This window comes from Pholcus phalangioides, unplaced genomic scaffold (assembly GCF_987345545.1).
Source record: "Pholcus phalangioides strain wild (caught in Gottingen) unplaced genomic scaffold, Ppha-v1.0 ptg000002l_1, whole genome shotgun sequence".
Lineage (NCBI taxonomy): Eukaryota > Metazoa > Arthropoda > Arachnida > Araneae > Pholcidae > Pholcus > Pholcus phalangioides.
The window spans coordinates 3,158,159-3,302,337 of record NW_028301595.1 but is presented as its reverse complement, the minus strand read 5'-3'; the positions used below and the strand labels follow the sequence as shown (position 1 = coordinate 3,302,337).

At 37.3% G+C, this 144,179-nt stretch overlaps 1 protein-coding gene and 1 long non-coding RNA gene across 2 annotated transcripts in view; both read right to left on the bottom strand.

The window, feature by feature from the left end:
- LOC149089074 (uncharacterized) overlaps window positions 1-6,341 on the bottom strand; it is a 6,389-nt gene extending 48 nt beyond the window's left edge. The window contains exons 1-2 of the long non-coding RNA XR_016193573.1: window positions 6,207-6,341; window positions 1-184 (exon numbers count right to left, since the gene is read on the bottom strand). The exon at window positions 1-184 is cut by the window's left edge and continues 48 nt beyond it. This is a non-coding gene — a long non-coding RNA (uncharacterized LOC149089074). The remainder of the gene's footprint in view (window positions 185-6,206) is intronic.
- An 18,882-nt stretch (window positions 6,342-25,223) lies between these two features.
- LOC149089073 (uncharacterized) lies at window positions 25,224-140,052 on the bottom strand. The gene is made up of 3 exons (XM_089237214.1): window positions 139,419-140,052; window positions 68,403-68,462; window positions 25,224-28,077 (listed from the first exon to the last, which is right to left on the bottom strand). Exon 3 carries the CDS (start codon window positions 27,767-27,769, stop codon window positions 25,361-25,363), a length of 2,409 nt encoding a protein of 802 aa, XP_089093340.1. The 5' UTR covers window positions 27,770-28,077; window positions 68,403-68,462; window positions 139,419-140,052; the 3' UTR covers window positions 25,224-25,360.
- Window positions 140,053-144,179: the final 4,127 nt, after the last annotated feature.

Genomic DNA, 144,179 nt, shown 5'->3' with positions numbered 1-144,179 from the left:
CTTTTTGTTCACTTTTTACATCGTTAAGCGTCTCAACACTCATCAAGAAAAGTACAAACACAAGGCTCGTCATTTGATTCTGTTGCGTTCGCGCACTCAACTATATCCCCAGAATAAATATTTTTCTTGCAATATTGAAAGCAAGGATGTTCCGCAGAGCAATCATCTGTAGCCCTCACTACACCTGCAAGAAACAACAAAAGTATATTTAAGGAAAACGAAAAGTACCTGCTTTTAATTTCTTTCTATAAGAACATGACCATTGATACATGCTCAGTCCATGGCCCACGGACGTAATGTGGACCTCGTAGTCATCTGATGTGGCCCGTGGCTCAAACACAATTTTGTAAAACTCAGCTAATCGGTACTTTTACATATCACTTCAACTTACTCAAGTGACCCGCGGCACATTTATAGATCACTGAAGTTGAGTGCTACACAGTTCTAGATCACTTTAGGGCCGAAGGTACGAATCCAGATTACTAAACAGGCTCGTGGCTCATTTCCTGATCACTTAAGTTATTTGCGGCAATGTGTTCGTTTACTTAAGTGACCCCGGAATATGTATATATCCCTTAACTAATCCACGGTGCTATTTCAGATCACTTAATTGGACAACAAACTCCCTTGAGATAACTTGAGACTAGGGGTCTTCAACGTTTTACGCTCGAGGGCCACATAAAAATTTTTTCGCGTTCTGCGGGCTACTCATTACCAACGTCTTTGGGGGGGGGTGCCCCCCCAAAGATTATATTGATTATTTAGATTGATCACAAACTAAATATATTTCAAAATATTTTTAAAAATTTGAACATTCAATTTAATTAATTTAAAAAAATATTAATTTTGAATGATTTAAAAAACCATTTCAAATTATAGTGTCAAAAAATGCCTTTTTGCTATTTTTCTTGCGCCTCCAATCAATCTCAGTGTGTCCCACCCCCTGCCAAAGGTTGATCCTACGTACGCTCAGATACGAAAAATTAAAGTGCGGCGCGTACTACATATTTTATTATTCCATTATGCAGCATTTCCATTTTAAAAAATTAAGCTGCTTGGGGGTAAGACCAATTATTTTAGGTATTTCTTTATTATGAAACAGAAAGAAAATGGATGATTTTTGTTTATACATGTAAATATACTGTATGTTGAATTAATTACGTATCAAATCAAAAAATATATAAATTTGGTTACTTACATTATGAATGCGAGTGGATGTAATTCCTAAATTAATGCGAAACTTGACATTGTTTTTGCTTGACTAAAGCTTCAATGTTAGTTAAAATGTGTGTTGTTGCTATTCGTAAAGTGTTAAAGTGTCCACCAAATGCCGATCATTCAGAAGTGTTCTCGTTTTTGCATTCTTCATTCGTCTAAACAACTGTTCACATATGTAAGGGCTGCCAAGTATAGAAGACATGAACAATTCATGTTTGCGACCGAAAACCATAATTGGTGGAATGTGGTTCCATTGGGTAGTCATAACCCTTCAAACCCCCTTCATCATGACCCTGCCAATTCCTTTGCAATGATAATATGCATGTTTTATCATATGCATGTTTACGTATTTCTGGATACTTTTCTTCGAGACACATACTTAGAATAAAAATCAATTAATGAAGGAATTTCAAAAAAACTTGCATTTAACTGCAGGGTCACATTGCAAATCTGCAAATTCTATTTGCAGTTCTGGTGGAACACTTTTGATATAGCGCGAGAATGGTGAGGGAAACATTTTCATAGAAATTTCGTTCTCTCGTGGAAAATCGGCTTCTGAATTCCATTCTCAGATTTGAAATGCACTGTAAGATCAAGTTGTAGATCTATTTACCAACTCCAATAATTTAGGAAAATGTATGCAGTTTTTGTTTTGCAAGGCCTTTTTAAGAAGCTAAATACTATACTGATCAGCCTGTCCTTGTTATAAACCTATATGAAGATGAGTGACTTTCTTTTTGCCGAAATCTTCGTTTTACCCTATTTTTGAATGATATTGAGTCAATCGATCGAAATGTTTTGGCGGGCCACGGGTTGACTTGAGACCCGGGCCCTACTTGAGACACATGGCCCGCAGCACGCTGGCGTTGTCATTCACAGCTGTGGCACACCAGATGTTCTTTACGACGCTTCGTTGGAACAGTTCGCACTTTATATAGCCTCTCCTACAATAAGGAAGGCTCTCCTGGATGTTTGTCCCTTCTCGGTTTATGTACAGGTTATATGTTTTGTCAAAACTCACAGGGACCTTCCTGTATCGCCGTTGTAGCAATGAGGCAACGTTGTACGAAAGCCTGGATAACTAAGCGGGGTTTTGAGATGTAGTTCGGAAAGAAAATTCACATTCCTCTGTGGGGAAATCAGTGGTTCGATTCCTCACAGAGGAATGTGAATCTCCTTTCCGAACTAAAATCTGAAATCTCCGCTTGATTATCCAGGATTTCGTACTTCCCGTGAACAACGGAGAATGACATCGTTTCTCTCTCGAGGTAACGTTGTTTCCTGATGCGAACCTAATGTCGAATATCACTTCGACAGAATCAGAAGTTTAAAGCTCGCGATACTGGCTCTATTTCGAGCCATTAGCCAGCATAATCACTTCGACAAATAATCGCAAAAGGCTAAGTACCGTGCCACGTTTACGTTTCCAAACTAATTCAAGTGGTCCGAATTCTTCCAAACGTTGTACGTCATAGATATAAATGCAATGTTAAGTTTTATATCAGTAGGGGGGAGGGGGGGGGGGAAATGGGGGCCGCTGGAGCAATAGGGCTCCATACTTACAATGGCTGCTCCACTTTGCTCCCATCAACATAAGGCAGCGATTCTCAACTTTTTTTGACTCGCGGAGCCCTTACAAGTAAAAAAATTCTATGGGGAGCCCCGTAGGCCAATTTTTTAATTATTCATCTAGTGATTTATTTTTAATGTTTAAAAATATTTATAATTGTTTTTTTTTTTTAATTTTACTGTTTCTTTTAATTTTCCTCGAGCTTCCGCGGAGCCTCTGGAGAGCACACAAGAAGCCCCAAGGGCTCCGCGGAGCACCGGTTGAGAACCACTGACATAAGGGAAGGCTCGCTAGATGGCGCTGAGTATTATGACGACGTTATTTTTCCTATGACGTCATCCCGTGATAAAAAATTTCAAAGAGGGATCTTTCTTAAATTACTGTTTGTAATTATTTTTCCCAAAGGGAACTTTCCCAAATTATCGTTTCCAATTTTTTTTTATTCATCCGTGTGGGGATTTTTCTTAAATTTTCGTTTTGAATATATTTTTCCCTGAAGAGGGATACTTGTCGTTCTCTCATCGTCACTAAATTTTCGTTTTTTTTTCTCATCAAATTTTCGTTCTAACGTCAACTTATTTAACGGGGAGATCTTTCCTAAATTACCGTTAACTTGAATTTTTCCGCAACTGTATGGACATTTTTTTTGATATGAGATCAATTTCAAATTAGTTAATAAACTAATGACTATGACTAATGTAACGACTATGTAAAAAAATAATTTCATCTTTTCTCACACGCTCTTGTCCACGTAGATGATGTCACCTTGGGTCGTTCCAAAATTATCGTTTTAAGGAGTTTTGTTCCCCAAGTCATGACGTGTTTTTCCCCATTGTCTACCCTTAAAACAAAGTGATTTTTCGGTTTCTTCAGGGAGCTTATTTCATCGTGAAGCAATTCTCAAAGGTAAGGTGAAATTTAAATATCGTTTGTTGTATGCACCATGTGTCCATGTATCCAGGCTTCATTTTTACGCAAACTTTTATTATTTTACATCCTCTCCGCCATTCGGGTTACAGTAGCATAAAGTTAGTTTTAGATGGAAAAACCCTCTATAGATTATTGAGGAAAAAAAGAAGGGAAAACTCAAATATATTTCTTCCATCTACTCTGAACAAAGGTGCCATGCATTTCGTAGGTCTCAACCTGTTCGAGACCGCGGGCCACTAAAAAAACATTTTGCTTTCCTATTTGTATCAGCATTTTAAACCTACTATCAATGGGCGCCACGTCTTCTGTGATCGACCTGATTTATTCAATTTCACCGTCATAGTTTCACAAAGAGTTTTGTGATCAACAAAATAAAAGTTCTTTTCTTCGGTTATTTGTATAACTAATCCTCATCAATAAAATTTGGATTTTTTATGGGAAATCAAACTCAAAAGAATAATTTTGTTATTTTTAATGAACATACTTTTAAAATTAAAGTTTTTCTTCAAATGTTTCATTTTTAGACTTGACGACTTGTTCGAGTTTGGGTGAATAATCGTGAATTAGCCAATGAAGTAATTTTAATCGACATCTAAATTTCACCATCACCATCAGAGGCGACAACCCTGATATCATCGGATTCACAGCTGGATCCAGAACTTCTTACGGATGAGGATGATGAGTGGGATGGAAACTTGTGGCCAAATCCAAACAAAGATCCACTAATGAACCCCACGGTGACTATGGTGTTGACTGAGAGGAAGATGACGCAATTAAAAGAAAATTCTACTTCAGTTAACTAATAGAAATAAATGTGTATCAAAAAGTATTTCAAAGCCTTTTGAAATTACTGCCATCTTGATTTTATTGTACACCATCTTAAAGTTCCTTCTTAGTTCCCCCCCCCCCCCCAATATTGATAAAAGCGTAGGTTTCGGATGGAAAGATTGAGGTTAATATTAAACGATGAACGAGCAACCACCTTGGGAAGTGATTCTCTCGACTCTCCGCTGACCTCTAATTTGTTTTTTGTTCCATGAAATCATACAATTTCGGATAAAATATTTTATTTCCTTCTATTTAATAGTCAGATCGCAGTTACGTTGCAGAGTTTCTTTAACATTAACAACTGCATACGAAAACCATTACTAATTTGCATGAGAGTTAGCGCGCTGGCTTATTCTTAATGAATGAACTACAGAACAATATCAAGGGTTTCTATAACATAGTTGGACTCTTTCCTTTGCCCTCTTCCCCTACAACATACATGATCAACTCATGACCCGCGGGCCAATTGTGACCCTCAGAGCAATATGATGTGACCCATAACCTCGAATCAAATTCGATTATCAATCGACATAAATATCAGTCAGAGGCAACTGACTTCAAATCTGAAGTCCCTCATCTAAAATTCTAATAAAGAGTTGCTATATCATAGAGAAAATATTTTGATGCAATTCGTAATGAATATGTGAAATGTCGAACACAAACGAATTATCTGAAGCAGCTGACTTCAAATCTGAAACCGAGTCCCTAATCCAAAAGTCTAATAAAGAGTTGCTATATCACCAAAATATTTTTTCTATGCAATTCGTAATGGAAATGTCGAACACGAACGAATTATCTGTAAAATCATAACCGCAGCGAAGGAAAAGGTGGATACATGGTGCATACAACAAACGGTATTTCCATTTCACCTTACCTTTGGGAAGTGCTTCGCGATGAAATAAGCCCGGAAGAAACCGAAAAATCAGTTTGTTTTTTGGAAAAACGATAGGGAAATCAGGTCATGACTTGGGAAAAAAACCCTTAAAACGATATTTTTGGAACGACACAAGGTGAACATCATCTATGCGGACAAGAGTGCGTGAGGAAAGAAAAGGTAAAGTTATTTTTTTACATAGTCATTCGTTTATTAACTAATTTGAAGTTGATCTCATATCAAAAAAAAAATTTACCATACAGTTGGGAAAAAAAATTCAAGTTAACGATAATTTAGGAAAGATCCCCGTTAAAGAAGTTAAAGAACGTCACAGAACGAAAATTTGATGACGAGAAAAAAAATCAACGATAAATTAATAACGATGAGAGAACGACAAGTATCCCTCTTCAGGGAAAAAGTAATTAAAAACTATAATGTCAGAAAGATCCACACACGGCTAAGTTAAAAAAGAAGTTACAAATGATAACTTGGGAAAGATCTCTTTGGGAAAATAATTACAAACAGTAATTTACGAAAGATCCCACTTTGAATTTTTTTTTATCACGGGATGACGTCATAGTAAAGAAATGTCATAATAATACGCAGCGCCATCTAGCGAGCCCCACCTTACCTCGATAGGAGCAAAGTTGAGCAGCCATCGTATAATTGGGGATCAAAATGGCAACCCCCTATTGTCCAAGTAGCCCCCTTATCCCCTACTTATGCAGTTATATATGGAATTGAAATCATTCCATTCTTTACAAGATATTGGTACCAAAATCTTACCGCTGGGTGTGTATCCTGGTTCGCATTCGCTGAAGACACGCACAACGAACTGTGTACCGATCACAAAACACACAAGGAGAAGAGCACGCATTGCCTTCATGCTGAGGATGCAGATCGGAATTTATCGATTTTATGCTGGAAAAAAAAAACGAAAACCCATCATTAGATCCTTGAAAATTTTATTCATAAACACCCAAACGCGGTTGTAACGACACTTCGGTTATAAAGTCAATAATTGGCGGTTCGGACTGATTCCCATGTGCTAATGAATCTCTTGATGAGTTAAGTAGTTTCCGGGTTATTATGCCATGCAATTTCTTCCTGACGTTTCGCCCACATCTGTGGCAGGCATCTTCTGAGGTTGAACGCACGTAGGTTTCTGCGACGATCGAGTGTCGTCGATGTGTTCTCTACATAGACTTCTGAATCTTAATCGTCTTTTGATAATCAAAAGGGTTGAAAACCAAAGAGGTCTAAGTGACTGGAGTGTAACTTTTCATAAAAACAGCGCGTTCTTTTCCTGAAACCTCCCAAATAATCAATCTTGATTGAACTAGTTTTTTTTTGGTCTAAGATACTTTTAGACCAGAAGTCGTTACCCTTTCCTAGTCGCGAGCACTCTGTACAAATCATCAAAACAAGATCATCCTTTTTGGCGATTTCGACACAACAATGCGTGGAATTATGATTTCAATCTCAGAATGGAATTTGTACAGGTTATTTAGGGGGAACGTCGATCAAGTGCTCGTGAGCACGAAATCGTACACGAACATCAAACACTCTTGGTGCTCACGAGCAACGCTTTGAGTATGCCTGCTAATTAGACTCTGAAGTGCAAGCAGAAAAGTATTTCAAGGGAAACTCATTTTACATTGGAGGAGCTTTCAGGAAAGAACTCTTTGTTATGTTTAAAAGTTGTGCTGCAGTGACTTTTCCCACATTGACTCTCGACGCCCACACACCTAGTGGAAAATTCAGAAAAATTTGCATATTGAACGTTTTTCGGTTATTCAGCAAAAATGAGCTCTCACCTGAAACTCTACAGAGATGTCGATATATGTCGGTGATAATGAAAGCGTTATACCCAATCTCGTTCATATTCCGCATTTATATATATTCGATGAGAAATTGCCACACACGTTATTACCGCAACATTGGTTTGGCAATTTTTGTGTGTGAACTATTCTACGTGTTCTCTATTCTATTCCAAAAACAATCGAAATTTCTTTGAGTGTGTTTTGAGTTACGTTTGTCGATGACTGATTGAAAACAGGTGATTCCCATGAACATATTTTAAAAAAGAAGCAATTACATGGTTGTTTCGTCAAGTAGCAACACTTACGTACGATATTATCACAAAGACGCACATAAAGACACGAAGTGGAAACTGTATAGAATTTCACAATATTGTTTAACCGTCCAGTGCAAAGGTGAGAGAATATTCAGTGAGTGCACGGGTTTTGGGTCCCACACACCCATCCTGAACTACACAGGGTGTCCGCTCTTATCGTTGCCCAATGGCTATTTCCTAAAACGTTGGTTTTAAGACGCGTATACATTAGCTCGCCGATCTTGCAACGTCAGACCCCCCTGCTGCTGCTCAAATCAGTGGCGCATTTATGGTTTCTTGCCGCCACTGGGGCTACATGGATTTTGGCCACCTGCTTCCGTTCTAGTTTAATTTCCTTGGCTTTCTTTCCTTTTTCAAACCAAGCACAACTCAGGTCTATCGTCATGTATGGGCAATTTACTACCTATTGAATTGTGGCGGAAAGGTAAGTTTTTATACCCAACAGTCTGAGTGCGTATCGAGTGTTGTGTCTGATTTTTCACTGTTGCCATCTATATTTCAGAAGTGAAGTGAGTGAACCGTTGTAGAATTTTATACCGCTTGCAGGTCTGTTGCTCTCTGTAGCGAGACTTTTTTTTAACTATGAGATCGACTTGCATTCGCGCCTCGAAGTTAGAAACCACAGAAAACAAACTTCGGCCGACCATGCTAATGTGGCGACGGTTAGGTTCGAACCCGGGACCTCGCAATGCGAGTCCGCCACTATGATCACTCGACCAATTTTCATGACTACTGTTTCTTGTCACTGACATCCTTGAACACTGTTTTAGTAATTTACATACACGCTATAGATCACTCTTAGTAATTCACTTATATGGTTCCTTGATTTATAGGTCACTGTTTTTTGATAGAGATTACACGAGCTATTATTTTGGCCATTCACATGATTGCACACGCTCTAAGTCACTCTTTTGCTCACGTGCTTGCAAATTCTTTAGTTCACTCACTGACCTAGTCTTCTTACTGTCTCGCAAAGACAGATTTATTTAGGGTTGTACAAATTTAGTCGTCCTTCTCCCTTCTTTTTCCTTGGCCATGATGCATTCCCTCAAATTTGCTTCCCCTTTGAACTTGCCACTCTGGGAACTGCTAAACCTCCGCCCCGTGAATACACCACTGATAATGAGGGACCTTGTGAGTGAGTGACAGAGGGAGCGACCCAGTGGGTGATAGAATGAGCTTCCTATAGTTATTGACAGAGTGACTATGTGAGTCACAAGATCTCTAGTGACAGGCCGGTTTCGTTCATTCATACATTCACTCGCTATTTGCTGATATGATCATTTATTCAGTGGTTCATTCACTCATTCATTCGCTTATTCACTCACTCGGTGACAGTCGGGGGGGGGGGGTCCGGGACAGTCCCGGTTTTTCCCGTTTTTTACACCAAGCTTACTTTAATTTTTATTCTTTATTGAAGTCAAAAAATGAAATTATTTTCCCACTGACAAAGTATGTTATTATAAATGAAATTATAAATTGTGTGCAATGCACGCATGACCATACAGCTCCGTGAGCGAAATTCCTAAGAAGGACGACCGAAAAACACGAGAGAAATCAAACCAGCACAACGAGATTCCATCAAACAAATATCACTTTGCATATCAACACGAACATGACGCGTCCGTTGTGTTCATGTCGATGAAGACAATGGTAATGAAGCCTCGCCGTAATCACTACATCACCATCTCTTATTATTATTTTTCCCCTTCACAACTCTGAAAGGAAGAGGGCGTAACACTCATGTAAATCATGCTGTGATTTAACAAACGCCAAAGGAAACATGCGTTATAACAACAGACTGAAGAAATTGAAGAAGAAGAAGAAGAAAAAGAAAAGCCAACCGGGAGGGATGTTGTTGGTGGCCACACCCATGTCCACACGAAGGGCGGGCCACTCGCACAATCAATTACTGGAATTGGCCCACTTACGCCAAAAAAATAACAGTTTTCTTCTATCTCAATGATGATTGTTGTTCGATTGTTCTTCCATTTATCGAAACACATCGGATACAACCAGAGAAATAACAAGAAAAAGGGGGCCACGGACAAGATGGAGGGGGAAAAAAAAACCACGCGTCTTGTGTGTCATGTCATGTCATGTTCCACCTTTAATGTGGTCATTGTTAGGACGAGTCATCAAGGCTAGCATGGTTGAAAGAAAAATATATGCAAATGCAAATTATATCCGATCAGGACTAGGGTGAGGTATTGGAAGAGACGATTTTATAGGGTTTTTTCAATGGTTCCAATTATCCCGTATTTTACGGGACACAACCTATTTTCTCATATTATTGGAATCTTCCTGGGTGTGGAGGAAGGGAATAACTCCTATCACCCTTTAATTGAAGCAGGTGCCATCGCACTAGGTCGCAAGTTGGCGATTCCCCATAAGTCTATTGATCCCGATTTTCCCTATTTTTATGAAGGAAATATGGTCAGCCAGAGCCGCCCTTAGTAACTTGCGAAAGGTGCGGTCGCACCGGGCCTTGCACTTGCAGTAATAATAATTCCTTTAAGCCATCGGTTCTCAAACTTTTCTGACTCGCGGAGCCCTTTTCAGTGTATAATTTCTATGGCGGAGCCCTGTTTAACTCGAGGAGCCCTTTTTTGTATATTATTTATATCGCGGTACCCTTTAGGCCTCCTTTTTTGTTTGTTTATCAAATTTATTGATTTATTTTATTATCCTCGAGTGGCCGTGGAGCCCCTGAGAAGTGCACAAGGAGCTCCAAGTGCTCCGCGGAGCACCGGTTGAGAACCACTGCTTTAAAGCAATTCTGGAATTCTGCATTTTCATCTAGAAAGAAATAATTCTGGAATCTTCTTAATTTTCATCAAAAATTTCTGGAATTACGTCTTGCATTTATTCTGAATTTTCATGATTTTAATTTTCTGAATTTTCAATTCCCCTCTTCCACAGAATATACAAAATTCGGGGCTAAGGGCCCCCGAAATTATCAAGATTCCTCCAGTCCCGCTATTCTTTACGCACCGGGTCCTCGTCTGGAAAGGGCGGCCCCTATGACACAAGCCTCTTACTAATGATCTTTTCTACAGGAACACACTTCGATGGCCGAAGCTTCTGCACTCTTTTGTGACACCAATGCACCCCAAAGGGAGGGATGGAACGGATTCGGGTTCGGGGGTAATAGAAGCCTTCAAGAAGAGGGCGATGAGACAAATATTTTTTAAATAGTGTATTGGACATAGTTTGTTTCCATGAGGTAACCTTTCCATCTGCTTTACTTGGTAGACCCATCGGAGCCGTTTTCACAGCACTATGGGGGCCCATTCACTCATTTGGTCACTCATACGATCACTCAATCATACGGCCACCGCCTTGGACTCTCATACGGTCACTCCCCCACTCACTTGACCCTGTCTGAGCCGAAATTTCCGGAGCTAAACGTCAGGGATAAAGTACCCGAGGGCAAAATGTTGGATTCGAATTTTCCAGATCCGTCAGCCGCTCTGTCACATCCCTTGTGTGTATATGAGCAAGTAAAAACTGTTCAGGCCCGCCAAATTCTCAAAAAACTCCAGCCCCCCGTCTCCAATATGTTTCTAAGAATTCGATGTCTTACGAGAGACAAAGGTGGATTGGAGAAGGAGGGACGCCAATTTGACCTTTAACCTCGCACCCAAAGAGGTCGTGATAGGAACCAAAAAAGCCGCACCCAATTCCATAACCGAGACCTCACGACCTGTAAAAAAAAAAAGGAGGGCTTTCAGCCTGCTTTCCGCGAAGAAGACGGAAAGAAAAATAACAATATAATAGGAATAAAAACATAAATAAAATTACAGTTTCTATGTATTTCCATTCGGTGCTTTTGTAAATGGAATAAAACGAGACGAAAAAAAATATAAATAGCTGAAGGAAAAGAACGGGGGGGGGGGCCCAAGGTTCCTGACCCCTGTCCATGTTATAATACCATCAAGGGAAGGGATAGCATAAATATATTTCAGATTAAGGATAGCAAAAAAAAAAGGGTTTCTTATTTTTATGTAGAGAAAGTTTGACTCTTGACCCCGGATGTCAGTTATGGCAGAGAAAAGATGACCACTTCCATCATCTTACCTCCGTGTCATATATTTTACCTCACCGCATTGTTCCGCATTTTTCCGAAGATAGAGGATCAAAGACGCGAGTCGAGTCCTTAATATTTTTAAGGACTCAGATACCGTCTTCATTAGGAATGAGGAAAAATAGGGAATGGATGGATGTAAGAAGAGTGCTCATCTCCCCTGATGTAAGGAGTCATCTGAGGTTCTTCGCACAGTCATCATGAAGTCAACTTTTTTTTTTTTTTTTGGCGTCGTAAAGAATAAGGGTCAAGGGTTTTTTTTGTTAATGACGAAACAATCATTACCCTCGTGGGTCAAGCGGGCTGTCAACGAGAGGAAGAGAATTCGTGGAAGTTGGTAATGAAGTAATCACTTCTATGGTTTCTAATAAATTTTTCTGAAAGCACTTCCTTGATAGTAATTGAACATGGTGGATCACGTGCAGCATTTGGGAACTCAAGTGCATGCAAGAATTTGGAGCTCAGTGAAGATTTTGGAAGCTCTAGTGAGTGCAACCATAGTAATAGAACATGGTAGAATGAGTGCAGCAATTAGGAGCTCAAGTGTGTGCAAAAATTTAAAGCTCAAGGAAGGTGTATACAGTGTTTGGTTGTTCACATGCGTGCAAAAATTCGGACTTCAGGAAAGGTGCATGCAGAATTCAGAGGCTCGGGAGAGAATCTCCTGCAGATTTGGGGAGCTTATGGTAGGCACGAAAGGCCGGTTCTGGACATTTTTCAAGTGTAAGCGGATCACATTTTGGGGATAAGAAATTGCCCCTCCCCTTCAGTTGGTCTCCCAAAAAAATCGGCAGCCCCTCCAGTTGAAGCCTTTTGCGGCAGCGTAGTTCGCAGGATTCAAGATCCAGCCCTGTACGCACGTGCAGATTTTCGAGAGCTCGAGAAAGACGTAGATTTTCATTGACCGTGGTAGACTCGGGCAGATTTTGGGAGCTCGAATATTGCAGGGCACGGTAGCCCAGTTCAATAAGATACTCTACCAAAGGATGTTTAGAGGTGTCGCGAGTTCGATGCTCGTTTTGCCCTTGCCAGAACCTTTCCTGACTCGGGGGTACAACAAAAACTGTGACATGACCACAGAAAAAGATTGCTATTGCAGGGGTTAGCATACCAACATCTCGATGAGCACTAAAATAGTTTGCCATCCGTAATAGGCAATAAATTTTAGTTCATGGTCTAGTTGGCAGTCGTATGCAAAAAATGACCACGGTGCGACAAAAATGATCAAATGTTCAAATGTTGATGTTGCATGCTTGGATTTTGGAAGATCAGAGCACTACATTCACCTGCAAACTTTGGAAGCTTATGTTAGGCACTTGCAAATTTCTGATGCTCAGGGTAAACAGCTGTAAATTTTGGAAGTTTATGGTAGGCACGTGAAGATTTTGGGGACTGAAGGGAATCCTCTGCAAATTTTTTGGGAGTTCAGAAACGAAATGTAGATTTTTGTAGATCGTAGGCGACGTGCAGATTTTGGGAGCCTCATGAGGGGCAAGTGCATATTTTGGGAATTCAGAAGAGGCACGTAAAAATATTAGAAAATTGGTGGAGACACCTACAGATTTGATTTTAAAAGATTGTGGTAGATACGTGTAGATTTGTGAGAGCTCAGAAAAAACACCTGGATTGCCGTTGACTGCAAGAGATTTGCAGATTTTGAGAGGTAAGTATGAAAAGAAGGCAGGTAGGGTAAGAAACGCATATTTTTGGAGATCAGAGAAAGCACGGAAAGAATTTATGAGCTCAAAGGAGACGCCAATAAGTTTGGGAAACTTATGGTAGGCACGTGCAGATTTTTGAGAGTTCATGAAAGACGCATATTTTCATTGATCGTAGACAACTCGTGCAGACTCGTGGAAGCTCAAAGAAGGCATGTGAAGATTTAGGAAGCACAGAGCAGAAACTTGCAGATTTCGGAAGATCACGGAAAGACACATACAAATTTTTAAAGCTAATGGTGAGCACGTGTAGATTTTTGAGAGCTCAGGAAAGACGTAGATTTTCAAGAATCGTCAGAGTCTCATGTGGAGCAGGTGCATATTCTCAGATCTCAAATGGAGCACGTGAAGATTTTTGGCAACTCAGGAAAGAGCTCAAACAAGGAAACAAGAGATTTCAGCTAAAACCGGGGGAAGGGGGTAAACCGAAATAGACGATAATAATGAATTCAGTTAATTTATTTATGAAAGCTTTTACGCAATTAAAAGTTTTTCAATTAGCCAAGAATATTTCTTTATTAAGTGTTCGATTATTGAATCACAGAAATTCCTAGCATTTTGTGGCCTAGAAATCGATGTGTCGGACACACGTCACGAGAAACAAAAAAAAGAAATGAAATTGGCTTCATTCATTGTCCGTTCTGTTGACCTATTGTAATCACATGCATTTTCTTGACCATGGACAGCTATTGTTTAGAATTGACCCCGCCTAACATACATCCATCCATCCCCGTGTGAAGAGGGGAAATATTATTCTCTTTCCATCAAACCGATTGCTTTTAATATAACGCGTAAATATTTTCTTTGCTCAAGGTTACCCTACCGCCATTATTATCATACGTATTTGAGAATAGATATTGGACAAGGTGATTGGCAAATTACAAGGCGTTGGCTCCCGTTTTTTCGAGGCGCGAACGTGGGAAAAATTAGAAAATATATCTAGTTTATCGGATGTAATAACCCGTTTTTTTTTTTTTTAAATAGTCGTTCTCTATGTGTTGTGAATAAGAAAACAATAAAACTTACAACAATCGGTTCTAATAGCTTTGATATAGATGGAAATATGATTGCAAAGACTTGTTCTGATACCATAACAACCCATTCAGTCTCTTTATCGATCTAATCGCGATTGTTCATTGCTTTGGCGATGGGTTTTTGGCATTAAACAAATTTTTTTTTCATTGATCTTGAAAAAAGTTAAAAATATGTATAGTTTTTAATTAAAAAGATGAATATTTCAAAAATTTAAAATTGAGTTTTTCTTCTTCTTTTCTTTCATCAGATAAGAACAAGAAAGGAAGGTAAATAAAAAAAAAAGACAAGGAAGACTGGACAAGGGGACAGAAACTCATAAAGAACAAGAAAGGATAGGTAACAAAAAGACACGGAAGAACAGGAAACTGGAAACGGGCAAGAAAGACAAAAATTCAAAAATAAAGGTAAGAAAGGCATATAATGGAAAAAGACAACGGAGAACTGGTGACGGGAAAAGGGCAAGGGGTTTAGAATTAAAAAAAAACAAAAAAACAACGGCAAGAAAAGACAGGAAAAAAAGGCAAGGAGGGACAAAAGAACGGAAACTAGCAAAGGAGACAGAAATTTAAAGGAATGGTCAGGATCCATGGAGGACATCATGGATCCCCGAGCCATTTTTTGGAGGCCCTACCTACTACTGCTACACCACACATGCACCCCCCCCCCACCGCGGAACCCCCAACGAATCGATACATGCGGGAATGTGCGTGTACGTGTAGTGAAACCTGACGTGAAGTTTTTTTTTGTTTCTCTGTAATGCTTGTTATGTGTAGTGCTGCCATCTGCCCCCAGTTTTTCTAACTATGAGTGAAGTGTTATGATTGAATGATTTTGTAGGCCTGTTGCTCTCTGTGGCGAGACTTTTTAACGGGGAGATCGGCTCGCATTTGCGCCTTGAAGTTGGGAACCACAGAAAACCGACTTCAGCCGACCACCACTGTGGGGCTCGAACCCGGATCCTCGCATCGCGAGTCCGTCACTATAACGGACTATTCAAAAGAAAGGACAAGAAAAGACAGATAATTAAAAAAATCCAAACAAGGACAGGAAACTCAAATAGAGCAAATAGGAGAGAAATCATCAAAAAAGGAAAGATAATATAAAAAAGGCTAGGATGGACAGAAAAACGGGAAAGGGCAAGGTGGGCAGATAATCAAAAGTAAGGGCAACAAACGACAGATAATAAAAAAGACAAGGAAAGACAGGAGACTGGAAAAGTGCAAGGGAGACTGGAATTCAAAATAAAGGGAAAGAGAGTACTGATAATAAAAAACGACAAAGAAGGAAAGGAGATGGCAAAAGGGCAAGGTAGACAGGTCAAAAGAGGATGGACAGAAAAGTGGGAAGGGCAAGGTGGAAAGATATTCAAAAGTGAGGGCAAGAAAAGGACAGATAATAATAGTGACAAAATGTATAGATGTGGGCCGAAAACAGAAGTTTGAGGGAGACAGAAATTCAAAGGAAAGGGCAGGGAAGGACAGGAGACCGAAAGATCAATTAGACAGATAGCCAAAAAGAAAGGAGAGATAATAAGAAAAAGGCAAGGAAAGATAGGATATATACCAGAAAATGGCAAGGTGGATAAAAATCCAAAATAAAGGCCAAGAAAGGACAGTTATTCGGAAAATAGCAAAGAAAATTCAACAAATAGCATTTATTGGGAAGATTTAAAGACGTTGTGACGTTTTTGTCGACCAAATTCTGAAAACATGAAATATATTTCAAGACCACCCCCATTCCCTCTAGAAAAGGCACGAGGAGGCAGAATGTTGACAGATGTCCAGCTAGCAATGTCACCAAATGTGCAAATCAGCAGCAATTTTGTCTTTCCAGTGGAATGTGTATTAAACCAAGACATTTCGCCACCGCATTGTCGATTATCGTTACGATTAATAATCGATAATGATAAGTTGGTTATCAATGACGAATCCTTTGGCAATGCGTTATAATCGCCATTATCATTGAGCCTAGAGGCGATATTGAAATTGCACCTTCGCAGGGAAACAGCAGACGCCATTTAAAGAATATTTTGTTATGAGACATTTTTTGGATAGCATTAGGGCTCACCGAGTGTCAAAGAGACACGCGGTGACAAATGATTCGGTTTGAAGAAAGACGCGCCAACCACATTCAACAAAGAATCTTAACCGCGCCTGGCATTTCCTTCAAGAGACTCGATTGCTTTGCATACCAATGCCACCATTCTTGCTCGTTTTGTGACTCATAACACATCATAAATCGAATTCATTTTTATTACACTGTTATTCGAATACTTATCCGGTACTTTTTTCTGCGATCTTTTTCTTCAATCGTAATTATTTTTGAAATTATTCGGATTTTTCCTCAATTTTGTCACGGGTTTGTTTTTTGCTAAATATTTAATTTATGAAAGGTGTTAAGAATTCATATTTATTTATCGAAGAGTTTTTTATTTATTTTTCAAAGAATTTTTATTTATTTTCCAAAGAATTTATTTATATGCGTTTATTGGATACGTTATTTATGAAAGAATTTATTTATTCGTGAAAGAATTTATTTATTCATAAAATAAGTTATTTATTCATTTATGAAAGAATTTATTTATTCATAAAATAAGTTATTTATTCATTTATGAAAGAATTTATTTATTCATAAAATAAGTTATTTATTCATTTATGAAAGAATTTATTTATTCATAAAATAAGTTATTTATTCATTTATGAAAGAATTTATTTATTCATAAAATAAGTTATTTATTCATTTATGAAAGAATTTATTTATTCATTCATGAAAGAATTTATTCATTCATTAAAGAATTTATTCATTCATTAAAGAATTTATTTATTCATAAAATAAGTTATTTATTCATTCATGAAAGAATTTATTCCTTCATGAAAGAATTTATTCATTCATGAAAGAATTTATTTATTCATAAAATAAGTTATTTATTCATTCATTAAAGAATTTATTCATTCATGAAAGAATTTATTCATTCATGAAAGAATTTATTTATTCATGAAAGAATTTATTTATTCATAAAATAAGTTATTTATTCATTCATGAAAGAATTTATTTATTCATTCATGAAAGAATTTATTTATTCATTGATGAAAGAATTTATTTATTCATTCATGAAAGAATTTATTTATTCATGAAAGAATTTATTTATTCATTCATGAAAGAATTTATTCATTTATTCATGAAAGAATTTATGTTATTTATGAAAGAATCGATTCATTTATTTATGAAAAATCTTATTCCTTTATTTATTTAGAAGAGAACTCATCAATTTATAAAAAAATTTTTTATTTTTGTAAAAGAATTTATTTATGAAAAAAAATTATTTATTCATGAGAGAAAAGAGACGTGTTACACGATTTTTTATAATTTTTATTTCTTTTCCCAAATTATTTTTTTATAACACGTATTTCTATTCCTTCACGAATAAATAATTATGGATAACATATTTCTTTAGTACATGGTTTTTCCAACTGGTATCCCACGGAAACCTGAGGTTCTTTGACAGGTTTTTTTGAAGTTCCGCGTGATCAAAGGACACGGAACCCTTGAAAATCCTGGAACCCGGAGAAATCTTTCAGGGAAGAAAACTTCCTTGCTATGATACAGGTAATTTGTGAATGAACCCCGACGGCAACATCGCAACAGAAGCTTTTCAAATTGCTTTTTAATCAGTAATAATTACTGAACAACACGCATCCAAAATCGGAACATTCCTAAAAACGAAATTCAAAATGGCGAAATGGTTGTCTCGATTTAAGGCAAGAGGCGACTTGAATGGCCCTATGAATGGAAATACAGGGTGATTATAATTAAAGGATATCTTAATGAGACCATGGGATAGAAAGAGAGATTTACGCAATAAGTTCAATCTTGGCCCACCAGGTGAAAAGATGGCGCTTTTTTATTGCATTTTATTTTTTCCCATGGTCTCTATACAACTTATATATACCAAGTTTCAATTATATATATCCACCAAAATGGGCGATATATAAGTCTGAGTAGTTGCGATATTTTGGCATTGCTCAGACAAATGTAGCAGCCGTCAGTATACTGACGCTACTCCGATCTATGTAGAGTCCGTTCTGGTGGATGTATTCCATTGAAACTTGGTATATACGCTGTATGGAACATGGAACAGAAATAAATGAAACAATAAAGTGCCACTTTTCCACCTGGTGGTCGAAAATTGAACTTTTTATTTATTTATTTCATAAATCTCTCTCCCACGATCTCCATTAAGATATCCTAGAAATTAAGCTGCATTCGGATGAGCAGTTTCTGCGGAAAAAGTGCTCAGAGTTCGAGAACTCTAATTATATAATCCCCTTGTATATTTCTTCATTTTACAACTGAAAATTGAAGTATCTTCAAACAGTACACAAAAGAGCTCACAATTCCTTTCAAATTACTGTACTGAAGAATCTTTTTAACGCAATGAATAAATTTCAGTAATTTTCACAAAATCATTGAGTTAATTGTGTGTTAGGGGTCATTCAATTATTACGTCAGCATCGATGAGGGGGGGGGGGAGGTTTGGATGATGCTTACGTCATCACCCACCCTTTATGAAGATATGAAATATTCTTAATGGCATCTTATTCGTTTGCGCCAAAAACGGAAAAAACCTTTCGACAGTTATTGGGCACCTGAACTAACATTCTACCTATTGATAATTCATCCCCTACAGAGCCACTTTAATGATCCCTAAATGTTTCACGGATCCTTCAAGTGCTCTAAAACTGTGCCACATGTCACTGAAGGGATCTCTGAATGCGCCACGAGGTTGTTTAAGTGTTATGGAACTGTGTCGCAGGATACTTAAGTGATCTCCGAATGTAAAAGTGGTCTTTAAGGGGTACTTCAGTGAGCTTAAAATGTGCCACGGGCCACTTAAATGCTCTGGAATTGTGCCACGGGTCATTTAAGCGATTTGTAAATGCGCCACTAAGTTCATTTCTACAAAATTAGGTTTTGGGCACGGCACATCAGATAACTTTCAGGACTACATTTGGTCTGCTTGTCAAGGGTTTACCATCTTAAAGGGTGTGTCGCAATGAATCACTTATATAAAGAAATTTTGACTTCTTAGCCTTTAAATAGCATTGAAATTAATAGAAATCGATTATAACAACATATAAAGATATTTTCTTCCGAAATTTGAATTTTTTTAAAAATACTTTTTGCTTTAAAATTTCTTTTCCCGTCTGGGGGTGGGAGGAGGCTTCCTATGCCCCCCCCCCGTTTCGCGTACGTTTCTGATCCCACCAATATGCGTTAGGAGGTAGGGGGGCAGTGATGACGAAATTTTGCTGACGAGGAGGGGGGGGGGGGTCAAAAATGGCTAAAAATTTGCTTACGTAATACTTGAACGGTCCCTTAATCGTAATGATAGATAAATCTCAGTAGTTGATAGTAAATTTTATTAGTTGATAAATGTTAACACACAGTTCTTAGCTTTGTTGTAATTTGAATAATTAATTAATTACTAATTAGTTCTTACTCGAAATAGTGACTGTTCATCTATAAGAATTACAATTACTTCTTTTGTTTGAATGTTTAAAGAATGTATTTAGGAATTTTTGAATTTCCTATTGAGTTTATAATTCTTCATTTTTGTTATAAGTGGCTACTTGTACCACGTACTAATTGTACCACGGGCTACTTTAGCGATCTGTAAATGCGCCACTTAGTTCATTTTTAAAAAGTTAGGTTTGAATAGGGCATTCTGCATCAGATAACCCCCAGGGCCATATTTGGTCGGCGGGACATGGGCGTTTAGGTGATGTATCATTATATGGCTTAGAGGGTGGGTCGCAACGAATTTATTAAAGATGAATTTTGTGAGTTCATGGCCTTCAAATAACAGTGAAATTGATTATAATAACATATAAAGGTATTTTCTTCCGAAATTTCAAAAAACATTTTTTGCATTAAAAAAATAAATTTCTGATCGTGGGAGGGGGCACGAGCCCCCCTATGTCCCCACCCCCTCGTGTACGTCTCTGCTCTCACCAATATGCGTTAGGATTCAGAGCGGCAGAGATGATGACGGGAGGTCTGAGTTTTGCTGACTTTTGCTGACAAGGGAAGGGGGGGGGGTCAAAAATGGTTAAAACATTGCTTACGTAATACTTAAACGGCCCCTAAGATTAATTTAGGAATTTTTGAAATTTCATATTGAATTATGATTTTACATTTTTATTATATTAAAGAAATACCATATTTAAGTTTTTTTTCTAACTACTGACCACGAGTCAAATTAATTAATGAATAATTTTCCATTGGCAAAAATGGTGGTATGTGCACATAATTAAGTAACGTTATGCGGTGGCGAGATACGATATTCAATCACAGTATTTCCATAATAATTACAGAGTAATTTATTTATTCGTTAATTTATGACTGAAAGCACGTGCGATGAATTGTATATTGTTAATTATTTTTTTGCACCAAATCCCTTTACTGTTATACGGAACGGAGCCGAATGCGGTTCATCAACATAAAATATACGATTCGCAAATGATTTATGTTGAAAAAAAGTCTTTTCTTATATCTTCATAATGTCATTGCCATTATACTATTATAGATAACGCAGGGGTGATTTTGCATGAAACCACAATCACGACTAAACCACCCGCGGTTGTTCGCTTTTCTCGGTAACATGTTAATTTTCATAGGAGAGAGAAAAATGCTATTATATGAAAGAGGGAGTCGCGTATAGAATACATATTAATAGGCTACTGGGGGGCTCTGGACTGAGAATACCCCTCCCCATATAACATACAGGCATTCGTAGAAGTCCATCATTCAAGGCCGAATATTCAGAACTCGAGATAATGATATCATTTCCAGTGAATTCGTCTTGTTTCTATGTATCGCTACAAAATGTTTTCAGCGTATTTTCTCCAATCGAACTTAAAGGGTCACCAGTCATTTTACCGCCCAGCGTGAACGTATGGGCTGTGCGTACCTCAGATACTGTAAGATTTTAGAACGAATACTACAAATTTGTATTCATATTTCCAACGATCATGTAATATTTCAGAAGGGGGATATTAATGAATATTGTGTTAGATGTACTGAACTAGTTTTTAAAACAATGATGAAGTATGTATGTGTGAAATCAGAGCTAAAAATATTATGACTCTAAATGAAGTTATTAATTGTTTGAAAAGTTTCAATGATATAATTTTGAGAGCTATTTTCATTGTTGCAAAACAATATTTTGTCATTAGCTGGTTCGATGCTTGAATATCATCGTTTAAAAAGTGTGAAGAAATGTGTGTCATTGAGAGTTTTGTTCGGGAAGACTTTTTTTTTTATGGGAAGGAACATTGGAAAGACTCTTCTGGGCCCGAAATTGTTTGGAAAGACGTTTCTAAACGAAATATTGTTTGAAAAAAATGCTCTCTTATCTTTCCTTTATATTATGTATTCTTTTCTTAGGCAAAAAATTGTTTTATAAAGACTCTTTTAGACACAACATTGTTTAAATGAACTTTTTCCAATAAAACAGTATAAAACAAAGACAAAATTTATTGGAAAGACTCTTCCAGACAAAAAATTGTTTGTCAAGACAAAAAATTGTTTTAATAGACTCCTCTTTTAGACACAGAATTGCTTGGAAAGACTTGGAAAAAACATAGAAACAAAACATTATTAGGAAAGACTTGGAAAAAACATAGAAACAAAACATTATTAGGAAAGACTTGGACTAAACATTGTTAGGAAAGACTTAGACTAAACATTGTTAGGAAAGACTTAGACTAAACATTGTTAGGAAAGACTTAGACTAAACATTGTTAGGAAAGGCTCTTCCAGACTAAACATTGTTAGGAAAGACTCTTCCAGACTAAACATTGTTAGGAAAGACTCTTCCAGACTAAACATTGTTAGGAAAGACTCTTCCAGACTAAACATTGTTAGGAAAGACTCTTCCAGACTAAACATTGTTAGGAAAGACTCTTCCAGACTAAACATTGTTAGGAAAGACTCTTCCAGACTAAACATTGTTAGGAAAGACTCTTCCAGACTAAACATTGTTAGGAAAGACTCTTCCAGACTAAACATTGTTAGGAAAGACTCTTCCAGACTAAACATTGTTAAAAAAGATTTCTAGATACCGTACCATATTTTTTGAAAATACACGTTAAAAATCACTCTGTAAAATGCGCAGTTTGTTGTGGTAAGCCTTTTCGATTGCAATATTGTTTTTTAAAAGTCTTTCCTGATTGAAAAATTGTTTGGAGAGCCTTTTCTGATTGCTTTGTGATCATCTTTATTGTTTCTGATTTTCACATTCATTTTTGAAAAGTGCTTCCCGGACACAGGAACTTTATCGTTCAAAACGACTCATCTCAATGCATCCGTTTTGAAATGCTGTCATATTCTTGTTTCCGAAGTATTTTCTGGCTATGACGGTTTTTATAAAGTAGGGCTGACTCATGGTCAGTCATGAGTAGTGTAAAAAAGAAAATTACTGCCGGGATATCGCAATTGGTGCGAGTAAGTCATTGCTATTTCAAATATGTATTCAACTAATTGAACGATATTTAATATTTCATGATAATAATGATCAACTACGCCAATTAGTGGTAAAAAATGGTATAATTTGAAAGTATTGATATTCAGTACGCATCTATCTACGTATAGTTTATAGCCATCATTTCAAGTACTAAATATATTCACGAGCACCTCAAAATTCTTTTGCAGATGTACGAAAATATATTCTTCTCTTCCGCACATTATGCAACAGAGAAAACTCATCACACAGATATTTTAGAAACACCTACTGAAAGTTCTACCTTTCGTGTACAACATGTAGGTGAGTGGTGGGGAAACCAAACATCTGGGCTGAATTCCAGATTTTCATCCCGTCTTCCAGTGACTCACACAGTGTAGTTGCGACTCATAACCATTAGAAACAAAATAGGTGTAATTAATTCTCCTTCCAAAAAAAATTGGTGTGAAATGAATAACACAAGTACACGCATGCTCATGGCCACGAGATTCAAACTCGTCCGTCCACCCAATACCGTATTCGGAGTAGCATGACCATACAGGGACACGGCAACAACAGTTTTGTCACCATCATAACAGTAAACGCCCGATCAGTTGTAGATATCACCAGCCTACTTTTAAAAGGTGATTCATCCCTCAAGATAAGAACTGCCATCTTTATTGGAAAAAAATGCGAATTCTACACGTTTTTAAATCAGAACGGAATTTTATTGATCGAAACACACTTCACACAATAGCTTTCATCATTTTTTTTCTCTTAATTTCATCACAAATTCACATTTTCTTTTTTTCAACAAGCATTTTTTTTTTCACATTATAATCAATTTTTTTTTTCGCATAAACAAAAAAATTTACCATTCACCTAAATTTATTTTTTTTAGACAGAAAAAGAAAACAAAAAAAAAAATTAATGGGGGGAAAATCATATAGAAATGTCCATAGAAGGGGGGAATGTGACTTCATTTATATCACAGTGTGGAAATTAAAATTCCAAAACATTTTTAACGTCCTCGTAAAGTTTTCTTCGGCAGTGACTAAAGCATTTTTAACCGGGAAGAGATGTGTCTTTTTTTTTTATGGGAGTGGAGGCTAAAGCTGCCGAAATCACAACAAACAAAAATAAACAACAACAAAAAAAAATGTTCATATAGGCACATGGCAGGCACGATGACACACTCACATGAAGTGAAGTGTCGGTCGGTATGGTAGGTGTGGTAACAGGCAGCTATTTTTGCTCTGGTTAGAGGCCATAATGCCTCCTCGGGCGGCATTTACTCCCCCCGTAAGGATATCACATGTTATCCAAAGCCTCTTCATGCCGAACTCACATCCAATATATGTTTTAATTCGTGTTGAAGTGTCTTCAAGTACCGTGTAGGATTGGATGAAGTCTTTTTTCAAACATTTTTTCACATATATAATATATATTATAAATGTATAACTCACTAAACAACATTCTCCGTGACATGACTTTAACTGGGAGATAGAAAAAAAATGCCCAGCTTTTTTAGAAGAAACAAATGTCGTTTTTTTTTGTTTTGTTGCCACCGGGAGAGGAAAGAAGTTGAAGGTAATAGGAGATTCCACAAAAGCTAGCCTTCGGCACTAGCCATGGGAAACAGAAACGATTCCTAATAGAGTCCATACCTTTCGGGCTATTATATCGTGTTCGAGGCTTCTTTGAAGCAGGCGTTTTGTCCACTACTGCAGTGAACATCTTCGGTCCAGTTTTCGACAAGCAAGGAGACGAAATGACCTCCTTGGATGACCGTTACCCACTGACGCTTTTGTTAAAGGTGCGGAAGAACCAACCTCGTAGTTGTGACGTCGAGCAAGTGACGTGTCGATGTTGGCATGACGTGCGGCTTCTGATTGGGTGGGTGGGGACAGGAGTCTTCAAATTTAAATGAGGAATCGAAATTCGGAAGAAATGGTTTCCTAACCAAGATCAAGTTTCCTAATCAAAGAAAGTCGACGTAAGATTAGGGCATTGGGAAACCAATTGTTCTCAATTCCGAACTCCTTCCCCATTCAAATTTGAAGACTCCGATCCCCCACCCGCCCAATCAGAAGCTGCCAAGTCACACTTGCTCGACGTCACAACGACGAGGTTGATTCTTCCGCGTCTTTAGCAAAAGCGTCAGTGGATAACGGTCATCCAAGGAGGTCATTTCGTCTCCTTGCTTGTCGAAAACTGCACTGAAGATGTCCAACTCAGTAGTGGACAAAAGAAGCTTTGAACACAGAGTAATAGCCCGAAAGATATGGACTCTATTATGAACTCTGGCCGTGAAAGCCTGCCTTTTCTTTTTTCAAGAAGCGATTTCATTTTTAAATTAAAAAATAGTTTTGGTTTCTTCTCATTGTCTGATTTCGTTTTTTCTTTTCAAATATGTTATATATAGTTATATATGCTATTTTTTGTTTCTCTATAATTTCTCTCTCATAGATACAGGGTTCCTAGCTTCCTGCTGTGGGCAGAGTTCCCGTAGTGGTTCTTGCCGTACCTCGTGGAATCCAGCATGGAGTAGAACTTGGGTTTGCCAAAGTCCGGCATGGCGATGAGATCATTCTGCACGAGATTGTAGTAGTTGTGGCTGTCGACTCGCTTCCTCGGGGCCACGTTGTTGATCAGGTTGGATAGCGACTTGGGCCTGGACAGTCTCCGCTTTCCGCGGGATATCTTCAACCCGTCGTCGAGGTTGTCGCCGATGAGATCATCCTTGTCGTTCGCCAACTCTTCGGCGGACGACGTCGAAGACATCGAGCTGGCCGATCCTTCGATCTTCTTCCTGCTGGAGTTGTTGCTCGATTCCGGCGACGGTTTCGTGCTGTCCATCAGGAGATCCGTCAGGGACTTGTATCGGATGTGGAAGAGCGGAGACGTCGCTATGTTCTTGATGCTGTCGTTGACCTGCTGGGACGGAAGAGGGAGCGGACACTTGGTCGACGAGGACGTCCTGCTGCTGCTGAACTTGTTGTGTCTGTTGAGGTTCGACGTCATCTTCTGCTGGGAGATCGAGTTCTTCGAGTGCTTCTGGAATCGGCTCTTCGACACGTGGTGGTGAGGGTGTTGGTTCATCTGGATCTGCTGGGAGTGGCGGTGCGTCGCGTGGCTCTTCGTCTGTGCCTTGTTGCTGTTGTTGTTGCCACTCGAGTGGAAGTTACTCTGCAGGAAGACTTTGTTGGCGCTGCTGGAGCGCACTGGACCTCCCTGGCCAAGCGAGTCCGGTGTCCTTCCTGATTTCGACTTGCGTTTCTCTATCTTCTCGTAGACGTGTTCCTCTACGGGTTTCCTTTGCTTGTGACTGGAAACGACGATTTCTTTGGTTCTTGGGTTCGGCAACTTGTTAACTATGCTCACGGTTATTTTGTGTGGAGGTTGGATGGGCTTGACTGTTCCACTGGACATCTTCCTGACGGGTATGGTGTCTATCGGTGGCGGTTCTGGCGGCTTCTTGTCGGATTTGTTCGTGCCTGTGTTGGAGTTGTTGTTGGTGCTGTCCGCGACGGGAGGGTGTTGCGCGATCTGAGGCAACGACTGGTGGCTCGGTTTGTCTTCGGTGTAAGGAGAGAACTCGTTCTTGACTGTGGACGGCAATGGCGCGAAGCCCCTGACGTAGTCGTATATCTGATCGATTTCCTCGTAGCGGTAGTCGTCCGACGCATTCGAGGTCCGATCGCTCTTGTTGGCCAGTGTGCTCTCGGCAGGAATCGACATCCCGCGCTCGATGTGCATGCGGCAAGAGGAATTCGTACCCTGTGGATCCGACGCGCTACGCTTTACGAGCGGTATGGTGCGATAGGCGGTGGGCACCTGACGCCGAGCGTAAACATACTGCGGAGATGGCGGTACCTGCTTCATCTCCCGGACAGAAGACACATCACAGATCTGTATGCCGTCCGTCACGGCGGACATCAGGCCCCGTATTCTTTTAGCCAGAGCCTCGTGCTCGGGGAGCTTGAGCAGTTGTTCGGTATTCTTGGGGGCGAGGACTTTCAACGCCGCATTCGGTGGCAAAGGTACTGGCGGACAATCCTTCAGTAAGGGCATGGCCACCAGAGACTCGTCTTCCACCATGGAGTACAATCTCATCTCTGGCACAAAGTGTGATCCACTCTTCACACCGACCGGCGGCTTCCCGTGAACGAGGCGCACCATCAGCGGGAATCTCTTGGTCATGAGGTTCCTGACGCTGTGCACCCCGGAAATATTTTCCTCACCAGCGATGATGCTGAATTTGCTCCTCAGGTCAAAAGGCAAATACATCGCTTCACCAGAGGAAGTGGAGCATCTGACGTACTTGTTGCTTCTACTTCCGCTGTTGCTGCTGCTGTTCCTAGAACTACCGATCACTATCTCACCGAGTTGTAGGAGCTCACCGGTTGGCAACGTTTTCGTCTTGTCCCAAACAGAATCACTGTCATCGGGTCGTGGCAGGTTTGCCTTGACGGGGTCACGGAGCAGGAAGGACCTGGGGTTTCTTCTGACGAGTTCGGCAACACTCTCTATGTGTTTGACGGCCCGTCCATCCTCGGACAGGATCTCGAACCATCCGTCGTAGTTTTCTGGTAGGGCCAGTTTCGATCCGACCGGAACCATTCGCCTTCCGGCATCCTTGAACTTGACGCACTGGGCGACGACTTTGACTCTGGTGCCAGCGGACGCCACGAACACCAGCTGGTTGAGAGATGGAGAAGGTAGCGTCGGAACCCCTAGGCTCTGGTACTGGCCCTTGATGACCTTCGCGACCTGAGGGAGCTTGAACTTCTGCGAGAACTCCTTCAAGTAGTATCCCTCGTCGCCCCATTTCACGGCCGACAGATATGCACTCGCCTCGGCCGACGCCATCGATCCTCTACCACTACTGCTGCCGCTGCTGCCGGAGGATCCTCCTCTCCCCCTGGGGAAACCTTTCAACGCCGAGGGACACGTGGTGCCGGCTGGATTGGAGAAGATCTAAAAGTCTGGATGTCTGATGGAAGAAGAAGAACAAAGTCTGTCTTTTCGTTTCTTTGTGTTCCCGTCCTCAATATTCTTGTCTAGAAGATCACGTTCTTCTTGGACAGTGAAGAAGAATTTGACCCTTGACACACCAAGATCTGGAAGTATGGAGGCCCATCGTCGATGCTATTGCCATCATCGTCATTCTGGGCGACCTGGAAGATATCGAAAAAGAATAAAAGCCATCATTAAATATGCACGTGAAGATCCGTCATTGCAACATGTATAATGTAATCAAGACAAACATACATTACATATTTAAAGTGTTGCCATCTAGCTTCTGTACTGGACGTGACAGTGGCAGATGGCTAAATGAATTTTGCTTTTCGTGTTATGAAATGTCTGCTTCTCAACCTTCCCGATCAAAACTTAAAATTTCCCTGACTTTCTTTGACCGGAATAAACTCCAGAAGAAAGAAATAAAACTCATAATTGTAATCTTTTTCCCAAATGTTTTTCGAGTTTCAGTTTTTCCCCTACCAAACATATCTATATTTTCCTCATCAAAACTGAAAAATTGCCCTGACTTTCCCTGAACAAAACTCAAAATTTCCCTGATCAAAACTCAAAATTTCCCTGATCAAAACTCCCGAAGAAAGAAATACAATTCAAAATCTTGATCTTCCAAATGTTTTTTTTTTTTAGTTTCCGTTAATCCCCTACCAAATATTTGCATATTTCCCTGACTTTGCAGTAGTATTTCTATATTTTTCCCGACTTTTGTCAAATATTTATACATTTTCCTACTTTTTCCTGCAATTTTGCTCATTACCTTGGCATGTTCTGACTTTCCAGGTCCCTAGGCAATCTTCATTTATGGTGCATGGGGATTATATATTAACCCTGTATGCATGATGAAACCTAGATTCCGATTACACACAAAAAAAAAAAAAAAAAAAAAAAAAAACCATTACCTCAATTTATTTATTTATAATGGAACTAATTAAATTATTCAAAAAAACATTAATAATTTCTTCACTTAGTTACATTTCGTGTGAAAATTCACAGCTAATTACATATCCCACAAAAAATAATTTAAATACTATATTTTAGTTTCCTTCATTTCATTACGGTAATGTCGGAACCAGAACCGAAAATTTCGAAATTCCCTTAACCCTCCCCCCCCCCTCCAACCTCGCTCCCTATAAAACACTAGAATGAACATTACAGATTCCAAGGTGGATATGCACTAACATCCAGACACTCATTTCTATTCAATTTTTTCATACAAAAAGCATTTCACAACAACTATACAAATTACTTCGGCCTTAAAAAACATTGTACAAAATGGAAGCTTGAATTAACGGGGGGAACAAAATATAAAGACTTTATAGACAAAATAGAATTGGAAAAAAAAGAAACGCCCTTTTTCTCTATATACAAAAAAAAAAAAAAATCTATTTCACAAACAAATATTATAATTGTTTACTTTTCTTCTATGAGTTATATATCGTGACTTCTTCTCTCAACAATAATCAAAATCGATTGTTTCCAAAACAAAAAAAAAAACGGTTCTACAAGTGATGGTATATTGACCATTTTTTTATTCCCGAAAATACAAGAACTATATCAATTTTATTTTTTCTCGTTATCTTTACGAAGAATCTTACAGTTGAAGGAACTTGTAATCGAGCTCCACTTCACGTGGGAACACAAATAATACGACAAACAAACAAAATAAACAAAAAAGAAACAAAAACTCGATTTTTCCAAGGCCGTCCGTCTCCCCTTTATAGTATATAATAATACTAGAAAAAAAAAAAAGAGGTATTATCAGACTGAGAGATCTTCCATTATTATCATCCAGCTGGCTTTTTTTTGGCTTGAAAATGAAGAAGCAACCTTGAATTTTATATACATGTATGTAAGATTCATGAAAAGAAAACTTCTATTTCAATAGGTTTTAAACTTCACTTTCTAAATAGAAAGATTAAAAAAAATAATAATGTTGGGTTACGCCATCTGTCTGAGTAATGCCTAAACTCTGCGTATGGCCTGGAAAGATTGTGCGAGTGTGTGTGGCCGATTGCGCTGAATCTTTTTTTGATTGATGTTGGTGATTGGATTTCTGTGACGAAATCTGAAATAATTTCGATAGCCGAAATCAATGTGGTTTCGATGCACGTTCTCGGACTGAATTACTCGATATCAATTTTCAGAACACGGTATTTATAATGTAGGTACATTTTTCTTCGTTTAAAGTTTTTGACTTTCGGTTAGGAATGCGATGAGAGTGCTCATGCGTGAGCCCGATTTCGTGCTTTGCCAAGTCTTGATTGGCACCCCTGATTTTATCACCCGATTCAAGAATTTAAAGCCAGTATGTTCATAATTAATGAGCTCGAGCATGTAATTTCTGTTCTTCTTTGTCTTCTTTTGGTGTTGCTGACCCTACCCCCCAGTCTACGACATTGATACTTCGGATTGGCTGCGTTGTTTGGAAAACAAGCATTTGTTGTTTAGTGAGCTTTTTAGCTTAAATTTTTTTATCGTGAAGTAATTTCAGATAGTTGATTATTTGCAAACTTTCTACTGTTTATCAGATAGTCATTTTCGTGAAGCTCCTATCACTTGGTTAATTTTTTTCTGAAGTACCTGTTGCTGAAAGCTTCGTTACAAAAGCTTCTTTTTATTACATTGTTATTTGTGAAGATTCTTCCCCTTAGATTGTTATTTGTGAAGAATCTTTTTCTTAGGTTGTTATTTGGGATGCTTCGGTTTATCATTCAGAGTATTTTTTTCTGAAAATTTTGTGAAAAAAAACTTTTTTTAATATCTGTGAAGCTATTATAGCACAGAGTTATTATTATTCTCTTCCTATTAATAAATAACGTGATCCTCACGTATTCTCAAGAGATCAGCACGATCCGTCCAGGGTGTGTTTATTTGTAAAGGTATTAGGTATTTGTAAAGCTTTACTCGCTCAGATAGTTTTTCGCAGTGCTTCGGTTCCTCAGAGTGTATTACGAAACTGATTTTTCAAATAGTCATTTCTGAAGCTACAATAATTTCTAAAAAAAATGTACTGAAAAGTGTGTTTACTGTGTAGAGATTTATTTATATAGTAGTGTGTGTGTGTGTGTGTGTGTGTGTGAGAGAGAGAGAGAGAGAGACAGATCTCAAGGAGTCAGATTTTTGTAAAGATTCAGTCACATAGTTTTACTGAAGCTTCAGATACAATCGGTCCCGCTTAATCGGATCGGATGCTAACGATTCCAGCACACAATATCCGACTACGCGGGAACACTTCAACTGCCATTTTACAACGTTAGTATAGTTTGTATGTTGAAAACTGATGAAAAAAAAAACAATATTAACAAAGCTTCTCGAATAAATCAGACATTAAAAAATGAAATAAAAATTACATTTTAACTTCAATGATAACAATACCTAAGATTTTTACTTTCCACTGTGAAAGTTAGCGTCCTCTATTGGCTCAACAGAGAACAGAAATAAAATAATTAAATGTACGTATTGAAAACGACTTGAATACTTAGAGGCCAGTACCTCCTCTCACATGCATTTAAAAAAAAAATCTTAGTAACATATTTTCCATTAATTCTAAATGTTTCATTTAGTCACAAACATTATGCGTATAATGGTTGATGTGTATTAACAGTTGACGTGTGAAGAATAATCGATTAAGCTGGGAAAAGTTGAAATGATCATATTAAACGGGGAACTATAACATTGTCTGTAAGGGAGAAATTTTGATGCCGGAGGATTTTATCCGTTTAAGAGGGGCCGACACTAATTGCTTTTAGCCAAGACATAGCACAAAATAGTTGTCATTGACAGGAATTATTTGACACTTAATAGGAAAACATTTCACTGATTTCATTTCGCTCTCTTCAATTTGAAATGGTGATCTCCCGATTCTCGAGAGTGAGTTTTAAAGTAAGTGATTTGAAACTCGAAGGTATTTCGAGTCATTGGGCGTAAATGAAATTCGAACATTTGCGCTATAAAAGTTCCGATTAGCAAGTCCATGAAGGTAATGATAGTTCAGAGACAGTTATTTCAGTTACAGGAGAAATATTTGAAGATCAACGATAGAACTAAAACAAACTGACGAATCTCTAGATTAAAAATAATTATAAATAATTTGTGTGTGAATTTAGGCCATGGATTTGAATCGGTCGATCTTAAAGACTTGCTTTTTGAACAGTTCAGATGATAAACGCTTACACTGAAATTAAAAATAAAAAAAAAAATGAGCAAGAGCTGATCACGAAGATGAGCTCCATCATCCAAACAATCGAATTAGAAATTTAAGTGAAAACCAAATCTATATTTCACAGGAGGAAGAAAATGCGCATCTCTCGCTTTCAGAGGAAAAATCCATTAGCGGAATCCAATGAGGTCGTCTCGTGACTTGAGCATCATGTTATGCAAACTTTTCATATTCATTTTTCTCCTCCATCAAGGATGATCCGATCGATGATAACAGTTACTTTAACAGGAGAGAACTTCGTTTTAAAATCTTACAATGACGTCATTCGGAAGAAATCAGGAATAAATATGAAAATTTCGTAAAAACTCAATTTCTATATTGACCATGTAGTTTTCTTATCTAAAAAAACCCTGATTTGGAACGGAGTTCGTGACTGGGAGTAAATTGACAATCATACGTTCCATTATCGAATATCTTAAGAACATTTAGAGAATTTGTGTTTTGTTGTAATAACTATTTTTTAAAAACAATTTAAATAATCCATTCTCCAGTAAAAAACAATCAGTGGCTATTCTTCAAGGCTATTCTTGACCTTGGTGTTTATATCGTAAGAACTACGTATGTGACCTCTCGAAATCTTTTCTTTTTTACTTTACTTGTTTCTGAATGATTTTTACTCAAGAAATTTCATACAAAAAAAAACAATCACGAACTGAATATTTCATATATTTACACAGTCAACGTCTCTTAACCAGGGTACAGCTTGCCCCGAATTTACAATTATTACATCGGATATTATAACCCCTCCTTTCCAGCAGTGCATAGAAATTTTTACCATTTCCATAGATGGTTTACAAGAAAATATAATTCATTTCAATACTCTATGGTAATCACGACAAATCATTCCCCGGTCTCAGTGATAAAATAAACAAATAAATTTAGAAAAATATTCAATAATTCGAATCGAAACTTTTATAAAAAAATTAATTAACTAATTATATTTACTTGATACATATTTGTATATACAAATAAGTTGTATATATACAAAGCTTCCATATATAACTAAAAAAAAGCACTTCCTTTAGAAATTCGCAAAGCATTTTTGAGAAAAAAAATGTTTTTATTTGTGTATTTTTAGATATTTATGAGAGAAAATTCAAATATTATCAAAATTTTAAATTTATTCTGTAATTTTTGTAAATTTCCTGTAATTTTTGCATTTTTCTGTAATTTTGTATATATTTTTCATAGATTTTTGATTTTCTTAATATTTTTTCCCCCATGCTTCATTTTACTTATGGAATTTCTCAAGAATGAAAATATACAATCTATGTAAACATATGTGTGTGAAAATTTGTTTACAAACATTTCTCATGATGATATATGTATCGTATAAAAATCCATGTGTTGAAAATATGTGAATTTTTACTTGACAAATATGAAAACTGCTTTAATATGACAAAAATGATTGGTTAAGGCTCTCCAAATTCCGCATTTTCGAGAACTGCCTATTTAATGATATGGATTTATTCAGACAAGTTACTGGTTATTCCTACGGGCACTAGTTTTTAAAGTGTTTTTTTCAATATCTTTTTGTACTATTATGAAAATTCAATTTGCGAAAAAATTAATGGTTTTGATATATAGAAATGACTTAATCGTTTTCAATTTTCAGAATTTTCATCAAAGAAGTAATAAAATACATATATTCGAACACTCTCAATCTGAAGAATACCAATAATGACCATATTTCAGTAGATTTCTTGGACTTGAAAATCAAAATTCACAGCAAAACAGCCTTCATTGGCATTTACGCCAAAACGAATGACTTCAAATTTAGAGTCAATTTTTTGAATTATTACAAGTCTAATATAAGTAAAAGAAATGTATAATTTTTTCTATTAACTCAGCAAAATTAGATATATTTACAACAGCACTGAGGATTATTTTGATGCAATAAACAACTTTAAGAAAACCATAATTGGCAACAGCTTTCCTTTTTCATTTTCAAATATCTATGTCGGGCGTAACACGCGAGTGTTTATAAATGGACTAACAAGACAAAGTATTTTTACTATATCAATGGGTAAGCTTTAATAACATGAGGTTCTTACCCCTATTTTCTAGATCTCTTGTTTATTTTATTCATAGATCTATTTATGTTAAATACTTCAAAGGTCGTTATGATTGAATTACTCGTCTGCCAAATTTGATTTTTTTTTGTCTGGCTTCTGATGTGCTACATTGACAAAAACAAAGGGGCAGAAGTACTTTTTCGTTAAGACAGAGGCCTTAATTACTTTCAGAAACGTTTTTGCTATTTCGGTTAGTCTCTGAGGTGCCTCCCACTGATGAAGAACCCAGTGATATCTTTGTATTTTTCAACTCATCAATTACTTCATTATTTTAAACTTTAAATTTTTAAATTTCATTTTATTGATTTCGTTTTATGTTATAGCGCTATATGCTTTTAAATTTATTTTCGTCGCTTTATAACACACCATGTATTCTAGCTGCCTTTGGCGCTAATCTTGGTGTGTTATTATGTGTATGCTTGAGTTTTAAATCGGATGTACACAAAAGTGCATCTTATTTTCCCTCCTTCTAGTTTCGGATGTGTATAGGCAGGAATGAAGGTAAAACTTATAACCCCTTTCAACATAAAACCTCCTACAACACTTTACAAAATTTAAAGAAAAGTTCTACTGTAGGGCAAAAAAGAGCAATAATTAATTTAAAGAATTTTCGAGTGTTTTCTAAACTAGAACGGGGGTAAAATATTAAAGTAATTTCATTTCCGAATGTTTAAAAAACACACCAAATGAAGAAAAACGCTAAATAAAATAAACAAATTCAGAAAAATATTCCATTATTCAAATTGAAACTTTTATAAAAAAATTAATTAACTAATTACATTCACTTGATACACATACTGTTGCACATAAATCTTCCAAACCTGTACAAGAGCCACACAAAAAAAGGACTTCAATTAAATTTTTTTAGAAATTCACAAAGCATTTTAGAGAAAAAAAAAAAGATTTTTCATTTGTATTTTCAGATATTTATTATTTTCATTCATTTATTTATGCCATATTGTTGGCCTTTCAAAGCCTACCCGAGAGGACGCGGTAGATTTACACACACTTTTTGTAACATTTGACAAGAAATCGGAGATCATGGGGGAGTTAACAATAGTGGAGGGGAGCTTGCAGCATTCAACTTTGGTATTAGGGAAGAAACTGAACTTAAAACAATCTGTAAAGGAAAAAAATAGGTTTTAATTTTTTAGGGTGGTCAAGTCTATTGGAAATAGGAAGGCCTAGACAAAATACCGGACATATCGAAATTTAAATGACCATGAATGAATGAATGAACGCCAGGGGCTCTGCCACCGGACTTATCCCGTTGTCGAGATCTCTTCCATCCCAGCTTCGTGGCAGAGTCTGGGACAAAGTGAGTACACCGAACAGTCTGAGTGTGTAGCTAGTGTTGTGTTTGATATTTCAGTGCTGCCACTGCTGTCAAATTGGGAGTGAAGTGTAATGGTTGAATATTTGCAACGTTGTAGGCCTGTTGCTCTCTGTGGCGAGACTTTTTAACGGGGAGATCGGCTCGCATTCGCGCCTTAAATCTAGAAACCACAGAAAACCAACTTCAGCCGACCACCACTGTGGCGCCGCTGGGGCTCGAACCCGGTTCCTCGCGATGCGAGTCCGTCACTATGACCACTCGACCACCACAGCGGCCATTTAAATGACCATGAGTAATCTTATAAAGCATGGCTGAGCGGGAGATAAGTCGGTAAGTAGCGAGTGGGTAAAGATTAGGTTCGAGTTTAAGATCGGAAACGGAACTAAAAGAGGACCAGCAGTCGTGAATTAAGCGGGCGGATTTATTTTGGATAGATCCAAGTTTGGCGATATTACTAAAAGTGTGTGTGTGGGGGGGGGGGGGTCCCAGATCTCAGTTACATAAGAAAGAACGGGAGAAATGTAAGTTTAGTAGCAGAGAAGTCGGACGTCACGAGTAGAGTGTATGAGGTTGCGGCGAAGGAAAAAAAGTTTGTTGAGACATTTCTGGTAGACAATAATCGATATGATTATTCCAACGTAGGTCAGCCGAGATTATGACACTCAGATATTTAAATTGAGAAACTTGGGATATGGTCACGTTATCGATCGAGTATGAGAATTCGAGGGGATTTACGAGAAGCTCTCATGAAAACTGTTTTAGATCGGTTGATAGGGATATTACAATCGAACGAGCGACGTTAGTAGACCCAAAATTGCAAAAGCAACCACGGCTTTATTTTCTCTTTACAGTATTTTTATTTATTTTATTTTTTGCATTTTCTCAAACTATTTCTCCTTTAAATTATTCTTCGCTTCAAATTGATTATTCTTTTTTTGCAAGAGCACTAATTATTTCTCCTATTTCCCCGTCCTCAAAATTATTTCAGATATTGTACAGGGTGCTCCATAAGCAATTAAAAAAAAAAATTCATAAAAATTGAAGAAATTGGTATATTTGAATGCTGCTTGCGAAAAACTTTTTCTCACGTAGGGGTACATAATAAAAAATTTAGTTCAAATTTTCGTCGATAGAGGAAACTGCAAGAAAGCAAATCTCTAGGAATACGTAAATCAGAGTCCTATGAAATGTAGGGTGTACGATTAATGGGTCATATGTGAATTTTCCTGTTACTGGTGCTTATTTCTTTAAATTTTGGGTATACTAACGTCGCTCGTTCAATTGAATTATCTAACCCAAAAGTTAATTCATTTCTGATAGGGATATGCCAAAATAAGCACCAGTCTGAGATGGAAACAAGATTACGTTGGAGAATTTCTTGATCGGACTTTTGATTAATTACGCGGCAGATTACACAGTCATCAGCAAAAATCTAGTGGTACAAAATTGAAATACTATCAGAATTTTTGAGGAATATAACAGTTTTTTAGAAGGTGTAATTTTGCGGGGAATTTCAAAATAATTATATCTTCCATATTTCCACAAATTACATCTTCTCTTCTAGTTTTGAATGCATATAGACAGGAATAACAGTAACATTTATAACCTTTTTCAACACAGAAAACCTCCCATAACCTCTTAGGAATTTAAAAAAAAAATATTCCATGATTAAGACAAAAAAGAAAATCACTCTTTTAAGAATTCTCTAGTGTATTCTGAACTAGAACGTGGGTGAAATATTAAAATAATTTCATTTCCGGATGTTTTAGAAGAGCACATAGAAGTAAAGAAACCGACTCTTTTTCTCTCTGGACGTTTATTGTGCGAAAGTTTGGTCAATTCTTTAGTTTATGTCTTTTATGGCCATTTCATAAAAGTTTGAAAAATATTTTGAAAGAGAGAGGGGGTAAGAAAAAAGGGTCAAACTACTGTCTCGATTCTAAACAATGAAATGACACACGCACACACAGAGGTAGGTTTTGAATTCAACATGGCAAACATGGGGGAAAAAAACCAGAGGCATTAAATCAAAAATTCATACAAAAGGCGCGCTCATGTCCTACTTACCCATTGGGTGTATTCCCAACAAGGACATTCTCTTCGTATATCTTATATATATGTATGCGTTATAATAATAATACTTTAACTCAAACTATTCTCTTCTCCTTCCTTCCAATCTTAAGCTTATTTCCATCTTTTCTTACATTCTTCTTTTTTTTTTTCTTTCTATCTTTTATGACTTATATTTCTTTCTTGAACAGAATCGCCACCTTATGGAATCTTTATCTCTGTGTGTCCCAGTTCTCAATGAACCCATCGGGTCAAAATGGTGGCATTATTTGCATTATTATTCGGAGATGCATTATATGAATGATAGTGAAAAAAAAAAACCAACTATTTCTTTTTTCTTCTCATTTTTATGAATCCTACACGGACGGCTTGAATACCTTATACGGAAAAAAAAATGATGGAAAACGTTTACTTTCTTTACTTCTGTTGATTTTGATTTCAACTGGTGAATTATAACGTGATTAATGATATTTTTATTCGTTAATTTGTTGAGATGAGTATTGATTTCAGTAATATAATCTACCACGGACAGAGAATTATTATTTTTAATTGTTCGCAAATTATTTCTCATTTATTTACTTTCTGCCCATCAATGAATTATTCCTATAATATTTATTTTCTATCAGTCTTCAAATTATTTTCCTCGTGTAAAGTATTATTTTAAAGTATCGATTTTTTGCAGTTCCTCAAATTATTTCTCATTTATTTATTTTTTTCCAAGAGCACTAATTATTTCTCATATTTACGGATTTTTTTCTGGTCTTCTGAATTATTTCATAACTGTACAGGGTGCCCCATAAATTCATAAACAATTTAAAAAAATTCATAAAAATTGAATTTATATTTGAATGGTGTTTGCGAAAAAGTTTTTCTCTCACGTAGCGGTAAATAATAAAAAATTTAGTTCAAATTTTTGTCGATAGAGGAAACTGCAAGGAAGAAAATCACTGGGAATACGTAAATCAGAGTCCTTTAAAATGCAGGGTGCAGGATTAATAGGTCATATATGAATTTTCCCGTTACTAGTGCTTATATAAGGTTTTCATTGTGATGTTGACGTTGGTGTATAAAGCACCGATGGAAGTTGTTTCACCTCTGCCACGAATCGCTGACTGAATTTCATTGTATATTTGCCATTGATATTTCAATACAGTAGCGCATCGATTATCCGAAACAATTGGAGGACTGGGAGGTGTTCGGATAACCGATCATTCACGGGAAAAAAATTGTACCAGTATCATAGGAGCAATATAAAACATAGAAACAGTGATGCTAAACACACAAAACTGTATATATATTTTGTATCACACATCTTGCAAATAATACAGAGAACTGACTAGCCTAGTTTGACTAATCCAAAATTTCCCCCCATTGAGGTAGAGACCTACAGTTTAGAAAAATGAGTCCAAAATTTTCTTTTGCTTCTGAGCTGAGACTCGTTCTTTTGCAGCTAAATCTAGCAAACGTTTTATATAAAGACATCATCACATTTGCCGACTGCTTCACCAAACACCAACTCTGGCCATATCGTTATATAGCAATTTACTGCCATTAATGAGATGGAAATGAAGGCGCTTTGTATCGGTGATCGCTTCAAGCTCGTTAGGGAAAATATCTTATGCATATCCCTCCCATGGGTTTGAACCTGGGACCGCGACTGTAACCTTCATGGGGGCAGACGAGCATCTTACCACCACGTCACTCGGACGCACATTTGCCGAGTGGTGCGCTTTCGGTTAACCGATGTTTCGGTTGATCGGTATTCGGATAATCAATGCTCTATTGTATTTGCATATATACAGTGACTCGCTTTTGTACCGCACTATCTATAGACAAAAGTTTGAACTAATCTTCCCTCTACAAAAAAAAAAGTTCCCTTTCGGGAGAATAACTTTTTCATCCACATTTTTACCAATTCCTTCACTTTTTATGAGTCTTTAAACCATTTGCGAATTTATGGGACACCCTGTAGAATAAGTATAAGAAACATCGGAATAGTGTTTTTATCTCAATTTTTCTCTCATCTGTATTATTGGATTATCATTTTATTTATAAATAGAGGTTATTCCCTTTTTTCTTCTTTTCTTTTATTACCTCAAAAGAATTTGCTCTATATACTTTTATATGTTTGGGTTCCTTTCTTCCATTTTTTTTTTTTAAACGGAAGTTAACAATGGAAAACTGGAAGCGAAAGGACGGTAATAATAGACAAGAGAGAATCTAAAATATCTGATCCGAAGTAATAAGAAAGGAAACACTCAAGAGAATTTCTCTTCATTTCCCATCTTTTATGTTCTTTTTTCTTTTCCCTTTTTGGTTGAAAATGATTTCGATTAATAAAAGATTATTATTTTTTTTACAGTATTGCTAAATATATATTACATACATAAAAGTGTACGATAATGTAACAACCTAAGACGGACAATGAAATGGCGAGAAGGAAAAAGACTATAGAGGGCGTTACGTTTTGTCTTTTGTGTTGCGTAACATCGATTCCATTCCTCTCACTGTCTCTTTTTTTTTCAGGGAGAGTTATTTATAATCGTCTATAACACTGTACATAAGCAGGAAATCATTAAACAGAAAATACAGAGGATTCCCACGCACAGAAATGAACGTGTTGAGATATTGTCAAGAAAAATCGTTTTGGCTAACCGTGTCTTACTTAGGGTGTTAACAGTCTAACTGTCAACAACAATTCGTTTTTTATTGTATTCTACTGTGACCTGATTCCAGGTTAACGATGGTTTTCTGAATTTAAAAAAAAAAAGAGAAAAATATTAAAATTTTTTGAATAAATAATGATTTTGTTTTTCGTATATTGGTATAATATAAATTTAATTACAGGAAACACCTTTTTTTTTTAAACAAATTTAAAATACCAATCATTATTAGAACACTGCATTCTGTATGCTGAAACAGTGCAATTTCTCGTCAAGGGTTATATATAATCAATATTTAACCATAAATCCGGGCGGGTGGTAAACGAGTGGTCAAATAAATTAGTAGAATTGGAGAAAGGCGGAAAAATTTGTATAGCCCACAGGCGAAAAAACCACGAATCCGCCTCTGCATAGAGGGCAAGGGATCAGGTTCGTAAGCGGTCAAATCAGTGATCCAGAGTTTCCAAGCACGTGAGTGACCGAAAGGGTAGGTGACCGCCAGGTGAATGAGTGACCGAAAGGATGATCTGGAAACGTGTACAAGCATGTGAGTGACCGAAAGGGTAGATGACCGCCAGGTGAATGAGTGACCGAAAGGATGATCTAGAAGCGTGTACAAGCATGTGAGTGACCAAAAAAGTATGCAAACGCGTGTGAATGAGCGAATGCGTGACCCAGATCTGTGAGTGACCAAAAAAATTCATGAAGAAAGTGTGCAAACGTTTGCGTGTCCAAAAGAGTAACTTAGAGACGGGAGGGGGGGGGGAAGTGGCTAAGCGGACTGCAGCGTGAATGAGAGGTCCACACACAGAAAATTAGACTAGAATGGGTGAGCGGCGTCAAAATTTGTGAACCCCTCAGGCGACAAAATCGTAAATCCACCTGTTTGGCAATTTCGCCAACGGTTGGGAACTTTCTGGAAATAATCAGTGATGTGACCCGTATCAACGATCCCGATTCCCCCTTATTTTCTCCATCAAATATGGCCATTCTAATAATAATGAAATATCAACTTAATGTGCAGTCTTTCATAAAAAAAAAAAACTTGATAACGTCGACTTCGTTTGTAACGGGGTCTTGGTTATAACGACAAAAATTGACTTTATAGTCAATGTGTCGTTCAAACCGAGGTCGTCATAACCCGTGTTTGGCTGAATATAAACGCATATAAAAGATAAATTCATTGCAACACGTGGAATAGAAATAACAAAAAAATCATGTTTTTTTTATTCATAAATTTCACGCATTACATAATCCTTTTTTATCTTCCGACGTGTTTGCATAATACACGAGCCCCGCGCTCAACATAACAAATTATATTGTAATATGCTCTATTATTTCCGTATATATCACACATAACCACACGTAGCCGTTTCATTTTTTTTTTACTCGCATTTAGTAGAGCATTTAACGAGACTTGTTATCCGGGATAAGCAACCCACCCACCAATATGTAGAACGATGAAACGATTTCTCACCATTTTTCAAATTCGTATAACATTGCTATGAACTTATTTGTTATCGCGGCTTTTTAAAATAATAGTAATAATAATGTTGTGCTGATCGGATCAATCTGCGTAGGTTCAGGAAATGAACGCGTGTTATATATATATATATATTGGGCCTCAACTTATTCGTTGTGAGTCACGACCGTACAGATCGTTGCACCTCTAGATAATACGCAAAAGCTCACACACACCACGCATTACTATTATTTTTTTCCTAAATATAGGTGATGTGTTTTATGATTTTCGCAGGTCTGAGGAAAACATGAGGAAAATAGTTAGGGCTTGATGCAGTACGAATTGAAGTTTTCAAATTTTCAATTAAAGGACATTATCACTAATCAAAATGGTTATACATTAATAAAAAATTTTCATCTCACTGAAAAGCAAACACTAAAAGCAAGAACAAGGATGCTCAGCCTTTAGGGGAATGCGGGCCACTTCATTGGTTTTTCAAACGTGTCGCGGGCCTCACTGAAGTTATCTGTGAGTATGCCCCAAATCACTTAAATGATCTGGAACTGTGTCCCGGGTAACTTGAATGATGCGGAACTGCACCGCGAGCCGCTTAAGTGCTCTGAAACTGTTCCGCAGGTTACTTAAGTGATCGGTAAATATGCCGCGAGTCACTTAAGAGATCTGTAAATGTGCCACGGGTCACTAAAGTGATCTGTAAACATGACGCGGGCCACTTAATTCATCTTTAAATGTTCTATCTAAGCGTATGGAGACTCATATTCGCCGGGCCGGGATAAGTTACTCATCTCGAGATGTGCTGCGGGTCACTTAAGTGACCTGTAAATGTGCCGTTCAGTGAATTTTTACAAAATTAGGTTTGAGGTCGCGAGTCACGTTACATGACTACAAGGACCAGTTCATAAACTTGTAAACAGTTAAAAAATGCGTACAAATTGGAAAAAAAACTGGAAAATGTGAATGTGATTTGAGGAAAAGGTTATTCTCTTACGAAGCAGAATCTTATTGGTACAGGTAAAAAAAAACTAGTTCAAGTTTTCGTTGGTAGATAAATCAGTTGTTTTCAACGAGGGATCCCCTCACAGACCCCTTCGGGGTCCTATTAAATATTCTGAGGTTCCGTGAGTTTGGATGAAAAAAAAACAACTAAATATTTGAGATATTACGTCCAAAACACCCGAAGAAAGAAATGTAACTCAAATTCTTTTGACTCTTCACAAATACTTCCCTGACGTTCGTCAAATGTTTCTCGTTTTCCCCCTGACTTTTTTCTGACCATTTACCATTTTAGAGGGAAACGACGTCACTCCCTGCTGTACATACAAAGAGAGCAAAACAGGCCTACGACGGTACAAATATTCAATCATTACACTTCACTCACGAATTGAAATACAGATGGCAGCGCTGAAAAATCAGATACAACACTAGATACGCACTCAGACTGTTAGGTATGCACTTTGTTTCAGACTTTGCCATGAAGTTGGGCTGGTAGAGATCTCGGCAACGGGATAAGTCCGGTGGCAGAGCCCTGAGGGTTCATTCATTCACGCACATACTAAGTATGAAAAAGGCTGCTACTATTAAACCACACATGCACTTCAGAGATATTCCTCTGAGGAACTTCTAACGATTTGGTGCACGTTAGAATGTGTCGTGTATACGTTATGTGCGTTGTTTAAGTAGTGCTGCCACCTGTATTCTGAATTCAGAAGCAACAACGGGGTTTCTTATATTGCATGTTTCGTATTATGCGTGGATTTTGGATGTTATGGGCCTGATTTCTCTTTGTGGAGAGGCTTTTTTGAATAGGAGATCGGCTCACATCCGCTTTTCGAAGCTGGAAAACCAACTGCAGCCGACCACCACCCTCCTGTCTCTGGGGTTCGAACCTGGATCTTGGTGATGATGGTAATCATACCTCCATGACGATAATCACTCAACCGCGCAGCGGTTCGGTATTACGAACATTATTTCTTTTCACCACGTATCAACTCCGGTCACATCGCCATACAGATAGATTCGAGTTGGAAATCTTTTCTCTCTAAAGGGAGTCATGTTATATTTCCGTTCTCGCCTTGAACATTGGGGAGGAATTTCGGCGAAGGCGCATTGAGAAGGTGACATCCATCGCTAGTCGCCTGGTATCGTACAGATCCCGACATTCGTCGTCTTCATAATGCTAGACGAACATCTTTCTGAGTAATGCCCTCCTATATGTGTTTCAATAAGTGCGGCCATGAGTCTTTCAAATTCAGAAACTGACAAATCGGTGGATTATTTTGCCTGTTGCTTTTGTGTGTGTGAATTTTAAATGTTGTGGGCCTGATTACTGTTTATTTCAATAAGTCGTGGAATCAATGTCCACTAATTGTTGGCCGTTTTCTATTGCCGCATGGCTGGCGGGCTACACAATTAGCCGATTACTGTTTGGGGAGAGACTTTTTTATAAATGTGAGATCACCTCCCATTCACACCTTCGACATTACGAACCGAATATTATTCGGAAAAGGGGCCGTGATCCACATTTTATTAGTACAAGGGGGGTCCAGTGCGTGCGAAAAAAGAAGAAAAGAAATAGGAAACGTATCCCCATCGGTGATCTTAGATGTTACAGTATATATGGAAGAAATGCACTCATGTGATTCGATGCAGTGTTTGTATGTGCAACTGATGTTATACTCATGTCTCGGAATTATTACACTGCTCAACACTGATTTTGTTCTCAAATATTTTCCAGTGATTTTAGAATGATTTGAGGAGGCTGATTCCAAATCTGGCATTGGTTTCGTCAGAGTGGCTTAGTTTTCGAGATAAATTACAAGTCAAATTACACAATCCTAATACATAAGCAGCATACAAATCATATTCAAAGTGTGCGTTATAAATAAATGCACTAAATCTTTGGCAAAGTTATTTCGGTGATTTTGGGGATTCTGATTTCGAATCCGCCATTGGTTTTTCTCAGATTAGCTCTAGTTTTCGAGATAAATTGAAAGTTAAATTCTAATGGTAATACGTATAAGCAGCAAACAAATCACATTCAAGGTGTGCCAAATATAAAATCAATAACAAATTTAATATCAATAAATGAAGACAACTGATGTCTGATGATAATATAAATGTAATAATATGTTGAATACAATAAGAAAATGAATAAGAAATTGGAAGTAAAAAATTCGACGTAATAATAAGGGGGGCTGCAGACCATATTGAAATGTTGGGAGATACATTATCTCAAAAACTAGAGCGAATTCGGCAAAACCAAAAACCAGTTTTAAATTCAGTAGCCCCAATATATACCCTGAAACCATTAAAATTTCCTTCAAAACATTAATTTTTTGTTGTTGTTGATCCGTGTTGTTAGTGAAACTGCTAAAAAAGTATGAGTAACGACTCAATTATCAATGAATGCATCATCCATAACAAATCGTTACAACATCTGTTTCATCGGATATACCTTTCGTAACAAGTTATATAGAAGCCTTACATTTCATAATCCAGCAATGCAAAATCAATCGATCGTGAAAAGTGATCGATCAATGGAAAAAACAACAACAACAGCAACAACACGAAAGGAGGAAAGTGATCAAATAAACGTCGTAAATGTCCGACAAAAGTAAAAGTAGACAAAAGATTCCTATTGGTTTTAAAGTCACGTTGTGTATTGTCCCGATGACGACCGAGATACCTACCTATGGATAAGAGAGAGAGAGAGAGAAGACAGTGGCGACAGCAACAGCGGAATCTTTTGACAACTCCGACTTTGGGATGGGATTACTGATCCATCAGAAACGTGGGAAAAAATGTTTTCATCGCCTCGCGAGGTCAAGAGACAAGACATAAAAAATGGTCAACCCTTTGGGCGACTTCGAAAAGACAGGGGGGGGGGGGGGGAAACACAACAAAAGACTTTTCCCTCTCTCTTTTCTTTCGAACTGACGGATCAGATTATAAGAAAAGCATAATAACAAAATGTCTCTAAGAAGAAAACTATCATAATAATAATGAAAACACAGGAAAAAGAAATATTTAAAAGGCACGTTTTGATACGTGAGTAGCTGCGGAGATAAACGACCTGAAAAAATGTTGCGTGTTTTTCTGCTGATAGGAGACGTCGATTATATATCAGAGACGTCAGTTCGTCCGTCCTCTGCGCGAAGGGGGGTTTCCCACGTTTACGACGTTTAGAATGAACGGAGGACGTGATAAAAACGAATAATTTTCGAGTTATCGAACTATTCACTTACAGGAATCACTAAGATTATTGATCCCACTTTAAATTTCAATCGCAGTCCGTTTCGAAAGTCAAATATCACTTCAGCACAATAACTTTTCTCTTCGGATTCAGACAGAATCCTGACAACCTGAATCTTGGTAGTCTAGTGGAACCACCTTAGACAGTGGAACCTCCCGGTAACGGACACCCGTGGGAACGAAATTCCTTTCCACTAATGGGGAGTATCCATTATTGATATGACAGATTCTGGAATTGTAATAATTCAAGAATTAAGAGATTCTTCGATGGTGGTAGTTCAAAAATTGGAAGATTCTCGAATTGTGGGACTTCAAAAATGTCAAGATTCTGGAATTGTTGTAATTGAAGAATTAGAAGATTCTGAAATTGTTGTAATTGAAGAATTAGAAGATTCTGAAATTGTTGTAATTCAAGAATTAGAAGATTCTTTGAATTGTGGAAAAATTTAAGAATCAGGTGATTCCTGAATTTTTAAGAATTCAAAAATGTGAATATTCTGGAATTGTGAAAAGAATTAGAATTGGAAGATGCTAGACTTGTGAGAATTAGACGATTCTCTTGAATCGTGATAATTTTAGATTTAAAAAATTCACGAATTTTGACAATTTAAGAAGTGGCACATTCTGGAAATATGAGAAGAATTAGAAGATTTTAAAATTGTGAGAAAAAAATAATCGAAGAATTAGAAGATTCTGGAACAGCGAGAATTGGAAGTTTTTCGCGTTGTGAGAATCAAAAAAATTACCATCGAGAGGAGAAAGTAAATATGTTGAAAAAATTTTGGGCCCTGGGCACGTGCCCCGGTTGCCCTTGCGAGTAAAAAAAGGGCACTGCAACCGCAAGCGAGGAATAATAATGACATAATGAATTAAAGAAAAAAAATATTTTCATGGAAAAAAGAAGAGATGAGAGAGAGAGAGAGATCATAATGGGAACTACTTGTATATTTTTTCTCCTTGGAGGACCTTTTAATGAGTTCAAAGGCTCTTCTTCACGTAATAATAAGGAATTCTTCTGCCCTTTTTTCTTCTTTTCTTTCTCTCTCATTCAAAAAATCCGGCCGCCCGGAATACAAACTAGCCTTAAGCCGAAAGCTGTAGACATGTAAAATCGAAACGGTTTGGTTATTTGGATGAGATTGTGGTAAGTCACGCTAAAGGGACTCAGAAGAATAGTCTCATGCATTTTGCTGCTGATGATGGTGATGTTGGTGTCAGTCGTGGGTGTCTTCTTGAGTTTTTTTCTCTCCCCCCCCCCTTAAAACGGTCGGTGGAGCGCAACACATCCGAGCACCCACAATTCATAGGTAAGGAAGGCTATTTTCCTCTGCTGCGGCTTCCATTATAGTGCTTACACGTCAGCTTATGCGCAATTTGGGTGACACTGACCGCCAAATAATACGTCTAACAGGTCTCGAGAAGACAAAAACAATAATTCCATGATAATCAGTAATACCCGTTTATCAGATGACTGGAGATATATTGCCAGTATGGGTGTAACTGGCACGTAAAAGCCAAAGTAACTGGATGCAAAGGATATGGTAAGGATTTTCTTTGATGGAACTTTCACTTGTACGACAGGTGGCATTTTTTTTTTTTTTGGTGCAAGACCCCTAAAGCGTACGCGGGAAGGGGGAGGGGTAAGATTTTTTTTTTTCGTGCAAGACCTCCGAGGCGTACACAGGACGAAGAGAGATGGGGGGGGGGGTGTGCATGACCTCCGAGGCACGTGAAGGGGGGGGGAGAATATAGGGTTTTTTGTGCAAGACCCCTCATTCGAACGTGGGGCCATTGAGCAGGGGTTTCCAACGAAGAGTTTCTTGCACAACCCTTGATGGTTATAAGGCTGTTCAGTGAAACCTTTCATGATAATGAGGCTATTTCACGGCACTTGAACAATTTTTTTGAATAATTCTCCAAGAAAAACTTCGTTCCTACTGCCGTCTCAACAGCACGTAGCCTCAGGAGAAAATAAAAGTGGTGGGCTTCGGCACCATCTCTGAATCAGGGCCGTACGCAGTACTAATCTTTGGCTTGGGGGAGGGCACAAAAATTGCCTTTCTCGAGAAATTTAGAGTTATCACACACTTTAAAAAAAGCATTAAAATTAACAGAAATTGGGTAAAATAGCACATAAAAGGTATTTTCTTCCGATATTTTAATTTTTTCAACTGAAATATTGAATTTTTTTTCGTTTTAGGTCGGCTTAGCAGGAGGCACTGTTGCCCTATCTACCCCCTTCCCCATACGTAGGGGGGGGGGCTCTGCGCTTAATATACATATTCATTATCATAAATCATTGTGCAAGATTTTATCGTCGAGCCCCTATTCAACTGAGGTGACCACATGGCTCCCTACAAGGCGGTGGGGATGGCAGAGCTCCACTCCGGGTCCCCAGAATTATCCTCATAATTTTTGTTTTCACACTATAAGTTCATAATAGAGAGAGTCCGTGTCTTACCTGGGAGCCCAACAAAGATCTTAGAATAGCGGCCTTACTGCAGGTTAAGAAGAGGGGAATGGGTTTCTGTGTTCTAATTTTGTTTAAGAATGACTAAGAATGAGAGTACTTGCGTGCACACTGAGTTTCTGCTGAGCAGAAAAAAATTCCTTATATTGTACATGAGGTACAAATATACAAATACAAATACAACGCCACAACAGGCAAAATGCCCAACGAGGTGGCTGAGAAAAAGATGCCCATAAAAATATGGATGCCATATATTTCAAAAATATAGTAACCGAATTAAAAATGCAAATAACAAAAATTGTAAACAATATATACACATGATAAAATACTATACAATGCCCATAAAGAATTCTTATGGTTGTCTTATTCTAAGTATGGATAGAGCTTCTCGATTTACCCCAACATGTTTATCGTCTTATGATATGTTTTCATAATTCTGTGCGTGGAGAAATAACAGGTCTGTGCCGGTGAAATTAAAGAAAATATGCCCAGTATCTGGAGAATTAAAAGGATCCTTGACACCACCGAAATAAAAAAAATTATTTAGCTCAGCAGGATTTTTTCCTCATTTTTCCATGAAATTCAAGAAATGTATGAGGACCACATCCGGGGGGGGGGGGGGTTGCTCCCACCCATGCGGATTTATCGTGTGGTGGCCTGTGGGCTATACAAATTTTGCCGCAATTCATTCATCCATTCTAGTCTAGTTTTCTTGACTACTCAACACCCCTAATTCAGCCGTCCCGCACTATAACCGGCTTAGCCTTCCCCTCCCACACCGTAAATATGTCTGTGTGTCACTAACTTTCAACAGTTTACATGCTTCCACACCCTCTAGGTCCTTGATTTCGGTCCTCGCTCACCAGGTCATTCTTTTAGTCTCTCACATACTTGCACACAGTTATGGTCAATCACATGCTTCCATATTCTCTAGGTTAGACCAAGTGGTCTGAATTTTCTTTAAACGTGACACTATCTAGTTAAAATTCGAAGCAAAGCTTTGCGAATACCTGCAGCAAGAAAGTTTTCTTCTTTGAAAGCTCTCGGGGATCCGGGGTATTTAAGGGTCCCGTGGCGTTTTATCACGCAAAACCCGAAAGAAACTGTGACGGAACCCCAGGGTCCCGCGGAACACCAGCTGGAAACCCGTGCGGTAGAGACAAAGGAGTCGGAACTGTTTTAGACTTGAGGGGGGGGGGGGGTTAATTCTGGGGGGGGGGGATGTTCCAACCTGTTCCACAAAATTCGGTGGGTGCTTGAGCAGCCATTGCCCCCCCCCCCGGTTCTTTCAAATCCCCACCCCCGAGGCGTACGCGGGGGGGGGGGGGGGGATAGGGGTGTTATTTGCTCAAGAGCTCTGAGGTGTACGGCGGGAAAAGGACATAATGGTTGTTTGGTACGACACCCTGAGATTTTCCTATGGGGTAGATGAAGTTCTTTTTATAAGACCCCGAGAAAAGCGTACACGGGAGAGGGAAGAATAGGGTTTTCTTGAGTAAGAGCCCCCAGGTTGTACGTCGCAGAAGGGAGACAGAGAGATGCATGGATTTGAGGTAGGGTGTGTTTTTTGGTGCAAGACCCCCGAGAGGCGTATGCATGTAGGGAAGGTAGGATGCATGTTTTGGTGTACGACCTCCTCCGAGGTGTACGCGGAGCGGGGGTGCGGAGATAGGCGACCCCATCCTTCCCCCCCCCCTTCAAAACGATCACAAAATTTAATTTTTTCAATGTATAATTTTTGTTTAAGGTTAGTGATTTGGAAGAGATTCCCTCCTTCACATCCCCTTGTGCCCCCTCTAAAAGTCGATCATGCTTGCGTTTCCCGAAAAGCCCACTAGAGACCCTTGCAAGCGTGGATCCAAGCATTGGGTCAGGAGGAGCGGCTAATCGTGTAGATTCGTAGGATCGTCCGTGGGCAGATCGATTTTCCTCCACATTATCCGGCTCTTGGAAGGGGCAAGGTCCAAGCCTGGACGGACCTACATCCTTCAATATTAAAGTAATCTTTGATTTAGGTACGCACACAAATATCCCCCCCCCCCCAAAAAAAAATATTGAACGCCAGATGGCGTTGTGTGGTAACTTTATAAATAAAACCCCATGGAAATATGAATAATATCGGAAAGACCGAACCGAAACCTAAATTTAGTTGCAACTATATAATCTCTTTATAACGATTGATATCCAAGAAAACAAATAAAGTTTCAATGCTATTTATCCTATCAAAAGTAATCGAATATAGTAAATTATAGGGGTTTTTTTGGCGCCGATCTATCACTAATCTGGCCTGAATACAGAATAAAAGCTTCCTTGTGGATCAATATTTTTGTCTATAATATATGTCTACTCAATCAAATCGGATAGAAAAAACCGAAACTACACCCAAAAAAAAATTATAGTATTTTTAGGGCATTATATGTTCTTAAAGACAGAAATAAAGCCGTAAATACTTCGGAAGCCATAAAAATCAGGTCAATAACATACACAGGAACGGATATTATAGAAAAATACATTATAACTGCTTTTTTTGGGAGAGATCATAAATGGACAATGCGTGCCATTTAGCAAACACTGCGTTTTGTTCGTGTGAATGATATTCAACACATAAAACTTCTGCTCTATATATACATACATATATATAATTGTAGTTTTGTGGCCTCCAACAGTTAACCCTAAAAATCGTTTCTGGTTTGGATTTTTTACTTTAAACCGAGGGTGTCCAAGCTTTAGAACGCGGCCACTTAATTAGATGATGTGGAACAGCGCCGCAGACTACTCTAACTTTGTAAATGCACCGTGGGTCTCTTAAACAATCTGGAGCTGTGCCGCTGTGATCTGTATATATGCCGCGGTTCACTCACGAGTGATGTAGGAATGTACAGTGCGCACAAGTTTTAACCGAACTATTGCGATATCTTGGGTTCTAAAAGTTGTAGAATGAAGCGGTTTTCACCGAAAATTATGGTTTGTGATTTTCTACCCGACTATGTGCAATTCTTCTTGATGAGGGGTCATCTACATATTTATTATTGTTCAATAGTCAAAATCTTCAATGTAAACCCTTTATTTTTTTTTCCATCTTATCTGATTTATTGCATTGAATTTATCCTAAAAATAAAATTTCATCGCTGTAAGTACAAAAATGAGTGAGATATGAGTGAAAATGTGTTTGCGGACACTATAAACATTGAGAAACTGAATTTGAAGGTTGATTGCGCAGGGAGAAAAAACACACCAAACAAGTTTCGAACGATAAATACTCCATATGCTGCTACGCGAGTGTTTGGATTTAGTGCTGTTAAAAAATAAATAGTTTTTATTTTATGTGGGGAGAGGTGAAAAACACTTTCTTTTTATCACTCTTCATTTTAGTGACTTTATATCCGTGTTGAACGAATATTTATACCCTAATTATTATATCAAATGATGCGTCACAAAGCAATTGTTTGTTACGACAATGTCATCAATTTAGAAAAGATATAAGAGTTTTCCGTCGAACAATTGCACTATTTTATTTTATGATTTTGTTTCATTTTGCAATTCCCCAATTTTTAACAGTGCTAAAAAAAAAATACGGACGAAACGAAAATCGTGGTTTTAGCAGAAACGACTCTACCAATAGCCACTACCCTAAACTTGGCGCACACTAAGGTGATTTTCGCTATTGGGAGAATCGTTACTTATTGGTTATTATCTCCAAAAATATTGACATCAATCCAATTGTATGTGGTATTAATTTGTGAATTCTTTGCACGTTATTATATTTACCATTTCCACTCATGAATGTTGTCTAAGGAATGAAACTAGTTTCTGAAATAGTGAAAAATTGCAAAATTTCGTTGTTTATTTGATTACTCGAATACTTAAAAAAAAAAAAAAATGTTTGAAAAACTGGATGGATGACTTATTTATCGTACCACCGTACACTTGAAACAATAATTGCCCATTTCAGTAAAGTTATGAGCTTCATATTTAAACATTTTCGCATAATTTGGCATGAGAAATTTTTCAATGAGTTTCAAATTTATATCTAGGATATGGTTCCTAAAAAAGGCCATTTTCTTATAATCGCTCATATCTCGCGAAATAGAAGTCAGATTGGAATGAAAATTGATTCTGTTTTGTTTTGGACTATGCTGATTCGAATGAAGTAAAAATTAATGTGTATGCTTCTATATATTCATAAAATTTTAAAATATGTTTTAATAATTCAAAACTCATATTTTAAAAACAGCCAAATTCAAAATGAATAGTAAAGTTACGTTTCGTCCGTTAGAATCTATCATTTAAAATGAAAGTAATGAGATACCTATATCACATTTCAGCAATTATGCTCAAAAACAAGAATGTTTCTGTTTAACATTACGACAATCGTTTTTCAATAATTTATTTTTCACTAACTGTGCGTTCAAAATTGATGAAACAGCATTTCGGCATTTCTTGAGATACTGAATGCAAACATGGAAAAAAGTTGGATCTAGTTTTAACATCTAGATGACTCCTTAAGAAAAAATGAACTTAATACGCTTATGGAAGATCTTAACGAAGAAGAATGTTACTTTTTCTTACAATAAATAGAACCAAAGATATCGCCATCGTTCGGTTAAAAGTTGTGCGTACTGTACCTCGGTTCACTCAAGTAATCTGCAAATGTGCCTTGGGTCGCTGAAGTTCCCTGGAACTATGCCGCAGTGGTCTATAAATACGTCGCTCAAGTGATCTGAGAATGCACCGCGGGTCACTTAAGTGATTTGGAAATGTGCCACTTTGATTCATTCTTACAATATTAGTTCGGGAAGTTTTAGTTTCGTCAGAACACTCCGAGGGCCGCACTGGGCCGCGGGCCATTGGTTGGTTGTCCATGTGCTGTTGGTTGCTTAAGTACTCTGTAACTGTGCTACGTTGATCTGTAAACATGGTACGGGGTCACTTGAGAGTTCTGGGGATGTACCGCGGTACTCCAGTGATCTGTAAATGGGACTCGGTCATTTTAAATGATCTGGAACTGTTCCACAGGTCACTGAAGCAGGGTCAGGCAAATCTACTGCTCGACATGCACGGGGCATGTAAAATTTCTACCGGACAGGTATTTTATCCGTCCACATGCCCGACGAGGGTATACATAGAATTTTTTTTTAATTATTTCATCGACGATTATGATACAAGTTTTCCTAAACACATGCGGGAAATCCCGTTATACCGCATGTTACTCATTTTCAAGCTGCACATTGATTTAAAAAACCACCAAAATTTTATTTTATGAATTAAAACACACAGTTCAGGTTTTATTCAACAGGTGACAGCAGGTGTACCAACTTTACTCGGTATCTCGTCTTAATAATAGTAAAGTATAAATATGTGAAATACAATCAGTAAATCGGTCGGAAAAGTTTCCTCCAAATTTTTTTTCCCCACCGGTTTGCAAATTATTCCTACCACTTACATGACAGTTCGCGAAAATGTTCACGTAATTTCATTGGTCTGCAACGAGAAAAAGGTTGAAGAGCCCCGAACTAAACCGTACAAAGCATTGAGTGCCGATAGGTGATTTTATCCATTGCTTTACAAGTCCACACTATTGTTAAAGATGTTTTGGGGATATCTTGTCACCTGTTTTTCAGCGGCATGATCTGGCAACCTCATCCTAGGCCATCATTCTGCCCATATCCGGCCCCATTGCCTATGGTTTTATAAGCGAGGTGAATTTCTTGGTGACTTCTTTTTCTTGACGCCAACAGAGAGGGAAATTGTAATTAGTGGGGTCGACTAAGTTTAGATTATTTAATTGGTGACCTAATTTCCTGTCGTATTTCTTTGAAAATTTCGATTTAAAAGAAGAAAAAAAATTCATATCACTTTCGATATTTTTTATTTAAATAAAATGAAATTGTTTTATATAAAAAAAAAATTTTAAATAAGTAAATCCAGTGATAATATTTTTCGTGAATGTAAAACATTGATTCGGGCAACTCTATTCTTTTTAAGTTACGTGACCACGTGACCGACTAGGAATGCACATTTTTGGAGATTCGCCCAGCCCCTGCACTCAAGGGATCAGGGAATGTGTTGGGGGCTCCTTGATTTGTGTAAAACTGCACCGCGGGTCACTTAAGTGATCTGGGAATGTGGCGTAGGCCACTTGAATGATCGGGGACCCATTCAAGTGATCTGGCAATATGCAACGGGCCATTCAAGTAGTGCGGAACTGCGCAGTGGGTTACTTGAGTGATCTAGAAATGCGCCGTTCAATTCATTTTTACGAAATTATGTTTGAATCCGCGAGGGCACATCAGATGACTCAGAGGGCCACATTTAGCCCGCGGGCCATGTGTTGAGCATGTATGCTTCAAACCAATTTCGAGTTCCGCGAAAAATACGGAAAAAAGAAACACCTTTTTTATCCTAATCCGAAAACAAGACCAGATTAAAGGAATAATCCACCATAAACACGACTCTTACTCTTTCTGTCTTGATCCAATTACGTTTTTTCTTATCTTTGATTGCTCTCTTCTCTCTGTGTGTAAGTTTTTTCTTTATCTCTATCTTTCAAAGACAATCAATGTTTCCAAAAAGAGAGAAAAAAAAAGCTTACAGTGTAATTTAAGTCTTAGACAAACTGCATACATTTATATACGTGAAATGATCCGAGCGAACTGAAATAATTGCGGAAAAAAACCCTTTATTTTATCTTCAAGAAACAGAATTTTCTCGGAGGAAATTCACCTTTTAAATGAGGATAAAAAGATAAGAGAAAGAAAAAGAGGCAAGAAATGGTGTTGTTTTGGAAGTCACGCGATGTTTCCGAATTCGCGGCTCTGATTGTTGTTGTTATTGACTTCCGTGGACTTGCGCAACGACGCTCCATTGGCTCGGAAAATAGAAGAGATTTTTATTATTATTTTGGTGAATAAAAGTACTGTGTGCGTTAATATATATTTTACCTAATTTTCAGATTTTTTTTTCTTCCCGTATTTCTTTTTTTTTTTTTTTTTACTGAGAATGTGAAATCTTAAGCGGAAAAGTTATCAGATCTTCAATAAAATTTGTAGTACGATTTTTTATTTATTTTTTTTTTGGTGGTGTCGTGTTGCCGATGGTGCAATATTTCGATTATGTGAGTGATTTTATTTTTTTTTTCCGTGAATAGAGGAAATGTTTATCTCAGATGAAACGATAGAAACGTTACCAGAGGAAATACTTTGATTCTCGATTGGTAGCTTTGATATTGCCTAAATCATTTTCGAGATTTATTTTGACCCTTTCCGTTGCATGGCAGAAATCACTAAACCCCTTTGTAAAATGCTCTTATCTTTTTTTCAATGAAGTCGGCTTTTTCTTCCAATTTACGCAACAGTTGATTTTTTGTATTAAAAGCCACAGATACCGACTGTTTTAGGTATCGCTGTTTTGAGTCCATTGTACAGCGTTCGGTTTTACGACACATTTTCTACTTTATTTCATAGCTTACTATCCTACGGCATCACGTATTTACTGGTTTAAGAAGCACCCGTGTTTGGGGCTATAACCCTCACAGCGGCAATCCCGAGATACCTCGTCAAACTTGATTTGTTCTATTTCAGTCATCCTGCAATATCTCGAGTTCTTAAAACGTTTTTATTTCGGCATCGACGGACCCAAATAAGCGTTAAAGTTGTTTTTACAGTCAAACATGTTTTCGAATCCCCACTCCAATCGATCACCTGACAGTGGGTGGAGTGAGCATTTGATCAAAGTTAGATAATTAATAATAGGAGAGAGACTCGTGTTTCCCCCTTTTTTTCCAGCACAGTAAAAAAATATACCCTCAGTATAAAAAGTATTTTTCTTCCTAGAAAGCCACACATTACATTGCAGGTGTCTTTGTACCATAGTGAGAGAAATAAAAGCGATGGACATAGTCGATTATTTTGTTGGGGGTGGGGGAAGCAGTTATCAGTTCGCAATCAAAAAAAATTTTTTTTTGAAAATAGGTGACAATTTGTAGAAGATTTAGTGATTCCAATGCGGCAATTATAATGCGGATCAGGAAAATTTTAAAAAACTGTTTAAAGGGTTAAAGAGCATCGAAGCTTGCTCGCTTTTTAAAAAAAATAAAAACAACGCTGTTTGCTGTTTTAAAGAGCAACGAGGGTTTGCTGTTTCAACCTTCAAATGCTTAGCTTTGCATATGTGCAAAAGGTTCTTTAAACGTTCATTACTGAAGCCAGTTTGAAGATGAATATTCAGAATCGCCTTTGCACATAGAAGAGATCATACTTTTTTCCATCTTATATTTTGAATTTGCTGGTAGATGCCCCAGTTAACGACAAAAACCCTTTATTTGTTGCAGAGCATGCGTGAATGTAATTTCGCTAATTTGGTTCACATTCCTTTTTTTATGTTAAATAATTTTTTTCGTACTTAAGTTTGAATTGCAAAGACAGTAGTTATATATTTAGAAAGTAAAATCACTTGAATATAGTTTTTTTATGTGCGATTTTTTGAGGCTTTGCAAGTCTTCAGTAAGGTCCTGTATATACGCAGAACAATTCGGAATAATTTTTTAAAAAATAATTTTACGACTCTCAATACTTACATTAAATTATTGCATTAATATTAATTAGTCATTAAATATGAAAACAAACTGAACATTTAAGGGTTAAAAGCTAAGTATTTGCTTTTTTTTAACGAGCACCGGGGTATTCTGTTTCAATGAGCATCGGGGCTCGCGGTTCAAAAGCATCGTAGTTTGCTGTTTCGAAGAGCATCGTGGTTTGCTGTTTCGAAGAGCATCGTGGTTTGCTGTTTCGAAGAGCATCGTAGTTTGCTGTTTCGAAGAGCATCGGTGTTGACTGCTACAGCTACATCGACATTTTCTTTTTTTTTTGAAAGCACGAATTTACTTTATTTTGAAACACGTGCGTCTCTATCGATATTCACCATTTATTTGAAAATCAGCCACCGTTTAGTATTTCATGGTGTTTGACAGGGAATATTTTCTCTTATACTGTATAGGGAGTTATCTCAAGTTTAACTAAATCACAATTCAGACCTTTTTATCAATAATATTTTCAGTCAGTTCGTGTTTTATTTTTATTTCACTTATTGAAATGCTTATGTTGATCGAAGTTAATTAATATGTTCTTTTGGGATATATTCTCCTCGTATCTGACCCAATTACAGAAATTTGAAAAGTTTTTTAAAATGTTTAACCTTTCATCATTCAACATTCGAAATGGCGTAATGGAAATCCAGTTCTTAAACTGAAGTGATTGCTGCTCAATTATTATTAGACAACGTACTCGAACTTAATGAAATTAACCACGTTTAACCCACAATCGTTGATGGACAGCTCATTATATTGATTTAGATCGCGAATAAATACGTATATACTGTATGTATATGAATGTATCAGGGTGGGGAAATTAGAGCACGTCGAACTCAGACACCGAATATTTAAGAAGAAAATTACTCCCAAACAATTTTGATTCGATAAACAGATTCCGTTCTGCATTAAGAATATAAAAAAAAATTAATGAATAAATTACAAGGGGGAGGAGGAAAAAATCTTATTCTGACATGTTTTCAAACTTCATTGGCAGGGAGGAAAAAAAAAAAAATCGCAACTAAGTGTTAAATGTTCAGCTTTTCCAATGCCACCCGCCGTGATAACAATTAAGAAGAAAAAACATTTCTCAGGAGGGTGGAGGAAAAACACCCGCGACCCACCAGCACAGAACCCTTTTCGAACATGCCCTAAAACCCTTAAAATCAACTCCACGGGATATTTCATTCCAGTTGATTTGTAGGAGAGTACTGACATCAGCCTTAAGTTCTCCCCCCCCCCCCACTATAAACTATTACGTATGTATAAACATACGAGCATTTCGAAATCCTGGTACTGGGGCCCTCCTCCTGTGCCTTTCGCAACAGATTTTCGCACCGAGTGAGGTTCCCTTACCTAGAACTCATTTATTAAAGAAAAACAGAACTTAGAACATCAAGTTCAAAAGATAAAGAAAAGGAAAACATAAATTACAAGCACTTTTTTTTCCCGACTATATATATATTTTTGTTATTACTGTTGTTATTTTCCTGTCTACGTTCACTATTAGGTTACGTAAAGTAATTACACGGTGTAAAAGAAATTGTGACCGGTTTTATTTATATTTATTTTCATATTTGTTGTTATTTTTATTATTTTCTCACTCCATCTTTCTTCTCGTTTTGCAAGTTGCTTCTCACCAGTGGTGCTCGTGGGAGAGGGGCTCAGATGAATGGCCACAGTTCCATAACCACGATGGGCATAATTGAGGAGTTAGTGCCAGAAAACTCGATTCAATCTAGGATTTAAAAGTCAGAAAGTTAGTAGGTTAGCCATTCGTTCATTTGATGTCACATGAACACTCAGACGAATCAAGTATAGTCTAAATCAGTGGTTCCCAACCTTTTCAAGCCCTCGGCCCGGTTTCCTTCATTTTTGTGAATCGGAGGCCCGGTCAAACACACGACCAACGGAAAATGAATGAGGAAAAATGAAACGGCTAGTCACTCGCGGCCCGGTGTGAATGATATCAGGGCCTTTATGGGTTGAGAAACACGGGTCTAAATAGTGTAGTATAGTACAGTATAGTATAGTGGTTCTAACGACAAACCGTCGATTCCAAGACATTGTATCGTTATAAACGATGTTTGACATCATCGACCTTTCAAGAGTGAAAAATATAGAGATGCAATCATATAGTATACACGGAAGTAATAGACCTTTTCTGGATATTATGCCCAGGTGAACTCGGAAATAAAAGTCATCTGGTCTCCGTCGGCAATCGAACCCTCTTGAGAATCGGTTCTCTTGCGAACCGAGCAAATACACTACCATATACATCACTAGAGACATGCTACTGCCTCCCTTATTTTACGCACTTATGGAGTGAGGCACTAAAGTAAAGCATTTAGTAACCTTTAATTTCAGCTAATTCCCCTTCCCCCAGGTAGGACGGTAGAGAGAGAGAGAGAGAGAGTTAGACGGCTTTTTCTCAGCCCAATGTATTAAGAAAATAGATATTTTTTGGATATTATACCGCGATGAACTCGGAAAGAGAACTCGCACTTGTCCGGTTTGCAATAGGACCTAGATTCATTCCCGGTGAAGACCTGTAAATAGACATTGCCTGATTGCTGGGACCCTTCTCCCACCTATCGGATTTAAAACAAAACTATTCGGTAATTCTTGAGATGGTAGTTAGTTTTAAACTAATGTGCAACATAAAAATGAACAACATGCAGCATGGAACCACATACTTTTCATTTTCACGCTGCATACCGGTGTAAAATTTTAAGTGCCAGAATACAGTCGAATCCCGTTGTAACGAATTCCAAGACGCAGTAGAAACCACTTCTTTGTAACGAAATTTCGTTATAAAAGAATTCCCGGTTATTTAAAAATGTCCCTATGTAAACTTATCTGGGGTACTAGAAAAGTGTTCGTTAGAACGAGATTTTCGCTATAACGGTATTCGCGTTAAAACGGGATTCGACTCTATTGGTTTCTACGCATTTATGTTTGCTGTAAGAATTGATTTTGCGGAAAACTTGAAAATATATTGCCTGATATTACGACACATAAAATTCACACTAGTATGCAGAACCAGAACCAGAATAGAAATTTTGCGGAGATTCACTGGCCCTTTTGCGGGCCATCTATCCCCATATTTAGTATGCATATCACATATCATTCTTTTTAATGATGCGCACACATTGGTTTAAAATCAACAAAAATTTGATTTTGAGAATAATGACAGATAGTTTTATTTTTATTCAATAGGTGGCAGCAGAGCTCCTAAGTAAACGCCGTTTCTCGTATTTGTAATAGCAAAGTATAAATATTAAATATAATCAGTCAGAAGGTCGGGCAATTTTTCTTCAAAAAAAAAATTGTATATATATTTTGCCGGTTCTCAAAAATGTTTGCTTAATTTCAGTGGTCTTCAATAAGAGAGAAGTTGAAGAACACTCTGAACTAAACTGTACTAGTTCCATCCATTGCCTTCGAATTCGACGCTATAATGCACTTCGAAATTTTTTTTTCAAGATGTCCCGGTTTTTATCAGTAGCGGTGAGTTTCTCAGTAGCATGATCTGGCCACCTTATAGTAGGCGCGCGCCCAAGTCCCGTCACGTACCGTAGATCGTCTATGATTCTAGAAGCAGGGCCGCAACTAGGTGGGAGCAGGCGGGTATTGTGCTCCGGGTGCTGGACCAGAGGGGGTGAAAATTTCATTCTCAAACCTCTTCTTCAACATTACAAGGGGAGCGCCAAAATTCGCACTTACCCCGGGTGACCAAGCATCTAGTTGCGGCCCTGTCTAGAAGTGACGTGAATTTTAACTTGGTGGCGTCTTTTCCGGCGCCAACAACGCGGAAAGTTATAAAGTAGAACCTCGTTTATTCGAACATGAACTTTCCAAACAACTCAGTCAACCGAACACCTTTTCAACCTAACTCATTTTCAATTTTCTTTAGTCAATGATGCTCAACAGTTGGTATTTTCTTGGAACTTGAGAGAGAATCCTCGTATCTCCCAACTCGATGGCTTCGTTCAATATTGTACAATAACTCACTTCCAAACAATTGGGCATACCATACCGTACCTGTGAGCTATAGATGTAAGTAGGGGCAGATCCGGGTACAGCGTATGTAGTTATAAACGATTGACAAGCAAACAAATGCGTGAATAGAAGCAGATTTAGAGCTGTCTTTTTTTTTTTCGTCTGACGAATTCATCTTAAATTCAATTTATTCATTTACATTATCGAGAGAGAGAGAGAGAGAGAGAGAGAGAGAGAGAGAGAGAGAGAGAGAGAGAGAGAGAGAGAGAGAGAGAGAGAGAGAGAGAGAGAGAGAGAGAATTGGTTTCGAAATAGATTTTCCGAACTTTTCCGAACATCATTCGGTCCCGATGTGTCCGGATAATCGAGGTTCTACTGTAATTAGCGGTTTGACTAATTTAAGATTGTTTGGTTGAGATATTAGATTATATTGTAAAAAAAGATTGGTTTTTGTGATATATTAGATATTCGGTGGTTTCTTTAATACAGGTAACCGCACATTCCTTTTGAATTTTCGCATTTCTTTCAATATTTTGATTATTTAATAAAAGTTTATGTCGCTTTCGTTATTCTTTACGAAAGTAAAAATCAATTCGTTTTAATTTTTTTGAGTAACTAAATCCAGTGATAATATTTTTCGGGCATGTAGAATATTGATTCAGGCTTTCATCGGTTTCAGTCTGTTTTTTTTGGATTCATGTATACCTCCATTCCACCTTGAGGCTTGTAAAGGGTACTTAAAACAGTAGCATATTTACAGAAGGGCTTATAGCTCAGGTTGGTGAGTTCGAATGGGTGGCAAATTTGAAGAATAAGTGGCCGTGAAAATTAGTAGACCTGGAGAAGAGCAGTTTATAACCCTAAATTCATCCCTGCCTTGATAGTGAGGTACCGAGTCAGTGAATGGATACATGAGTAGCCTATATTTTTACAAACATGTGAGTGAACAAAAGAGTGTGCAAGCACATCAGTGTCAGTGAGCAAGAGAGTAACCTAGAGAGTGAGGGATCAGGTCAGTGAGCGATCACGGGCATGACCTAAAGCATGCATAAGCATATCAATGACTAAAAAAGTGACCTAGAACGTGTTCAAGGATGTTAATAACCAAAAGAGTAACCTAGAGCGTCTGTAAGCATGTAAGTGACCAAAGCAGCGTCAAAGCATGTGAAAAGCCAAAAGAGTGGCCTAGAGTATGGGAATAACCAAAAGAGTGGCCTAGAGTATGGGAATAACCAAAAGAGTGACTTAGAGAAGGTGTGAGCATAGGAGTGGCTAAAATAGGTCACCTAGAGAGCGAGGAATTTGGTCAGTGAGTGACTGAGAGAGAGTGCGCACCTGCAGCGTGCGCGAGCATGTGAGTGACTAAGACCGTGTGCAAGCATATGAATGACTAAAACCGTGTGCAAGCATGTCAATTACTAAAATCGTGTGCAAGCATGTCAATTACTAAAACCGTGTGCAAGCATGTGAATGACCAAAAGAGTGCGTGAGCATGGGATTGTGACCAAAACAGTGACTTGGAGACAAGCGTATTTACAGAAGGCGCCAAGCGGGTTATAGCACAATGCGGCGAATTCGATAAATGAGTGGTCAAGAAAATTAAAATGGTCGCAGGGCGGCAAAATTCGTGTGTCCCACAGAAGACTTGCGGCAAAACCGTGAATCTGCCTCTGACTTAAAATGATTTCAAACCTCTCTATATTGTATATAATGGGTCATGCAATTGTATCTACTCGATTGTTTTCAATGACTCTCGCATGGTCATTCATTTGTCATATTGCTCAAAACAAATAAATATCCGTCTTTTTTTTCTTCTGTAGATTTTTTTTTTCAACGAGCTTAAATCACAAAGAGAGAGAGAGAGAGAAACCAGTACACACCATACAACAACCCGTGGCTCCGCTTCATTTTGCTTCCTGTTCTGTTGTTTCATTTGTTTGACGACGTTTTTATTTCCATTTTTTATTTTATTTTATTATTATTATTGTTGATGATGCTATAAAGGAAATAAGAAGAGAAAAAAAGAGGCACTGAGAGAGGCCAATACACAAACGCGATCATGAAGCGTGGGCTGGGCATGCTGCTGGCTAGTTATACAAAAAAGAAAGAAAAAAAGAAGCTCTCTCTCTAGCGAGGTAGAAAATGAGCAGCCAAGGTCAGATTTTAGGATGGCCTTAGGTGACGATCCATCCCTCTGTACGAAAAGAAATTATTATCATTATCATTATTATTATCGAAGGTCAACAATCGCACAGTCGGACGGTCACGGGGATGATTCCTGAATAAGCAAGTACAAAATAAAAAAGCTCTATGGAAAAAAAAAAATCCAGATTCTTCTTCCCACACATTGACGATGAAAAGAAAGGGTTGTGAAAATTCCTGAACACGATTTTAAACTCGGTGAACGAACATGAATGTGAGTTCATGTTTCCTCTATTTTATTTCAACATGTAATGCAGACACGGGCCCCGCTTAAACGGATATCAACGGTTCCATCGCATAATATCCGATTAGGCGGGGAGCAATTCACACAGTTGCTGTTTCACACCGTTAGCATGATTTGTAAAATTTCTTATGCAGTTTGCAATGTGCCTTAAAAATTAAATTGTTACTTTGCTGCTCCCTGTGTAACCATTTGAAGTAGGAAAAATTTTCAGATTTCATGAATCTTTGGCGATTTGACTGTTTTTTGGCCTAATCATTGACTTATTTTTTGCTCTTTCAGAATGAAACCATTGCAATACGACTTGGTTCCACACTGTCAAAATTAGACTTTATCCTCCATTTTCCTGATCAATTTTTCCGTTCTTCGGCGAATCTTCTTCTGTCAATTTTTCATCGAAATTTTGATTAAATCTTGACAAAGCTTGACAGATTTCATGCTCTTTGGGAATTTCAGTTTGAGTTGTTTTTTTTCTTTGTTGCATCCAAAACTTTCAATTTTGTTGCAAAAACTCAAATCCTTTCTCTTCGTGATCATTTTGCTAATTTTAAGGCATTGCATGAATCTATAGCGTTTGCGCAGATTTTTTTTGGAGATTTTTACTTTCATAGAAGAAAAAGTTAGCGCTCTCTATGGGCTTAACAAGGAACAAAAATGAAACAAAATAATTAAATGTTAACATATTTGGCATAATAGCCAAATGTTTTATCTGCTGAAAATATTATATATAGATAGTGGCTATAATATATATTTACAGTCATCTTATGAACCGTAATATCCGATTAAACGAAGGGAAGTTAATATTATTCTATTGGGGGGGGGGGGGACTTTGAGATTGTCTCTATGGGAGAAATTGGGTTGCAGAGGATTTTATCCGATTAAACGGAGTACCCGTTTATCCGTTACCTGATTTAGCGCCGCCGCCGACTGTATTTTGAGAACAATATTTCTTTTTTATAATTGGATTCGTTTTCGGAAAGCCTAACTATGCATGAGGCAGATAAGGGCGGTATTTACCGACATGGTTTAAACTATAGTTACAATTTTTTGATAAGAAATCGAGACGGATTGGCTAAATTCGGGTTTTTAACCAATCTATGTTGATCTCTCATCCGAAAATTGTGTGACTACAGTTTAAAACATGTCGGTGAATACGGCCCTAATACAGTCATATTTGGCCCGTATATTGAAAAGGTTGTGCACCCCTGGTTTAAAGCAACGCCTATCGGTTGTTTTGCAATGGAAACATCGATGTTTCTAGGCAACACTTTTCTGCTGTTTTGCAATGGCAAGCATCGATATGTTCAAGCACGTTTATCGATTGCATTGTAAGGGTAAGAATCGATATTTTCAAGCAACATCTATCGATTGTTTTGCACAGCGAGCATCACTGTTTCGAAGCTACACCTATATTGGTTGCTTCGTTGCATTAAGCATCGATGTTTCATGGAAATACGCAGCTTTAATTTCAAAAGCCATATGGAATTTTATAATTGCAGTTATAACGTAATTTGTGTGTATTGGAAACGACACTTATAAAGAGGTGAGGGTAAATTGTTAAAGAAAATAAAAAAGTATGGTAGACTTTAAACGCGCATCAAGACCGGTGGAAACGAGGGCCGCATACCAATCATAGCGTCGGGAACGTAGGCGGTGGATTAGCCGTGATGGACCAGTGGCTTGGCCTCCACGCCCACTGGACTTCTTCTTCTGGTGGCACGTGAAAACATTATTGTACGAGACACGTGTAAACTCTAGGAAAGATCTTGTCGAGGGATTGTTACTGTGGGCAATATAAAAAAAGAAAACCATGCCACGGGGTCTACGACAGAGGATGTGATGGTGGGGTTCATTTTCCGGTACAGGATGCACATCAGTCCATGGAAATTAATTTAGCCTTTCTCTGATGCGAATGAAATTTCGTGCAACTCATAAAATTGGTCCCATCTTTTATTTTTCAGTGTTACTGGAACCTGAAACTTTACTCTTTCCTAGGGAAATTAGTGATATATGGGTTCCGCCCGCGACCTGTCTCCTGGGCGGTCTTTACAGCATCATATGCCTCCGGGCATGGTGATGTTCTGTGTCGAACCCCCCTCCTCCCCCAATTGGTTATATTTACCACTTACCAATTAATTTACATAATTATTACGGCCATATCTAACTAGTACGGGTGTTCAACCTTTAGGAGAGTGCGGGCCACTTCATTCATGTGAAAACGTGTAGTGGGTCACTTAATTAAGTGATCTGGAGCAGCGCAGCTGATTACTTAAATAATCTGTGAATGAGCTGCTGGCCCCTTGATTGATCTGAGACTGTGCCGCGGTCCACCCAAGTGACCCGTAAATATGCTGTTGGTCACTCAAATGATCTGGGAAAGTGCTGCAAGAGGGATGTGGAACTGCACGTTTGTCACCAAATTCTTCTGTATGTGTGGTGTGGGACGCGTAAGTTTTCTGGAACTGTGCCGCGGGCCACTTAATTCATCTGGGAATGTGTCGCGGGCCAGTTAAGTGATCTAGAGCCCGAGCGGCGCAGTGGTTAAATGCTAGTTTTCCACTGTGAAGGTTACCGTCAAGGCCCACAGGTTTGAATACGGCCGAAGAACATCAGAATCAAGTTCTTTATCTACCGAGCCTGAGATGACCACCGATATATAGACGGCTGTTTCATTTCCCACCCAACTCCACTGGTTGGAAATTGCTGCGTGGCGATATACGACTGGAGTTGGTGTGGGGTAAAGTAGTCAAATGATCTGTAAAAACGTGTGCCGTGAAGCACCACCACAGATCATTCAAGTGATCTGGAACTGTGCCGAAAGTCACTCAAGTAAACTGCAATTATGCTGCAGGGAGCTGAACTGTGCCATGGTTGACTTAAGTGATCTGTAAATATTCCGCTGGTCACTTAAGTGTGATCTGGGAATGTACCTCAGCCCACTTAAGTGATTCGTAAATGTATAGCGAAACGCTTAAGTAATTAAAAATAGCTCCACAGGTCATTTAAATTATCCATAAAAGTTCCGCGGGCCACTTAAGTGCTCTGCAACTGCACCGCTGTTCACTCAAGTGCTCTGTAAATACGCCGTGCGTCACTGAAGTGATCTGGAAACGTGCTGCTTAGTTCATTTTTACAGCAATAGGTTTGAGGTCTCGGGCCACAGATGATTCGAGGGTCACATTTTGCCCGTGGGTGATGGGTTGAGCATGTATGGCCTTAGTAACTTGAGCGATGCCCGTGCGTGCGTGCGGGCCTATTCGTGATAGCTCCCCCATTGCAAATACAAAACGATACATACCACATAAAAGTACTTTAAAATAAATGAAAAATAATAATTTTTCCTCCAGTTTCACAATGAAATTATGATCATCTACGTTTTGCGCATGAATCCATTTTTTTTTTCTTCTTTTCGTACATGAATTCGGTTGCGGTTCGTTAGGCCTTTTCTTTCCTTTCTTCAAGAAAGAGATGCTACTGATGGGAATGAAAGAAAGAAAGAAGAGCAAAACAGAAAAGGAAGATGATGGTGATTAAGACCACTGACCCAGGACTTCGTAATCAGAATCCAATCATGCGCGCGAGAGTTTTCTATTATTATTATTTTCTTCTTTTTTAATGGCCGAAACAAACATGAGAAAAGAGAGTGTTTTCATTGTAAGAAAGCCCTCTCTGAATGCATTAAAAGGGGAACAAAAAAAAAACTTAACCAAAAACACACTAAATTGTCTATTATGTAACGTGGGTAATCAGTTTCATAATTTCTGGTTAATTATTTATAAAAGTAACCATCTAGCCCTCGGGCCAAATGCGACACACCAAGGGGTTATATTCGGACCGTGAAAGTTGTTCCGGTAGAAAAGTAGCGATACGCACAGCACGAAAAATGCCTAGGTTGATTATTGAAAAAAAAAAAAAAAAAAAAATACGGAACATCGCCTATATATTTTCAAGGCAAATAAATTTGCCAATAAATTGGCTTGGCCAAGAATGTTGCCAAAAACTGTCAAAGGCAAGAAAAGCTACCAATAACAGCCAAAAAATTTTTCAAAAGCATAAAGTTGCCAGTTTTTATAAAGTTGCCAGTTACAGTCAAATATTGTCAAATTCAAGTAAAGTTGCCAATTAAAGCCAAAAAAAAAATTGTCAACAGTAAGTAAAATTGCCAGTTACAGCCAGTTACAAAAAAAAAAAAAAACGACTAAAGGCAAGTGAAGTTACCAATAACAGCCAAAAAAAACGACTAAAGGCAAGTGAAGTTACCAATAACAGCCAAAAAAAAATTGCAAAGGCAAGTAAAGTTGCAGCCCACCGCCATGTTGCTGAAAAATCGCCAATTGCGGAAAATGATGGGTACTAAAAGTCAAAATGTAATTCACCGAAGAAACGAACTTAATATTTAACAAATATATGGGATGAATATATTTATTTGACTATAATTAATTATGATAGAGTCATAATTATCATGACATAACTTGATAAATCATGACATAAGTTAATAAATCATTTATAAGTCATGAAAATAATCGGAATTCTTGATTTGAAAAATTTAACTGAGCAGCTTCTTTGAAAATAAAAGGAAAAACGGGACATTTTAAATGAAAAACTCTGGACGGCCAAAATTATCGGAATATCCCATAAAATATAGGTCATTTGGCCAACCTTTATGTACAAGTTTGTGACCAGTAAGCGGCAGAAATACCACATATCTGGTCCCCAGACTTGAGGAAGTTATGCACTCACTCCTGATCCAGAGTGTGAATTAAATCACTCATAGAGGACGTCAGAGTGGAAAATATCAGGGAATATTTTATTACACAACGTGAAAAATCAACTTTTTTCAATATTTCTCAAGAAAATTATATCACTTACCAATACGACTGTTATATTCCATATTCATTGCTGCTCAACAATTTCATTGACAATTTTATCCTGCAAAAGACAAGAATATAATTATATTCTGATCAGAGTTTATTCGAAGTATAAAAAATTCAGTGATAACAAATACAGTGGAACCTCGCCCTAACGAACACTGAGCGGATAATCTTTAAATCCCGTGGAATGAGTCTTCAATAGGTTTCACTGCTTGTTATATGCTTCACTGTCTGTTATATTGAATATGCTTCACTGCCTATTGCATTGAATATGTTTTCACTTATATTCGATAGGTATCACTGCCTGTTCTATGTTTCACTGCCTTCTATGTTTCACTGCCTTCTATGTTTCACTGCCTTCTATGTTTCACTGCCTGTTATATGTTTCACTGCCTATTGCATTGAATATGTTTTCACTTGTATTAGATAGGTATCACTGCCTGTTCTATGTTTCACTGCCTGTTATGTTTCACTGCCTGTTATGTTTCACTGCCTGTTATGTTTCACTGCCTGTTATGTTTCACTGCTTGTTATATTAAATATGTTTCACTGCTTGTTATATTGAATATGTTTCACTGCTTGTTATATTGAATATGTTTCACTGCCTCTCCGCAGAGAACATAACACGAAAATTCCGGCATCTGCCATTTTCACTTCAAAATGTGAGAGACAGATGACAGCACCACCAGAACACAAAACATGCATGAATCTGACAGGGATGGGTCATGAAACTTGGCCGGTTCGAGAGCCCCTAGCGGCCGCAAAAAGCAGCGAATGCGAATGAAATAATTCGAGAGATATAAGTGTTTTCTCAAAGTATGCGTTGAAAAATGAAGACGGAAAAACGAAATTCGCAGCAAAATTTCGGAAAATTCAAATAGCAACACTCACTTTCATACATTTGTTAAATGATCGGCGTAGTAAGAAAACCATGAATGGCGTTAGAAAGGCACCTGTAGCACCATGAACGCCGGTGCAGGACACAAACAAAGAAACAAGATCTTACCAAGGGGGTTGGTGCGATAACTTTTCGGTGGGGAACTTCCGGCGGCAGTGATGTGATCGGCATTGGTTGTTTCCACATGTTTCTTTGTGCGTCTAGCGCCGGTGTTTATCATACTGCAGGTACCGTTTCAACATGCCATACATTTATGGTTTTTTTACTGCGCGCATCACTTTGCAATGCATAAAAGTGAGTGTTGCTATTTGAATTTCTCGAAATTTTGTTGCCGTAACCATAACCACAAGAGCTGGGATTTTGTTTCTCTACTCAATCTGGAACGCATATTGTGAAACACCTATATCTTGAATTTCATTCGCATTTGTTGACTTTTGCGGCTGCTAGGGGCTCGTGAACCGACAAATTTATTTTATGACCCACCCTGTACGATGGGGCAACACATGCACTCAAAACATAAGTTTTGGCATGTGCCAGTTCGTTAGAAATTACGCAGAGGAATAGTTGCAAGGTGAAAGTTCTGTGTAGTAATAGTGGTAGTAGGGAGGGTTGAAGATATCTCGTTTATGTTGCAACATCATAATTTAAATGTCGATGCTAGTTAGTGTATTGTTTTTTATGATTTTTCCCTCATGGCTCTCACATCACCGGACATACATATCCCATACAAGTTCTAAAAAATTAGTAGTGAAAGGGTTTTAATAATGCCCTCGAGAATATTCAAACATGAAGAGCCTGCAATTTCAATCGCACTAGAAAAGGAAAGAAACGAAGCTTTCGGTTTCAAACACAATTGCAATTTTAAACTGTTTACGATTGAATATAATTATGCATAAAATATCAATCTGAGTAGTTATTGTTTAAAAACAAAAGAGAAGACACAATACCTAAGAAATAATACAACCTTCCGCCAGATATAGCAGTGTCATCATTACAAGAAAAACTGTTTCTCTTTCTTTGTTTACTATTTGCACCGTCTGTATCTTCTTTGTTTGGGGATTCCGACCGTAATTTCATTACCATAATTGTCCACCCCCTTCTAACCTTTACCTGGACTCTCCCACATATGCATCATCATTATTATCATCATCATCTGAATATCCGTCATCGCAGATTCGCGCTTCGATGGGCGCATGCGAGGGACGTACGTGATGTCGGTCGGGGACGGGCTCGTCCGTATCTTTAGAAAGAACAATCATTTCGAACATGGAGTTCAAGAAACCTTCTTCTTCCTTTCTTCCACAAAGAAGAAGGAGAAAATGTAAATGATAGAAAGAAAAATAAGCATCTCCGCTTGCTTTATGAATGCGTAATCATCGTATTGTTGCGAATTTTTCCATCAACACGCATGCGCGTGCCCGTGATGATGGTGCACCAATGAACGATCCGGGAATGCCACGTGATTACTGAGATATAACCATATTATATAGTTCTTTAACAGCGCTGAGAACAATGACTGCTCCAGTGCTGGTGTGGCGGTGGCTTCTCTCTTTGTTTGTATGTGACTAGATCAAATCGCACGAATCATAAATTAGTTGCGCTTGGGAAGGCCGTCATCGTTTCCAGTCTCAACGATCTTTAACCGTGCAAATAAAATCTAAAATGTTTTTCTCACTTTTGCTTCGTCCCCCTTTGGAGCGATTCAATTTAGAAGAATTGGTAAACACAATTACGATCGACATGCCTGTCGGGTTTCGGCATTGAGAGAACAAGAGCGGTACATATTTACATATTTCTGTTTTCATGAGATTTTAACAAGCTAAGTGGCACGAAAGTGCCAATAGTCTCGTCATCAAATAAATAATGTTCAGCGCAAGAAAGAAAGAAAGAAATGCCTGAAACATAATCTTTTTGTATAAAATTGATTTTCTGTATGTGTGTGTGTGTGTTCTTTATACAAATCTACAATTTGAGACCGATCGTCACCAAATTTTGTATATGTTGCGATAAATGGGATATATCCGGCTATTATGCATAATCACCGAGCATTGTGGATAAATTTATCACTTTTTCCGGTGATTGTGCATAGTAGCCAAGCGTTGCGTCGTTAATAAACGTGATAAATCGTATTATATGATATACTGTACATGATAATTCATACATGTATTGTATTATCATATCGGGGGTCCGACTATATTCATCTCACATACTAGACTCATTTGGGATTTTTTCCATATTTATCAAATTCATCAATTACGCTAGGATATTATATAATCACAAATAAAGGCGATACATTTCAAGTACTTATCAAATTTACCAACAACGCTTGGGTATTATGCATATTCTCCGGAAAGAAGTATAAATTTATCAAACTCATCAAGACGAATGGTAAGTATACATAATAACCGATTTATCACATTTACTGTAACTTATATACTAAGCAGGATCCGACTTGAGCTATAGGAAGCTTTAAAAGTTCGTCAGAGCTGGGAAAATGCCCGAAATGGGCAAAAAAAAAAAAAAAATTGTCGGACAACAATGGTTCATGTATCTCAACGATGACTTCTGGAATGTTAGTTTCATTGCCGTTGTTCCCAAACAATGGTTTGTAGACATATTTATGCCTTCGCAATGGTTTGCCACGTCTATAACGCTCCTAGTAACGTGGAGAAAGCCCGAGCAGCGCCGAGTATTTTTGCTGGTATAATAATAGTTCAAGATTCCTTGAAAGGCTGGTTTTAGTTTTGGAGATGATGTGATTACAAGGATGAAAATTCATCTCTGCCCCCCCACGGAGACCCGAACCCTGGTAGAGCATTCGTCTGGCAAATGAGAGACTGGGGTTCGTGTCCCCGTGGGGCAGAGATGAATATCCTTCCTTGTAACCATCATCTCCAAAACTATAACCAGCCTTTCGAGGAATATTGTATTAACAGGTGGAGAGGACATTTCTACATACATAATAATAATAATTGCCTCCTGATTCGACAACAACTTGCCAAATTTTGATCTATTTGTCGTAAGAATGATGAATCTGATTTGATGGACGGTGATTTGGTACGATGCGAGAGTTAACTGAATTCAAGTTTTTGAATGCAGCGTCAGCGTTCGGAAAAAAAAACAGTCGGCCCCACTTAATCGGATTACGAATAAACCGACAAAATTCCCGTCAACAAAATTTCTCCCATAGAGACAATGTTAAAGGTCCCCACTTAAAATGATAACTTCAACGATTTTTCCCCGCTTAATCGAATATTATTAATTTTGATCCTTCATGAGTTTTCATGTTCCCCGCATAATCGGTGATACCCCGCTTAATCCGATATTGTATGCTGATATCGTTGATATCCCATTAAACGGGGCCAACTGTATGTGGACACTGCGCCTCCTCTCTTCCGTGTTTTTCAGTATTTTTTTTCACTTCTCATTCGCAGTGGTATGTAAAGCCATGTTTACGAGTTGCAAGTGAAGTTTAAAAGAGCAGTATTTTTTCCCATGAACAGGGTTCAGAACAGTGTTCTCTTCAAACTTTTCGCGGAATAAAAAATAAAATAAGTGTGTGTGAGAAATAATTTGTCGACCGGCAAAAAATAAACAGCGTCCTCAATAAGAGAAATAATTTACAGACCAGCTGAAGGCAAAAACATAAATAATAACAAATTTAGGCCCCTTTCACACGGAGCGGATGCGGATGCGGACGCGGATGCGGGTGCGGAAGCGGGTCCGCATACCCTTTCACACGAGCACTGAAGATGCGGGTGTTTCGCCCGCATCTTTAGGTTGAAATTCGTGCATAAAAACTATTTTTTCGCAATTTTTGTAACTGTTTTTCTCTTTCACCCCTGATTCAGTGCCCATATGCAGCCTAGAGGTATTCTTTGGTGGTTTAGTCTAGAGCCACATAGAATATGGGAATAAAGATGTCTTAATTCCGATCCTCACAAGTAGTCGATGGGAGAAAATGTCTTCAAATATTTTCAAAACATTTTGAAAAAAAAATCCGTCTTTCCGGAAAAATATGAAAGAAAAATTCCAAAAACATCCAATGTTCGAAAAATCAAATCCAAAAACATTCAAAACATTCGATGTTCCAAAAAAAACAAAAAATTCAGGAGATATCAAAGAATTTGCAAGTAGAAAAAAAGGGGAGGGGTGGGAACGTTCAAAATGTCTGTGCTTAGAAATATTCACATCACAATTCTGTCTTAGGCCGGGATTACAGTATAAAAGTTTTATAAAAGTTAGTTTATAAAATTTGAAAAATGCAACCGACAGGCCGATCAGTTAAGTTCTCTCGAATGTAACAGATGTGTTCATTGGTTACATTTTTCAAGTTTTATAGTGTAATACCAGCCTTAGGCCGGGATTACACTATAAAAGTTTTGTAAAAGCTCTTTGATAAAACGTGAAAAATTCAACCAATATTATCTTATTGGTTGAATTTTTTGAATACAAAATGTGTGTGTGTGTGTGCACCGGTTGCATTTTCTTGAATGCAACCGATGCGCCTATTGGTTGAATTTTTCAACTTTCATAAAAGTTCTTTTATAAAACTTTATAGTATAATCCCGGCCGGATTACACTATAAAAATTTTATAACAATTATTTCAAAAAAAGCAACTAATAAATTTATCGGTTGCATTAGAGCAAATGCAACCGATAAATTTATTAGTTGCTTTTTTCAAGTTTTATAAAATAACTTTCATAAACCTTTTAGAATGAAATCCCATCCTTAGATTAGTCATTTCTGAAATATAAAATTTAATTTTTTAAGTTTATAGACTGAATATCGAGTAAAATATACTTGTAGGTATCGGGGAACGACCAAAAATATTCAAATGCTAGGGTCTTCAAACGGCCCTGAGTGAACACCGTACGTGGATAACACTGTTTAATAAAATAATTTTTTTTTTAAGTTTGAAAAAATTAAAAGATTAAAAATTTAAAAAAATAAAAAATATTTAAAATAATATTTCAAATATTTATAATTTTTTAAATAATTTTAAAAATTTAAAAAGAAAAAAATTAATATTTTTAAATTAAATTTAAAAGTTATTAAACTATTTAGTCAATTAAATATTCGTAATGAACAGAACGGCTTATAATTTTGGTCCCGTAGTGGCCCTTGTTGGCAGGTTTTATTGTATAAAATTGTGAAATATGAACAAAAGGCAGTTGAAGTTGCTATATCTCCATCTCAGAAGGAAACGGAGGGATAGACGTGTGTAGGTACATTATATTAATGAGCAGGGACCATCATATGGTGTTTTTAAGGGTATTTATGGCAAATAATTAAAAAAATTCCGTTAAAAATCACCTTCAAAAAGTAGCCAAAGATGCGGACGAATTCGCTCCGCATCCGCATCGTCTGAATAGCGCCGAATAAACCTATTGTCAAAACTTCTATGTGCGGATGCGGAGCCCGCACTTAGGTTTTGACACATGCGGACGACGTCCGGACCCGCATGAACATTTCCTAGGTGCGGAGATTTTTCGGCTCGTCTGAAAGGCGCAGAATATTCCAATTGTTAAAACTTCTTCCGGACCCGCATCCGCATCCGCGTCCGCATCCGCATCCGCTCCGTGTGAAAGGGCCCTTAGAGACAGTACCGGCACTTTATTTTTTGACCTCCCCTCCCCTGTCAGCACCTTAGAATATTTCATATCTTCAAAAAGGGGTGGTTGATGACGTAAGCAACCTTCAAACCCCCCTTCCCTCTTGTCATCACAAGAAATCCGAAACCCCCTCCCCCCCCCCCTCGATGCTGACGCAATACTTGAATGACCCCTAATACAATATTAAAAATTCAGTATAAGGCTGGGATTACACTATAAAAGTTTCATAAAAGTTCATTTATAAAACTCGAAAAATACAACCAATAAAGTGATCGATTGCATTTGATAGAATGTTACCAATGCTATTATTGGTTGCATTTTCAACTTTTGTCAAACTTTTATAGTGTAATCTAAAGTAAACTTTTATAGTGATTGCACTATAAAGTTTGATAAAAGATCTTTTATAAAACTTGAAAAATTTAACCAATAGTCGGATCGGTATGCAGCCGATGATCTTATTGGTTGCATTTTTCACGCATTGATTGCAATTTTATCAAAGAGCTTTTACAAAACTTCTATAGTGTAATCCCGCCCCAAGAGAAACATCGTTAAGCCGATGTAGGGAGAAGAAAAACACACACTACCCTCAGTTGGATGCTAGCGCCTTCTGGTGATGCGTACGAAGCTGCAAGTACAGTGAAAATAAAACTGTTATAATTCAATCAAATACAACCACTTTTTGCTTATAATTCAAAAATCAGTGAATATGGTTATGGTACAAAATTGCTTGTATTTGTTCTGCACACCGGTGTAAATTTTGAGCACTGTAATATCGCTTAATATATTATATTTATATTATATTTCATATATTTTCCTTCATAATATAAATTGAATTAAATAACTCTGGTAAATTGTATTGCTGTCAGAAGGAACAATGTTTTTTTTCTCTGACTATAAATTTCAAAAGTATTATCCTTCTGAGCCGGCAACAATGCAACTCCCGAATCGTGTAGCGACTTCAATTTGCGGAAATGTTTTTCGTAAACCTTATATACATAGGAGGAGCAATAAATCATTGAATTCCCACATTGTGGGTGCGAACACAGTGCATGCTGGTTTCCGAACCCGGGAAGAGAGCCGGGTATTTCTGCTAGCCTATATACAGGATATCCTGTAAGTGCTAATGCGGCCTTTATCTCATCAACCGCCCATAGTAAAGGTATAGTTTCAATTTAGAAAATGCTTAAAACGCGTTTGAATAATATTCGCTGGACATGGGACATCACTAATAGCAGAGAACAACAACTACGGTGACAAAACTGAGAATAAAAATGTTCAACTCCAGCTGCCAGTCGTTAAATAATTATTAAGGTATACATATATAATTTTTTACGGGGCGGGCAACGTCACCGGGTATCAGCTAGTCAATCTATATATATAAAATTGATTTTCTGTCTGTCTGTCTGTCTGCGTGTGTGTATGTTCTCTATACAAATCTACAATTTTAGATCGATCGTCGCCAAATTTTGCATATATACCAAATGGGACCCGACTTGAACGATAGGCTACTTTAAAATTTCGTCAGCGCAGGGCAAATGCCCCAAATGGGCAAAAAACTGTCCGGCAACAATGGTTTTTGGGCCTCAACAATCACTTTCCGAACGTTTACTTTGGTTACCGTGGTTCCCTAGCAATGCGTTTCAGACGTGTATATGCCTTTACAACGGTTTGTCACTCCTTTAATCCTGTTAGTATATGTATAATTGTTTATGCCTTTATAATGGTTTGCCACTTTTTCAATATACTCTCAGTAATGAGGCTTTTTGAATAGACGTCATAATCATCATCAGCATCGCTTTGAGAGTCAGGAAAAGGGTGATCCTCATAGAAATCAGTGCTAAAATTGTCGATTTTACTGTAGAAATGCGGAAATTAGTGGGATTTTCCGCCCATCAATAATTTAAAAAATTGTATTGAATTCTCGATTTTTGAAATATTCAGTTCGCTTAGAGATATACGAAGCCCAGGAGATTGAATATGAAGTAATTAGCCAAACCTATACTTTTGAGTTGGATATTCGAGCAATATCATTGATTTCATTTATATCTTCTCAAGTATGAAAATTAATGTCTCCATATCGTCTCTTTTGATATTTATTTGCATAAATTCATGTGGGTTAGGATATTTTAAAATTAGTTATGAGCCCGTGAAAAGTGCATCGAAAAAATTCTACAGCTTTAACTAAGGATTTTTGGAAGTTGGAACAGACAGATGGATAACTTGAAGTTCGGGGGGGGGGGGGAATCGAAATACCTAGCGCCCCTTAAAAAAAGAAAAAAAAATATATTCATTTCTACGTTTCTGTGTAAATCTATATTTGTTTATTTCATGAATCGCGCAGGTCGCCATATTGGTTAACTTGGACACGGTTTGTATGTCCCTCAAGAAAAAGAGAGGGAGATATCACGTGATACAAAAAAGCCTCATTGAAGAAAACCCGGGCAGCGCCGGGTATTATAGCTAGTTTAATAATATAATATTTATTTAATTAACGACATTAAACCTATACATGGTTGTTCTCCTCGATCATGCAGCTATTCTATTGAATACGTACCCCCGATGGCGAGCAAATACGTGTCGAATACGCATGACAGCGCCGCAAATCGGAACGAAATGAGAGGTATCTTTTATGAATCCGTGAATCACGAGCAAGGAAAAGTGAAATATTACTCAAGATTAAGTTCGCAAGCTCACGTGACCGGGAAAGAACGAATAAATAAACACAACCATGGACATCATTCGGATTTCAGCAAGAGTGATGATGATCACTCATCCAGCATCATCATCTAGGCAGGGAGCGGTGTGCGCGACGGCGGTTGCCCTCGATTTTTTTTTCTTGTTGCGAACGACATGTAATATCTGACAAGCGAATGACTGATTTGGTTTTTCGCAATGATGACTAAATGCACTTCATATACACACGCACCCGAAAGTCAATCCGAGTTGATTTCTTACTGAATGTTTAATGACGTCACATCTAGTGAAAAAAAATTGAAATCTCAAACAAAAACCCAGACTTCAAGTCTTTATCTCGTCTCCTATCGAGTGAAATCATCAAATTAACCTATTTCGAAAGTTATTTTCGATTGAAAATTTAATACTGGAGAGTTTGACGACTTGGTTGACTACCTGCAATGGTGAAATCAAGTTTGACATCGAATTAAGGCCACGCGTACATGTCAAAATCAAACTCTACCTGCGGTTTGTCGCCCCTTTCCCTCCCTAACATAGAATGATGAATCAAAATACACGGTGAAGAAACTCCATGGACAGGAATGAATGGAATTTTATTGCTTATGTAATGTGCTTCATAAATGTGTTTCGGACGTAATACCCACAAGATACAATTTGTTTCAGTCACCATTTACTGTTTTGAGACACCACCGTTTATTACAGGGGTCTTTAACTTTTCTCCAGTTACATGCACTGCCTATGCCCATCATCAACTGAGGAGCCCTTACGACAAGTTTGACATACTTATGAATGAAATCTAAATTTATTGCAATCCTTGAATGAAAATTTTACACGGTGTTTAATTGAAGCGTTCATCAGACACGAAATCAGACACGGGCATTGAGCACGCTTCCTGATTCAAGGAACACTATGGTACTCGAGAGCAAACCGGTTGAAGATGCCTGTTTTCATTACAACACTGTTTTTCAGTAAACAACTGCTTTTTACAACTTCGAAACATGAATTCGAGCTGGTCTCATACTTGAAAAAAGTCTCTCAGCGAAGAGCAGGCAGGACTTCAACGCGAATAACATAATACAGAAATTCAAGCATTTTGCTATTTTTACTTCAAAATATGGAGACAGATGGCAGCGCAAGTTTTACACGAAAAACGTGAATACGTTAGGACCACTCATATACACTTACACAAAACACGTTTCTGTGTGTAACCAATTCGTTCGAAATTCCCAGAGGAATGTTTACGAGGTGTAGGTACAGTTAAGTAGTGCACAACTGTTCGGACATCGATTTGGAGCATCGTTATTTTCGATTTTTAGTCACCACAGATTGCTACTTTGTGTTTATAACGTGAAAATTTAGTGCATTCAGTTCATCTTGATATCAGTTTCATAAAGTTTTCCGTTTTGTGATGCAGTCAGTTTTTTTCAAGGAATCACCTTTTTCCTCTGTTTAAAGATCACTTTTGATTCTTTAAATCCGGTTTAAGGAATTAGTTTGCATGGTTTGGACAATTATTTTCCACTGCTCGAGAAACTGCTCGTTAGTGTTCCAATAATCAAAAAAATTTTTAATTAATTCTAAGAAATCTGATCAAAAAAGTTTTTTGTGGCATATCAGATGAATAGTTGACTGCAATGACTGAACCTGAAGAGTCAGATGCATCCAGGTTCGCATCGCTTACTCCAGGAATGGCAAATTTCTCCTTGTCCGGGTGCCAACATAATGGTGTGATTCAGCGTCGCTGGTCGCATCAACGGTGACACTCTGGCGTATAAGCCGCGCCAGTAAAATGATCAGGAAAACTCGCAGTTTCGCTTCCATCACATACGATGAAACGCTGGTAACCGAGTCGTCAAACTTTCACCCTGGGGGGTTTATATTTCTCTCTTCTTCATAAACTGACACGTATTCATTATTTATCCGGTTGTTTTCCCAGCTGTATGCAATGCATCAAAAATTGCAGTTTCTTCTGCATATTATTTTACCCAAATACATCCATAGTGTGAATTTTAGACAGAGAATTTTTTCTAAATGTTTCTACAATTATTATTTTTTCCTTACCTACCCCTGATTTGGCAATCCTTTGGCAGTATGGGTTGGAATAGACGTTCAAGGAATTGATTCACGCATCCCATCGAGAGGAGGTCTAATATTGGAATGGAAAGCATGCCAAAATCCAGTCACATGAAAGGTAATGAATATACGGAATGGGGTGAACACAAGATGGTACCAAGATAAGATGAACCAGGCCGATGACCTGTACATGTGAAAGGATGCACGTACCATTACCAGGTGCTCCTGTATTGCCCTAAGCAGTGGTGTCGGTGTTGCGGGTGCTCGAGCACTCATATTTGGTGTTACGCGTCCGAGCACTCCTAGTATTAATTCATATAAATAAAACTTTCCTGCGTAAAACTTAATTCCAGCACCTAAATCACTTCCGATGTTCCTGGTCCTAAGATTACACAGAACTAGTTTTTTTTTCACAATATATGAATTCTTATTACGTAAGTTACCGTCTTTAACACGAATATCGGTATTTCGGTTTAAAGTGACAGTCTGCTTCAACATGGAATGCCACCAATCTGCCATGTCGAAATTTAGAGATGAATGCTTCTCAGTTTTTGTCTGAATCATCGTGTCCGGGTAGAGGACTCCCCCTTGGTCAACGGCACAATGTGAACCGAACTAAGTAGCATGACATATTCTTGCCCTTTGCAATTATTAGGGTCTGCGTAGTCGGTTGGAATTTCGAGATGTCATTGTGAGTTGGCATCCACTTCTAAAAGTTTCGTCACAGCGGAACACCGAATATGCATTAAGCCAAAAATACCACATAGAGACCATAACACAAAACTTGCCGGACTAGGTAGTGGGAAGAAATAAAAAAAAATGAACGTAACAAACTTTAAGAACAATTTGTGTGTTCGTAAAGGCATACGGTGAGATCCTGAAAATTATTTCCGCTACTATAAATAATGAGTGCAAATAACCTGTTAATCAAGAAGTATGAGGTGGGAACCAATAGTTCAAAAAATGATCATAAATTCAATTTAATACTCATTATTTTTACCTAGTCGGAGACCACACAGAATCACTCCAATATGCGTTTTTGTGGCGATTGCTAATATTACTGACATAGAATTTCAGGTTATTTTTCTGTGAGGGAATATATAAGTCCTATGAGAACCTGTGATATGTTTTCTTACTTTATAGATACAATTTAATAATTTAAACATTAAAATTTCATAATCCAGCGAAATATTTAAATGAACATATTTCGATCATAATCTACGGAAAGAACATTTAAAGTAAACATTTTTCTGAATAATATTATCAGAAAGTCCTCCAAGAAACACTCAAGTTAATGGAAAATTGCTCGGAGCAAGGGGAAAAAGTCTCGTTGTTATTTAGTATGGTGTGCACCCAATGAGAAACGTCAAGCAATGAATACCCGCCCTTCAAAACGAGCATGTTTCCCTAACAGCTCCCGTATATAAGAAATCTCAAGGTTAGCGCCTTATGTGTGACAAACGCGGAAAAGGATATAACGAACAGTTATTACGCAAAGTGTCCTTCAAAATCGGCACAAATTAAAAACGAGAAGTAAAAGAAAACGTACATAAACAAGCTTATGAAACGACAGCTCCTTTTTGACATATTCAGTCAACAAGACAAAACTGCGTACAAGCAAGCCGCTACCAACAGTCGTAAAATAAAAGAAAACAAAAAACGCGTAAAGAGAAGCAGGTGCGTACACAATGGACAACAAAACCAAAACTATATGTACAAAAAAAAAAGAGAAAGGAATCAAACCCATTAAATGCGTAATCAAATTCATTTTAGAAGCTACCGAGAAAAGAAAATGAATAAATAAACCTCTGTGTTTCTTGTATTATTTCCGTCATGACGCATAATGGCCATTTCTTATATAAAAGCAATACATAAATATAAAAAAAAACCTTGGAAAATATGATTTCAGAATACGTATTTTTCATAAAAGAATCACTAAAGTTTGAACAAAATTATAACTTTTTAAGGTTAAGAAATCGGAAATGCAACATTTCTTTGTATTTTTTTCACTAAATACTTCAGAACTATAATTTCTCTTGTGTAAAAATTTCATTGTGTAGAAGAAAAGTTTCGAAACGCAAAAAGAAAATTCAAATTTTGGAGAAAAAAAATAATGATATTTATAAGAAGTTATTCTTTTTTATGTCTTCTCTTAAGGCATTCATTATCTTAAGTGCTACTACGGCTGCCGTAAATGATGATGTTCCTGTTAGTTTCGATATTGAGTAAAAAAAATAAACATCGTGACCTAGCGGATTGCACGCTAAATATTTCCAGACGTTAAAACGTGCGTTTCTTACCTAAAGCACCTGCAAAATAATAGTAAATAATAATGAAAAAAACCGAAAAAGATCGATAGTTAAGATTTAGAACTGGTATTGATTGGAGGATAACACAATAGAAAAAGTAGTGGGAAAAGAAATCATCAGAGAAAATTCCTTTTCTTCGCGTTAATATAAATCTTGACATAATAATGGCAGTGATGAGCCAAGTCCAGATGAGAAGAATAACAATAATGATACAAAAGCGGAAAAATAATAACGATAATAAACGTTAATATTGACCTACAAAGAGAAGAAAAACGTTCTAACAAACAGCAGCAAAGTTGTTACGTTAATTAGGTCACAAAACTTTGCGCGTTTGGAAACTAATAAGAACGGTTAAGAGATTGAGGCAAATGTTATTTTTTTTTTCTCTTGTACATTATGTTATATGTATCTCTTCTTTTTACTCATGCACGAAAAAACCATATTTTACAAACCACTAAGAGGGTCACAATATTTCTTCAAGAAAAAGAAGAAATATGCAAATTGCCCTTCCTCCATTTTATTTATTTTATTTTTCGTTATATTGTATATAAGGGATGACTCAGATAGAAACTTTCCCAAGATAAAAAGAGTTCAGTTTAATTTTTTTTTTCCTATCTAATGCTCTCTTTTCCTCAAGTGAAAGTTACAGAAAGAAACTGTGTTTTTTACTATTTTAACTAGTAAATGGGACAAGGAAAAACCATAACTATAATGTTATTTTCTTTAAAAAATTGGGAAGTAGGAATATCACGTGGTTGGCTGTGAGCTGGTTGAATATTTCAAACTGGTTTACCATATTTTAAAGTCTCGGGAAAATCGGTGTGATTTTGGATCTTTTTCATGTGCTTATATTATCATGGCTTCATTTTGGAATATTTAGAAAAAAATTTCCGATTGTAAAATCAGCGTGATTATTTTATAATTAGTGTGCAATCTAATTTTTGAATTGTAATTTTTTCCAAGAATTTTCAAGAAAATGGTTCCGTTTCTCGGTATATATACAATATACATACAGTCCATTCAGAATGAGAAAACACATAGCCACACGTTTTCTGAAAAAACAAACCATTTTTGATATGCTTTCTTTCGCATTCGGGAATGATGTCCACGATGTTAGCAATCCATTGTGATAGCTGATTTCAAATTTTTGTTTAATTTCCCAAGAATAAGATTAGCAAAATCATGGAATCATGGAATTGTACCAGGTACAAGCGTGGTTTCCTGGAAGGGGCAGAGCCCGGGCCTTGTCTGGTCTGACAAGTATAAACGTGGCTAAGTTTCTTGTCGTAGTAGGTGCATGTTTTCAAGTAAAATAATAATAAGAAAAAAAAAATGGGGTTTTTTCGAGATGAGATTTTTTTAACATATCGTTAAGTTAAACAAAAAGAAAAGTAAAATTTTGAATTACAAGTTGAAAAATAAAATTAACAAAATTTTATTGAAGATAGTAATTGCCAAAAAGTATAGTGCGATCAACGAAGATTAGTAGAAGTTATGTTTGAAATATTAATGAGAACAATATGAATAACCAGTAGCATAAAAATATAATAAAATTCCAATTCAAATAATACTTGAAAATGTGAAGAAAAAAATAGATATGGAGGACATTTTTTAAAAAACCATAAAATTTTAGAAAAATTTCAAATATTACTAAAAAAATGAAAACTTGAATATTTATTCATAGTAAACATTAAGGAAAATTTTAAGAGAATTTTAAAATGGCTCAAAAACATTATCTAAAATGCATGAGAGTGATATAGTAAATTACTCGCCCACCTCGCCAAAATGAGAAGATAATTTTATTTAAAGTACTTTCGAAAACATTATAAAAAAAACGTTGAAAAAAGAAACTGATATTGGATAAAGAATCATTTTCAACTCATTAAAGAATTATGTTTCTCCTTTAAAAAACCCCATTTCTCCTTAAAGAACCACGTTTCACTATTAAAAGAATTATGTTACTCTGTTTAAAGAATCACTTTTCACTTTCAAACAATCCTTTCCATTATTTAAGTAATTTCCTTTTCACTGTTTCAAGAATTAAAAAGCAAATTAGTGAATAATAAATAATCTAATAAAGCACTTTCGATGATATCACGTGAATTTTTGATTATCGGGATTTTAGAACTGACAGTTTTATAGTATGAAAAAAATATATTTTTTGTTTATTTGGCTCCTACAGAAACAAATCCTCTTATTCCACAGAGTATGTCACGAGGCTAACAAACGTAAGTAGCAACTAAAAAACATATACGTCTCAGAGAAACTCTTATAATTGCAATACAGGTAATACAAAAAGCGAAAGAACAGGACTAAATTTAAAGGATAGGATGCAATTTAACTTCTCAAATCCCCCCAAATAATTTTCTAGTACTTCGACCATTAAAAAGAAAAATAGAATTTACGCGACATTTTTAAGGAAGAAAAATTTCTCTGAAATAAAATTTTTTTCAAAAAATCATTAAGACACCAAACACAAAAGATCAGACACATTGTAAATGTCATAAAAACTTTAAATTTGTAATGAAATGTGCATTGAAAATATTTCAGAAATATTGGGAACATTGCCAAAACGTAAAAAAAAAAGATTATAGGCCTATGTATTGGCAATGCGCATTGAAAATATTATCTAGCAAAGTTTGAAAAAGATTTTAAAAATATTATTTACGAGATATCATTCTCTAACAAAATATATCTCCGTGGAAATGATATTACCAGGAAAATGATGTAGGAAAGAAACGATATTGGAAACAGATAATAATTACGGCCGCGTAACCCAATAGCCAAACCCCCACATAACAACAATTCATTCCCAATCTGTCAACAGTTTCCTTCTTTTTCACCCGTATTATTCAATATACACAGTGTATAATACAATACATCTTCAGATACAATCCATTTCAAATACATTTCTTTGATCAGAAAAAAGAAAGAAGCATATTTCTCATCCTATTCATATAAAAAAAACAAGAAAAGATGAAACACCCTTCAAATACAATGCAATAATGCCAAGGGGGTCACGGAGTTATTATTATTATTTTTTTTAAATATATATATAATATATTTATGAAAAGTAGATGACATGTAGAGAAGAAAGTGTGTTTGAAATTCGTTTAGCTTGTCACTCATCGAAAATACAAAAAAAAAAAAAAATGCATAATGTAATAATACAGTTATCAGAACAACTCGATACGTATTTTTTTGCCTGTTGTTATTACTATTGAATGAGAATATTATAAAAAAAATGGCTACGGTTATTGTGTGTGTTGTTTTGTGGTCGACAGCACATCGAGTCTTCCGAAAAGTGTTTGGTATGACCTAAATATCATTTATTTTTCGTATTCATTTTCATTTCACTGGTTTTTCAAGAAGTTGGTTAGCGTGACGGATTCAGCCCACTTTATTATTATTATTATTATATTATATATTACATATTGCACTTATAAAAAAAAAAAGGCGCGTGCCGAGGAGTGCAGCCGCCATTGAAACCGGAACAAGTGAAGAATAAGTCCAAATACTTTATTTGGGAATGAATTCTTATAGGAACTATGCGTGCATAATCACGGTTATCAGGTTTTGCTATTTGGCTTTTCAAATAAAAATTTATACGTGTGACTAATCTGTAATGAATTGATAATAATTGTATGCTAATAATTAATGCCATGATTTAAAAAAATTTGATGAGGTATACTGGAAAAGTCTTTTTTTTTTACTTTTTTTTATTGTTCAAGATATTCAAGAAAACGTCTTTAAATATTATTGGGTAAATAGAACCTTGAAAATTATTTTTGAATTATTTCCGTATATTTTGATATTTTGTAATAGTTTATACTCTTCTACACCTTTTTATTTCTATTTATTCAAGTATTTATATATTTTTTATTCTATTTCTGTTCCAATATACCGCATATTAGATATTTTCATACATTTTCCGCAAAAATATATTGTTGTTTTCCTATTGAAAACGTTATTTTGTTTGGTCACTGTGGAATTTTACATCTCAAATATGAAAAATTTAAGAACATCAATATTTTTTAATAAAAAAAGGGGAATAGTTTTTAAAATTTCTATAAAAAAGAATATTTCAAAATTTCCATAAGGCCGGGATTACACTATAAAAGTTTTGTAAAAGTGCTTTTATAAAACTTGAAAAATACAAACAATAAGCCGATCGGTTACATTCGAGCAAATGCAACCGATCAGTTTATTCGTTGCATTTTCGTTTTATAAATGAACTTTGAACTTGAACTTGTATAATATTTTATCTTGTGTATATATTGTTTATAATTTTTGTTAATTGCATTTTTAATTGGGTTGCTATTTTTTTTTTTTTTGTTGAAATATATGACATCCATATTTTTATGGGCATCTTTTTATCAGTCACCTCGTTGGGCATTTTGCCTGTTGTGGCGTAGTATTTGGTATTTGTATTTGTATTTTATCAAACTTTTATAGTGTAATCCCGGTCTAAGAAAGAACGTTTCAAAATCTCTATAAAAAAGAGGAATGCTTCAAAATTTCTACTAAATTGAAAAAAATTAAGAAAATTTTAAAACTTTTATAAAGAAAATTACGAAATTTTCGAAAAATGAATAAATGTAAAAACGGCGAAAAAAATCCAACTTTCTCAAATAAATCAGAAATTTTTTCGAAATCAAACGTAAATGCTGTAATTTAAAATAAATGTAAAAGTATATGATTCAATAAAATCGTTTTTCCTTGTAGGAAAATATCACTCTATTTCATATAAATACTCTTTCTTCGTTTCCCTTTAAATGTTCTCCTTTGTTGTAAGCTACATGCTATGCATTCAATAGACTTACAAAACGTATTTCCAGTAAAAGCTTTGCATCTCGATCAAATATTATCTATTGAAGAAAGTAACCAATGCTGTAGAATATTAAACGGTAAGATATATGCTCGTAAAAAAACCCCCAATAATTTGCATAAAAATGATAATTTCTGCATGATAAGAATATATCCCGACTACGTCCGTGAATCCGTTATGGAAGGGTTATACTAATTGTGAATTTCTTCCGCGATAGTTTCATTCCAACCAAAGTTCCAGCTAATTATGTAATCAAATGTTACGTGGTTTGCATTCGAGGAAGTAAAGAGAAATATAGTTCGTGAGTTATTATTTCCGAACAAGAAATAATAATAATAACCGTGCAGTTCATTGGCATTAGATATGGCGATATCAGCAATTTTTTTTTTTTTAGCCCGTTCACTTCCATCATGAAGATTGAGCATATGGCAATAAACGTTATGAACTTTACTGTCGGTATATCACGCATTGACTTCCAGAAGAATTCGCATATTCCCCCCCAATGACGAGAGGTAAAATCGCTTCTATATATTATCGAGAAAAGTACACATAATTTTCCTTGATGATCATGATTCAAGTATAAACTGGAAGAGAGAGATTTTTTTGGAGATCGCGATAAGAAATCGATTTGCTTTGCTAGAGTATCTCTTGGAAGAATAAGAAGAAATTGCTTGTCGGCTCTTCTTATATTATTATCATTCTAGCTGCACACATATACACACATGAGTTAACTTGCAAGAGTTTCCTGAAAAAGCGGTACTTTTTCAGTAGTTAAGTCTCTGAAGCGAGACTAAATAGACTTTATAAGACGTCACTGTGTGCTTCTCTTTCCTTCAATTGACAGGAAACGATATATTTCCATTCGCTGGTGATATATATCGCATTTCCATCTTCTTTTTTAAGTGTGTTTTTATTTCTATAAATAAAAGTGAAATTTCGCTGATTGGCCCGTTTGTGTTTTCATGGACCGAGTGTTGCGGATGAATGGCTGAAATTGCGTATCATGGAAAGGTAAAAGACCTACCAATATTGGTCTGTTTCTATGACATTGGTTACCAAGTCTGGTTTGTCGGAAATTAGTTCTCAATGAGAGTTGACGCCGCTTTGTTCTCTTACTATCAAAACACCTACGGCTCAGTTTTTGGTTCACTTCGTAACGTTTTAACCTTACTCACATCAATCTCGAAATGAAATTTTTACAAATATGATCTATCTCTTTCACAAGTTTGATAACTAATCATCATGTTATTTTGGAATGTGTCAAGCCAGGATGTACTCAGAAGTCACCAGCGAAAAAGGCAAATAAGTTATACGAGAAAATACGAAATTCCTAATGAATTTTGACATTATATGGGTGCCGTCTTCAGAGGAAACACTATCACGCTGAACGAGGGTCCCACTTGGGTTGGTTAGCAAATCGATATTACCGATTGCGGGAATATCGTGTGACGTGGACGTGGTTCTGACCTCGACGTTTGACCTGAACAGATGTATTTTTCCGCTGAACAACCAGGAGTTGAGATTTGGAAACCAACCCGAGAGAGTGGTGCCCCCGGCCGGAGTGATAGTGATTATATTTTCCTCAGAAGACGGCACCTATATAACGTCGAAATGCATTGGGAATTTCGTATTTTTTCGTTTACTTACCTTTTTCATTGGTGGCGTCTGAGTATTGTTCGGCACATAGGTTTATTTACTCTTCCAAGATCGTCCAAGACTTTATATCACAATTTTGTTTGCTATAGAGCAGGGGTGCACAACCTCCGGCCCCGCGGGCCAAAAGCGACTTTCAAAGGGGCTTCATCTGGGCGGCCAAATTTGTTGTGGTAGAAACCTAAGCTGACTATATTTCCTCGATAAAAATACGGGGAAAATCGGAATAAAGACGGGCAACCGACAATTATCGCCAAAGCGGTTGTCAAAAAGGCAAGTTGTTATTTATCGCTCAGAAATCGCCAGTGGCAAGAAATTGAGCGCTGCTGCAAATCACAATGGATAAAAATGTAATGATTGAAAAATATTCGAGGTGACGAAACGTATTTATGTATATGATTATAGTCAATTATGATAAATTTTATAGTCATAATTATTATAATATGATCAAGTTTCGAAATAATCTGAATCCTGATTTCAGTAAAGAATAAAAACTCAAGTTGAAAATACGAAATAACGGGGCATTTCTATAAGAATCGCGGAACTGTCAAAAATATGGGCATTTTTCACTATATACTAGTAGTTCTCAAACTTTTGTTACCATCGGCTCCCTTACCCAATTCATAATTCATCTGCGGCTCCCTAGAAGTTTAGTAGATATTTTCAGTTATAAAAGAACCACTTCAAAGACATAAGCAGGTATACACAAATCAATATCTCCAGCTCGTTGTGACGCCAGTGACAAAGGTTGGCGACACCCCTAGGAGCAACGAAGCACAATATGAGAAACACCACCCTATACAGACCAGTTTCTGGCCCACGAGCAGGGGGTAATATCGCATGTCTCGTCCATAAACTGGGGGAAGGGTTGTGAACCCTTGCTATAGCGTATCTCTCTCAGCTTCCAAATTCTATATATGCTTAAGCTGAACTCTGAAAATCCTAACACGTCTCCTCAAGCCTTTTTTCAGTCATTGTATATAGTCGCCTCACAATTTAGAAACCTCTGAGTTTTGAATATAATTATGCTCAAAACGGTTCCTCCCCTTTTTCAAATCAAATTTTCACGCCTGAGGCATGAATTGGAATCCAGATTAGGGTAACAAGGACCTCAAACAATTATCTTTAAAAATACTTTTAAAGTATAGGATATATAGTACAGTTACAAGCACAAAGGCCACAGCAGGTAAACTGCCCAACCTTCGTGTACATATAAAATAGCCATGATGAGAAACAAAGTTTAACCCTTAAATGCGCATTTCTTTTTCCGAACACTGATAATCTTTTTCATAGTTAATGACATGTATTGAAAGCCGGAAAAAAAGCATTCCAAAAAATCTATTTCAAATTGTACTGCTTATACGGGGTGTTAAAGAAGCCGTCTATTGCATCAAAAATCACCCATAAAATAAAGGTATTGAAGTACAGTTGGCCCCGCTTAATCGGATATCAACGATTCCATGAAACAATATCCGATTATTTTTCAGGGAACAATTCAATTTGCCATTTTACAACGTTGGCATGGTTTGTAAATTTTTGAAAACTAGTGAGGGATCAATTTCATTAAAGCTTTTCGAACAAATCAGACATAAAAAATAAATACGAATTACATTTAAACCTATACGATAACAATTCATACGATGTTTACTTTTGATTAGAAAAGTTAGCGCTCTCTATTGGCTCAACAGAGAACACAAATAAAGTAATTAAATGAACGTATTGAAGACAACTTGAATACTTGGAGGTCAGTACTTACTCTCAAATGCATTTATCTTAACCTAGTAACATATTTCCGAATAATTTCAAATGTTTTACTCAATGAAAAAAAAAACATTATGTGTATAGTGATTGACTTGTATTAACAGCGTGTAAACTCTAATATCCAATTTAAAGGTAAAATTGATATATTAAGCGGAAACTATAACATTGTCGCTGTGGGGGAAATATTGGTGCCAGATGATTTACTCCAAACGCTGTATTTGAAAACTCGAATTCTGTTAACTCCCTCGTCGTATTGAATGGAGTCCGACTATTCATCATTCTTGCGAGACAAACAGATCAAAATTTGGTTTACCTGTTATCCGGTTGATCGAAGAAGACTATTATTACTTTCCAAATGCAATCAAACTTCCCTACAACGATACTCGATACAACGTAAATCCCTCTAGAACGATGTATTTTTTCAAGTCTTGTTTGGAAATGCCTTAACGTCAAACTGTTGTTTCTCGATATAACGATAATCCCTCTACAACGATGTTTTTCTTGCTCCGCAGAGTATCGTTATATCTAGGTTTCTGCTTGTATTACGTACCTTCTTTGTGATTCAAACTATAGCAAGAAAACAAATACGGATTGCAAACTTCAAGGCAAAAAAAAAGAAGCAAGAAATGCAAACACACGCGCACGCACGCAAGCACACATTCTTCAACAAATTAGCGAAAAATCAAAGCCCCACATACTCTGCAACAACAACAACAAAAATGGTTGTTGTTAGTTGGGACAACTGCCGGCAAATTCAAAATATAAAATGACCTCACCTTATATGCAAAGGTGATTCTGGATTTTTTTTTTTAACTTACAAACTGGCTCCAGTAGTGAACGTTCGAAGGGCCCTTTGCACATATGCAAAGTTAAGTATGTAAGGGTTACTATATCATGCACGTTCAGTTTCCAAATCAAAATTGATCAGCCAATTAGTTAATAGCCCATCAAGTCATCAAGAACACTTGTCAAAATATCAAATGGTTTGTTTCTCGTTAATGATCATTTCTGTAAGCCATGCCATATCTAGACCACATACAGAAAAAAAAACAAAAAAACTAGGTCTTTGTTAATTGAGCCAAAATGCATATCACCGTCGATATAAAGGCATCAAATTATCATACATCGCATCTAAGAACGTACAACAGAAAATGCTAAACACGTCAACGCATGAAACAAAAGCATTTCTTGTAAAACCGCGGACGTCGTTGGGCCCCATTTTGTTAAATTAATCTCCTCAGGGAAGGAAGGGAGAGGCTGAGAGAATAATCAACCTAAATGAAGAATATATGAAAGGTTTTAGTGTATCTGGTTATGCTGATTTACATCGCGGAGAGAGAGAGAAAAAAAACAATTAGAGAAAATTATCTCTAAATTATCTCTCTTTCTTTTAATCTCCCCTTAATTAGTTATATTTGTGTATTCCTGATGAGCGGTGCCGATTGTGGATAACTCGTCTCGACCAGCAAAGAAGCATTTCCGTGCGGCGGCCGATTCTAGGTCTTGTACGGCCTACGGCAAGGTTATATGCATATCACCTGCCTTATACATATATTACACCCCGAAATATTTACCGTATATGGACACACGTGCGTGGAAATCTAAAACCGCTCATCCGCCGGCCGTTGTACTTCTTCGAAATACGAAGAGCGTATATCATACAATGTTCAACCCATGGCCCGCGGATCAAGTGTGGTCCTCGGAGTCGTCTGATGTGGCTCGCGACCTCAAACCTAATATTGCAAAACGTGAAATAAATCATTGTTCGTACAAGTAATGTTTGGTTAAATAGTGGTTATACCCTCCTCCCCCACACTGTGGATACAGACGGGCCTGCGGTTAAAATGATATTAAATTTCAACTGAGTTACCTCCCGTATCAAGGGTCTTCGTTTCAAAATTTCCTATATTGCTATATAAAAATTAATGACAAAATTGAAAATCATTAAACATTTCATTTCACTGTGACTCGTAACCACGTAAGACTACCGAATTAATCAAGTGACCCGTTGGCACACTTCCACATCACTAGAGCTGCCTGCGGCAAGGTCACTGAAGTGACACACGGCACATTCCCAGATCGCTAAAATGGCCCACGGCACATTTCCACATCAACGAAGTGACCCATAGCTATGGCCCCCACATAGTGTCCTGGGCTAGAATCTTTGGCGGGCTCCCAGGTCATTTCTCTATAATAAATTTATGGTGTGAAAACAAAAAAATTAATAGAATCATCTCAGCCCCCTGGACTGGAGCCCGGTCTGTATCCCGCTCTTGGGGGGGGGGGGGCATGCCCTCGGCATATTTTCACTTAAGTGGCTCACGGCACATTTCCAGATCACTGAAGTGACCTACGCCGCATTTCCAGATCATTGAAGTGACCTACGGTACATTTTCAGATCGCTTAACTGATCTACGGTATGGCTGGAACGTTTGATGGGCCTCCAGGTCACTTCTTAGGGCGTCCCCCCCCTCCCTTAGTGAATTTATAGTGAGAAAAAACACAAAATGTTCAGAATCGTCTCACTTCCCCTTCCAGTTGGAGCCCTCTCAGCTCCACTCTTGTGGGAGCCATGCCCACGGCCTATTTTCAGATCGCTTAATCGGCCCACGGTACATTTCCAGATCACTGAAAGGTCTTGTCTACCCCCCCCCCCCCACACACACACACACATCCTGTGGTAAATGTCTTTGGCGTTCTCCCAAGTCACTTCTTTCTCGCCCCTTTACAGTTTATTTAAAGTAGTATATAGTGGGAAAAAAAAAACGAGAAATATCATCTGAGGCCCGACCGGGCTGGAGCCCTGTCAGCCCCACCCTTGTGGAATGGGGCATGCCTACAGCATTTTTTTCAGATCACTTAAGTGGCCCACGGCGCATTTCGAGATCATTTAAATGTGTGATCCCGTGACACATTTCCAGATGACCTGAGTGGTCCGCGATATGTTTTCAAACCAGAGAAGTGGCCCGTACTCGCCAAAAGTTTGAGCACCCTTGATGTATATGATTTCTAATATCTGAAGTGGGGGAGGGGGCGGCGGTTAAAAGATTATAATCCCGCCTTATTTCGGTTGGGACAAGGTTACAGCAAGTAATATCGCACGTTGCAATATATTACCCAGAGGCAATTTGTTTTTCTTTGTTTCTTTCTCCTAACGTTATTACCACTATCCAACCATAGGGATTAAGCTCGTTAATGCTTAAAAGCTCGGATTTAAAGCTCGTTAAGGTGATCCAGTTCTTTACTTTGAGGAGGAGAGAAAAAAAGAAGTTAATCGGATTTGAGACGTTTTTTCGTCGCGTGGCCCAGTGGTGCAAAAACCTCTTTAGTTGGTCACCCGGATCAAATTCTGCCTTCGATCGCGTTCTTGGGGACATTCTTTTATATTCGATAGCCATTATGCTCCATTCCCACCATTAATTTTTATCTTGTGACCTTTCGTTAATGGGTACTTCAACGTCGGGTAGGGGGCTGTGTGTGGCCCGACTCGCGTGGGCGGTAACTTACACAATCAAACTAATAGGTAACTCTAGGTTCTCATAGAGGCAACTGGCAAATATGTACCATATATGCTACGGAAAATGCGATAAATCCGGTTATTATGCATAATCACCGACCATTTTGGTAAGTTTGATAAATTTTCCTAAATTTATCACTTTTACCAGCGATTATGCATAAGGCTGAGGAAAAAAGCCATCTATATCTCTAAGCCGTCCCACCTGGGGGCCAATTCCTGAAGTTAAGAGAGAGACTACTAGTTAATACTTCAGTGCCTCACGCCACAATGCGTGAAATAAAGAAGGCAGGGTCGTGTCTCCAGTGGTGTAGATGGTAATATGTTTGCCCGGTGTGAAAGAGGGCTTGGGTTCAAGTCCCGGCGGAGACAAGATGAGTTTTCTTTCCGAGTTCACCTCAGCATAATATCCAGAAAATAAAATGTTTCCTTGATTATGCATAATACCTAAACGTCATTGGTATAAACATGATAAATCGTACTAAATTTTTCGCTTTTGCCGGATATTATGCATAATCGCAGATTTGTATTGTAATTATGATAAATCAGTCTCACTGCCAGGATGAGATTTATTATCTAAATGACCATACTTGTGAGTCAAAATCTGAACCCGATATAACGAACTCTGGTTTAAAATTTTTGATACACTATGAATACCGTGTCTAGAGGAAAAATATAGCTTAGTATCACACTGACCGGGGACTCCACTTGGGTTGGTCTTGGTTGGCTAACTCCCAACCGGGATAGAGAACTCGTCCTGCAACCAGAGACCAGGTTTCAAGTCCCCCGTGTGGGCAGAGAATGCATTTGCCTTTCCTGAAACATCAATATCATTTCATGCAGCCAGTTTTCCATAGATATTGTATTAACAAGGGATAGTGACGTCTTTCTACATATACGACGCCATCTGGTGCCCCCGATGTCATTTGCGAGTGATTAGCAAAATTTTGCCGCCTTCCATCGCACGGAGCCATTCGGCATATAAATACGCTCCAAGGAGAGAATATCTGCTTTCATAGCTTAGTGGTAGAGCACTTTCCCGGCATACGAGAGACCGGGATTCGAGTCCCCAGAGATGAATATTCCTTTCCTGAAACATGTACGTTGTACTTCTTCGAATCTTCGAAATACGAAGAGCTTATATCATACATACAATGTTCAACCCATGGCCCGCGGAACAAATGTGACCCTCGGAGTCGTCTGATGTGGCTCGCGACCTCAAACCTAAAATATTTCTCCATGCAGCCAGTTTTCAGTATGTATTGTCCCAACCGGGAGTTATAAGATTAAATTCAGCGAAAAAAAAAAAAAAATACGTATGTTTACGTCGGACGTCGTGGTCAGTAACAGCACGACGCACCCATAGCGTGTCGGAATGCATTAGGAGCTTTGTATTTTTCCGTGTATTTGCCTTTTTTTTTTCGTTTATTATCTCTGAGTATTATTAGGCAATGTTTATTTACACTCCCCCCCCCCCCCCATATGCTGATTATACCAGTCTATATGCTTGCTTATTGCACATACTATGTGTTTCGAAAGCCTGAACTCTATATATTTCTCAGGCGATATTTTTATAAAGCCTTTAACCCTTTTTCCTTAAAACTATTAGGAATAGCAAGATATATCTTCTCTATTTCAGAGAGTGGGGGAAAAAACGCTCACACAGACAGAAAAAACCAGGAAATGGCCAACAAAACATTGACGTACTCTCGCGCGCGCGTCCGCGAGCCCCAGAGACTCAAGAGAAGAAAAAAAAACATAGTACACGCGATCGCACAGACAGCACGAAGTAAACCAACGGATTTGACCTAGAACACCATGCATATACACACACAAACACTTCGTCTACACGGTCTACCTGTTTCCTCAAAAGCTCTTCTCTACAAAGACTTACTCTAACGAAAATTACCGACGCCTTTTGTCTTGTGTTCGAGCATTGAACGGGGGAAGAGGGGGGGGGAGAGGGCTTCTGGGACAAAGAACACAGAAAGAGAGGAAATACAGTATTATACATACATATAAAAACAACAATTCAATAAATAAAATACATATCAAAAGGGAACGCAGAAAAGCCAAAGCCAAACGAAGCGTAAACCCGAACAAACGCATAGTCGGTCAAACATCAACATAATATTACGATAGAGATGGGTAAAAAGAGTTTTATGTACCCCACGATCACAGAGCAATCATTCGAGTGAGTGTGAATCTGAATTCGATCTACTATATAATAACGATCATAACTCTGCAGGAAATGATTTTGACCCCTGAGGCCATGAATGGATAGAGAGAGAGAAAAAAAAAAAGAACCTTTTTTCGGAAACGTTAACTTATGACACTTGTGGGTTGTGCGCGTCTAGTCTACTAGGTCGGTCAAGATGGGCCACACGACGGGCTCTATGTATGTATCATCATTATATTATTACCCACGAAAACAAAGAATCGGTATTTCCCAATGACACAGAAGTATAAATCACAGCAATTCTAGTGTTATAGGAGACGACGAATGTGCAATGCGTTTGGGCTCCAGCAGCAAATTCGTTAAATAAGGCTGCGACCTGCACGATTTTTATGTTGACAAAGCACCGGAGTTTGGTCCCGAGGGCTTCAAGAACACTTGAGGCCCTCATGGGTCGAAGGAGATTCAAGCATGAGAAAACAAACTTGGCTCCCACATGAAAAAGAGACCCCAAATTCTAACATTAAAAACGAAACTTGGCTCCCACATGAAAAAGAGACCCCCAAATTCTAACATTAAAAACGAAACTGAAGCGATTTCATAACCCACTCGATTCTAATATCGAAAGCGGACTTGATTCTAATATCGAAAGCAGAATCGAAAGCAGACTTGATTCTAATATCGAAAGCAGAATCGAAAGCGGACTTGATTCTAATATCGAAAGCGGACTTGATTCTAATATCGAAAGCGGACTTGATTCTAATATCGAAAGCGGACTTGATTCTAATATCGAAAACAGACTTGATTCTAATATCGAAAGCAGACCTGATTCTAATATCAAAAATATTCTCATTAATGTTTCTTTTATCTCTAAGAGTGCTTTGGCATCATGATTCTTTTTTCTCTTGTTTTCCTCTGCTTTTCATATTAATTCCCTTATCTTCGTATTTTTGAGCACTTGATCTATTTAAGGTTTTTTATTCTTTTCATTTTGGGTAGACGATGCTTTGTCTTCCACGTATTGAATTCTCAATTTGTGTTTCCATTGCGTATATATATTTTTGTATTATGTGTTTGTTTAATGACTTTATTTTTAACTTGTAAATTTGACGAATTAGTATTATTATTATTATTATTTTACTTTTCTTTTATATTGTATTTTCGACATTTTTTATGTCCGTAGGGGTTTCCCGTCTCTCCAATCAGGCTCAGTCTGTTGAAATGCGTAATAAATAAATAAATAAACAGATGCGATTCTAATATCGAAAGCAGACTTGGTGTTTCTATCACGAACAAAATAGAATTCATATTACCATGAGGACGCAGATTTGATTCCAGCGCGACAAACAACAAACTTGATTCCAGCACATGGCAAAAAACTGATCTGATTCCAGTACAAGGCAAAAAAAAATAGATTTGATTCCAGCACAAGACAAACAATAGATTTGATTCCAGCACAAGACAAACAATAGATTTGATTCCAGCACAAGACAAACAATAGATTTGATTCCAGCACAAGACAAACAATAGATTTGATTCCAGCACAAGACAAACAACAGACTTGATTCCAGCTCGAAAAAAAACAAACATGATTCTTGTATGAAAAAAAAAGATATACTTCAGTGTACCTGAAAAAAAAAATCTCGATTCTGACATGAAAAAAAATCTGATTCTAGCATGAAAAAAATATTCCCGACTCTCTAGCATGAAAAAAAGATAAATTTCGCTCCAACATTGTAATAAAAACTCAGTTCACGCATTAAAGAAAGCAGACCTGATTCTAGCATGATTCTAAAATGCAAAACTGATTTGAATCTAATGTCTAAAAACACGTGATTCTAATATAAAAAAACAGATCTGATTCTAATATAAAAAAACAGATCTGATTCTAATATTCAAAAATGAACTTGATACCAACATGAAAAAAAAACTGATTTTAATTTATAACTATCATGGGGGAAAAAATTTGATTCTAGTATGAGAAAAGAATTTCATTCTATCATAAAAAAACAGATTTAATTGTAGCATAACAAAATAAACTTGATTCCAGCATGAAAATAAAAACTCATTGCCGAGTTTGAAAAAGGAATTTGATTCTAGTATGAAGGAAAATTTTGATTCCATCATGAGGAAGGAATTTGATTCCAGTATGAGGAAGGAATTTGATTCCAGTATGAGGAAGGAATTTGATTCCAGTATGAGGAAGGAATTTGATTCCAGTATGAGGAAAAATTTTGATTCCATCATGAGAAAGGAATTTGATTCTAGTATGAAGGAAAATTTTGATTCCATCATGAGGAAGGAATTTGATTCCCGTATGAGGAAGGAATTTGATTCCAGTATGAGGAAGGAATTTGATTCCAGTATGAGGAAGGAATTTGATTCCAGTATGAGGAAGGAATTTGATTCCAGTATGAGGAAAAATTTTGATTCCATCATGAGAAAGGAATTTGATTCTAGTATGAAGGAAAATTTTGATTCCATCATGAGGAAGGAATTTGATTCCCGTATGAGGGGAAATTTTGATTCCATCATGAGGAAGGAATTTGATTCCGGTATGAGGAAAAATTTTGATTCCATCATAAGGAAGGAACTCGATTCTAGCATGAGAAAAACAGATTTAATTCTAGCCTAAAAAATTAAACTTGATTGTAGCTTGGGAATAAAAACCAATTTTCAGCGTTAAAAAAAACCGGCATGACATTCCTCCTCTCAAATATTTAGTAATTAAATGACTTTAATGAGTGACCATTTACGGCGCCGCTAAGGCGAAATGCTTTACTCACACACACACACACACAGAGAACGCGCACGCGAGCAAAAGGTTAAAATAATACAATACACACGGAGAGAAAGTGGAAAAAAAATTGCAAATTGAAATTTTTGATTAATTGCTGATCTTGTGACATTTAAAAAAAAAGTATATGACGTAATAAAGACTTTCTTTTCGAGAATAAATGAAAGAATAAGAAAACAAATATTTACTCTTTCTTTTGACCTAACGGTGAATATTTGTTTAAAACGCCTCGAAACTTTTCATTCTGGAAATTTGTTTTTCTGGCTTAAGTTCAAAGGTCTTTAGAGAAAAGTGGGGAAAATCTTTGACGCGGTGAATAATAACATTTAAAAAAGAGAGAGAGAAAGAAGGAATAACATTATTTTGTGTGTGAAGAACTAGTTACGAAAAAGAACATTTCGTAATAATAAATAATAGTAAAAATAACATTCTCTCCTCTTTACAAGTTTGAGCTCATTATTCTCCGATTATTATTATTTTTTCTTTGAATTTTAGGATATAAACGACCCTCTATTTTTACAACTTCTTACGTAAATAGTAATTAATGTGATAATTAGTTTCAATGCAGTAAAAACTGTTAACGTAAGCTTGAATTACGTAAGTTTGATGATGTAAAGTTTACTTTTTTTTAATGCTGAATATTGAAGTTGATAAGTGCTTGTTACTTAATAGAAGTTACTAGATAGAGGTATCGGTGCGAGGCAAGCGCGAGATTTTGTGAAATCCTAGCCGAAGATTCAAGGGTCATTCTGATCTCATTGGTAGATGATGAGATTTAGCGTATGTTTTGGGTGTGAGCAGTCAAGCTATAATGACTACGCGTCACATTTTACTCGTTTGGGAAGTATCACTCCTGAACTTTTTTGTAAAGTACTAAAAAAACGATGAGCGCATCGCGAAGAGACCTTCTCAAGAATCAAACTCAGAATTCTACAGCATTTGCTGTTTTGGACAACCGCGGACCAGTGCATCAACACCGCATTAACAGTGGATGATTCTTTCCATTGAAAAAAAAGAAAAGCATCTACAATGAAAAATGCTTGGATTGCCACGTCACGTCATATTTGTCATTGAACATCATGAGTCTGGTGGACATACAAAGATATATGACTTAAAAAAAAAAAGAAAAAAGAACTTCACTAATCCTATAAGACTGCTTGTTTTGAATACATCGGCTTTCACGCGTCTTGTGCATTTATAAAAGGACGTGTATAGTTCTTAAGCTTCCATAAGGTTGAATGATGGCAGCATCGAAAAAATTTGGGCATTTCCCGCCTCGAAATACGTGACAATTTGATTCAGTTATAACCCTCTCAGGTCCTGATGCCACAAGTGTGTGGGTTGCTTTTCCCCACCGTAGAATTTTTTCTTTTGACCTCAGGGAGTTAAGCTCTGACTTGAACGATTGTGTAAGCTCTGCGTTGGAATTATAGTGAATACGAACTTTGAAGTCTATCCTCAGAGGCCAGCACTTGAAGCTGAACTTTCAGAGTTTTTCCAAGATGGCTTCCAGAAGAAAGTACCTCCGGGAAAATCGAGATTTACTACATAAAATTTAGCAATAAAATTCATTATGGAAAAAATTTGTACTCGAAGATGAATATATGTATATACCTTAAATAATCTTGACTGAAAAAATTTTAACAAAGGAAATTATTTCTTAACAAAAAAATTTTGAATTTGAAGAAAAAAAATCGAAAAATAATTATTTGCTGACATTTCTGTTTTTAATTCTTTTTTTCTTTTAAGTATCAAAAATGCAAAAACATTTTGAAAATTGCAAAAAATGAATGTTTGAGTCTGAAAGGGATAAAATCAGACTACCCCCAAGAACATCTCTCGCTAGATCTGTATCCACGTTAACACATGGTGAATTACACTCATAGACATCCCCGTGAACGAAATTGAAAATTTATACTCGTAAAAGAGTTTGAAAATTACCTGAAGATATGAAAGCATCTCTCGGCTGGAAACTATACCAAAATAAATATAACATTATTTGATATATTTTTCATATGTGTTTTAATTCAATAGCACCACTTGTTGCAACATCGGTTTTTGTTGAGGTCCTTACAAAATTTATCTTAGAATATTACAATATGATCATGCTTGGTATTATTGTGTATGTGTGTGTGTGCGCGCACGTATAATATTTCTTCATATGTATCTCGAAATCTTCGACGTTTGTAATCTTTCACAAACCCGGAGTTCTTTCATTAACGAACAAACAAACACGAATGGTAACGACTTTCCCACCCCTCCAGAGATCATTTACTTCAAACAAAACTCCATTTGAATCCACCGCGATCGCCGCCGTTCCATCGTAGCCAGGGACTCTGAATGACCAGGTCAAGGTGCTACCGGCCGCTGTGAGTTACGCTGCTATCGCAGAAAACCGAAATGAATATAATGGAATTATAATTATAAATAAATTATAAAGTAGCGATCGGCAAAAACTAATGAAGAATTTAGCTTTGGGTATTTTCTCATAGGTCATGACGAAGAAGGCTATGCGTCCCTCATTCACGGAAACCATGACCCTAAACATCATCAATACGCTAGGAAAGTAAGAATTCCCGAAAACATTTTAGAAACGCAATTGCTCAAGGTCGTCGTGAATTCTGTAGGTGGATTCTTTTGTGTCTTAATGGGGAGAAACTAATTATATGTACATTAATAGTCCCTTTGGTCATGGGGCGAGGCTTGTAAAATAGCCAACTGTTTTGTTTTTTCAAAAATGACGCATTTTAACCTAAAAAATAAAGTAGGATCGGTGTTTCCGTCATCCATGAGAATGGTATATGCATGAGAAGCACAGTCGAATCCCGTTATAACGAGCTCCAAGAGATCGGAGAAATCACTTCGTTACAACGAAATTTCGTTATTAGGGAACTCAAGATTTTCACATTTATCCTACGTAAACTTATCTGGGGAGATTAGAAAAGTTTTCGTTAAAACGAGATTTTTTCGGTATAACGATACTTGTTAAAACGGGATCTGTATATGTATATTTTTAAGGCGTTCTTTGCCGTTGAGATTCGGGCACATTCATAAATTTAATATTCTCGTATGCATCTCGTTTTAGCATTGATGTGTGTGTAAGGAGCCATCTTTTCCCCATTGAGGCATCGTTTGGAGATTTGTGAGTGCATGGAGGTACCCTTTCGCCATTTTTTTGTATGTGAAGACACCGTTTCAGCATATTTAAGCGTATGGAGACATCGTTTTAGCATTTGTTGTTGTATATGAAGATCCCGTTTCAGTATTGTTGTGTGTACGGAGGTATCGTTTTGGCATTTTTTGTTACATGTGGAGACACCGTTTCGGCATCGGTGTGCATATGAAGACACCATTTCGGCATTGTTGTGTGTATGGAGCATTATTTTGTGTACATGGAGACACCGTTTAATCATTGTTGTTGTATATGGAGAACCCTGTGTTAGTATTGATGTGTATGGAGGAAGACATCGTTTCATCATTTCTCAGTTGCATGGAAACATCGTTTTAGCGTTGTTGAGTGTATGGAGACACCTTTTAGGAATTGTTTGAGTGTACGGAGGTACCGTTTTATCATTATTGTTGTGCATAGACGCATCTTATGAGCATTGTAGAGTGTATATCGTTTCAGCATTGCGGTGTGTGTGTGGATGCAACGTTTTCGCATTGTTGTGTGCATGAAGGTAACGTTTCAGCAATGCTGTGTGTACCGAGGTATCGTTTGAGTATTTTTGAATGTATGGAGACACCGTCCCTTATCATTTTTCAGTGTATAGAGACAGCCGCTGTGGTGGTCGAGTGGTCATAATGACGAACTCGCCTCGCGAGGGGATCTGGGTTCGAATCCCACCGTGACCGCAGTGGTGGTCGGCTGAAGTTGGTTTCCTGTGGTTCCCAACTTCGCGGCGCAAATGCGAGCCGATCTCCACATTATAAAGTCTCGCCACAAAGAGCAAATGGCCTACAACGATAAATTATTCAATCACTACACTTCACTCACAATTAGAAAAATTGGTGGCAAATGGCAGTACTACACATAACAAACATTACACAGAAACAAACTTCACATCAGGTTTGGTATTGTTGTGTGTGTATATATAAGGGAGTATCATATCCAAATATAATCTATACCGGTGTCTCTCAACCACCGGGCCCTGATACCATTCATACCGGGCCGCGAGTGATTAGCCGTTTCATTTTTCCTCATTCATGTTCCGTTGGTCGTGTGTTTGACCGGGCCTTCGACTCACAAAAATGAATGAAACCGATCCGCGGGCTTGAAAAGGTTGAGAACCACTGGTCTATACTATAGTCTAAGGAGAGGACGTATTACTAAGTTATGCGGGGTTGTATAACGACGCGTTGAGTTAACAAACGCGTGAGAGAAAAATAATTGAGACAATTCGGACGACAAAACGAGAAAAATAGAAAGGGAATGACAGAGAAAAGGCAAGAGTCTTGGAATTCCCCGCATGTGGGAAGAATAAAGAAAAATGGAAAACAGAGGAAAAAGCGTACGAAGAGACTCGTCGGAATGTTTTACAGCTGCTTGGCAAGGTTATGCCCAAGGCAATTGGACTAGGAGTGAAAATAAACGTAACAAAATACAAAAGAGGAATAAAAACTACTTTATTTGTCATGTCGGCGGCAAATTAGTTTTGAAGAAGGTTTCGCCATTAGCTTCGGAGGTCAGAAAAAAAAAAAAGGAAAAGAGTTCACTAGTCAATGTAGAAAAAATTTTTCCAACGTCCAATTCCATTTCACCCTCCCTATTTATGTGTCGGTCCCTCATCAAAAAAAAAAAAAAAAAAATCTCATATTTGAACGAGTTCTATTATAATGAGAAGATGAATATCTGGACACATGATGTCGACCGACCAATCAGTGGGGAAAAAAGGTGGGAAATCGGGCTCCGATGTGTACTTATTTATTTTTTTCTTTTTCGCTTAAAGCTGTAGGTCAAACGGAGGCGGAGAATTCGAGGAGGTTGTTGGACTTGGAGTTGCTGCTGCAGCCACCAGACGGAGAGAGAGAATTTTGTCACTCGACCAAGGGGCCAAGGACAGAGGTCAAGGTTTCCAGAAAAAAAAAAGTCTAGGAAAAAGAATATTATGAGAGAACTTTCTTTTTTTTTTTCAATTTTGAAATTTTTAATATGCATACAGTGAGAGATGAATCTGATTTTCATCGATTATGTAAAAAAAACCATACAAATAACGTGTATAGGAGTACTTGATCATTTTATCACTATGATGCTTCTCATTAGATTTTGAACATACACACATTATCGGTGTAGAAAATTACCCCACTAAAGCTCTAAAACATAAAACATACATGCTCAGCCCGCTGACCAGATGCGACCCTCGGAATATCTGATGTGGCCCACGATCTCAAACACAACTTTGTGAAAAAGAACTAAGCAGCCACATAACCATATTTCTTACCCTAACCTGCGGCACATTTCCAAATCGCTTAAGTTATCCGTGGCGCATTCACAGATCATTTAATTGACCCGCTGCACATTCCTAGACCACTTTAGTGATCCACAACACATTCTCAGACCACTGAAGTGACCCGCATTCTTCAAAAGGTTGAACATCATTGCTCTAAAATATGCTAAAACTATGGCCCGCTGGCCAAATGTGCCTCTTTAAGTTATCATTACCCCCGCGAACTCACACAGTTTTGTGACATTGAACCAAGTGGTACATTTCCGGATCGTTTAAGTGACCCGCTATGCAGTTCCACATCACTTGAGTGTCCCGTGGCCTATTCTCAGATCATTTAAGTGGCTCGCGGCACATTTATAGATAATTTAAGTCACTCGCGGCAGATTCAGAGATCACTCTAGTAGCCCGCAGCATATTTACAGATCACTTGAGTGAACAGCGGCACAGTTCCAGAGCACTTAAGTGACTGCAGCATATTTGCAGATCCTCGCGGTGCATAATTTCACATATTTTAATGTGAATAAGGAACAGTGGCGTCGGACTGCTCAAGAGCACCCACAGTATAACATTCTTCCGTGAAAAGAGACTTACGTGATGATCGATGAATCCACCAAAATACCAGAGACTATCGACATTCCGCTCCGGAACGAAACGCTGGTTTTGAATTGCCAACTTCACCTACGGGGACAATACGAAAGAGGAAAAAAAGAGAACCCATCTTTTCCTTCATATAAATAATCGTCATCATGGCCGCGGCCGGACACTTTCACCAGTTGGGGAGAATTTTCTTTTCTTTATTTTATTTCCCCCTCCCAACAAAGACCAATTCCGAATGACGAGAATATTCCAGTCACGAACAGGTTAATGACATTACCAGAGACGACAGGGACAGCTTTTTTTAATGGTCATCATCACCATCACGGTACCATTATATTCGAGCGACTTCGGACCTTTCCCAGAGGATTCCCGAATGAATCTCTCACACAATCCGCCACATTTCTAATTCAATATCCGGTGAATGTATGCATTAATTTCACGATAACTCTCTCTCTCACTCTTCCTTTCTCTCTCTCTCTCTCTGTGTTAGAATTGAATATGGAATCAAAGGAATTTTTTTCTTCTTCCATCAAATACCAATGTAATGACCCAGTGCAAGAAACAAAACAAAAATCTCTTTTCGGCCAACATCTGGCATCAGATGGCTTTATTATCATTATTTTGTGGTTGTTTTTTTTTTTCGCTTCAGAGCACGATGACTCCATGTGATTATCCGTGGGTTAACTATGAAATTATTTGCCTGAATTCTCTTCCCCGCGAGAGAATCATCCTAAAAAAAAAAAAAGGGCGGTTCTGTGCATGTTAGTGGGGTATAACCAAAGGCTTCTGGTAATGGCCGCCTCTACAAACCACACTGTCAAGTCCTCAAAGTTGAAGCATAGCAACAAAGAAAAAGTTAATAAATAAAATAAAAGGCAAAATCCTCTGGATATACAACGAGAGTTCACTCTCGCAATGTTCATTTGTGAACTCTGGAAAGAAGAGAGAGAATATTATTCTCGCTTATCTCTTCCAGAGATCTTCTCTCTCTTTCTTTGTACTCTCGATTTAAGAGTAGCATATGAGGATGAAGGAAGAGAGAAAAAAAAAGAGCACAACACAAAGAACCTCCGTCCTTTTCGCCAACTATAACGAGCTGCGAGAAAGATCCGGATACACGTTCGATTCATCCACCTTTCACTAACCGAGGACAAAAGAGAGACTTCTTTTTTTTTCCAGTGGCGTAAGCACAGTGAACGCCCTATTGGACGCCAGTGGGATGCTTGATACGTTGAACTGCCCCCATGGGTGATTGTGAGGATGCTCTTGTTTATTGCAATCACCTACTGAGTCACTAGTCCTCAACTTGGTCCAATACTTTTCCTTCGCTCGAGTTGCCATTTTACAGTTTCGACTATACAGGTTTCGACTAAACCAGTTCCAGACCCAGGGTGGGTCTGGAACTGTACCGGCAAACTTCTAGAGGTGATCGTACGCGTCAAGGCAAATAACTTCTGCAATGGAACCTTGGGTCGAAATACATTTATTCAGTCGGAAAACCAAGTACGCACAGGAACAGCCGCAGGTCGCGGATATCAAAGAAAATAAAATTTGCCACCGTTACAGGCCATACGAGCACTCACAGTAGCTGCTCAAAGTGGAGTCCGAGGGTACTGTTGCACAATTGATACCGGTGAATGAAGGAATGGCGCAGCTGCTCGCAGACGCCTGGTCCCGAGATAATCTTGAAAAAGTAACAAGTTCTTGCGCTGAGTCCACTGATGTGTCGTAGGCTAATGATTTCCGGTGGCCTCAAGTGGTTCAGTTGATTCGGCTCCAAGAAGCGCACAGTTCTACTACGGCTAATACACTGCCCTGGATATATTGCTGCTTCCTTGGCAGTTCTCCCGTTGCCACCTAAATAAGTGGTTCTCCCGTTGGTTTCTGAGTGAATAATTGTGTTTTAATTAATCGACTGATTTTAATCATGTAAGTTATTGATTTCATATACTATTCCACCAAGGTCCCATTGTAAACGTTATTGGTCTTGACGTGCACGATCATAGCCAGAAGTTTGTCGGTGTAGTTCCGGACCACCCTGTATGTATATTTTAGCCGATCACCATCCCAGTAAATTTCAAGAGCGACGCCCCCCCCCCAATACCGGGGGAGTGGGAGATCTTAATCTTCTGTGTTCCACGGACTCTTTGTACCAGTATCATGAAGTCTGTGGACCCTCTGTACCAATAAAATTAAAGTCACTCAGACACCTTTACAAAATTATGTTCTGCATGTCGCAATAGTAGCAATACTAGTTAGTCGCAGTAGTATGTAGCAATGTAAAAAAGACAATGAGGTAACTATTCAAGGTAACTGTAGCAAGCTTACAGACCCCTGAAATTTCTCCAGTGACCCCGAGTCAAGCATCCCTAACCATGTCACATAAAGGTTGGGACACATTGTGGAAGATTAAAAAGAAAAATGTGCAGTACTTAATAACATTTGTGTCAATCGCTGTCTCAAAGCGACTCGAGCTGGCGCTCGTGGCAAGGTTTCTTTGGTATGACATTAGTCAAACGATTGAAAGATACGAGAGAGTAGGTCAAGTTTCCTGCGTCTATGTAATTACTTCATCGTTGAATATCTAATAGTTATTTGGATCTTTGACTATAAAAAGTTTTCCACCTCGCAGGTTATCTCTCTTTAATATTCTCTTTGCGTCAAAAAACATCACTTTCCCAACTCCGTGACGTCACCGTTATACGTCATGTGCTCCGCATACCTCACTGTGAGGGAGGAGGAAAATGTATTATTTTCCCTGGCCGTAGATTGAGAAATATATTCTACAAATGAATATATACGAGAAAACAAGCATCGATAAAATTAGAAACCTACGGTTACGTCATTCAACATAACTACAAAATTTGCATCATGCGAACAGTGTTTCGCGACCTTCCCACACAAGCAATTCATTCAATCAATTCAGGCTCATCAATGTAATCTATGTGAGGGATTTTAAAAATTAAGTAGAGAAATTTTCGCTGGTGTCGAAATCTCTAAGAGAAACGTACGCCACCCCCCAGCTTTCGAAATTTACACCCTACTATCCCGAATTTCCGAAAATCAGCGTGTGCATACCTTTCATGATTTCTAACATTTCTACGCTCTTCCATTCTTCCCTGCTCTATTGCAGTGTTTCTCAACCTATGGTCCGCGGATTTAAGGTGTCCTGCGGGATGATTTTCATTTACCATCATCGCACGAATGATACATTCGATCGGTGAAATTGTATAATTTGTTACTTCAATTTTTTTTTATACGAAAACTTTTTGAAAAGAATTAATTTTGGATTTTATGTGGGTTGGACATGTCTCATCAAGGGTTGGGCTGAGAAGGCTCTAGCTCGGTAGCCCTCCGAGATGATTCTTATAATTGTTTTTTTACACTAAAAACTCACTATAGAAGGGCCCGTGGAAAATCTGTCCAAGAGCGCCCGCCAGAAAGGTCTAGGGCTTCACTGTAGGATGTAAGACACGAAGCTGGGCTGGAACAGATCTTGGCAACGGGATGAGTTTGGAGTCAGAGTTCTGGCGTCCATTCATTCATTGCAGGATTTAGGCGCTGGTGTGGGAGGGGGGGGGGAGAATTGCTCGAAATTGCCTTCGGTACAGGAGGTCCATGCTGCATAGGCCTTCAGGTGGGTACGTGACATCAAAAAAGTTGGGAACATTGCTTTATTGCAGTGGTGTCGTAGCTATGTAGTGGTGTAATCTATACCACCTCGAGAGAATTCATTCTGAAAAAAATAAACATCTATATGATATAAAGCTTAGGCCGAGCACCCATAAGTGCACAGCACTTCCCAAGCAGCTTGCGTAGTTTTCCAAACTTTTTCCCCGCACCTCCACAACTCTCAAACCATCCACAGGACCCTATAATAAACCCATAGCTTCTAACAACCCCCCCCCCCCCTCCCACCACCCACTTCGGAAGACACTGCTCAATTCTGTGGCGTTTGGTCATAACATGATATCTCCAAAAAATGTCTTTTTTGATTTAGTAGTACGTCTTGTTAATTATAACTAATTAGAAGTGAGATAAATGCACAAATACGTGCGTACGGCTAAACAACATTCTGACGTATGATATTTTCATTTGCATTTGTGTGTATGATTTATTTCTGATTTTTAAATGACAATGAAAATGCTATATCTCAAAAATGTTATTTTGGAGTTATCTTGTTCTGACCAAACACCACAGAATTGCTATCGAAGTAGCACTCTAAAAAAGATCGTTACCGAGTAGCTTTTAAAATTTTGAAGTTCTTACATCTCCAGAAACTTTTCAAGATGAGCTCCTCATAATATGACAATCCCCAGTGTTATCCGAAAATATAATTTTAAAGAGTAATCTTCCCCCCCCCCCAAAGAGGAGTATTTCGTTTTTTTTTATCAGCGTATTATAACTGTATTATAAAAGTTACCTAAAATTTGAAGGAGTATTTCCCCCTCCTCAACGAAATTTGGAGGAGTGAAATAGAATTTTGATTGGTAAACACTGATGACAACATGTACTCTATCGCATTGGAAATTAGCCGAGAAATGAGAAAGGAACAAGACCATACTCACGGTACCATCATAAAAAAGTACTAATGGCTAGCTTCCGAAAATTTCTAATCCATCTATCTATCGGCCGACGACCTTTATTCTCACATACATATCTATGATGTACAATCCCCTCCCCCCCCCCACACTAATATTGCCTTAAACCAGAGTGGCATCAATCCTTCTCCAGCGGAATATAATAATAATAATAACAATAATAATAATTGCTAAGGGAGAGCAGAGGAAAAGAAAGAGAAAGCTGTTGCCCACCAGGCATCTGTTCGTCAGTCACCATACTAGACTGTTGAGAGAATAAATAAATAAAACAAGAAACGGGTTTGAGAGTACGCGGTGACGTCATGGCATCCATTTAGATTTCCATTTCATTCCCCCCCCCCCTCTTACTCTTCTACTGACGAGGTGATGATGATGCTGATGATAGTACCACATTGAGCAATATTTTTTTTTTCTTATATACGTTATTATTATTTTATTTTAAATCCGGACGGTCTGAAAACAGGATTCTGGCAGCGATGATATCACTCCACCACAACATGGGCTCAGCCACAGCCGGTTTCTTACTTACTTTCTTTCTTTCTTTTTTTTGAACATGGACCTGAGCAGGTTGTGTTTTGCGTGTATGTCGTAGACCCTTTGTTACTAAGATACAGTGGAACTTCGTTTATACGACGTTCAAGAGGCCGAGTCAAAACGTCGTATAAATGCGTAAGTCGCATAGCTGAGACTTATTTGAAAAAAATAATAATAATAAGGCATCCTTTCCTATAACAGGTGTACAAAATACAGTCCAGCCCGGATGTAACGAAGTGAAACGAGAAGGTGGAAAACATCCGCTATAACCGATACACGATAAATACTCGTGTTTAATGAGAAAAATCCACTAGAGGCAGCGTTTCCTGGTACAGTAGTACTTTATTTACATTTTGAAAGAGAATTTCTGATTTTTCATGGACTTTTTTTATCTTATAAAAAAATTCTATTCTGGCTGAAAACTTCTTATATCCGGAAATAATATGGAAATTCGTTACACGAGATGTTTTAACATTATTTTTGTATCGCAGGTTCAATGGGATGGAAAACAAAAATTCGTTATTACCGATACTTTGTAGCATCAGATTTCGTTATAAGCGGGCTTGACGGTATTATAAAATTCAATGTGTTTGAATGCATCCCCCGATTCTTTTATATATTTAAAAAAATTATCTCAATCGAGGGGGAAAAATTGAATTTTAAAATTGCATTTCGACCTTTGATCAGGAAACTTTCCCGCCTTGCACCCTCGTCTCTTTTTTTTTTTTTGGCAGTAGATGATTCGCCTAGTGTTTGATTTTGTTTCTCTGCTTTGTAATTGTTTTTTCAAAGTTGCAAATTGTTTTGCAATATCAACTTGAAATTCATCATTCATCAATTTGAAATTCTGACAGAATTCTTCCGAAGTTTCCGTTTATGTTTTAGAGAAAGCGCCTTCCATTTTTTCGAGTCAGCCTGCTCTTATGGAGCCATGGTGTACCGTATACGTCTATTATTGGCAGACCTGTATACCCTCCAAATGCTAATAATGGACTTTTCTAACCTTCTGGGGGATAACGCAGAAAACATTGGGAGCAAAAATATTCTGAAAGGACATATGGTCGTCCTTCAAACAATTGAAACCCGTTTCTTTGGGGCTCGCCGTGTCTGCGTATTCAGAAACAAGCGATAAACAAATCACTTAATTGCTCACTCAAAATTGTCACCAACAGGCTCCATGGCTATTTTAGAACATGTCGAAACTTACCTTAAAATTTATGGCTTTTGACGTAGCATGTACAAGAAGAACTGTTTCAGCAAAGCGTTTTCACTATCTGCAGCAAAGGTGCTCAAACTTTTGGTAAGTGCGGGCCATTTCACCGATATCAAAACATGTCGCGGACCACTTTAGTGATCTGGAACTGTGCCGCGAGATAATCAAGTGATGTGGAACTGCAACGCAATTCACCTAAGGGAATGTGTAAATGTGCCGTAGGTCACTCAAGTGATTTGTAAATGTGGCGTAGGTCACTCGAGTGATTTATAAATGTGCCGCCGGTTACTCAAGTGATCCGGAAATATGCCGCGGGTCACTCAAGTGATGTGAATATATGCCGCGTGTCACTCAAGTGATGTGAATATATGCTACAGATCACTCAATTGATCTGGAAATTCACCGCGGGCCACTTGCATGATATGGAGCTGAGTCGCGGATCACTTAAGTGATCTGTAGCTAGGCCACGTGTCACTTCAGTGATTTTGAAATGTGCCGCTGGGACAAGTAAGCTGGAAACGTGTCACAAACCGCTCAAGTGACCTGAAAATGTGATTTTTACAAAATTAAGTTTAACGTGACGGGCTGCATCATATGAATCAGAGAGCCACAATTGATAGTTGTGGCACAAGGGGCCGTGGATTGATCATGTTCGGCAAGCATCTTCAACCTGTTTCTCGCAAGCACCACGGTTCTCTCTAAAGCCCCTCCATAGTGCTCTATGCCCTAATAATGCCCTGTCTAATTTTGTGACAATCAACCTCCCGTTTAAACACCTTGTACAAATTATATTCAAAGATAAAAATCATCCTGATTTCATCATGCATTCGTATGTCAAACTTGCCGTAAGGGTGCTTTTCTTTTGATGATGTATACAGGCAGTGCTCAAGACTAGAAAAAGGTTGAAGACTGGATAAATGATGGGTATATATAGAAGACGTTCCTTCCCCCCCCCCCCCCCCCCCCGAATGATTCAAATATTTTGAAACCAATTGCCACCGAGAAGCAAACGTCGTATAAATACGAAAGTCGTATAACTGCGCGACGTATAAACGAGGTTTCACTTCACTAAGATATTCAGAGACCCCTTGCGGAATACGAGAAATAAAATAAAGCGAATGTTCTGTTCGTACGTCGACTTTGCTCCGACTGTACATACACATGCAACCTCTCTTTCTCCCTTTCGTTTGTTATAAGTTGATTCTCTCTCTCTATCCACTTTTTTTTCTGTTACTTTTCTTTTGCCGACTGTGTCTGAGAGAGACAGAGAGATCTTGTTTTCTGTGGGGTAAACGTCCTGTTCTACTCTTTCTCTACCGAGTATTACTTAAGGCGGAAGGAAAAGACTTTCTTCTTCTAAAGTTCTACTACTCAAGTATATGTAATTGATAACTCAGCTGTTTTGAAAAACTAATGAATTCCGTGGAAACTTTTTGAGATTCACAATGCGAAACGAACGAGTAAGTGCGTTGAGAAATTGTGTTGGTTTCGTTTTCTTATGGCACTTACGAAACTTCCAATTTCAGTATTTATTTGATTTTTCTGCCCCCCGTTCCGTAAGGGCTTTTAGAACGTTACTTTTTTTTAATGAGATTGAAATTATAGTTTATAAACTATGAGGGGGAAAATATTTATGTATACATAATGTGAATATTTTTTCCCTTCAAAAAGCGCTGTTGTTTGGAGAAAAATATCGATAACAACTTAATGGAAAAATGGTATTGAGGGCTTGATTCGAAACATTTTGGTAGAATTTTGTTTGAAACATATTATTGTGTATGTGTGTGTGGAGCTTCGTTTGAAAACACCGTTAGGTCTCCGCTTAAAAAACACTATTTGATCTATTTGAAAAACGCTCTTAAGAACACTGTTGAATCTTCTACTTGTTTGAAAAACATTGTCTGATCTTTGAAAAACGGCATAAGATCATCCGCGCCCTTGCTTTGTTTAAAAACATTTTGCAACTTGGTTTGGAAAACATGTTGAAACTGTTTTAAAACTTTGTTAGGAAAACATTCTTGGATCTTTGAAAAACATTATCGGATCCTTAAAAAAATTGTTTGATCTGAAAAACATTGTTAGAACTTTGAAAAACAATATTGGATCTTTGAAATACTTTTTAGAAGCTCTATTTAAAAAATATTCTCGTATCTCTGTTTGAAAAAACACTGATGAACAGCTTTGTTTGAAAAACATTTTTAGAACTTTGTTTCACTCTGTTTGAAACATATTGTTATAACATTTTTAAAACCTTGTGTGAAACACATAGTCAGAACCTAGTTTAAAAAGCATTGTTAGAACCTTGTTTGTAAAACATTGTTAGATCCTTGTTAGAAAAACATTGTTAGAACCTTGTTTGTAAAACATTGTTAGAATTATGTTTAAAAAACACATATGAATAGCTTTGAGAAACACAGAGGAATATCTTTGAGGAAACACAGATGAATAGCTTTGAAAAACATTGTTATAGCCTTGTTTGAAAAACATTGTTAGAGACTTGAGAGTAAAACATTGTTAGAATCTTGTGAGTAAAACATTGTTAGAACCTAGTTTGAAAAGCATTGTTAGAACCTAGTTTGAAAAGCATTGTTAGAGCATTGTTTGAAAAACATTGTTGGAATTGTGTTTGAAAAACATTGTTAGAATTGTGATTGAAAAGCATTGTTATAATTGTGTTTGAAAAGCATTGTTAGAATTGTGTTTGAAAAGCATTGTTAGAACTGTGTTTGAAAAGCATTGTTAGAATTGTGTTTGAAAAGCATTGTTATATAGAATTGTGTTTGAAAAGCATTGTTATATAGAATTGTGTTTGAAAAGCATTGTTATATAGAATTGTGTTTGAAAAGCATTGTTATATAGAATTGCGTTTGAAAAGCATTGTTATATAGAATTGCGTTTGAAAAGCATTGTTAAAGCATTGTTTGAAAAACATTGTTAGAACTTTTTTGAAGAACGATGCTACTTCTGCAACTTCATTTGAGAAACGCTTACATACAAAGGTTTTATTTTTAAAAAAATAATAGAAAATAATGTTATCAAGGTCCTTGTTTTATGAAATATTGTTTTTCGATGTTCTATTACAAAAACCACAACAGAATCTGGCTGTCCAGAGAAAACCACTGACAAACTGAAGATTTTTCTCCAGACAGCCGAGAGAGAGAATACCAGTCTAATCGACTCTTAATACCGAAAACCATTGTACGGATTATAGCACTTCTCTCGGTCATGATTAAACATTCCGCAACGGAACTTTTCATTTTTTACAGAGTTTATGGAAAATAGTCTAAGACTAGCCGAGCAAGGGTAGCAAACACATTAAAAAGGGGAAAAAAACGGAGGCCACGGATTGCCATATGTTGAGTCAAGTCGGTGAAGTAAAAATAAATAAAAATAAGAAAACTCTCTTTTCTATCTTCCCACAATTTGCGCCCATCAAGAAGACATCATCGATGTTAAAAAAAGCCTGGAAAATAATCCTAGCATCCATTCCTCCCTCACACAATAAATAAGCTGTAACTCAACATAAGTATTACTTTTTTAAATTGAGTATCCGTAACCTTGACGGTAGCCTGTCTCCACCGCAGTCTCGGATAGTATTCAAGGGAATATATATTTTCAAGGGCGAGATTGGGATGGAACATATGCAAGGTTATGGCGAATAAATGATATTATAAATACGAGTACGACTCTCACTATAATCAAGTGAAGCAAAGGGTTATAAAAGAAAACCTATATATTTATACAAGGGAGTTATCGCAGACGCGAAGAAGAGAATGATAACACATAAACGTGACGTCATAAGAAAAATGTGACCTTCAATTGGCAGTGATAATGGTAAAGTGATGAAAAAAAAGATCAAAGGAAAATGTGTGACTAAACGGAAGTAGAGGCGTGACCCCTTACCTTTCTCACCATGAGAAAAAGATGGTTTCTTTTTTTTTTCCAACTTTCATTTGTGTTATTTTATTCTAAAAGAGTAATGGTGAATCCTCAGCGAAAGGCGGAGTAATTCAGCAAAGGACCTAGTCCTTTTTTTTCAACCTACCCTCCTCCTCCTATTTGACTGCTGTAACACGCGAAATTCTCGCTGGTGTTGTTGTTCTCCACGGTTGGACAAGAACTTGTCGCTGTTTTGACGATTATTCGCGTCGAGTGCGTCGATCCAAACCTTGTCAAATGACTGGTTGACCTTCTCGAATAAAGAAACAGGACCTATAAAAGAACATGTTCTTCGTAAAATCTCTTTCTATCCTTACATTTGTTTTTCTTTTCTGGTTCCAAAATAAGAACGTGATTGGTGACTTGATCGAAGAATGTAGTAGTAGGCTTAAACGTGCCTATAACTGAAGCCCAATAAAGTTATCATTATGCTGCCCAATATTGTAATATTGTTAGTTATTGCCGAAAGCTGTTCAGAAATGACTGTGAAAAGAAACGCTGCTTGCAGTGTTGAAAAAGAAGCAATTTGGGATTCATTGTTCAAAATTAAACAATTTTAAAATAATTATTGAAAAAAACCAAATGTTGAGAGTAACTACGCATTACATTGCAAACCCAACAGTTGCATAATTGTTTCTGAAAATAGAAAGGAATAAAATTAATTGTTGGAAACACACAAACAGCTTAATAATTCATTCTTGAAAACTAAAAGCATGAAATCCACTGTTAAGTCAAAGCAAATTGAAAGTAGCTGATGCGGGAAAATAATCTGAAATCACACTGTCTTGAAAGAGAACATTTGAAAATTCATTGTTGGAAGAAAATATTTGGGAATTCATTGTTGGAAGAAAATATTTGGGAATTCATTGTTGGAAGAAAATATTTGGGAATTCATTGTTGGAAGAAAATATTTGGGAATTCATTGTTGAAAGAAAACAATTGGAATTGGATTGTTGAAAACGGAAAAGTTCGAGAATAACTATTGTAATCGAAAAAAGAATTAGATGGAAAGCAAACTCTCTGTAAGAAAACAGTTTAAAATTCATTGTTAAAGACGAAGCCATTCGTGAAATTTTTTAAAAATTGAACCGTTAAAAAGTGATCGTTAGTTGATGCATATCGAAAAATTCTTACACTTTAGTCTTTCACAATGGTGATTACTTATTTATTTTGTGTAGATCCCCCAGAAATTTTATAATTACGTTTTTCACTTTTTCATATATGTTCCGTTTTTAGAATAATTAGACCTTTTTGCTCATTAATAAGCATAGTATTTCATTATTAAATTCAGAATTAATTGTTCTAACGTCCATAATGACTCATGCGTTCATCGAAGTTGGTATCAGTTACAAGTTGCGTCTATTCTTGATGTTTACAGAGAGGATATACTCATGATAAAGGTAGTGTAGCATGATATCAAAACGTAACACTTAACAGTCGAAAATTTAATTAGAACATCAATAACAAATACACTATCATGTGATTTATAAGAAACCCGTTTTATTTGCTTATGTCTCGTCCTGTGGGAAGGGCATTTCGGAAAGTCTCGCGAGAATGAATTACCGATTTAGTGAACACTGTACTTCCGGCTTCTTGGTCAATTACGGATAAATGCACGAAAGTGATCTTTCCAGGAAGTCGGGGGAAACAATTGTGCACATATCTATAATACATTCAAACCGCTCTAAATGAGGAACAAAAAAATTGAAAAAATGAAAGGAAATGAAAAAATATATATTCATTCTTAGTTGTAATTATATCTAATCATGCAGAACATAGTGAAATCGCTTTTTTTGTACCTTTTTTCAAAACATTTGCACAAATATAGCTTTTTACGTGTAAATTCCTGATAAACAATTTTTTTTACTGATATTGTGTTAGCAGATGAGCAAGAAAACAATAGAAAATTCAGCATCAAATTAGGGACTGTTTTTGACAATGTTTAGGAATATTCGGACTGAAAATGATGATTGAGTTATGTGAGTGAGTTCTGTATTCAAACTCTATTTAACACACTGGCTTCCAAAACTTAAGGATGTGACGGATTATATATTTCAATGACACCACTTTAGTGTTGACCTTCTGGATTGGTCAGTAAATGGAGCACAAACACATGGTACTCGGGCGTACAGTCCCTTCATGTGTGAATCCTTCACCCTCACAATGCTGGCAGATATTTTCCTACCAAGTGATGCTCAAATCATGGATGTAACCGCTGTAAAGGTAACTCGTCGATTTCACTTGGCTGGTATAATAATATGCCGATCATCGGAAGAGGTGGTAACTCTTGGTCGACCTTGCACAGGTCTCTAGACAACTGTTTGACTTGTTTGGAATTGTTTCAACAATCGGTATATTGCTATAGTAGCACGCGAAACTGACGAGCGACTTCTACAACTGTTATATACGTGACTGCAGCGACAACTTGGCAAGACAATATCGGCCAGTACTTGCCAACGGCTGTACCATACTAAAAACGCCGGTTCTCGTCCGATCACCGAAGTTAAGCAGCATCGAGCGCGGTTAGTACTAAGGAGGGTAACCACCGCGTGCTGTTTTCATCACCTTTTATCGCTGGTAAAGAGCTTACATCCCAGAAGCGGCAGAGCCTGCGTCGTGTCTAGTTTTGACAGTGCACTATGCGCCGAAGACTCTACATCTGGGGGTGCACAAACGGCCCGCGGGCCTATTGCAGCTCGCCATGGGGCTTTCGTTCTGCTCGCGAAAGTATTCGGTAGAAAACTATCAATATACACAACGCGATGAATACCCGGGCTGACTATATTTCCTTCATAAAAATACGAGAAATCATGATCCATACGGAATATCCTTTATTATCACCAACAAAATTGTCAAATGCAAGTGAAGTTTCCACATATATCCATAAAGAAAAAAATATGTCAAGCAAGTAAGTAAAGTCACCAATTACAGTCATTTGATCATTTTTGTCGCACCACGGTCATTTTTTTGCACACGAGGGCTAATTAGACCGGGACCTACAATTTATTGTCGATACGAACGGCAGGCTTGTTTTTTTATATTCATCGAGAGGTTGGTGCGTTAACCCCCTCGATAGGACCAATTACAGTCAAAACAATTGCCAGTTGAAAGTTGCTAACTATCGCTAAAACTGCTGAAAAATCGCCAGTGGTCGACATGAAGGGGGCTACTGCAAGTCATAATAGGCAAAAATGTACTTCACTGAAAAAATCGAAAAATGAGTTTGACAAATATGGGAGATGAATATATTTATGTGACTATATACAGTGAAGTCATAATTATTACATAATTTATAAGTTATGGAAATAATCTTAATTCTTGATTCAAAAAATGTACGTAAACCTCGTTGAAAATAAGAAGAAAACGGGATATTTTATTTTTAAAAAAAGTTGGGACTGCTAAGAATACAGGAATGTCCCATAAAATACAGGTTACCCTGTGTATATGTTACCGCCAAACCCCGAAGTGCAGAAATTATTCGGATTTTGGCCGGCCATTTCGTGAAGTGGCCGGAGATGCCTGACCAAAGCTCTATGTGCTGATGTAAGACGGCCAGGTAGGTGCCAAATACATTTTTTTAAATCGCCAACATGTGATACATGTCTATATATAGCAGCTGTACTGGATTAGCTCCATGTTACGAGAGGGAAAGAAATGTGAAAAATTTGAGATAAAAAACTATAAAAATAATTATGTAAACATGTGGTTTTTTCCTGCCAAATTTTGAAGGGGAAAAAATGATTACCACATCGTGACTACTGTAGTTTGATGTGTTGCCATAACTAACGTGGACATAATTATCAGGAAAAAAATACGCCAACTTGACGATGATCCCGAATCATGTCTTTTGTAATCGGACTTTGTCCAATGATCACCGGCCACTGGCTACGTCACCAGCCATGTCGTGAATTGCCCAATTTCAGGCTTTAGCAGCGACATATACAATTTTCTGACTCGCGAGGGCTAGAAATACCACATACTCAGCCCACGGATTGTAAAGGATGTGCACACCCTGCTCTACATGAGCGGACTGTAGGTCCGAGTACCGCTTGTTTATGTTCCACTAACCGTCTAGTCCAGAGGGGCAAGGATTAAAGTGGTCTCGTTAAGTTATATATGCCGTCGCGTGCTTACGTTGTGGAAGCCAATTGATATTTGAATCGAAATTTGCCGATTCAAATATTTTTATCATCATTTCATACCATAAATTTTTAAGAGGTCAGGTCATACTTCAAAAAAAGAAGAAAAAAAACATGAGCCCAACCTTAAATTTGTTTGAATTCGGTCATGTCCAACATATCCTGATATGATGTAACCGGAAATTCGGTCCATCGAGGAATGGACGTGCCTCATAAAGAAATATATATAAAAAAAAGAAGAAGCCGACAATTCAATTCTAGAGAGCATTTCTAGAGAGAGACAATGTCGCATAAAATCATACAACAACAACGCACACACGACACTCGTGACACATTTTTTACCAACCGATACATTCTATTCACGCGTCCATCTAGTAAAAAGAAAAAAAAACGCATTAAAGCTCGTACCACATCCGACCCAGAAACAAACAAACAAAACAAAAAACAACAACTAGATGGCGGGTGTAAGTGAGTAGCGTTGCATTTTGTCGAGGCACGAGGCTCTTGTTCGACCCCCGCAATCGCAAATCATGGCTGCACCACACAATAAATGAATAAATAACAAAAATGCATCTACTTCCGAATTCATATAGCATTACCCGTTTTTTAGATAATAAATGAATAAAGAAGAAAATGGTGGGCACCATCCCTCTCTTCTTTATTAGAAGAGAAGGAAGTCCTACAAAGTCTTGGCTATCTTCTTCTTATATAGGGCCGTATACGGAAGTGGCTATTGTTTCTTGGCCAAGAATCTGATATCACTTCTCCGATGCTTCCTCTTTTGATCGTGGGTTCAGTTCCGACTTATGTGTATTTCTTTTTTATCTTCAAGGAAGGACGAGTTGTTTCCTTCTTGTCGATAGCCAGTCCTTCCCCATCTTCTTCTTCTATAATATGGCTCGATTAAAAGAAAAGAAAATCTGTCAAGTTCTGCCGGAAGGTCATCCTCGTTAATATTCATGAACTACATCCGATATTAATCGATGTAATCATATCGTGAGGAAGGCAAGAGATTGCAGAGTCGACTCGGGTGTCACTGGAACCCCATAGGAAGAGACGAGCCCATTTTGCTGCTGCTGCTCCGTGGAGAAAATTCCGTTTGAATAACGATGGGGGGAAGAAAATGGCTAGCGCGCGCACGTCTGTATGTGTGATAATGATTTCTATCTAAACGGTGATTCTAAATTCATGGGACAAACTTCAAGAGGTGATATGAGGCTCCTAAACAAGCATTTTTGGTCATAGAATGTATGGTCGCATCGCAATAGCAAAGGAGGTAGAGGGTGTTTTTAGAGGTTGCACAACAACACTTCACCAAAAGTAAATATCATATTTGTCTGATGGATTTGCTGCAATTATAAGTGCAATCAACCCCTCCCCTCATTCCAGGGTGCGGAGTATTGTAATGTGGTATGCTTTCTCATAGTACAACCTGGGTAACGTAAATTCTACCACAAGTCCACTTGATGTGTGTGTGTGTGTGTGCGTGCGTGTGTGTGTGTGTGTGTGTGTGTGTGAGTGTGTGTGTGTGCGCCGCGTATTGTTCTAAACAGCTTTCCTCCTCGGGTGCCACTTATGGGCTAAGGACGGTGTAGTGAATGATGTTTATGGTAATCATGACCTTCATAAGAGCATTGGTACGGGAATTACCAACCCCATAGATCTAGAATGTAGGGTATGTAATAATTACTTTTAGCCTATGGTTCACAATATTTTGAGGGTAATGCCATACATGCAGTAATTGTAAATGCCGGCTGCAAATGTGAATTATTGCAGGATTTTCTTATCCCAGACTTGAAAGAACAATTTTGGATTTCACTACTGTCCAATGGGACGACTCCGACAGACTGATCCAAAATCATCTGATTTCCCGATTCGACACAATGCCGCTTCCCATATTCAACAGGTACCAAGAACTACGTCCTCTTGAATCGCCTGGAAAAGATTCCTTTTTCCATAATTTGCAAATTTAAGACGATCATCCGCCGTGAAATGCGTGCGATTTCTACAGAATGCGTTGAGACGCGTCACGGAAGTCTTTCCCGCATCGCCTTGAGCAGCGAATCCAATCAGAAGGCAGACATTATTTTCTACATACACTTATACATACTTGTATTTTCCATATTAACTACTGTATTTTTCGCCTACTTCCATTTTATCCTATTATATAAGTTTACTGCAAGCACTCACTAAAGTTGTGACGGACTTTTTCCGGTTATTTCCCCGGAAATCATTTTACCCCCAAAAGTAGGGATTTCTTGCGATCACGGTAAAAATTCGGGGATGCAGGAAATCTTCAGGAGTCCGGGGAATAGGCTGCGACATTTGTTCAGAAATAATAAGTTATCATTAACGTAACCTGAACTTATAGCATAACGAGTTGGTTGTCGAATGATTATTAAGAGCTGGAAGGGAAGGGGGGGGGCACTCTTGAAACCCGAAAGACTGACTTATCCGCTATCCTTGAGAGAAATGCGACGTCAGTACCACTGCACTGGAATGACCAATTGTTGTTACCTTTCCAACTTTTTTTTTAAACATCTTAAAATTGATTTTGGTACTCCAAGATGGAGGACAATCAGTCCACCCGCCTCTCTAGGTGCCTTAGTTTTAGCAGGTGCCACAATCTTTTCTTCATCTGATGACTTTTATCGCATCGCAGTCATTTTTTGCACATGAGGGTTAATTAGACCGGGATCTACAATTTATTGTCGATTCGAACGGAAGACTTTTTTTTTTCATACTCACCGAAAGGTTGGTGCGCTGACCTCTCGATGTGAGACTCCCGGTGGTAGCAATCTTTTTCTGTGGTCATGTCGCTTTTTCTGTTGTACCTCTGTGTCAGAGAAAAGTTTCTGACAAGGATGAATCAGGTATCGAACTCGCGACACCTCTGAACATCCTTTGGTACTAAGTATCCTTTGATACCTAGGCGAGTATCTTATCGGCCTAGGCTACAGCACCCGTTCTTCCTCTCAATATTGACCGAATAAAATGGATTAAAGTTTTCTTTTTTTAAATCTGCACAAAATTCGATAATATTCATGCGATCATGAAAACATTTTTCAAATGCAGAACATTCTAGAAACCCAACCGTCAAATAATTAAGAATGTAATCCAATCAGAAGAAGACGAAAAAGGAAGAAAAGTAATAAGGTCGCGACACTCACGCTACTGACACACACACACACAGCACATTATAACGAGCAAAGACGCGCAAACGAAGGTCGTTACGCAACTGTAGAAATCAAATAAAAAAAATAAATAAAGTAAAATAAAATTAAGAGACGCCCGGAGATGATTCTGACAGCGCGAAGTTCCCTAATTTAATTCTCAAGAGTCACAGCCGTCAACCTTTACCTCTCGCTCATTCCCAACCAAAAAAAAAAAAAAAAAAAGAAAGAAAACTAATTGGTTCTCAGCATCATGCTCCACTGGTGAAAAAATTACTTACTCCGTGGTGGTGGCTGGCGTCTTGTTGTTATACTTGGGTGAGAAGAGAGTTTTGACGCGTTCAACTCCTTTATCTTTACCGGCCATTAAATCGACCTTGAAGCTACAAAACTCAAGGGCAACTTTTTCCCTGAAGCTTCCAAAAAGGTCTTCACAAATTATTATCCAATGTTTCTTCTTTTTTTTTAAGCCCAAAACTGCAAGTTGCAAACGAAAGAAAGAAAGAGTTACATCGTGTGTAAATCAAAGTTCCAGCAGAAACATGGGAATTACTTTCTTTTGTGTCAAGTCTGATGAATGAATAATGAGAGGAAAGAAAGGGGTAGAGGAGAAAAAACATATATGTATATACAATCTTTTTTGGCACGAAAGCAGACATTTTCTTTTAGCACGTCATCCAGATCAAACTCGTTCAGCAATCAGCCATCCCCCGAACGGCATCTGCGGAGATGTTGCTGCAACTGCTTTTCTCCGTCAAGTACAGTCAAACTCCATTTTAACGCCGACATTGAAGATTCCACGAAATTTTGTTGTTATAACTGAGGTGTCGTTACAACCAAGGTTTACGTTTTCATGACCTTCTAAGCATAGAAAATATAACCAGATAGAAATAATACCGTGCGTGAAGTTGTTATTTCATTATCCATAAGTTGAGCATGAGAAAACAATACTGGAAATTGGGATCGTAAGAACACCAGACATCGCTAGTTTTTGCCAAATATGTTGCCGATTGTCTGTGCAATTGTCAGTTATTACTTATAAATAGGATTTGGCAAGTTAAATAAAGTGGTTTAGCAAGTCTGCAGTAAATTGAAATATATTTACAAAAAAAAGAAAGCTGAATATAGTGCATATGTATGATGAGTATCAAATATTTATATATAAATAGTCATATCTGTCATGACATAATTGTTAAATTTTGCAAATTATCTTCTTCTGCAATTTCAATAAAAAAATATTAGATAAAAATAGGATTCATTGAAAGAACAGAAAAAAATGGGACTTTTCATAATGTCGGGAACGAAAACTACGGGACACAATACGGGAATGTCCAGTCTTACATATTCTTAGATATCCATCGTTATGTAACAGTAGAGAATAACACATGAACACATTGTGTCTCTGCTTCTGAAAATTAGCATTCATTTTTAGAATTTCTTGGAAATTCTTAAAATGATATACTTTATTTCTTGGAAAACACCAAGAAATAAAGTATAATAACCTGTTATTATTCATAATTACCAATCATCTTGGTAAGTTTGATAAGTTTATCATTTTTAATGGACGAATATGCATAATACTCAAGCGTCGTTGTTCAAATGAAAAAATAACTTTTACCAGCGATTATGCATAATCACCAAGTATCATCGGTATAAATTTGATACTTGAAATAGTTGAAACTTATCGCGTTTATATTATGTTTTATTATGTAATTATGTATAATGCCCTCGTGTAATTGGTGAATTTGATAAATATGAAAAAAATTCCAAATGAGTCTGGTATGTGTGATGAATATATATCATAACAAATTTCACAATCGTACCCCGATATAATGATACATGCATGAATCATCATACATGTATGTATATCATGTAGGCCTGTATCATGTAGTGCGATTAATCATGCATAATATGTCATGTAGTACGATTTATCATGCATACCAACCACTTGACGCTTGGGTATTATGCATAATCGCCGTAAAGTGATAAAGTGTAAAAGTGATAATTTTTTTAGTAGTTGTTAAATTTACCAACGAAACTGCGGTACTATGCATTATCGCTAGTAAAACTTAATAATTTAGGGAAATCTGTCCAACTTACGGAAATGTTTGGTGATTATGCATATAACCAGGTTTATCACATTTACCGTAACATATACAGGGTGTCCTGTAAGTGCTAATGCGGCCTTTATCTCATCAACCATCCGTCGTAGAGGTATGACTCCAATTTAAAAAATGCTCAACAGGAGTTCAAAAATTACCCTGTACCAGTTTTGAGAGTGAAAATGCAGTGTGTAACAAGAATCTAAATTCTTATACGCCCCCCCCCCCCTTGTCGTGTAACCTGCAATTACAAAATTGTTGCCGTATCTCTTTTGAGGCCAACAGAAAAATTGCATGTTTCAGAGTGCAATATTCGCTGTAACATTTTTGAATTTCAAAATCGGAGAGAAGCTGCGAAAGAACAGCAAAAAACTAACGGAAAACGTTCCTTTCCCACGTTTTTTGCTGTCCTTTAACAACTTTTCTACAATTTTTGAATTCGAATATCTCAGCAAGTAATGCACTTAGAAGCTTTCTTTTTTTTGACCCGGGAGAAACGCGGCAACAACTTCCTAACTGGAAGTTAGAGGACAAGAGGGCAGTATAAAAAATTCCGATTTCTTATTTTGTTAGATACTGTGTTTTCACTCTGAAAAATAGTGCAGGGTGATTTTTGAACGCCTGTTGAGCACCTTTTCAAACTGAAAACATATCGGCGAACGCTTTATGAGGGGTGAAGGCCGCATCAGCACTTACAGGACACCCTGTCAATTTCAGAAAAATTCTAGAAATCAAGCATAATATTTGAATGTATATTTTATCTCCACACATACGTGATAAAAAAAGAAAACAACTCCCATATAAAATACTCCCCAACGCAATGCAAAAAGATTCATTATGTATATTTATTATAAAATCACGAACACAAAAAAAAGGAGCACCGCTATTTCGTTGTTAGGCAGTCACGACAGACATATTCACATGTACATGCATGTATGTAATGGGGGTAATATAATAAGAGAAAGGACCATTCACATGGAGAAGCCAATGAATCAAAAAGCCTCCTCCCCACCCCCATTCGTTGTGAAAATTGCCCTGTGTAATCAAGAGCCTCCTTTTATTTCATAATGACACGTAACGGGGAATTGATAAGAAGAAGAGGAAATAAAAGCGCAATTTTTTTTCTTTCTTTTTTATCTCCATGTGTTACGGTCAATGGAAAAGAATCGGTAAGAAATGTGTATAGAAAAATGTAATGAAAGAATTCGTGCGCATCTTCTAGGGAAAGAAAGAAACACTCTCCCCCGTAACGGTACCGAAAGAGTAATTATAGATACACGTAATACTTACATTTAATGAAAGAAATCGACACACAAAAGTGGAATCTTATTTTTTTCTTCAGTTTGGAAGAACTGTTTGAGTGAATGGACAAATTATGCCTCGCTTTTGCGAGTCTCGAGGAAAAGTTCTAGAATAATATGGAAGGTATTTAAAACGGGTCTTAGAATTAGCTCGCGTGAGATTTAATTAAAAATAATTATGTTTAGATATCCAGACTATTATACGTATTGTGCTTGCCGTATATCCTTGTAGTTGTTTCGACTGCATTAGGAAGAGTTGAGCATTTCCAACATACAGGGTGGTTCGAAATTGAGCGGAAAACTTTTGAGAGAGTGTGTGATAAAGGAAGTCGAAATGAGTCTCGTTCACGTAGGAAAGTGGGACCGGGAACGTCATCTGAGATCCGGAAATTTCGCCCCTAGCATTTCGCCTGCCCTGACCGTGTGAGTGACCGAGTGAATGACTGTCGCTCATTTAATCATCAATGCGGTCACCACTTGGTCACTCAGGGCGCTCACTTCGTCACTCATGCGGTCATTGCAGGCGAAATTTCAGAGTTGAAATGTCTACGGTAGATGTCCAGCTCACTTGATCGTCCATACGGTCATTCAGCAGGTAGTCACTTAAGAACTCATCTGGTCATTCATACGATCACCCACTTGGTCATTCATACGGTCTATCACTTGGTCATTCATACGGTCTATCACTTGGTCATTCATACGATCACCGACTTGGTCATTCATACGATCACCCACTTGGTCATTCATACGATCACCCACTTGGTCATTCATACGGTCTATCACTTGGTCATTCATACGGTCTATCACTTGGTCATTCATACGATCACCCACTTGGTCATTCATACGATCACCCACTTGGTCATTCATACGATCACCCACTTGGTCATTCATACGATCACCCACTTGGTCATTCATACGATCACCCACTTGGTCATTCATACGGTCTATCACTTGGTCATTCTTGCTGTCACTTATGTACTACTCACTTGGCCACATAAATGAACACTCACTCACTTGGTCACTTGTATGGTCACTCATCCATTCACTTGGTCACTTGTATGGCCACTCATCCATTCACTTGGTCACTTGTATGGCCACTCATCCATTCACTTGGTCACTTGTATGGTCACTCATCCATTCACTTGGTCACTTATATTGTCACTCACTTGGTCACTCATATGGCTAGGCGAGTGAAATTTCCGAGGGCGAAATGTGCCGGAGACGAAACGTCGGGGGTAAAGTTTCCTTAAACCCGTCACCTGAAGATTATTACAGGCTTACAGGCCCTTTTCGTCAGCATAGGTGGGAAGCTCTGCTCATGGTGTGATTAGACATAATTTTTGTTTGTTGGGTGGATGAGCTTAAAAGCAAGGTTAAAGGATGAAAGACCTTCCGGGAATTTCGCAGCCCGGGACAATTGTTCACCCGCCTCCCTCTAGTTCCACCCTACATTATAATTTCTGGATTGACTCTTCGTGTGCTTGGCTCCATGCTACAGAACATTGTGGGTACTTGGCTCCATGCTACAGAATACTGTGGATGCTTGGCTCCGTACTACAGAATATTGTGGGTACTTGGCTCCATGCTACAGAATATTGTGGGTACTTGGCTCCATGCTACAGAATATTGTAGGTGCTTGGCTCCGTGCTACAGAACATTGGGGGTATTTGGCTCCATGCTACAGAACACTGTAGGTGCTTGGCTCCGTGCTACAGAATATTGTAGGTGCTTGGTTCCGTGCTACAGAACGTTGTGGGTGCTTGGCTCCGTGCTACAGAACATTGTGGGTATTTGGCTACATGCTACAGAACACTGTAGGTGCTTGGCTCCGTGCTACAGAATATTGTAGGTGCTTGGCTCCGTGCTACAGAATATTGTAGGTGCTTGGCTCCGTGCTACAGAATATTGTGGGTGCTTGGCTCCATGCTACAGAATATTGTGGGTACTTGGCTCCATGCTACAGAATATTGTGGGTACTTGGCTCCATGCTACAGAATATTGTAGGTGCTTGGCTCCGTGCTACAGAACATTGGGGGTATTTGGCTCCATGCTACAGAACACTGTAGGTGCTTGGCTCCGTGCTACAGAATATTGTAGGTACTTGGCTCCGTACTACAGAACACTGTGGGTGCTTGGCTTCGTGCTACAGAACGCTGTGGATGCTCGACCACTCACAGCATCCCTGTGCCTAACGCCATTGGAAGCGAAATCATTTTAATCTCGTTTTAATAAATACTAATTCATAATTGATGAAAGTTAATCAACAAATAATATGGATTATTTATTCCATTGATACTGCAAAAAAATATGCAGGGCACCGAGATCAAAGATGGGCAGCAAAAAAGAAGCCTGTATACTCTCGTATGCAACGACTTTCACTTTCCCATAAAGAACACCCCCTCTTGTTGTTTCCATGGTGTCATAACTTTCACTGCAAAACCACCACCAACAGCAACAAAACCCATTCTGTTTAAGGATGCGTGGGTGTTTACTGCCTTGAACTCCCAACCTGGGATAAGTATGTCACCCTCGTACCGCCGTATGAATATTAATTAGCAAATGAAGTAAAATCTCCTTCAATACAGCTTTCTTAAGAAAAAAGAACTAAGCAAAAGAACTTGCTAATAGTTTGTACATAACGGTGATTCCAGTAATAATAATAATAATATAACCACGTATATCAAATCATCAATTTGAATAAACGGCCATGGGTTCCTAATGCGGTAATTCGAGGATAAAATAGCAGTGATGAAAGAAATTTCTCTCTAAATCGCATTTTACTAATTATTTTAATAATCAAGGTATATATGCGGCAGGATGTATAAATGTATAATACATCGCACCTGTACGGTATATATGTTACGATAAATGTGATAAATTCGGTTATTATGCATAATCACCGATAATTTTGGTAACTTTGATAAATTTCCCTGAATCTATCACATACGTTTACCGGCTGTTATGCATAATACCCAAACGTCGCGTCGTTGGTACATATGATAAATCTTACTATATGATACAGTCGATTCCGTTTATAACGTTCCCATTTAATACGTTTTCCCGCTTAGTACGACCTATTTTCGTGGTCTCAACTCTAAGTAGTTTTCATTAACATTTCTTGTTTAAAACCTTTTTTACGCTTACGTTTTTTGTTACGGTTTTGACGTAAATCATAATTTATTGTATCGTTATATCGGAGTACGATCGTAAAATTTGATATCATTATGTCAGGAGGTCCGACTATATTCATCACACATACTAGATTAATTTGGTTTTTTTTCTCCATATTTATCAAATTCACCAATTACACTAGGGTATGATGCATAATCACAGATAAAGGTGGTAAATTTCAAGTATTTATCGAATTTACCAACGAAACTTGGTTATTATGCATAATCTCCGGTAAAAGTGATAATTTTTTGGTATTTATCAAATTTACCAACGACGCTTGGGTAATATGCATATTCGCCGGTAAAAGTGATAAATTCATCAAACTTACCAAGACGTTTGTAAGTATGCATAATAATCGATTTATATCACGTTTACAGTAACATATATATGAAGTTAAACTTGATTACAATGGTCTTGTTTATTACGGTTCATCGGCTATAATGTCCATAAGGGGCCGTTTAAGTATTACGTCATCATCGATGGGGTTTTCGATTTGCTGACTTTTGATGACAAGGGAGGAGGGGGGGGGCTTTGGATAATGCTTACGTCAGCAACCACCCTTTATGAAAATATGAGTTATTATTCAGAGGGGCAGAGCTGATGAAGAAATTTTGCTGACAGGGGGGGGGGGTCAAAAATGGCTAAAAATTTGCTTACGTAATACTTGAACGGCCCCTAAGCTGCTGCTGAATCCCGTGATGAAGAATGATGAAAATGGACCCTGGCTTTATCGAGCAATGTTCCCATTGGTTCCTACATGGGGTCGGCTGATATAGGTAGGATTCCATTCCCGAGCTAGGGAAATTTGACCAGGGATCTCACTTAGTTTTCTTTTTCTTTTTACACAATAGATTTATTACAACGGAGGGGCGTTGAAAAATTCTGAAATGGGAGACCCGTCACAGAGATTCCGGCCTAGGGAGTACACTGGTGGAAGAAATTATAGGACCAGATGTGAAAATGGTGATTAAAGAAATAGTAACCGTTAGAAGTTTTCCAATTTTTTTTTTCAGAGATGAACCTACCTACGATAGAAAATACTATCTTAAAAATTCATATATATATATATTTAAAAAACTCGCAACATTTTTCCAGTAAATATATATTTTTTTGATTTACATAATTTATAATTTGCATAATTTACATATTTTCGTAATGCGACCGGAGATGAACTATAAGGCCACTCCCCCTTTTCTCGCCTCACTTACTTAATTTGCATATTCTTATGGCTACGCATCACTTCTTGGAGCTTCTCGAATAAGTCAAAGTGGTAGTTTTTCGATTCGTAAAGATGGGATAAGGCAAAAAAGGCTATCTTTTATAGAAATAGGTAAGATCCTCGTTTAAAAAAAAAAAAGTTTGGATTAATTTCGTGGGTAATTGGATAGAATATTATATGTATGTGAGGTCAGATTACAGAACTTGAAAAAAAAAAACAACCAATAAGCCAATTGATTAATTGCAATCAACTGCTCGAATGAAACCGGTACGCTTATTGGTTGGATTTTCAAGTTTTATAAAATAATTTTTATAGAACTATTATATACGCTGGACTGTAAGGCCGGTATTACACTATAAAAGTTTGATAAAATCCCTTTTATAAATCAGCCAATAAGCTTATCGTTTGCATTTGCTCGAATGTAACCGATGCGCTTAGTGGTTGTATTATCCAAGTTTTATAAAAGGACTTTTACAGTGTCATTCCAGCCTAAGGCCAGCATCACACTATAAAAGTTTTGTAAAAGCTCTTTGATAAAACTTGAAAAATTCAACCAATAAGCGTCTCGGTAACGTTTGCTCAAATGTAACCGAGACGCTTATTGGTTGCATTTTTGAAATTTTATAAAAGACATTTTATCAAACTTTTATAGTGTAATCCCAGCCTTAGACACTTGTTAGCAATTTATTGAAGAACAGCAAATTTTATTCTGAGTATAAAAGTACAGTTAGACCGTTTTCTTTAACAGTTCGGCAGAGGAGAATAGCAATAATTCGTGATTCAAACAAAATATATATATATCTTCAGAGAAAATTGGGAACGTTTTTAGAACTCTCTTGTACCGTAGGAATGTATTCATAATGAAATATTACAAAGTCTGCATACAGAGTGTTCGAAGGAGAAAAAAAACCATAATAACCACTTCATGATACATTTTGTATAACATTCCTAAAACAACCCCCAACCCAATTTATAGACTCGTTTTCTAGATCCATCGAATGCTGCTTTAGTCGAGTCCGACCTCGAGATTCAATTCGTTGGTGATTTCTGGGATTTTTACCTAGAATTATTGAAGTTTCGATACATGATTTGTGAATAAGCATAGGTGAAGCTCCTTGAAATAACCAGTTGACCTATCCCAGATCTTGGCCAAGACGAATAACTATTGCAATGAAACCTTGGGTCGAAATATTCAATCGGAAAACCAAATAACCCTATGCCTATTTCATTTTTCACGATGTTCAGCAGTTTTAGCAGATTTAAATTCTTTTTTTTTTTAACAGAAAGATACTCATTCCTCAATTTTCGGCCATGTGTAGCTGCGTATGTTGTACATGCTCAGACACTATGATGGTCTTTCATTATATGAGGCTTTGTTGTTGTTCGGCGATACCACACAATCATAATGACATCACAGGAAACGCAAGTGTGTGTGTGTTTGAGCGCTTTTCCATTCAAATGCGAACACATTAGCACATTCGGCCGACGAGCTCACGTTTCGTGAAAGTAAAAAAAACTGGGACTGACGCACACGGGGGTCACGTTTTTGATTCTCTTTTGAGAAACAACATCTGATTCGTGTCACAGTCTTGCCTTCTTTTCCCGCTATTCGAATACGATTTCGATACCAAAATAATCATGAAAGTTTGTGTCTATAATGTGACTTCCGACAGGTATCCCGGAATCGGAAATCGTCCTCATCCGGGTAAATCACGAGGATATTTGGTGCTTCGGTGGTATTTGTGGCAGGTCACTCGGCGAAATAAAAGAAAACAGTAAAAAAGTCTCGATTTATTTGCTCTTTTTTTCCTACGAGTATCTTTCAGAGGTGAGACGAATGACGGGTGGAAATAATGTATGGGAATGTTTTCATGATAAATAAAAAACATGGCAGACACAGGCTAGAGAGAGAGAGAGAGAGATCTGCGTGCGTAAAAAGCTAACCCTAAATGGCAATAATAAAAAAAAAGATGTAAATTCTTGCTTTCGCTTCCGCATCCATAAGTCGCGGGATTACCGCATTAGCATTTTTCGTCACATACAACACGCGAGTTTTGGAGTTGACTGATCTGCGCATGTCGCAACTGAATTTTCAGTGACTATTTTCCATTTTCCGTCTACTTTCACGGCAACAAAAAAATAACCAACAGCGTTGTTGTGATTCTTCCGCCTCCCCATATGGGATGCAACGCTTTGATCTAGTGGTTCTCAAACTTTGAAAGTACACGGCCCGGTTTTGAGTGGAAACACGAGTAATAATCGATAGGCCCGGTTTGACTGATGTCAAGGCACAATAGCGAGCCGCGGCCCGGCGGTTGACAAACGTCGCTTTAAGAAGGGTACTTCCACGTAACTCTAATTTAGAATCTGGAAGTGCTCGATGTTTGTAGCTAATTTCAACTTACGAGTTCTCGATCAACATCCCAACTGAATAATACTATTAAGGCTGCCATTCAAGAATTCACATTGTGCTCAGTGGCACGTTCTTCATATGTTTGGGTTCTGGGCAAATATGAATTTTCGGGCCACCTTTATATATCGTATTCTTTGGGAGTATTATAATGTAGAAGTTACGCATAATTACTATCAAAATGAGCTCTGAAGTATGCTATTTTATTTGCTACTTTACGTCTTCATAAGGAAAAATTCAAGAAGACGAGAAAGTAAATGTTTAGAACAAACTGTTAAAAAGAATTTTTCTTTTGGTGGGGAGGGGGGGACCTGGGCGCATGCCCCGATTGCCCTTGTGAGAAAAAGGCACTGATTCTGCTGGTCTGAATTTGAGCAAGTCGGATTTACCATACGTGTGCTTTTCATTTAATGCTCTGAAATGAAATATAATCCGAAAAGAATTGCATGGCCCTCCTCCTGCCCCAAATTATCAGTAAGAATATCATCTCTGCTTGATATTTCCGCAAAAGCCTGAATTTGAACACTACAATTCACACAGAATAATGCAAAATCTATCTTCTATATATATAAAATTGATTTTCTGTGTGTGTGTATGTTCTCTATACAAATCTACAATTTTAGATCGATCGTCGCCAAATTTTGCATATATACCAAATGGGACCCGACTTGAACGATAGGCTACTTTAAAATTTCGTCAGCCCAGGGCAAATGCCCCAAATGGGCAAAAAACTGTCCGGCAACAATGGTTTTTGGGCCTCAACAATCACTTTCCGAACGTTTACTTTGGTTACCGTGGTTCCCTAGCAATGCGTTTCAGACGTGTATATGCCTTTACAACGGTTTGTCACTTCTTTAATCCTGTTAGTATATGCATATGTATAATAGTTTATGCCTTTATAATGGTTTGATACATTTTCAATCCTGCCAGTAACGAGGCTTTTTGAATAGACGTCATAATCATCATCAGCATCGCTTTGAGAGTCAGGAAAAGGGTGATCCTCATAGAAATCAGTGCTAAAATTGTCGATTTAACTGCATAAATACGGAAATTTAGTGGGGGGGGGGGGTTTCCTGCCACATCAATAATTTTAAAAATTAAATTGAATTCTCGATTTTTGAAATATTGAATTCACTTGGAGATACGAAGCCCAGAAAATTAAAAATATGAATAATTTGCCGGATCTACTTTTGAGTTGGATATCCATGTAATAACATTGATTTCAACTTTTTATTTACATCTTCTCAAGCATGAAAATTAATGTCTCCGTATTGTCTTTTGATATTTATTTGCATAAATTCATATAGTTTAGGATGTTTTTAAAATTAGTTATGGGCCCCGTAAAGTGCATCGAAAAAATTCCACAGCTTTAATTAAGCATTTTTGGAAGCTGAAACAGGCAGAAATTGATAACTTGAAGTTCAGGGGGAGGGAATCGAAATACCTAACACCCATTAAAAAAAGGGGGGGGGGACTATTCATTTCTACGTTTCTTTAAATTTAGATTTGTTTCTTTCATGAGTCGCGCAGGACGTCGCCATATTGGTTAACTTAGACACGGTTTGCATGTCCCTCAAAGAAAGAGGGAGATATCACGTGATCCAAAAAGCCTCATTGAAGAAAACCCGGGCAGCGCCGGGTATTGTAGCTAGTACTATCATAACCACGGATTTCCAGCATTAAAGCTTTCAGGCATTTATAACACAATATAATACGATCACAGCTGGGCAGCGGTGGCTGTAGAAAGAAGAATCGCAATCCTTTGAACGTCGAAATCTTTAAATTCTTCTTTAATTTATGTGCCCCTATTTTGTCTCTTGATAGCCTGATGTGATATTTCTACTTTTTAAATTATTTAACAAATAATCGATCATTCCAGATGGCAAGCGGTGGCATTCGTTAACCCGTTGCAGAAACACCTTTCTACGGTATCGCAAAGGCTAGCTCCATTTCGTAGCTCGCAACAGATGTTCACTTATTCGATAACATGAGATTCTACACCAGTGGTGCTAAACCTTCAGCCCGCGAAAGGTGTTCCGGTAGAAAAGCATCAGTAGTAAAAGGTTGACCATATTTCATTCGTAAAACGACGGGAAATCTGTATCCCTGCGGGCCATCACCAATTATCGCGAAAAAACTGTCAAATTGTCAAGGTAGTTGTCAATTATAGCCAAAAAAATTTCAAAGGGAAGTAAAGTTTCTAACTATCGCTATTGCTGAAAAATTGTGAATGGTACGAAATAATTTGACAAATATGTGAAATGAATTTATTTATATGACTATAACTAATTTTGATAATTAGAGTCATAATAATAATATTATAATTTATAACCTCAATCCTTGATTTCAGTAAAAAATAAAAACTCAAGTAGCATTCGTTGAAAATCGGGAGGGCCAAAATTTATAATGTCCCGTAAAATCATATGGTCACCCTAGATTCCCTTTCTTTCCCAGTTATTCTATATCTGGCCATGGGCGGGGATACGCGGGACGGGGGGGGGGGGGGGGAGGAGCGTGAAGTCGACAAAGGTGAAGTCGACTCATCTAATGCATATATGTATAGATGCATTGACATCATCATCATCGTGCCCCTCCAGACTTCCAAGTCTATCTCCGCCTATGTATCTGGCCGCGGACTGAAGAGGTTGGGCACCCGTGGTCTACACCAAATTGCACGATACGGTACGGTCCGCAGAGGTAGTAGTAGAAGGTATGGGTATTAACATAGGATCGCATGGGTTAACTTAACGAGAGCTGAAGATATAGAATAGAAGAAAAAAAAAATTCTAATGGGGAGAGGGGATGTTAAAACGAACGGAAAAATCTGGTCTCTATACGGATTTACATTTATAATCATAATTGTCCATAACTATTTAAAATTTTGAAAGCTGTCCATTGTAGATGACTATCAGAATTTTGATGGTCACTCTCCAATGCACGTGAAGATCCACTAATAGTAATAAAATAGCCAAATATTGATGAGATACTCATCACACAGAGAAGTATAATTCAAATTATCAACTATTGAGTGAAAGTTCTCAGCAATACCGACATCAGCCATTAAGTTTTGGTGATTATTGCCATTCACCTGAATTGCAATCAGATCCGCCCTGAAGGGAGTGCGACAGGTGCGGTCACACCGGGGCCCCTTACTTACGGTAACAACAATGATTTCTTTCATAAATTTTGAACTTTCATGAATTATGGAATTCTACATTTTTATCTAGAAAGAAATAATTCTGAAATCATTTCTCTCATGAATTCTGAATTTCCACTAATTCGATAGCTGTTTTTTTTTAAAGTAAATTTTAGAATTTTAATCTTTTTCAAATCATTTCTTTTATTTATTTTGAAATGATTTCTTTTATTTATTTTGAAATTATTTCTTTTATTTATTCTGAAATTATTTCTTTTATTTATTCTGAAATTATTTCTTTCATTTATTCTGAAATTATTTCTTTCATTTATTCTGAAATTATTTCTTTCATTTATTCTGAAATCATTTTTCTTTCATGTTTCCGATTCTCCTCTCCCACAGAATGAATTCGGCGCTAAGGGGCACCGAAGTTATTATGATACCCCTGGCCCCACTATTACTTTCGTACCGGGCCCGGTAAGGGCGGCCCTGTGTGATTGCAATAACTACCTTCATGAGGGGAGTATTAAATCAAATATTCCATTCGGTAATTTTTTTTTTCCTCACCACTAAACTGGACCAGTCTGTGATGAAACAAGGTCCATGCCCCGTGGCACGGAATCCCGTGGGAGGATCACCGATGTGATTCATCCCACTTCTATGCGTTCGATAAACTTCTCTCATCACAAGAAAATTCTTTTCTGATGGCACCAAATCACTATCATCTTCATTTGTTCTACGACATGGATGATAACTTCATTATCATCAGCGTGTGGGTCTTTATAAGAGAGGTCGTTTATGCGAGAGACCTTGCGTGTGAAGCTATGAATAACAGATGTGTAATATCATGATCCGAACACGTTGCATGAACACCCCGGCAAGGACGTCACAACCTAAAGGGAGGTCGAAAATCGCCGCCGCCGCCAAAAAAATAATAATTATGGTTTGAAACAACTGAGTCTAGGCCACCACAATATGCAAAACAGCTGCGCCAGACAATCCCAGGTTAAAACCTATCCTTCTCTTTCGCAGCCGTTGGCCAGTACACGACGCTAATCATCATTTTACATTGCCATTATGGAGCATAATGATAAGTTAACGTTCTAAGATAACGCACGCTGAAGTATATAATTCGCGGACAGCACTGGGTCATCAAAATATTTCTTAAATATCTACTTCGACACTTTTGCGCTTACAAAATATATATATTTTGAAACATTTAGTAATTACTGTAACATGCTTTCACATTCTGATACTGGTTCCAAAGATTTTGTGGCTGAAACACAGAGAAACAGCAACAAATCAGTCTGACAGGGTTATTGTTAAAGAAATCAGTCGTTTTTGAAATTTTTGAACTGCACATTTACTAGAAAATCAATAACTTGGGGCTCAAGGAGTACCCTGTTTGAATAGGTTTGATTGATAAGTCGTACAACTTAATATATTCGATATGAAATCGGTAGAATTTTGAGCCAGGGTCTTGCTAAAGAGTTTAAGTCAAAATGAAAATGCATTGCTACGTACCGCGTTTTACGCCAGCTAATGTTTTGTGGTCCGGGGCCGTTGTGCACTTCTCACCTGCATTAGTCCGGTCCTGCTAATGATAGAAGATGATTTTTTTAAATTAAAAATCAACAAAGCCTAGACAACGCGTCAAAAAATACAACGAAGCCTAGGGAAGAGTGTCAAAAAATACAACGAAGCCTAGACAAGAATGTCAAAAAACAACAATGAAAAGTAGACAAAAATTTTAGACGACAATGAAGTCTGGACAGTGTCAAAGCAACACTAATGAAAATGAAGTCCAGGCAACAATGCCGAAAACAACTGCCAAGTACAGACAATAGAGTCGAAAACAAGAAAACAACAATGAAGTCCTGACAACAACAACACTACAAACAACCAGTTCTTTTAAAACTCCAGAACCCAGAAATCCAGATTTTTTTTTAAGGATGATCCCATTTTTCGTCTAAGATATTCATATATTATCGGATGTACCCAGCGCTCACAGATCACTGGAGATATTCCTTCTATCTTTTGTTTTTTAAAATAAATTTTTATATTTTATATAGTATATACTTCATTTATTTTTATATTTTTCTAACATTTCATTTAATTTTGATTTTTAATGGAAATTTTATTCAAAACACCGGTGAAAGACATTTTAATGTGGGTACTAAGGCTTTTATATGCTGGCTTTTAAACTGACTAAACAGGCTCATCGAAGAGCTTGCGCCAACTTTCCCCGTAAATAACTTCACGAAAAATTATTTAGAACATTCATTCATTTTAAAGAAATTCGTCTCTTTTTGTGTGTGTGTGTGTCTACGGCTATTTTTCATTTACAAATATCACTGGGTATCCTACATACCCCTATACTATAGTACGATAATATATACCATCCTATATACCCCTGAATACCTCTTCGCGTTTGGTCATCAGACGAGCCGTAACGAACTGTAAATAATGTACTAACATTTAAAATTTGTGACTATCCGATCAAGATATTTTTTCAACATTGAAGCTCAAAAGAACCCCCTGAAAACTCATTGGTCGCTAAGACATCCCTGATTATTTATTAGTCTATCGATGCTCTTAATCTGATCCGAAACATGAAACAAATATTATATCAATCCGTGGGTAAGGGCCTAAAAAAATGGCTCGTCCAACGTAAGGAGGTGTAAATATGTCATATTCACATTTTAAACTTGTGTTAAGACTTTAAAAAAACATTTTAAAAAAGTCTCTTCTTGATATAGAAGTTTGAAATCCATCCTGAAAATGCTCGTGCCCAGAACAAGTTAAAAAATCCCCGATTACACTGAACAACAATGGAATTGCGGTAGAATTGTTTGCGGCGACATGAAAATATGCAATTCCGAAAGATTTTGACCTGCCGAACACGCATGTTACCATGAAAAGTTTCGTTGGAGCTTGTTTTTGAGGTATTACCATTTAAAGTGTGAAAAAGTGCTTTACGAGTGGTATCTGTGAACCGCAATGAAGATGCGTCCGGCATGAAAATACATGACTCTGAGCGGTTTTGACATGCTGAGCACGAATATTAACATGAAAAAGTTCTATTAATTTTTTTTTTTGGAGATATTGCGATGCAAAGTGTTAAAAAAAAGTGCTTTACGGGATGCGTCTGTGGACAGCAATGAAAATCCGACATGAAAATACACAATCCCGAATGGTTTTGACCTGCTGAACACGGATATCACCATGAAAAATTCTTAACATATAATAATGTTAAGAATGAATGGACCAAAAAAAAGTTTTGTAATGCATTTGTGCCTACATGCATTTTCGTTGTGTTTTTATGTACACTAAGGAATTAACACTTTGTCTTTATATATTTGTGAGGTTTCTATATATTTATGTTGTTTTTTGCATATGTATTATTATTTTTTCATTGTGTTTCAATGTATTTGTATTATACTACTATATGTGTATTATATGCGCAATTACAAATAAAAAAGGGAAAAACCGGAGCTAATCCAGTTTTTTATTTTATGGTCAGATTCCTGTTCAGCTCACGGAATTACATAGGAATTGACTGCTTTTATTCGGAACGCTGAAAAATTTTCGTCTAGTGTTTTTATCTGATTAAAGCTCTTCAATCTGGTCCGAAACATTAGAAGCCACTAAATAATGAACAAAAGCAACGTTATAACGTAACTAAGGTAAAAAAAAAAAACTTAATTTCCTACCTGATCATGAAACCTCTTCTTCCTTACACACATCAAATACCAACGCACACACGGGAATCGGACTTTTCGCACTGATGTTATAGACTAAGTCCTAGTGTTAACCACCGTAAAAAAATATCATCCACTGTTGATGAAATCCTAGGTTTTGTCTTTTTTTTTAGATCCTTTTACATTAAATCCATGATAGGAACTAATCACATCGGAGGAGGATGATTATTATATCTATCCATTAATAATGTCATAAAAAAGGATGACTCGTCCTTAAACACTTATTTTTTGTCGAGAGGATGACTCGTCCTTAAAACAAAGATATAGACACACTTGTTATTGTCGAGAGGAGAGAAGATATCAAAACAAGAACTCGCACTTCATCCAAGAGAGATCGTCGATCCTTCTTCCAGACTCGATGCAATGGGAATAACAATGATAGTAACAATCATCATCACGAGAGTCGTTGATCGTCTGCGATATAATAAAAAAAGATAAAAAAAAACAAACTCGCAGAGCAGACGACAGACTCCTCTCGCGATCTTTCCTCCTCGTTCTCCTGAACTCGTCCGTGTTCAGAACCAAACTGATCACTAGTTCATAACTGGTCGAAGACTCCCCGAGCTGATGGTTTGAGAATTATAATAAAAAAATAGAAAGAAAAGAAGTATATCCGAGGGCAAAGAACCGCGGCGCCACCATGCGGTGGCGTGAGTCGCGTCTCTTTTTTTCTATTCTTTCTTCTTCTTTATATATTTCTACCTTTCTGTATAATATACTTTTTTATATTATTATTATTATTAGTAGTAGTTGTTGTTGTTTGATATACCTGGGTGCTCTCGTCATCAACAGGTTTGTTGCTGCTTGCTCGTGGTGGTGGTAGTAGTAGTTGTTGTTGTTGTTCAACTCTTGACTTGACTCTCGCTTATTCTCTTGAGATGGGACCACTGCTTTATTTATTTATTTATTTTGGTTATGTAGTTCAATATCTTCTTCATCTCTGGAAGTGGATTCGGATGTATCTGTTTTTTGTTGTTGTTTTTTCAATTGTCATAAGGGTTGAAGAAATTGATTTCTGTTGAATACGTCGTACCACCATCTTGATGATTACAGTTTTACACGTGCATAGGGGCTTGGATACGTCATAATGTGCTTCCCTCCCTCCCACATCCGGTAGCGTGTGGGGGGGGGGGGGGTGAGACCCAGGCTGATATCTTTGGAGGCCCCTCTCCCCATCCTCCACAGTGAATTTATAATGTGAAAATAAAGAAAAATTATAGAAATAGTCCCAGGCCCAGGGGCAAGAGCCCCGTCAGCCCCACCCTTCGGGGGAAGACATGGCTCTATCTTGAACAGATTTCCAATTTCTCCCGATTTATTTTATTCATATCAGTTGAACATTAACATGCGCAAATGCTGTATGATTTGGGAGATCACACAGGGTTGGCTGATAGTCTATGAGAGAGGACTCTAACATTGAATTGCATGAACCCAAACAAAAATGGGTTCTCTTTTGTAGCAACGCCAATGAAAGTATTTACAGCTTCTGAGAACTCCATTAAAAGCTCTTGCGGAACCTTGGGCTTTCATGAAACACCGGTTGGAACGTCTGATCTATACAGAGAATAACTCGTTTCTTCATAATGTTTAAAATTTCCAATGTGTAATTCATTGAAGAATTATATGAAAATATTTCGGAAAACACTTTTAAAAAGCGGTTAGCATAATAAAAAAAAACCTTTTTAAGAAGCCAGTCTTACGGAAAAAAGAATTTAAGAATTTAATTTCATCGTTGGTTTTTAAAGAATTAAGAAGCGACGCGCATGACTAAAACATTTTGAGAAGCCATTTTTTTTATGAAAAAAAGAAGTTCATATAAAAAAGTCACTCTTATGAAAAAAATATTTAAGAAGCCGTAATTAAGGGGAAAAAATTAGAATATTTAAGAAGCTAATTTGTTACTTTAATCCTTTAACTGGCAAGCATTGAAATATCCAGAGAAGAAAACTTTTGAGGGCCTAATTTAAATAAATAAGGTACTTTAAATGCTATTTTACATGACGGAAAAAAATTATTATCAATATTTAAAAAATAGGGTGTGCTGCACTTCAGGGAACTGTATTTGAATGATTTATGCCGATTTGAATTGTATAAAATGTGATTTATTGTTAGCCAACTCCCATTCTTCTATCATTGTTGAAGAACGAACAGTAGTATGTATCCTCCACACATGGTATTTCCTCCCAATATTCAAGGATCAAAAATCGTTCTTGCTTGGCTCGTCAGGAAATAGGAGACGTGTACCTTTGATCCATTGTGATGGTAATTATAGAAAATTCATGAACAGCTTACAAGTAGAAATCGAATGTTTAGGAGTTGCATGAATGTCGAAACGAGCTCCAAATATAAAATCCCTTTATTAGAAAAATATAAGACACTCATGTGTTGCTTTCGAGAGCAATACTGGGCTTGAACAATAAAGGGTTTAAAAAATTAACAAGCCGTTCTCATGGAAAAATAATTTTAGAAGTCATTCTCACGAAAAAAGAACGTGAGTAGCCATTGTTGTGAAAGAAGAATGTAAGAAGCCATTGTTGAGAAGGAAAAATGTGAAGCCATTGTTGTGAAAGAAGAATGTAAGAAGCCATTGCTGTGAAAGAAGAATGTAAGAAGCCATTGTTGTGAAAGAAGAATGTAAGAAGCCATTGTTGAGAAGGAAAAATGTGAAGCCATTGTTCAGAGGGAAAAATGTGAAGCCATTGTTCAGAGGGAAAAATGTGAAGCCACTGTTGTGAAAGAAGAATGTAAGAAGCCATTGTTATGAAAAAAATAATTTAGGAAGACATTACTGTGAAAAAAAATTAAGAAGCTATTTATTATTTAAGAAATTGAGAAGCCATTATTGTGGAAACATTTAAGAAAAGTCATCATTGAAAAAAGAATTCAAGAAGTCATTCACATACGACAGAAAAAAAAAACCATTCCTATAAAAATTATTCAAAATTAATTTCAATTAATTTAATGAATTGAAAATTAAATAATTTGCTTGAACAATTTTCAAATTTATTTCTCACTATTTAAAAAACCAATTTATTCAGAAAAAGAAATCGTATTTTTTCTTATAAACGTATATCACAAAAATAATTATTGTTACACTTATTTATAATATTAACTTATGTATAAGAAAGTATTAATGTGCAAAAGTTTCTCTCGTAAGTATTAATGTGTAAAGTTTCTCTCATAAGTATTAATGTGTAAAGTTTCTCTCATAAGTATTAATGTGTAAAGTTTCTCTCATAAGTATTAATGTGTAAAATTTCTCTCGCGTAAGTATTAATGTGTAAAGTTTCTCTCGCGTAAGTATTAATGTACAACAATTCCCTCGAATTTCCAGCCTGAATGGTATTAATTCATTTTTTCACCCTTAGGTGAATAAAGTTCATTCTACTACTGTGTTTTACACTTGGTATATTATTATTTATGAATATGAGTGCTAATAATCCGAATAAATTTTTCGTAATGAAAATAATTGCAGACTAAAATAAATAATAGAATGAGATAAACTCAAACTTTGTTAGAGCGTTAACCTTCCCGGAAACTAAAATATTTTTCACATGTATGTTTTTATATTTCATGTATAAGTACACAGTCACATGTTGAGGGAAGTTGAAAAGGGTACAATAGCCGTTCTTGTCAACAAAAACACTTGGATTTATACTTCCTAGAATGTTATTATTATTACTTTTTTTTCCTATACATGCTGTCAACTCTTCACGTCATCATAATAACATAGAGATAAAAATAAAAGTTGAAATCAACAAAGATTTCCGTTTGTTTCATTGTTTCTAAATATACTCTCTCCCATCCCACGACAATATATTTTTGTTCACCGTGCACGATACCGCCATATATTTATTTATTTTTTACTACATAAATATTATATGTATATATATATATATATATTTATCATTCATCTTGGCAAACATTCAAAATATTTCGAACTTGTAAATACGGCATTGATGTGAGAAATATATTTTTATACCTACTGTTTTTATACAAACGTGAATTTACAATGTATAAGGAAAATATCACCGGGGTGAGAAAATGGTTCGGGATGGAAGCTGTTCTTATATGAAAGAAATTATTTTGAAGTTGTTTTCATGAAATGTGTTGCGAATGCATAAAGAAGAAGTACAAGGTAAAGTATGAGGCGAGCCAAATTAGTAAATTTATTTTGAAATTTAAAATATTATTCACGTGAAAATACACAGAGAAAATGAGAAACTTCATTTTTTTAATAGAGGAGTAATGTTTTTGAGTGTGAAAACTATTTATATGATAATGTTGATGATAATCACAACAGTACTGACGGGGAATTACCTACCTCTGACTTGGATGGCTTCTCGATTGACACTAAATCACCGGGCAAATTAAAATGTGTGTTAATAAATGCCAGGAGCTTGGGTAATAAGAAAGATTTTTTAGAAACTATGATAGTTGTGGAGGGCTTGGATCTTATAGCCATTACAGAATCTTGGACAAACGATGGGGATGAATCTTTCTTATACATCTCGGGATACGATACTTTTTTGAGAAATAAATCTGATAGGAAAGGGGGTGGAGTGTTGATATACGTGAAATCCTGTTTGAAGGCTAGAAATTGTAATGTGCAGAGAAGTGATATTGAAACTATATGGGTTGAGCTTGAGAACAAAAGACGTCATAAACTTATTGTTGGGGTTTGTTACAATCCACCGAATAGGGATCAAAACT

Coding starts and splice junctions, on each gene's coding strand:
- LOC149089073 (XM_089237214.1), bottom strand. CDS start 27,769: ATGGCGTCGGCCGAGGCGAGTGCATATCTGTCGGCCGTGAAATGGGGC.